The 122,961-nt window shown below is 31.9% G+C and overlaps 13 protein-coding genes across 20 annotated transcripts; 8 read left to right on the top strand and 5 right to left on the bottom strand.

Annotated features, from left to right (window-relative positions):
- Positions 1-10,144: 10,144 nt before the first annotated feature.
- Positions 10,145-20,385, bottom strand: LOC125838197 (serine/threonine-protein kinase ZRK4-like). The gene is made up of 2 exons (XM_049517275.1): positions 19,338-20,385; positions 10,145-10,182 (listed from the first exon to the last, which is right to left on the bottom strand). Exons 1-2 carry the CDS (start codon positions 20,236-20,238, stop codon positions 10,145-10,147), a joined length of 939 nt encoding a protein of 312 aa, XP_049373232.1. The 5' UTR covers positions 20,239-20,385.
- A 14,015-nt stretch (positions 20,386-34,400) lies between these two features.
- LOC125838189 (putative glucuronosyltransferase PGSIP8) lies at positions 34,401-39,323 on the top strand. Its single transcript, XM_049517263.1, has 5 exons — positions 34,401-34,910; positions 37,391-37,643; positions 37,780-37,981; positions 38,071-38,218; positions 38,605-39,323. Exons 1-5 carry the CDS (start codon positions 34,660-34,662, stop codon positions 39,146-39,148), a joined length of 1,398 nt encoding a protein of 465 aa, XP_049373220.1. The 5' UTR covers positions 34,401-34,659; the 3' UTR covers positions 39,149-39,323.
- Positions 39,324-39,625: 302 nt separating this feature from the next.
- On the bottom strand, positions 39,626-43,550 carry LOC125838195 (peroxisome biogenesis protein 19-2-like). Its single transcript, XM_049517271.1, has 5 exons — positions 43,404-43,550; positions 43,133-43,181; positions 42,738-43,029; positions 41,153-41,469; positions 39,626-39,826 (listed from the first exon to the last, which is right to left on the bottom strand). The coding sequence occupies exons 1-5, from the start codon at positions 43,444-43,446 to the stop codon at positions 39,781-39,783; spliced, it is 747 nt and encodes a 248-aa protein (XP_049373228.1). The 5' UTR covers positions 43,447-43,550; the 3' UTR covers positions 39,626-39,780.
- A 1,571-nt stretch (positions 43,551-45,121) lies between these two features.
- Positions 45,122-50,082, bottom strand: LOC125838174 (uncharacterized). 8 transcript variants are annotated; one of them, XM_049517241.1, is made up of 3 exons: positions 49,239-49,904; positions 45,826-47,101; positions 45,122-45,743 (listed from the first exon to the last, which is right to left on the bottom strand). In XM_049517241.1, exons 1-3 carry the CDS (start codon positions 49,887-49,889, stop codon positions 45,727-45,729), a joined length of 1,944 nt encoding a protein of 647 aa, XP_049373198.1. In that variant the 5' UTR covers positions 49,890-49,904; the 3' UTR covers positions 45,122-45,726. The 8 variants fall into 8 exon arrangements, with proteins under 8 accessions (XP_049373198.1, XP_049373199.1, XP_049373200.1 ...); XM_049517242.1 differs by having other exon boundaries at positions 45,535-45,740; XM_049517243.1 differs by lacking the exon at positions 45,122-45,743 and having other exon boundaries at positions 45,754-46,893; positions 46,930-47,101; positions 49,239-50,037.
- Positions 50,083-58,482: 8,400 nt separating this feature from the next.
- Positions 58,483-60,900, top strand: LOC125837953 (uncharacterized). Its single transcript, XM_049517026.1, has 2 exons — positions 58,483-59,901; positions 59,989-60,900. Exons 1-2 carry the CDS (start codon positions 58,483-58,485, stop codon positions 60,898-60,900), a joined length of 2,331 nt encoding a protein of 776 aa, XP_049372983.1.
- Positions 60,901-68,852: 7,952 nt separating this feature from the next.
- Positions 68,853-70,181, top strand: LOC125838034 (zinc finger protein ZAT1-like). The gene has a single exon (XM_049517085.1). The coding sequence runs from the start codon at positions 69,016-69,018 to the stop codon at positions 69,931-69,933; it is 918 nt and encodes a 305-aa protein (XP_049373042.1). The 5' UTR covers positions 68,853-69,015; the 3' UTR covers positions 69,934-70,181.
- A 5,269-nt stretch (positions 70,182-75,450) lies between these two features.
- LOC125838182 (O-fucosyltransferase 29-like) lies at positions 75,451-85,348 on the top strand. The gene is made up of 9 exons (XM_049517255.1): positions 75,451-76,047; positions 77,675-77,759; positions 80,163-80,239; positions 80,371-80,459; positions 80,592-80,781; positions 81,728-81,909; positions 82,941-83,043; positions 83,693-84,021; positions 84,564-85,348. The coding sequence occupies exons 1-9, from the start codon at positions 75,820-75,822 to the stop codon at positions 84,901-84,903; spliced, it is 1,623 nt and encodes a 540-aa protein (XP_049373212.1). The 5' UTR covers positions 75,451-75,819; the 3' UTR covers positions 84,904-85,348.
- Positions 85,349-88,701: 3,353 nt separating this feature from the next.
- On the top strand, positions 88,702-90,027 carry LOC125838185 (probable aquaporin TIP-type RB7-5A). The gene is made up of 3 exons (XM_049517259.1): positions 88,702-88,912; positions 89,085-89,335; positions 89,507-90,027. Exons 1-3 carry the CDS (start codon positions 88,786-88,788, stop codon positions 89,879-89,881), a joined length of 753 nt encoding a protein of 250 aa, XP_049373216.1. The 5' UTR covers positions 88,702-88,785; the 3' UTR covers positions 89,882-90,027.
- A 144-nt stretch (positions 90,028-90,171) lies between these two features.
- LOC125838033 (formyltetrahydrofolate deformylase 1, mitochondrial-like) lies at positions 90,172-94,111 on the bottom strand. The gene is made up of 8 exons (XM_049517084.1): positions 93,912-94,111; positions 93,714-93,826; positions 92,364-92,514; positions 92,187-92,260; positions 91,940-92,099; positions 91,592-91,690; positions 91,398-91,484; positions 90,172-90,580 (listed from the first exon to the last, which is right to left on the bottom strand). The coding sequence occupies exons 1-8, from the start codon at positions 94,050-94,052 to the stop codon at positions 90,434-90,436; spliced, it is 972 nt and encodes a 323-aa protein (XP_049373041.1). The 5' UTR covers positions 94,053-94,111; the 3' UTR covers positions 90,172-90,433.
- Positions 94,112-95,824: 1,713 nt separating this feature from the next.
- Positions 95,825-103,669, bottom strand: LOC125838188 (phosphatidylserine decarboxylase proenzyme 1, mitochondrial). The gene is made up of 12 exons (XM_049517262.1): positions 103,408-103,669; positions 101,140-101,228; positions 100,933-100,983; positions 100,759-100,824; positions 100,621-100,681; positions 100,357-100,466; positions 99,998-100,251; positions 99,325-99,431; positions 98,589-98,656; positions 98,310-98,387; positions 97,388-97,510; positions 95,825-96,172 (listed from the first exon to the last, which is right to left on the bottom strand). The coding sequence occupies exons 1-12, from the start codon at positions 103,574-103,576 to the stop codon at positions 96,011-96,013; spliced, it is 1,338 nt and encodes a 445-aa protein (XP_049373219.1). The 5' UTR covers positions 103,577-103,669; the 3' UTR covers positions 95,825-96,010.
- Positions 103,670-110,644: 6,975 nt separating this feature from the next.
- Positions 110,645-111,361, top strand: LOC125837952 (serine/threonine-protein kinase ZRK1-like). Its single transcript, XM_049517025.1, has one exon. The coding sequence runs from the start codon at positions 110,645-110,647 to the stop codon at positions 111,359-111,361; it is 717 nt and encodes a 238-aa protein (XP_049372982.1).
- A 3,455-nt stretch (positions 111,362-114,816) lies between these two features.
- On the top strand, positions 114,817-115,902 carry LOC125838171 (serine/threonine-protein kinase ZRK3-like). Its single transcript, XM_049517237.1, has one exon. It carries the CDS (start codon positions 114,817-114,819, stop codon positions 115,900-115,902), a length of 1,086 nt encoding a protein of 361 aa, XP_049373194.1.
- A 3,179-nt stretch (positions 115,903-119,081) lies between these two features.
- Positions 119,082-119,913, top strand: LOC125837951 (non-functional pseudokinase ZED1-like). Its single transcript, XM_049517024.1, has 2 exons — positions 119,082-119,481; positions 119,540-119,913. The coding sequence occupies exons 1-2, from the start codon at positions 119,082-119,084 to the stop codon at positions 119,911-119,913; spliced, it is 774 nt and encodes a 257-aa protein (XP_049372981.1).
- The last annotated feature ends 3,048 nt before the right edge of the window (positions 119,914-122,961 follow it).

The raw sequence follows: 122,961 nt of genomic DNA, 5'->3' as shown, positions 1-122,961 counted from the left end.
TATTTTTCATCAATATAGCAATATATTTTTTTCAAAAACAGAAAATAATATTAATTAATTTTAAAAAAGGGAATATAGAGACCTGAGTAGCCACGATTTCTCCCATTAAAAACAGAAAATTGTTATAAAATGATATATTGTGGATGTCCACTACACCAAGAAGTTACTACATTACTTCCCTCCATTATGAAAATAATCCACTACACCAAGAAGTTACTACATTACTTTCCTCCATTATGAAGATAACCTCCACCTTTATGATAATTATTCTTGTAACCTTTCACCTCCATAACCTCCTTCATTATATTCATGTTTAATGTCATGTTTATGACTAACATTTTGTATGCCTCTATGTTACACTATAAATAGAGGCATAAGGGTTCATATTGTATACACTTGAAGATTTGGTGAACAATTGAATAAGAAAAGCTCTCATCTCTTGTCTCCCTATTTCTATAGCTATCATCTTTTATATTTCTTGTATTGTTTTACTTTAGTTTTATAACACGTTATCAGCACAATTGTTCTACTATTGAAGCAAAGTAAATATAAAGAAGGTAAAATTATTTGTGTTTATTTTTCTCTCGAAAACAAGGTAAATTACTATATAATCTATTTTATATTTTACTTTTGATTATGCATCATTAGTTTTCTTACCATCTCAAAATCCAATGAGTCTAGCAAGTTGCTTTTACTTTGAGCAAACTTTTAATTTGATCACTTATATATTTAAAAAGTAAAATTAATTTTGTAAGTTAATAATTTGTAAAGAAATTGTTCTTTATGATCTTGTTTTATTAAAAGATAAGTTATTGAGTTATGTGGCATATACATATTGATTGGATTATCATTATTGGTTATTTTTGTACTAATTTATTTTTCTTTATCTAAACATTTACTTGTTGAGTTATTGATATATTATTTGTACTAACAAAGTTTGTTTTGTTGTTATTTTAAAATGGTTAGTAAATTATGTTAAATCTTCTTAACAATATTGAGAAGGAATGTTAAAAAGGTTTTAATTTATTTTAACTTGGGAATTTTACATGATTCCAACATGTTGTTCTAATTAATTGATTTTGTTCATTTTCTTATGTTTTAAGTTAAATTCAAATTATATTTATGGTATTCAATATTTATTTTTTGGTAATGCATTTGGTTTATTAAGACATTGGTTGAGGGTAAGACGGTGAATTCAGGTTTCAGCGCACCAAGTGGGTAAGACATCGAGTTAAAGTCTCGGTGCACCATGAAAATAAGAAGTTGTGTTCAAGTCCCGTTGATTTATGACCAAAGGCGTCTTTATATGGGTAAGACATTTGATTTAAGTCCTAATGGACTATAGTGATGATATGATGATGACTAACATAAAGTTATATACTTTTGACTGAAAGTCATGAAATCCGCCTAATTGATTTGCTCCATTCTCTTATGTGAATGTGGTAGCACCGCATAATATGTCTGAAAAATGACAAGTGGTTGAATGTATGAATATGAGTGTAATAAAATGTTAATGTCATCATTGTGGTAATTAAAAGGAAGAACATTATGGGTTCTTAAGATGTTCCTTCAAATGTGAAGGTAATTTTGTCCATTAAAGTGGTATAAAAGGTTATTGGACACATTGTTTCTTAAAATAGTCCTTCAAATGTGAAGGTAATTGTTAAAGGTATTTTTTTTCCATCAAAGTGATATGAGAAGTTATTGGGCACATTGTTGTTGGTGCAACCCAATTTGAAAAGTTTTGTAAATCTTCCATCAAAATAAAGGAATACAAAGTGGTAGTACATTTGACCTCTTAAAGTGATGTTGAGGTGAGTCATATAATGCCAAAGCATGACAATGAGTTTCTGATAAAAACTTATGGAGCATGTACAAATGGTTATGGTCCATTTCTTGAAGAAAATGTGACTTGTGTTCGTATGGATAAGAACATGTTCATGTATTGTTGGATGAATGTCACATCTCACCTCTACGAGAGGTTTGAGAGATTGTAAGGAAATATTTTGATATAAATGATCATTTTGGTCATATACTTTGAGTACTACACAAATATTGTGGTATGTTTTATTATGAACTATTGGAGGACAAAAGAAAGAAATAAACCTTTTATATAAAGGTTGCGGCCATGACCAAAATAAATGTTGTTGTGTGGCAACACAAATTTGTCATTGGTTGTCAAGAAATAAGTCTTGCATGTCATAATTTTAACCATGACAATAATAATAATTTTCTCCTTGAAGGAGATGGTCGCCATAAGAATGGCGTTGTGAAATGTGTGGTAGTACACAAAATTAATTGAGAGTTCCGAAAGGGCTAATTTGTTACTATCCGGAGGAATGAAATTGTTCATAATATTGGGGTTGTAGTAAGTCTCAAAAGAATTTTTTTAAGTTTCGGAAGAACTGGAAAAAAAATATTATATTGAGACTAAAAATAATGGGAAGATTTAATATCTTCAAATTACTACAACCAAAGTGGGTTATAAATATTTACGTATAAGATTACCCATTTTTTCCCCGTTGTTTGTTGTATACAAATATGGGCATGATGATGAAATCACATGCAAAAGTAAACTAGAAGTTTACTAAAGTAAATATCAGTTGGCATAATCGGTTGGCCATTCCGATTCAAATGTGATGCAAAAGAAGTTGAGAATTCACGTGGCTATGTTTGAAGAAATAAAAGATTCTTCAAAAATTCTCTTGTGATGTTTGTTCTCATGATAAAATGATCATTGTATCAACTAAGGTTGGGATTGAATCCCTGAAATTATTTGGAACATATAAGGTGAATATGGGCCCATTCACCTGCCATGTGGACCACTTACTATTATGATTTAATAGATGCATCTATGGTATGGTCACATATGCATTTGTATCAACTTACAAATTGGTTTTTGTAAGGTTGTTTGCCCAAATTGTTAAATTAAGAGCACAGTTCCAAACTATAAAATTATGTTGATAATACTGGTTGGTTTAGCAGAAATTGTTTGCCTCCAATTATAGTTAGACCATTGATTATGAGAACAAATCTCTCAAATAAATTTTGGTATGATATGTGTTTATTTAACGTGTATGCATCAAGCCAACAAGGTTCTCCCATCACAATTGGTTCAGGATCAGGAACCAAATAATTTCCATCTAAAAATTTGATGCGTGCACATATGATTTTATTGATCCACCACGCACAAAGATGGATCCCCAAATGAGGTTGGGGGTAAATGTTAGATTTCCTAACATTAGGGGGAAATATGTTTAGCAGCTGAAAATTATGTGTGGGGTGAATTATATAGGTCCTCGTTAAAAAAAAAGTGAACTTGAAGTTCAAGAGATAATTCATTTGCAAACTGTTGCAAATAATTTGGCAGATGTATTTTCTGACCCAATATTTTAATTAAGCTGCAAATGCTCCAATAAATAGTCCTTAAAGGACAGAGTCTATGGTACGCCAGAAGCATGATAGACCAATCGATTCCAAACGTAAAATTCCTTGAGGAAGGAAAGGAGCAAATTATCAAAATGGTCATGACAATGAGGTAAGTGCTTTGAAAGATCACCATGACATAACATTTCATAAAACCATGGCAAAGATTCAGGTACCTGAAAATGATGAAAAATGAAGAGATCTCGATAAGTTATGTCATATTGAAATTGATATCAAAATGACTATCGACGGTATCTTTGATATGAAGTAACACTCAATGCTATAAATGATTACGAGGATCTTAAATTCAAATATGTCATATAGTGTAGACAGATAAATGATTGGCCAATAAAATGTATTATTCAAGTATATTTTGTTTCACTTAGAAAATGATATTTTTGAACTTATAGTTCGTAGATCAAAATATATGTCAGTGGGGTACAAATGAATCATTGTGCGAAAGTATAACTGTAAGATATAAAGTGCAATTTGTGCCTCGAGGCATAAAGGTTTTTCGCAAAAATCTAGACATTATTAAATGGAGATATATTATTCAGTGGTGGATGCAATAAGACTTGTTTCAGTCTGGCAATAGATGAAATACTTGAATATGCATAATGAATGATTATTATGTCTAACTTGACGATGAATGTTATATGAAAATCCTTGAAGGATTTAAACGGTCTTAAGCAATTTCATCAAGTACCCAATGATTTTGAGACTGCTTAACATAGAGAAAGAATCCTTTTTATCTCATGAAAATAATTTAAAATGTCATGTATTAGTGCAATTAGTGCACTTACAAATTGCTGGTTATGCAAATGCTAGAAGATTATTTGATATACATAACGAAAGTTATGTGAAAGGATTGTCATAATATCATTCAAGTTATGACAAGAAACTAACAAAGCAAGTGCCTTAACACATAGAAGATGTGTGATTTTCTTTCAGAAGAAAAGACGAGCTTCAATAAAATTGAAATGATCAATCCCCGAGTCAGAAATAATTTGATTATGTAGATGCACAATATTTATTTGATCTGCATAAAGCTCGATCGCAAATGGATTATTTATTTACATATGGAGACACACAATATATTGGCATTCAAAGAATCAAATATTAGTTACCACTTCTTCAAATCATGCAGAAATACTATGAAATAAGTCAGGAGTGTGTTTGGTTGGAATCATGATCTATCATATTCAGAAAATATGTGTTTTTCTTTTGAAAAGGATATTCCAGCCACCATATACGAAAATAATATATAGCTCAATTGAAGGGAGGATACAATCAAAGGAGATCGGACAAAGCATATTTCACCAAAAGTCTTTTTCACACATGATCTTCAACAAAATGGTGAGACAGACGTTCAAAGACTCATTCAAGTGATAATCGTGTAAACTTATTCACTAAGGATTGCCAACATCAATATTTGAAAAGTTCTGATATAAGATTGGAATGCATCGTCTCCAAGATAAAGTAATTTTTTTATCGGGGAAGGGGGGAATACGCATTGTACTCTTTTCCTTAATCATGTTTTATCCCAATTGGATTTTCCTGGTAAGGTTTTTAACGAGGCAACATTCAAAGCGTATTACAAGATATGTGTACTATTTTTCCTTCACTAGGATCTTTTTTCCTAGTAAGGTTTTAACGAGGCATATTATCTATGGACATCCAAGGGGGAGTGTTATAAAATGATATATTGTGGATGTCCACTATACCAAGAAGTTACTACATTACTTCCCTCCATTATGAAGATAATCCACTACACCAAGAAGTTACTACGTACATTACTTCCCTCCATTATGAAGATAACCTCCACCTTTATGATAATTATTTTTGTAACCTTTCACCTCCATAACCTCCTTCATTATATTCATGTTTAATGTCATGTTTATGACTAACATTTTGTATGCCTCTATGTTACACTATAAATAGATGCATAAGGGTTCATATTGTATACAGTTGAAGATTTGGTGAACAATTGAATAAGAAAAGCTCTCATCTCGTCTCCCTATTTCTATTGCTATCATCTTTTATATTTCTTGTCTTGTTTTACTTTAGTTTTACAACAAAAATAATATTACCAAATAATAATAATAATAGAGGCATGATAAGGCACGGTTTTCTCCCATTCCTTAAATTTCTCACATTTTTATATTTACCTTCCACATTTAACGGCAGATGTTACATATTCTCCCCCATCATCAAACTACGTATTTTACCAAAAAAACAAAAAAACACTCTACTTCTATTCTTAAAGTTTTTTCAATTATGGATATAAACATGGTTTCAATTCTAATTCAACACAATGGACAATGGGATGCAATAAGTATGTGTGAAAAGAGCATGGCATAATTGGTGATTGATGTTCGGGGGTCAATTTAATTAATTAAAATAAATTAATTTATGTTCATTTATTGAAAACTTGACTTCAAGAGAACACTAAATAAAGGTACAATGATAAAATTACCTAATTTTTTTAAGGGACCTGAAATCTAAAATAATGACATATAAATAAGAAGGAGAGTATGTCTTATTAAAATATTTCACATTGAAACACTATCTTTTTGTATTTCTAGCGTATACTATTTTCTAATTCTATTTAAAAAATCACAACTCGATGAAAGGATTAAAAAGTAAAAAAGATATTGAACTACCCCTTCCATTTTTGTCACCATTTTAGGTTTCACGTCTTTAAGAAATTAAGTAAATTTATTTGTATTGAATGTTTTCTTGAAATTAAATTTTCAATAAATGATAATATATTTGTTTGAAGTCTAAGTGAAATAAAAAAACATTTTTTTCATATTCTCTTATACTCCGGGAAGACTTAATTAGTTAATTACAAATGAAGGATAGTATAATCAAAATGCATTGGACGACTATTTCAATTTTTTTGAGTTTGAAATTGGAGCTAAAATTTCAATTTGAATTGATCCAAAAATTTTAGTTTGTTCGTTGAGATTCCTTTTTGAAGATCAAATTTTATAAAATACAATGGTGGAAGCAATTAATTGATATGAAGTAATTATAATGAACATGAATTAGTTACTTAGTTTTATTATGTTGGTCAAATACATACATTTAAGGTTAGTACCCTTCTGTTAGTTGATCATCTTAATTAATTTTTTTTATATTACCGTTGCAATTAATTCATTTTGAAAGTGTTCATATTTGTTTGTAAAATTTCCAAAAAGTTTTTAAGTGGTAGTAAATTAGTAAAATTATCTTCTTATTTATGATTTCTTAATATGCGTGTAAAAAAAAGTGATTAACTAATATGAGACGGAGAGAGTAGTTTTCAAAGTTAAAAATGGTTTACTCAAAGGTTGAAGAGACAGATTGTGGGTCAGATCAATCCATTCCGTTCTTCAGGGAAGATCTATGGAATAGGAAAGCCACAACGGATCTATCAGAACATATCTATTCTAAGTAAATACTTGATCGATACGAGACTATTTCTTAGTTCAGTGGGGTTTGAAAGCAATCTACAACGAATCAATAGGAAGAATTATGTCATTTATGCATTGCTTTTGTACATAACAAGTACTCCCTCCGTCTCATTTTATGTGAGTTAGTTTGACTCGGCACATAATTTAAGAAAGAAAAGAAGACTTTTAAAACTTGTGGCCTAAAATGAATGATAGAAATTTGTGTGGCTATAAATCATTTCATTAAGGCTAAATAGACATTTTAAAGTTAAATTGTTACTTAATACAGAAATGTGTCATTTTTTTTAGACTGTCTAAAAAAAAAGTAATTCATGATATAAACTGGGACAAAATAAGTATTAGGAAACATCTATTTTTGTTAATTACGATATGTGAATAGGAGCATGGGGAGGGAGTAATATTTAAGGGTTGAAAACTAAAGACACGTAGTTAAATAACCTAAAATGATACAATCCCATGTTGGTTAGAATGGAAAATGGTTAAGGAGAAGGATAAATTACAAGCAGTCGCATTGTCTGAATTTAATTTCTTAAATTAATTGAATGACAAATACAAAACTAACATGGTCCCATTTCTTTCTGTAAACCGAAAAACTTAAAGGAGAAAATAATCCAAATAGAGCAAAAACGAAGATCACATTAGCAATATCATTGTCTGCAGATATCATTTTTGTTTACATAAATATGAGAGGGTACAAACGAACTGAATACCTCTAAACATTTAATTTTGACGACTAGGGCACGGAACCACCGATTGAACGAATTGGTGATTGGTGCCGTTGGCAAAAGACACAGATTCCCGCACCCGCAATGTGGGTTCGATTTTCACTCTCAATATTATATTTTGGATTCTTGTATGAACTGAAGACTTTCTAAGCTATTTTCTTTTCTTCTTTTTTTTCCTGTTTTTTCTTGTCTTTTTTTTCGATTGGTTCTTATTTATTTGCTACTATTCTTTATTACGTAATTCAAATTGACTCCTTTTTTTTGTGATTAGTTCTTAATTTTTTTTATTTTCTCTGTCACTAATTATTGATCTCTTGATATGAATATTATGTGTTTATTCTTTATTAATTAATGAGTATTGTATTATGAAAGTCACATAAATATTACTACGAATATATTTAAATTGTTTTTTTGAAAAAAAAACATAAGTTTTACAAAAAATATTATTATGTTAGAGTTCTTTTAATTTTAAGGTTGTTCCGATCTTCACATTCTTGATAAGTAAGATGGTTGGGTTGAAACCAATTTTAATTTTTTCTCTACTATATATATGCAACAACACATACCGACAATGAAATATGAATATATTAAGTTAACACTATTAGATAGTTTATACAAATTCGAATTTTTAATGTGGAAAATCTTTTTTTCCTCAAAGTTTTAGAGAATGCCTCTAAATCCAACAAAAAAAGTTGAATTGTTTAGTTATCTCTAATCTCAGAATAACTAAAAGAAAATATTACTAACATGCACGTTAAATCAATTTGTTTTATAAAAATCGAAAAAGATAAATAATCCGAATTGTAACCCAAAATTAAAGGAACTGACCCGTTTATCTTACTTGGGCAATGTGGCACCCACGACCTCTAAATCCAAGATCCGCCTCTGGTTTGCCTAGTGTAATTTTACTTTCATATGTGATATAAAGGCTATTGCACAAAAATAAAGTTTACTTAACTCTCTCCTTTTCTTGAGATATTAAAAGAACAAAAAAAATCTACATCTTACAAACTCTAACCTTCAATATAATGAAAGGGATAATATTGCCCCTTTTTTTTAGCTCTACACCTGTTCTTCCAAAGATTCCAACAAATACAAATAGGCATAGTATGAAGGATAAGCTTATGGACATCATTAGAATGTGTTTATTAGCCACCATTTCATAATTAGCATTCTAAGATAAAGGTATGGCATGGAACCTGAAAAGAAGTTCCATATATACCTTCTTGGCTAGTTGACTGTGCTAAAAATGTGGTCAATTGTTTCCTCTTCAGCGTTTATGCATCAGGAATGTGTTGCTTCAAACGACAAACACAAAACTAAGGAGAAATCAAACCAAATAGAGAAAAGTAAAGACCAAATTGGCAATCTCATTGCTCTTTTTTGTTTAACATAAATATGAGGCTACAAACAAATTGAATTTCCTTGAAATTGGAACCTAATACGAAAACCTCTAAACATTTAATTTTGACCATGAGCGAGGGTCAGGGAACGGTAACACCATTCATAATTCCCTTGCGACATGAATCATCTCCCTTCAAAGCTGTACATTTCTTAACAAGATCCAAGTAGTCTTCCAATTGTTGTTGAATCTCAATTATTCCATGTTCTTCTAATATAGTAGGATCTGCAATATCCATTAATTACTCTCTTTAATATAACGATCCACAAAGTTGGTTGGAATATACCACAAATACAATAAATGAACAAAAATGTATAAACAAATTTTTAGGCTGAGGCACGGATATCTCGCTCTCTTTAAGGAGATTCAAGCCTACTGCAACATAATCTACACCGATCCAGCAGTATCATTCTTGACTTGTCCCCTCCAGGATACAACAACCCAACAACATCGTACAACTCAAATAACTCCGAATTAGTTGAAGAGTCCAAAGCTCCACAAAAAGAACATCTTCTTCAACATATAATTACTCTCTTTTATATATAGTGAATATAGTTAAGACTTCGAATATTTTTCTTTGTCTCAACTCTCTCTTTCACTACTACACTCCTCTAACTACACACTACAATATTTTTCCACATTTCTCTTCTTTTTGGCCTTCCATCATACAGAAAGACACATCACTATTTATAGGTGATAAATTCTTCCTAATGTTGAATAGGAATAATGCGGATAACAAGTAGGTAAATGAATAGAGGAATTATGCCTTGGAGGTTACATGAGTTACAAGGCATTATGGGTGAAATAATGTGTAAGATGTTACAATGATTTTGAGAGGAATAATGACCATTTCATGCTACAAAGAAGCGTTTGGTAATGGAGCACCAAAAGTCACTCCATTATGCAGCACTTCACCATTTCAACATTAAACATTTTAATATTAAAATGCTTAATTCACCAACACTGGCAAGATTCTGTTAACAATAAAGACAGTTGCAACATAAAGATCAAATTAGCAATTTCATTTTCTGCAGATCTCATTTTTGTTCAACATAAATATGACAATTTAAACAAACTGAATTTCCTTTAAATTGGAACCTAGTATGAATACTTTAAAGAATTAAAATAAACATTTAATTTTGACCGAGAGCGAGGGCACGAAACATTTTTTGTGGAAAATAGTGACAGTTGTATTAAATTGTTTATTAGATTAGCTTAAATACTAATTAGTTACAGAGTCTGTTAGATTAAACTGATAGTCAGCTAGTTAGCTTTGTAAATAAAGTAGTCGGTTAGTGACATGTATAAATAGACACACTTGTATCAATGAAAGGCAATGCAGTTCTACAAAATTTCTCCAGTCACTTTCTTCCTTCTCTTCTAATGTCAATGTAACAGTGCCCATTGTAGCTAGGTTAATACTTTCAACATGGTATCAGAGCAAGGTTTCATTGAAACCTAGCACACCTTGTTGCATAGATGTTTACGTGAGAAGAGATCTGGAGAAGACAACTGCATATACTCGAGAAAGGGAATTTGGGGATTTCATCACCAATTGAAGAATTACGGAATTACGGAATTACGGAATTACGGACATTTTCATTTGTACGAAGTCAAATCCAGTTTGAATCCAAAGAAGGAGCTCCAAAATGGTAGATGCAGCAGATTTGTCAACTCAATCGCCATCTCCATCAAGTTCCACACAGGTTCAGACGTTTACCGATATTCACCCCAGAAATCCCTTGTATCTTCATCCTTCATATACACTAGGTAGCATTCTGATTTCGCAAAAATTAACTGGTATAGAGAATTACACAAGTTGGAGTAATTCGATGAGAGTAGCATTGTTAGCTAAGAATAAAATTGCATTTGTAGATGGATCCTGTAGAAAAGAACAATATATAGGAGATTTAGAACATGAATGGGAAAGATGCAACGCCTTCGTTCTGTCATGGATTACTAACTCTGTTTCGAAGGAATTGGCTAATGGCGTCATGTTTTCGTCTAATGCTTGCACTATATGGAGAGATTTAAAGGAGCGTTTTGATAAAAGAAATCTAACTAGGATCTATCAATTGCATCGTGAAATATGTACCATGAGTCAGGGCACTCTTACTGTTTCAGAATACTACTCTAGACTTAGAAATCTATGGGATGAACATGTTTCTTTAGTACCATTGCCTGCTTGTGAATGTGACAAATATAGGGAGTATGCTGATCATATGGAGAAACAAAAGCTTATACAATTTTTAATGGGACTAAACGAAACATTTGCTCAATCTCGAAGTCATATTCTGATGATTGTTCCTAGCCCTAACTTGAACCAAGCCTACAGCATGATAATGCAAGATGAGAGTCAGAGAGTCCAGTCAAACATGATTTCTGCTTCAGTGATACTATTGCAACAATTAGATATTAATGAGCCTACTGCACTAGCATCTGTCCAGCACAACAAATTTAAGAAGGCTAATAATCTATACTGTGAGCATTGTCATATGAGAAATCATAACACCAAGTATTGCTATAAGTTGGTAGGATATCCGGTTGATCACAAGTATGGTAAAAGGAATCCTGAGGATAGAAATGTTGATAGGAATGACAGGAAACCTCAGTTTGGGGATGAAAGACAAAGATTTCAAGGTGATAGGTGTTATGCCGAAATTTTCCTAACTTCAGAAAAATCACTCTTTTGAAATGTTCTAAGTATAAAACAATTCGAGAAAAATACTTAGAAAAGAGTCGCCACTTAATTTTTTAAAGAAATTAAGAAAACTTATAATTTTCAAAGACTTAAACAGAAAAAATCATTTGAAAATGCCAAAGAGGGTTCGGGGTTCAATTTACACTTCGAGAAGGGGTTAAGCATTCGAAGTGCCCGCTAACATGCGATTGACCTGCGACTTGACTAAAATATATTTGACTATTTTTAGGAAAATAACAATTTAATATAAAAAATAATAACTTACAATATTTGATTAATTTTGAGAAAATGATTAAATAAATGACGCATTTTATATTTTTTTTTTTTTTTTTTTTTTTTTTAGAAAAAGGGATCCAAAATGGAACATTTGACTCGAAAATCAAGTGATTAGAAAATTAATAGAATTAGAATAATTAGAAATTATTTAATTCATTTTGAAATAACAATTTAAACCAATTTAATGCATGAAAATCATTTTTTAATTAATTGACCAACCTTTTTGAGAAAAGACTAAGTAAGTGTGTGTGTGTATATATATATATATATATATATATATATATATATTCAATTAATTGAAAAGGTTTTGATTAACATTTTTAAAAGTTTATTTGAGAAAGATACTTTAACTTACAACAATTTTAAAATGAATAAAAATGTGATTAAATGAAAAGCATTAAAGAACATCTCTTTTTAAGAACCAAGGTTTTAACTTGATTGAAAATATAAAATTTTGACCAATATATTTGATTAATAAAATAAATGAACACAAAACCGTGAAATGTATTTAGAATTAAACTGACACAAAGAAAGTAACTCATCGTTTGGGGAATCTAATTAAGCTAATTAACAATTCTAAAGTTAGAGTTAATGATAAGAAAACAAACAATAAATAAATAAATAAAAAATTAAATAATTTAAAGGACAAAGGGGAAATGAATTTGGGCCGCTTTTTTTGGGCCAATTTCGCTGAAATTTTAGCCTTTAAACCAATCCCGTTTTTGTATATACTGACTGTATATCAGTGTATATGAGCGCATATATCAGCTCTTTTCATGTATCTCCTGCTTCCGAACACCTGTATCTTGCCTCAGACCTACATTTTCACACTTTTCGACCTGTATACGAGTGTATACCGATGTATATCAATGTATACAAGTTGTATCTCAGCCTGTTTTCAGCTTTTTGAGACTTGTTTTCAATTTCCAGCCCTTGTATTTACCACCTTCCACCTGTTCGTCAACTTCTCTATTCCCAGGGGGGCTGACTCGGAGAACAAATGGATTTGGGCCTTTGTGGCTCATTTCGAAATGCAAGGAGGAGAAGAATCCATCATGGACTCAAAGCATATTCATATGCAACAGAAAGAAAGGCACAAAAGTAAGGATCATAAGAATTCGATCGAAAAATACAAGGAGAGTGGCAACAGACCACTGTTGACATCAACTTCATTACCACATAACTCAATTATTTCAAACAATATCGAGTGAAGTATCTCAATCTTAACATAATAAATAAACTTGAAGCTAGACCAATGCAATCACTCTAACAAAATGTAAATTCGTATCAATGAACCAATATTGTTACAATGCATTGGAGAAAAATCACAAACTAGGCCAAAGAAATAAAATAAACAATCCTCCTAGACATGGTAACCAACGACATTAGGTGACCAGTGTGTTTTCTACAATGAAATAAAGGATGAGGGTCCATTCTTTCCTAATAACTAAAGAAACATAAGCAGCCCCCACTTGGCAGAAGAAACAAGCATATATTAATTGATTATTTGAACAATAACAAATACACTAGAGAGAATTACATTTAAGCTTATCACCAGGGGAGCTTTTTCTAAGGATAAAGGCAGAGTACAACACGTCAAACTAATTTAAGGATACATGTATACCCAAGGAACTTGGAAAGAAACTTCAAAGAAATAAAATCTGGCCACATGAACCCACTAAATGATGCTACTGATTTTAAATATTAAGACTCACCACGGCCAACCTTCAATCTAACCGAGAACTAAACAAGCTATCTTTTGACCAAAACTAAACATTTAAAACTTGAAAACTCAAAGGATCAGATCGCAATCAGAAACAATAAACATAAATACATAATGACTAAGTTAGGAGATGCAACTACCAATAGATGAGTCACAACACTTAGTTTGCAAGTAACAAGGGTAAAAACAATCTATTTATCAGATTATGGAAATCAAAATCATCTATAGAAGATGATTTTGAATTTCACGATTGAACCGCAACACTCACAGTTTACCAGACGAGATCAACAATGAAACGAAAAGAAAATAAGAAGAAACCGACTCAACACCAAACAAAATCATTACGATTTTGAGCAAAAACGGAACCACACAACAACATGAATAGCGAACAAATTGACCCACCGATTATTATATCATTCTTACATCAGTCTAGCAACAAGATCAAACCATAAAACTAAACGACTATTATCTCACAATAAAGAAACCAAATCATAAAAGAAGTGCTACCTTTTCGGGGGCAGCGAACTAGGACGACGAGAAGAGCGATTCCACCACTCTCTTTGGATACTAAAGGCGAGCTAAGAAAATCCGAGCGACAATCTTCTCGGAACTTGGAATCAAAAGACTAGATATATAAATTTTAAGTGTAGAAGTGACTATTGCTTCAAAATCAACCTCAAAACCGTCTATGGTCCCCCTCCTCAAGAGTGAACATGGGTATTTATAGGCGGAATTTGGGATTGAAAAAAGGGGGGAAACGGGTTGAAAAGATGGGATGATTTCCAAATTCGAAATTCAAAAATCTCTTCCAAGAGATAAGGTTGCCAAATTTCCACGATTTGGTGGGATTTTCGCGTGAAGAAGACGATATAGGGGTCGTAGGGTATGGCTGCTGTCCGCGATTTTTGGGTTTGCAGCGTCTTGAATCTTGGTTCTCGCGTTGAGGAAGAAGGAGAAAAGGGTCGGGTCAGATGTGGTATTGCTGTATGTATGTTTGGATCGCTGGTTGTATTGTTGAAATGGGTTTCTTTTGAATTGGTTGTATTGAGGAATTGTTGCTGAAATGGGCTGGGTCATTGGTGGAAAAGAAAATGGGCCAAAAATAGGGAGTGTTGGGCCGGCTGATGCTGGAAAAAAGGCCCAAAGTTGGCCTGAAATAATTAAAGTAAATGGTAAGGAAATTAATAAAAAGGCCAAAGGATTGCAAACTTAGCCTACTTAAATTAAGAGTTAGTCAAATCGAATTTAATTAGCAAATTCGACATAAAACTTAAATAAGATGAATTAATTAATTAATTAACGAGCTTCTTAATCTTAACAAAATAAAATAATCAACTTAATTAAAAAAATTAATTATTTCATATATATATATATATATAAAACAATATGAACTATTATATAACTAAATAATTAACCAAATATTTAAAATATAAAATCTTTTTGAGACGATTTTCAAATATTCATAAAATATACTAATTATATACATAATTATGTGAAAGATATATATTATCTAAAATTATAAAAAGCGACAAGACTATTTAAAATAACTTGCAAACTTTATTATTATTATTATCATTATTATTTATTTATTTATTTTTAAATTTTTTTTATAAGATTGACAAAACTTACATACAAATAACTCGAAAAAATATTTCGGATTTCATAAAAGATAATTAATTCGAAATTATAGCCATCAATATAAAATCTTTTGAGATGATTTCAAATATTTATAGGATATACTTATTTCATACATAATTATATAAAACATATATATTATTAAAAAAATACAAAAAGTGATAGACTATTTAAAAACTTGCAAAATAATAATAATAATAATAATAATAATATTTTTATTTTATTTTTTTGAAAATTTATGAAACTAATTATTTTAACTTGTTTGAAATTGAAGAAGCTCGATAATTAATCTATAATCTGGAGGTCCAAAATTGGGTGTCAACAATAGGCAACAAAGGTTTGGTGGAAATAGAAGGCAGCAGGCACACAATGCACAATGTGCTGATAATTCTGAGTATGGAAACAGACAACGGCAGAATCAAAACACAGGACAGCTAGCTGGATTGGAGCATGGCAATGATTCATCATCATCTATGTTAGTGACATCATTTACTCATGATCAGTATAATCATCTCATGAGGATGCTGGAAAATTACTCTTCACCACAAGGAAGTATAGCTAATATGGCAGGTATATCCCAGAACACTACTTCATGTTTTACATCAAGGTGTTTTTCTGCAGGTTTAGACACAGCTCCTTGGGTGGTTGATACTGGTGCTACCAATCACATGGTCTATAATATAAAATCCTTGCTAAATTCTTCATCTGCACCACCTTCTAACAACCAAGTACACCTTCTAAATGGCCAAACAACATATGTTAAACACATTGGAACAATAACACTTTTTGATAATTGTGTATTGAACAATATGTTACATGTCCTTAAGTTTGAATATAACCTCTTGTCCATCTCCAAGCTTACCAAGGAACTTCATTGTTGTGTTTCTTTTTATCCCTCTTTTTGTACCTTTCAGGACCTGTCAACTGGCAAGGTGATGGGGATTGGTAGGGAAAAAGAGGGCTTATACCTGCTTCCCTCTGCTCAACAACATCCACCTGCTAGTGCTCTAGTTGAACACCACTCTTGTTCATAATCTATTCATGTTGATACATCCATCTGTCATCTCAAATTCGGGCATGCACCAATAGCTGTTCTTCAGAAGATTCCCCTACTCAACTCCATCAATTTGCCTGCAACATCTATTTTTTGTCCTATTTATCCTCTTTCTAGACAAACTAGATTTCCATTTCCCACTAGTACTAAGAAGTCTGTTCATCTTTTTTATCTCATTCACATGGATGTTTAGGGTCCCTATAAACAATGTACTTACAATGGTTACAAATATTTCCTTACTATTGTAGATGATCATTCCAGAATGACTTGGATTTACTTGTTAAGATTGAAAAGTGATGTAATAATACACATTACTTCATTTCTTAATCTCATTAAGAATTAGTTTTCAGCATCTGTTAAAATTGTCATGACTGATAATGGGTTGGAATTCTTTAATTCTCAATGTCATACTCTTTTTACTTCCCTTGGTATTATACATCAAAGTACTTGTGTGCATACACCTCAGCAAAATGGCATTGTTGAGAGAAAACACAGGCACCTTCTTGAAATGGCAAGAGCCCTTAGATTTCAGGCTCATGTACCCCTCAAATTTTGGGGAGAATGTGTCACTGCTGCAGCTTTTCTCATAAACAGACTGCCCTCCACAGTTCTATCTAACAAATCACCTTTTGAGGTGTTTCATGGACACCCTCCTAAGCTGGACCATATCAAAGTGTTTGGATGTTTATGTTATGCAACTAAACCTATGTTCACAGATAAGCTGTCTTCCAAAGTCATACCCTCTGTGTTCATGGGCTATTCACCCACCCAGAAAGGGTACAAACTTTACAATATCTTTTCAGACACCTTCTTCACCAGCAAAGATGTTTCCTTCAGAGAACATTTTTTCCCTTTTCAGCATCCCAAGTCCACTTTTTTGGCTCCAGACTCCATGTGCACCTCACATACTTTTCCTCCTACCTCAGCATTCCCCCATCCTATGGATGTGCCCTTGTCATCCCCCTGATCACACCTTGAACATACCTTCTTTTTCTTCACTTACATCTGTTCCTTCAGTGTCATCTTCTCCTATCACTACTACTGATCATGTCCTTGTTTCATCACCACATCCTGCCGGGAAATCCACCAGAGTTACTAAGCCTCCCATTTGGCAAACTGATTACATTACCAAATCATCTACCTCTCATCCAATTACCAACTATCTTTCTTATTTTGTAGTTTCACCATCCTACAAAGCCTACCTCATGCCTTTTCTGCTTCTATTACTGAGCCATCTTCTTATAATCAAGCTGCTCAAGATAAGCATTGGGTTTATGCTATGGACCAAGAGATTGTTGCACTCACTGATAATCACACTTGGGTAGTTGTAGACCTACCTGCAGGTAAAACTCTTATTGGATGTAAATGGGTGTACAAGATAAAATACAAGGCTGATGGATCTATAGAGAGGTATAAAGCTAGATTGGTTAACAAGGGATTTACTCAGCAAGAAGGGATTGATTACCATGACACATTTTCTCCAGTGGTTAAAATGGCCACTGTAAGGACTGTTGTTTCTATTGCTGCTCAGTCCAACTGGCCTTTATTCCAGATGGATGTTTATAATGCTTTCTTACAGGGTGATCTTATAGAGGAGGTTTATATGACTTTGCCACCAGGTTTTGGCAGCCAGGAGGAGCACAGGGTATGTAGGCTACTCAAATCCCTGTATGGCTTAAAACAAGCCAGCAGACAGTGGAATTTGAAGCTTACAACAGCTCTGGTTCAGTCTGGTTTTACACAAAGCATGTTGGATTATTCTTTGTTTACAAAAGAGAATGAATGAGGAATTGTTATCATACTTGTTTATGTTGAAGACCTGTTAATTACTGGTAGTGACAAGAAGTTAATTCAGGATGCAAAACAAATTCTGAACCACAATTTCAAAATGAAAGACCTGGGGGAGTTAAGGTACTTCCTTGGTATAGAATTTGCCAGATCAAATAGAGGGATCTTGATGAATCAAAGAAGATATGCACTGGAGCTAATCTCAGAATGTGGTTTAGGGGGAGGAAAGCCTAATGCAACACCACTAGAACATAATTAAAAGTTGACAAGCTTGGAGTATGATAAAGTTTTTGAGTCTACAGATGATGATGTAGAATTGGAGGACATAAGAGTATATCAAAGACTCATAGAAAGGTTATTGTATTTGGCAATGACAAGGTCAGATATTTCCTATGCAGTACAACATCTGAGCCAGTTCATGCATGCACCTAAGAAATCACACTATGAAGCAGCCCTACATGTGGTGAGATATGTAAAGCAACAACCTGCATTGGGACTACTTATGAGTAGTAAGAAATCAGGAAAGGTGAAGGCCTATTGTGATGCAGATTGGGCATCATGTTTGATATAAAGAAAATCTGTGACAGGTTTTGGAATTAAGTATGGAGACTCACTGATTTCATGGAAATCCAAGAAACAAAGCACAGTGTCAAGAAGCTCAGCGAAAGCTGAGTATAGAAGTATGGCAACAACAGTAGCAGAGTTAGTGTGGTTGTAGAGTTTGCTGAAGGAACTAGGTGCTCAACTGATTACAACTTCCTACATTGCTAGCAAAGAGCAATTGGCAGACATATTCACAAAAGCTTTGGGAAAACAACTGCACACTGAGATGTTATTCAAGTTAGGATTGCTCAACATTTTTCACCATCCAACTTGAGGGGGAATGTGGAAAATAGTGACAGTTGTATTAAGTTGTTTATTAGATTAGCTTAAATACTAATTAGTTGCAGAGTCTGTTAGATTAAACTAATAGTCAGTTAGTTAGCTTCGTAAATAAAGTAGTCGGTTAGTGACATGTATAAATAGACACACTTGTATCAATGAAAGGCAATGCAGTTCTACAAAATTTCTCCAGTCACTTTCTTCCTTCTCTTCTAATGTCAATGTAACAGTGCCCATTGTAGCTAGGTTAATACTTTAAACATTTTTCAATTCGACATAATTCCCTTGCGACATGAATCATGTATGGTCTATCATCTCCGTTGCCAGCTGTGCATTTTTTAGCAAGATCGGAGAAGTCTTTCAATTGTTGTTGAATCTCAATTCCATGCTCTTCTAAAATGATAGGATCCGCTAAATCCATTATATTTATACCCTCTTTAATATAACCATCGATAAATTTAAAATTTACTATCGCGTTAGAATCCACTCTATACAAAGTATTTCCCTCTTCAGTAATGTCTTCTTCAAAATCCATTGTGTCTTCTGAAGTTGTAGAATCCACTCTATCCATATAAATATCTGGCACTCTCTTTCCGGTTAACAGCTGAAAGAGAAGAACCCGAAAGCTGTAGACATCAACTTTTTGAGTAATAATACCCATTATGACATGTTCTGGAGCCATAGACCCATGTGTTCCATAAATCTTATCCTCTTGTACCTCCAATTCTCCCGGAGGCAGTGATATGGACAACGAGAAGTCTACTATTTTGGCAACACCACTCTTCTGATCTATTATCACATTCTGAGCCTTCAAATCTCTGTGGATAATGGGTGTAGTAAATTCGGTATGCAGAAAAACGATTGCAGAAGCAACCTCATTGGCAATCCATAAACGATTTCCCCAAGATAATAACGATTTTCTAATAAGATTATCCTTTCTGAAAAGTAGATCGCTAAGAGATATACCTTCAACATATTGATACACCATAACTGGTTGTTCAAATTCTAGACAGCAACCAACAAGTCTCAACACATTCTTCAGATGACTCATTTGAGCAGTAATCGCTATATCTCGGTGCATATTTTTGACTTTCCATGTATTGAATCTAACTAAAACAGGGCGGTTGTCCAGCGAGCCCATAACCATATCCATTTCGTCAAGCTCCATTATTGTGGTTTTAGAGTGTTTTATTGCATTGTTGATCTCTATGGCAGAGAAGTAACGGATGGGAATTCTGCAATTTCCGTCGCATAAAGCAAGAAGCTCCTCAAGCACGCATCTTCCATTCTGTAAATAACAATCATTCTCTTTCTTCCGCCTTTCAGAATCGGCAGAGGAAAAACGTTTTTTCATTGAGAATAGTCCCCTGAAGAAAGGCATGCTCTAATTTTGAAGTGATGAATGGTCTCCATGAATTAGGATTAAATACAGTAAATCATTCATCAATAATGATTAAGGAAGTAACTGTGAGGTTCCTTCCTCCTGCTGCTCTTTCTTACTTTGAGGCGTGCATTAGATTCCATACAAAATGGAGTTTCCAAGCACTTTCATTTCATTTTATATTAAGAGTAATATTTTCAACATATTAGAAAATTTGGCATCGTCACATGTCTCAAGAAGCTCTAATAAATAATTGCACAAGTTGATCAATTTAATTTTCTACCCTATATCTTCTGATTGTAACATTTGTTCCTTATAATTGGCCTTTCAAGATTGAATGATCTGTAGTGAAATAATCATGCACCACTTTCTCTATTTTGTGATACACAAAAAGTATTGAATATTTAATTTCATCGTACACTGTATTCAAAGACAAATGTTACAGATTTGTGTAGATCAAAGATTTTTCGAACCACCCATCAGAGTGAGTACTCGGATGGTTTGGTTTGACAATTCTATAATGGAGGTCTCAAGTTCGAAATATTTTGCCTGTGACAATGTACACAGATAAAATTGTAATGTATCTAATAAAGGTGAAGTGATGTATTCGAATATTAAGAGAGAGAAAGGAAAAAATAGATTTTTATAATTAATTCAAATGGTAAAAGTTTTTAAAAATTATGTTATCTTAAAAATCATGTAATTACATAATTTTCCCGAAATAGTTCGTAGAAACCACATATTTATTGGATCAATGTATCTGACCCATAGGAAACAACTCGAGCAGCCCAATGTAGTGGCGGAGGAATTAAAGATGGAGAATCCAACCCAACGAGGAAATAAGCGCCCCGTAGTTATTTATTTATTTATTATTTATTTTATTTTTTTAAAACGGTTTTAAAGTTTTACTCCTATTTCTCATTTAATAAAAATATTATTATCCAAAATACTTTAATTTATGACTTAATTTCTCTAGGCAACTTTTTTAGAAAACGGTTGACCTAAGACATAACTTCAGTGCTATATCTAAGGTACAAGTTCATACTACTAAACTTAAGCTCCAAAGCACAAGTTATGCCTACAACATAAGTTTAATGTATGAAATTCTTAAGGCATATTGTTCTAAAATTGAATTTATATCTCAAGATAAAAGTTATGTCTTACAAGGCATAAGTGTTGTTTTAGAACTTTATACATTAAGAAGTTCATACTACTAAATTTATGCATCAAGGCACAAGTTATGCCTAAAACAAAAAAAAAATATGCAAAGCATAAATTATGCCCTATATGACATAAGTTTAACATATGAACTTTTTATGTTATAATATTTTACCACTGAACTTATATCTATATATATAGAGGATAAATAACATGTACCTAGCAAAAAAAAAATTGTCTTGCGCATTTTGTTTTCCTTAGATTTTTTTTTAAATAATAGGGTTATTTTTGTCTTATTACTGAAGTGTAGAAGAATAATATTAAAAATCACAAATTTAAATGGCAAAAATTAAAGATCACTCCAAGATAGGAGCATTCAGTGAATGACCCCTAGTCAATTGCTTCACCCCTCTGCTATTTATTTTTTGCTCCTCATATTTTAGGTGATTAATTTTTACTTGTTATTCATTTAAGAAAATAATTGTGGATTAAAGTATCTCTATCTATTCACATATAATTCATTCGACATTGTAACTTTAGAATTTTTATCTTTTTGAAATTATGTTTTTATCTCGTTCAACATAAGTTTTATAGCAATTAAGTTATGCAGCATAAATTGCATAGTATTTTTAAAATTTTGATTTAGTTTTCAGAAATTAGAATTGTGCTTTTTTTGCACATATGTTCTCTATCTGTTTTAGATAGAAAAAATCAATATATATATATATATATATAAAGGAGAAACATAGAGAAGATGATGTGGCACCTCTCTATAATCTCCATTCCCATTTTTCTTTTTTCTCTTTTTTTTGGCCCTTTTTCATATTTAAAATATTTAATTTATTGTGAAAGTATTATTTAATTTATTATAAATAAATATTATATTAATGAAGAAACATTTATCTATATCAAAGACTCTTCACATGCCAAATATATATATATATATATATATATTATATTATATACAAAAGAAAAATGAAAATTACTACTCCTCCATTTATTTTATTCTTTAATGTACAAAATTGAATGTCTAAAAATTTACTACTCCACTCAATTCTCATAATTTGAAAAACTAAAAGTATCATCAGTTTTTTTTTTCCCTTTTGGGTATTTTCTTATTATATAAAAAATAAAATGACAATTATTATTACTATCTATAGCCTTCATTCCTATTTATCTTTTTTTTTTTGGCATTTGTTAGCTTTTTCTCCTCATTTTTAATGTAGTTAATATTAATATAATTGTTGAATAATTAATCTTTTATTGTAAATATGTTATATTAATGCTGATATCCATAATTTCAAGATGTAATTCCATCATTATGTGTAATAAACTCACACCTCCACCACCTCCTCTTTTATCTTCCACGCCCCTTAATCTTCCCCACATTCTCAAGAATCAATGCCATGTTTATTGTTATCTCTTTATATGTCTTTATGTAACAATATAAATAGAGGTCTTCAGGATTATATTTTGCACTTGAAGATTTGAGAAACACTTGAATATACTTGGAAGAATAGCAAAACTCTTCTATCTTATCTCTCTACATTTTTTGTCTACTTTCTTACTTATATTATTACTTCTTTAGCTTAATTTGAAATATGTTTTGATTCTTGGATAGTCACATCTAATTGCATTTACCTTCTAGACTAGAAAAGATGTATTAATACCTTGTAATTGTTCAATGTAATTATATACGATGAAAATTCATTGTCTCCCAATAAGTATGAGATTTGTTACAAACAAATTCAAAGAGACAAAAATCTACGTGAAGACTTCTACTATTAAATATTATTTTGGTTATGAAGCTGCATTTTCAAGGTAATAATTTGCCCACTTCTTTCTTTTTTGGTTGTTTTTGAAGTAGTATAAATATGCAATAGTGTGAAAAATGTTTCGGAGTTTTAAAAATATAATACTTTCAAGTACTTTATTTTTATTTTCTTTTCAGTTTGTCTTTGATTCAATTAGTTGAAGAAAAAAATGACAATGGTTTAAATTATCTTTATGTCCAACGCGATGGACAGAAAAAGTAAACCTACACTAAGGTATTAAAAACATTTTATTCTTTGCCTTTTTTTCCTTCTTTTATTCAATATAAATGCATAATTATTTTATACCTTTCTTTTTATTTATATGTAGTTTGTTGATGATTTTTAAGAATTTTTTTTTCTTTTGTTAATCTCATTAGAACCTTTGTTATATATGTTGTATGTTGTTTAATTTATTGATGGACTTTTAGGATTTTTTTATTTTTCCTTTTGTTAATCTTATTTTAACTTTTGTTGTAGATGATGATGAAGGCATCACAGTAGTATATTCAGAGAATATTTTATCATGATCTATAATTATTTTCCATCAATTCTTTTTACTTTATAAATTTTCATCAAATGATATGAGTGATATAAATTTATATTATATTAATCTCATAACATCTTTTTCTAAAAAAAATTGATTTCTTTCCATGTGTTCATTCATAATACTTAAAAACATTTTTTTTTCAATAGAAAACTTAATTTTTTTCATTTGATTTTCAAAAAAAGGAAAAAACCTAACAATACAAAAAAGATAAAAAAAAAAAAAAACGAATGATTTCAAGAAGAAAAAATAATTGTCAAGACAAAAATAATGACAACTCTACCACCATCCACACCATCATCGTCTTAAAGCTTGACTTGTATTAGAAAGGTTATGCCAACACATTCCTAATTAATTAATAAGGCCAATTATGTGCATTGACAATTTTTAGATATTTTTAAGTTACACATAAATAGATAAGATGACATGATATCGCTTTATGGAATAAAATATTATTTACACCCTTCTTTCATTTAACACTTTAATTGTGAAATAAATTAGACACGTAATAAAAAAATTGAAGATTGAAAACATGATTTAGTATTCATTCAAAAATATTGGTACTTAATATTTATAATAGAATGTTCAATGTAAATTTACGAGGAATACGAGAAAATGGGTGAGATGAAAATATTGTAACTCATATGAACTTGTAATGTTAATTGAAATTCAATAAATATGTTAACATAAATTTATGTTTAAGAAAGTATAATAAATGGTCTTATGAAGTGGCTTTTGAATTTTTATAGCATCTCTTTTTTTCATGTTTGTTTTGACTTTTTTCAATATGATAATTCGTATTTATTAATACGCCATACAATTCTTCTACTGATTTGGATTAATAGCCTATATACCAAGTTAATGAAGCATGTATATTTTTTTGGTTGTCTTTTCTAAAAATTCTCAAATAGATTGAACATATTATTTCCGTTATAGTATTACTTTGTGTATTATGACTTTTGAAAATTAAAAAAACTTCATAACTTAATTAAGGAATTTGAACATCGCTATATGTACACCTACACTCAAAATGAAATGCAACATTTCAAGAAACATCTTCAATTCATGAATCCAAAATATTAGAGTGGTGAGTATGAGTAGAAAACTGATGAAAGTTTGTTTAGTTTATATTCATTTTTGAGTGATATAATAAAGTGTGTTTTTTGAGAAATTTTTGATATCATGTTTTCATTTAATTATTTCTTGAGTAGCAAAGACTAAATATATAAATAACCTGGGTGCACAAATATATAGTGAAAGGTCTGTCAAAAAGCTATTTTTATACATAATTTTTTTATATATTTGCTTTAAAACAAAATATAAATAAAGTTCAATTCGAATTTTCATGGTCAAATTGATATTCAATAAAGTAAAAAATTTCAGAAAGAAGTTTAATTTATAATTTCTTATGACCAAACTGTCGGTGTAATTTTTTTTATTTCGCGCGAAGCGCGGATAAGTTCCCTAGTTAATAACTAATATGGGATGATAGAATGAGTGTGTGGGTTCATTATTATTATATTTTGAGAAATATATTACAATTTACACCCTCCCCACATATGACATAATTTTATATGTTTCATAACATAACTTGTAGATATTACGATGCAAACATATAAATTAATATCGAAAAATAATACTTTGTTATTTTGATGTCAGAAATATAACGACTTACGATATAACCATATAATTAGGTATACGAGACTTTTTTTTTTGAATAAGTCAACCAGTTACAACGGTGGATAGGAAATAGAGATATATTTACAAGTTGTGAAGAAAATGGATTTATTTGGATTTGGTCATCTCAAATTTAAACGCGGTGTGTAGATTAATGAATAAGTACCCTTGACTTGAAATGTTCCTTTTTTGGTTGAAACTTGAAAGAGTCTATTTTAAAATTATTAATTAATTAGTGAAACCGTGTGTGTTTCTAATTAATTACGATCAAAGCAACAATTAATTAATCATTTACACTAGTTTTTATTGCAGATAATGATGGTTATGCAGTGCATATATGTTGTCACACTTCAACTTTATCAATTATTTTAGAGTTTTTGGCCAAAATCATCCTTCAACTATACCCCAAACTTAAACTACATCCTTAAAGTATCATTCTTAACATAAAACATCATTCAAGTATTTAAAAGTGAACAATTTTCATCCTTCTACTTGAATTTATCAGAAAACTAACAGATCCCACAAAAATCAAGTCATCCCTTCGTAATTATTATTCTTAGATACGCCAAAAATACTATCGTGAACTTGGTAATTGAGTTTAGCATTATGCAAAATCTTTTAATTTGACAGTTTTGTTTTCATTTATTTTTCATGTAATTTGATATTAAAAATATTATTAGTTGAAATATGTTTCTTCTTAATTGAATATGCTAGAAGCGGCGTTTGTTGGAGACTTCTTCTTCTAATAATGTAGAATGAAACTCAAATGCAAGACATATTCAATTTTTTGATCACTTCTATATCAAATTGGCCGAAAAATTTATTGATCAAATACGTTTGGCTATGAAAAAGGTAAAGATAGTTAAGCTCTAGCTTTGTTTTGTTACTAAATAAGAAAAAGAGAAGATCGTGTATCCTCACACCTTTCAAACATTTTTTGTTTCAGTAAGCAATAGTGTCTAAGATTTTTAGTAAGCAATAGTGTCTAAGATTTTTAATATTTTTTCAGGAACTTCTTATAGCAGGTAATGAAATTATGCAAGAAAACTTTTGTTGATAGTCACGTGAACTGCTCATGTTTTTGTAAGATCCCTTAGTTTTTTGACGATATCTAACAGAAGGATGAAAATTGTTCACTTTTAAATACTTAAACGATGTTTTCTGCTAAGAATGATACTTTAAGGATGTAACTTAAGTTTGAGGTATAGCTTAAGGATGTTTTTGGTCAAAAACTCATTGTTTTATTTAGGATAATAATAAGGGAGAGTTTGATTATAGCAAGATTTTAATCTATATATATATATATATATATAAAGTTAGATGACAAAAATCTGATGCGGCATCCTTCTTTGGGCAGGATTGTCATTTATCCTTTTTGTCAATTTTTTGCCTTTTTTTCTTAATAAATTCTGTAAAAAAAAAACACACTTAAATATTTTCTCTTTCCTCATTATTATTACACAATTTATATCTTCCTAAAATACCTCTTTTGCCTTTCTATTTTCCGTTTTTATTTTCAAAATAAATTGTGGTTTTACAAATTTCAGAAAAAGGCCCAAGTGAGTGTGTATTTTCTTTTTTCCTGAGTTATCAAATAAAAGGATCCCAAATTTAATTTTTTTTAAAAAAAGAAAAAAGAAAAAGGCACACTTACATTTTCTCTTCCCTCATTAATTCTATATAGTACTACATTTATATCTTTCTAAGATTTCTTATTTTTCTTTTTTATTTAATTTAAAATTTAAAATCTATAACTTATAAAGTTGAATATAAAAGAGGTGTTGTGATGCGGCATACCTCTTTGGTGAACAATCATATTTATATTTTTTTCTTTTTTTTATTTCATCTTTCTCAATTATTATTATTATTAAATATTAAATTATTTTAAAAAGTTATCTCCATAACTCACATCTCCATAAATTGTGTTACAAAACTAGTTTTTATTTTTAAAAAAAAAAAAAACTCAAAAGTCCCTCATTTAATTAATTTTTTCTTACATTATCATCATCCATCCCATTCAAGCTATTTGTTCCTTTTAATTAGCCCATAAATGGGTAATTTAAGTTTCAGTTTTTTTAATTTTGATTGGCTGTATTATCATTACCTATTAAAGACCTTTATTATTCATTAATTTAATAATTATATGCTTGTAGTAAAAAAAAATATAAATAGCATTAAAATGTACTCTTCAACTATTTTCCATCTTTCAGGTAATAAGTAACAGATTTTTTGTTACTTTCTCTATCAATCATTTATCATTTCTTTTGATGTCATGTGATTTGTTCTTTTGAATACTTTTTTTTGTTTTTAATTATGAAATTATATTATTATTTTTGGTATATGATTGTGATATTTTGTAAATTATAAATAGGTGAAATAATGAAGTTACATGTGGATGTAATTTTACATATTTGGTAAGTTGATATCTTCTTTATTTTTTCATCTTCAATATATATGAATAGGTGAAATAATAAAGTTATATGTGGATGTAATTTTACATATTTGGTAAGTTGATATCTTCTTCCTTTTTTCATCTTCAATATGTATGAATTTTTATAAATCAAAATCATGTTTTCTTTACCCAGTTATTAGTGTTTTTGATGTCATTTATTTTCTCTCTTTTAAAAATAATTTATCTTTGTTACATTATCTTGTATTTTTAAAGAGACATGATGCTTTTGATCTTTTGAATACTTTTTTTGTTATTATTATGAAATTATATTATTACTTTTGATATATGATTGTGATATTTTGCAAATTATAAATAGGTGAAATAATGAATTTATATATGGACGTAACTTTACATATTTGGTAAGTTGATATCTTCTTCCTTTTTTCATCTTCAATATGTATAAATTTCCGTAAATCAAAATCATGTTTACTTTCCTAGTTATTAGTGTTTTTGTGTCATTTATTTTCTCTCTTTTAAAAATAATTTATTTTCTTATTTTATCTTGTATTTTTTTAGAGGTAGTATGAGCATATTTTTATTGCTTAGTGTTAGCTTCAAATTTGAGCAATATGTCAATAATAATAAAAGAAGATGTTATTTTAAAATAAATTTTATCGAATAATTAATGATAAATTAGTAGATGATGAATTTCTCAATTGTCCTAGGAAGTATTCTCAACCAAATTGTTAGCTTCAAATTTACAAGTTATTAGTGCTATTGTGTCATTTATTTTCTCTCTTTAAAAATAATTTATCTTCTTACTTTATCGTGAATTTTTTTTACAGATAGTATTTTGTTGCTTAGTGTTAGCTTCAATTTGAACAATATGTCAATAATAATAAAAGAAGATGTTATTTTAAAATAAATTTTATGAAATAATTTACATATTTATTAATGATAAATTTCTTAAGAAGGATTCTCAATTAAATTGTCAGCTTCAAATTTAAATGTTATTAGTGTTTTTGGTATCATTTATTTTCTCCTTTTTAAAAATAATTTATCTTCTTAAGTTATCTTGTATTTTTTAAGAGATAGTATTTTTATTGCTTAGTGTTAGCTTCAAATTTGAATAATATGTCAATAATAATAATAAAATAAGATGTTATTTTAAAATAAATTTTATCAAATAATTTACATATTATTAGTGATAAATTAATAGATGATAAATTTCTCAATTATCCAAAGAAGGATTCTCAATTAAATTGTTAGCTTCAAATTTACATCCTATTAGTGTTTTTGTGTCATTCATTTTCTCTCTTTAAAATTAATTTATCTTCATACTTTATGTAGTATTTTTCTTAGAGATAATATGAACATGTTTTTGTTGCTAAGTGTTAGCTTCAAATTTGAACAATATGTCAATAATAATAAAAGAAGACATTATTTTAAAATAAATTTTATCAAATAATTTATATATTATTGATGATAAATTTCTCAATTGTCCAAAGAAGGATTCTCAATTAAATTGAAGCTTGAAACTAATTTTGTAGCATTTTGAATCTCTCATGTAAAAATTTTTTAAAAAAATTCTCTCATGTCAAGTTTGTATTCCTAATTTCATTTTATGAAATGAACAATTCCTTTTAGATTTTATGAATTTGTAACATAACATTAATGATTCTCGGACCGCGAAAATAATTATTCAGAGAATGGCATTTTCCTTCCTCATAATTAAATCCTATTTAATTACTTTAATTTTTCAATATACAATTAAACTTCCTTAAACTTATACTCCTATATAAATTTTAAGGGTCATAGATGAAATATTCTCTTTTTGATAATTAATACAAATTCCGTAATCAAATTTGTAGTAACATGTAAAATACACACTAACAAGAATATATAGTATTACAAGAAAAACAAAAAGGGTAATTAAAAAAGAAGAAGAGAGACACAATTTATTTTTACTTATTATTCTTTACTCCTTCTTCAATTTTGGAGAGGCTAAAATAAATAGAATGTTGTACAATTTTTTTTTTCCATCAATAGTATTAGAATTTAGCCCAAAATGTTTAGACCTTTTATTGAGATTTTTGGCAACCATTTCAGTTGCTATAAAGGATAAAGGGGAGCATGAGTAAAACATTTATTAGATTTTTTTAGAAGTAAAAGCTTTATTTGATTATTTTTTTCTTGACTATTCTTAAGCTACTTACTTAACTAGGTAAAAACTTATCATTACTACATCTATAAGTTGTTGGTATGAATATCCAAATACACTTTTACAAATTAAAGTATAAAACAATTTCATATTAACTGAAACTTTTAAGACCTATTGTTATTTCAATTATTTGTAAGTAGTTCATTATTCAAGTTTATCACAAATTTTACATAATTTTTTTTCTTTTCAAATTGCTCATTTTTCTTCTACTAAACTATATATATATATATAAAAATCTCAACTACAAATGAGTTATTCAGAACTTTTGTTTTCAACTTTCTTCTTATTGTGTTGTTGTAATTATTTTCTTTTAAAATGTAATTGTAGGTTGGATTTAATTTTCAAATTAAGTTTGCAATAACATATGAGTTGAGATTATAAACTTATACTTGAATAATCTTTTGGAACAAGAAAAGTAATCAAAACTATAATTTTAGATTGTTTATAATATTATAAACTATTAGATAAATATTAAATATATGTTTATAGACATTTTTTACCGCGCGAAGCATGGATAAGTTCGCTAGTTTAACTATATTTGACAATCTGACTTTTACGTCTTGTGAAATGCCTTAAAAAATTTATATGTATCATTTTAAATGTTAACATAATCAAATTGGAATAAAATATTCTGGAATATTGTCTCTTTTTTCGTTATTCACTTTGTAATTTAATTATCTTTTTTGTTGTTGGTATTTCTTACGTTTACTACGTACTATGTTCACATGCTATTTCCAAAAATCAGAACTCAATCAAGGAAATGAAAAATAATTTTTTTTGCCAAGTAGTAATATTTAAAGGTTGAAAACTAATGGTGCAGCCGCATATAATTAATATATAACATGTTCAACCAACTACTAATTATTTAAACAAACCATTAGGTCGTAACTGATCATCAATTATATATATTTTTATATGATATTTTTTTGCCAAAGCTAAATTATATATATTCCAGTAATGAAATCGGTAGATCCAAAAATTAATATTGAACCCAAACAAAAGTACAAAATACTATACTTAATTTTTTCCGTTCATATATACACATGAAAAGTCAAATATGTATGATACGTTGATGCCCTATAATTAAACGAATATCCTGCCTATCATCACGCTAGGAATAATCGAATATCCTCATTAAACCATGATATATATATATACCTATAAACCTTAAATTTTTCAAAAATAATTATTAAGCATAATTTATCTTGTAACGTGAGGGTGCTTACCATAGAGCAACTCCTTCTTATAAATAGTATATTCGTGTGAGACAACTTTTAAACTCAAAAACAACTTGATTTTATACGGAAATTTGTTAATGAATCACTAAACTACCAACGTCTTTGTACTTTGCTGTTTGGCAAACCTCATCAATATTTTATTGAGGGAAGAATGCTTTTCAAACTAGTTGAGTAACATTCGAAAGGTACCGTTTGATGTAAAATATTGAAAATTACGGAAACTTTCGTAGCTTGCAATATGTCAAGACACTATCCTTAAAAATTTCACTGATATAAATATATTTCCATGATTCAGCAAGTCCCTCTAATATAAAATTAGGTGCATATAATTAAGGAATATTCATTTTCATAGAAAATCCAGTAGAAAATAGACAATTCTGTCTCTTCTTTCAACTCATACACACACAAACAAAAAAAGGACGTACGAATATGTATAGCATAAGTTTTGACTTAATTATCCTCCATATTGAAGTGAAAAGAACTTGAGAATTTATAGTCTAAGACATAACTAAATTCGAATATGAACGTCCACTGAAAAAATATCTTCACATTAATCATCATATATATCCATTAAAACTAAATGTAATCATGACAATAAAGAGCAGGGCGGACCCATGTTATTGCAAGCGGGTTCTACTTCGTTTCGAAATTAACTGTATTTGTAAGGAAAATTACTGTGAAATTCGATATAACTAATAACTTGAATCCACATATTACAAAGTTGTGTTGTGAAGGGATGGTTCAGGGGTTCGAAATCCACCTTGAAGCATTTTACGTTCCTTTTTTGTGAAAATGAATTAGCAGCGAGGCACTTTTTTTTTTCTTTTTAAAGCAGCGAGGTATCAATATTTATACTTAGTAGTTACTATATTTAAAAATTTATATTAGGAGCTAGCTCATAAATTACTATATTTATATTATTATTTTTTAATATATTTCACCTTGTATATTTGTTGTTTTTAATTACCCAAATTCAATAAATTTATATAATCTTGTTACTTTAACAAACATTTACTTTTTTGTTAATTGAATTTTGATAATCTTTTTCCTGGATTTTTGCTAAAACATGCCACTATTTTCGTTGAAATTATATATAGTTTCTTTGTTTACTTTGATTTAGTTAAAATAAACGTAAATAATTTTTTTGTAAATTTTCAAAAAAATTTATCTACTTCATTAAATAAAAAAAGTGTTGAGTTGTAAAAAAAGTTTTATTATTAACAAAAAATGAACAAATAAAAAATAACAAGCAAATCATTTGTTGGGCTCGACATTGTACACTATTGATTATCATTATCGATTGCTATTAACTAATTGATCCCACTTATACAAAATGCTAGATACACCATTAATAAAGAGGATATAAAAAAATTAAAAATTTCCCAACATTAAAATGCAATAAAATAACCATTAAACAATATTTATAGATTATTATTATTATTATTATGAAATTTAATATATAGTTAAATTTTAAAAGTAAAATAATGATGTAATTACCAAAAATGTCAAACAAGTAGTTTGGCAGGACGCACACAAATCACAGTTACTGCGGTGCTTCCTACTCCACTTGCGTCTTCCCAATTTTGTCTTTTTTCACAAATATTCAAAACTCCACCATCTCAATTCGTAATGATCCACTTGCATTACTCTCTCAATTTATTCTATCATTATTTTTAGCATAATTTTTCATATTTATAATATTGAAAATTTAAAAATATAATTAATTACTCTTTTAATTGTAACATCAATAACTATCATTCTTAAAGATTATAAATATTTCAATTATGAAGAAATTAAATTAATAGAATAAATTTCAACTAAGAAAGATTAAATTCTAAAAACATAAATAAAGATATATAACTAAAAATTTCTCCTAATTAATGAAGTATTTTTTAAAAGATGTGTAAAAATAATAATTGATAATTTGAAATGGATGGGTTAGGGTATTCCAATTCAAGATTATAACGATCCTTATTAATTTATAAATTGTGTGTCAAAAAATTGCCACTTGGCCATGAAGGTGGCGGATTCCAGTTTAGAGCAAATATAACTTTTTTGAAAAGAAAAATAAATAAATCTATTCATTATTAGTACTATTAAATGCCCATAGCAGGACTGAATCAAAGTATTCAACACAAAATCATAAACAGTTAATGGAATGGTTCAAAAATCAAATGAGTACTACTTCCTCCGTTCATTTTTATTTATCCAATTAAATAAATTTTTAAGGACAATAAACAAAATGACAATTATATTATATTATTATTTTATATGATAAATTTAATATTTTAAAAAATATATTAAAAATAATTATGATTAATAATATATTACTTTTTATAAACCTATCCAAATAGACTCTTATTTCAAAACGTTTATCTCTTTTATATAGAAGTAGCTGGTCTATTCCCATTGTAGAATGGGGAAAAAAAGTAAAAAATGATTAGTTATTTCTCTATATTATTGATATTATAATTCTTCAATTATTGTCTAGTTTAACTTGATATAAATTTTAAGAAGATAAAAAATTATTTAACTCTTATAATCTTAAATTAAAAATACATAGACTAGATTAAAATAATAAATTACTTAATTTTATGATCTTAAACCTGTCACATAAAAAAAAATAAGAGATATTTTTTTTTACAAAAATAGTTTAGAAAAACAGAAATTTAATAAGGACTTACATATTTAAGACAAAAATATCTTTGCCACGTAATAAGAAATTAACCATTACATTGATGCCATCTAGGTCAACTTTGAGTAACGAGCACAACTTTCAACATGCAGATATGAGTCCCACATGTATCTCAAAAACAAAAGGATTGAAAATTACCAATTCTATAAAAAGCCTGTTTATTTCCATAAACTCCTTCAACTTTATTCCATACTCTTCTATGTATCAGCTCCTAGATCTTCTTTTTTGTTGTTGATATTCTTTTAAAAATTGTTCAGTTGATCAAAGATAAGACACAGGGGCTGCGGCCATTTTTTCACCGGAATCTTCTTTTTTTCCCGGTGAAAGTTTGAACGCACAGCGTTATTTCTAGCTAGAAGTACTAGATAATGTCATGTGAAAAACATCACAAGTTTTTGAAGATTTGTAATTAATTAGTTGAGATTTTTACAGAGATTTTTAATTTGGAGGAAAGAGAAAAACAGAGAAGATGATAGGGCGGGTGGGCTTGTTGTTGGTATTGTTGATAGCAACGACGGCGACTATTGGGGCTGAAACGACGACGTTAAAAGGGGTAAACAGAAACGCGTATGCGACTATGATGTATATGGGAACTCCGAGGGACTACGAGTTCTACGTGGCGACTCGAGTAATGCTCCGATCACTTACCCGGCTAGGAGTTGAAGCCGATCTCGTCGTTATTGCTTCACTTGATGTTCCTCTTCGCTGGGTTCAAACTCTGTAAGTTTTCATTTTTTCCCCTTTTCTCCATTTATTGTCTTTTGGTGTTTTCTGCTAAAATGCGCTGTCCCCTTGGGCGTGTTTTAGTGGCTGTCAGGTATGTAGATACGATACATAACATTATTGCCCGAAAAATATACTTCCCCAGTCATTTTTAGTTCTACCGTTGCAAATGAATCTGGTTATTTTATATTACATTTATTGAAACTCTCATATAGATTCGTACTTTATAAAAATACTTTTGTTTTTGTTTACAATTATGACTTTGCTTGGTATGAACTTTGGCCATATTGGAGCTGGTCTAAAACGCTCATCAATAAATACGATTTTATACGGAATTTAAATTTGAGATTTCTAATTAAAGATAAATGTATCACTTTATTACTTTATCACAACCTTGTTAAGTCAAATAAACTATAATTTTGTTACCTTGATATTTTTTTCAATACTTCTTTCCGTTATTGAATTTTGAATAAATTTGGTAGCACTCTCATCTACTTTTGGGGTTTTGAGCTTGTGCTTGTTGGGCCCACGCCAAGCTGATAAAAAGCCAAAGACTAGATAAGGATTATAATTGGGACGTGGAAGCCATCTTATTTGTAATTTCCTAATTAAATAAGTAAGAAATTTGCATAATGGCTTCGGTACACGTGAAAGGGAGGGGCAAATTAGGAAACTACTTGGTTAATTTTATTTTTGCCAGCTTAAACATAAGCTGGCACGGCAAAGATATTTTATGTGTTCCATGCTATGTGACGATAATCAAAGACGGACATGATATAATTAGGATATTTGTTTTAGCTTTTTTAGGAATACATAATTGACGTGAAGTGATAACACTACCAAAATATTATTTCTCATTTGGTATTTCGTATTTATTTTAGGATCTGATTAATCTAAATTCATACTAGGAGATATATAGTAGGAGATTAAGTGCTTCTTACAAAGGCGACTTTATATTATTGAGGGCTCGAGCTTGAATCCTTCAATTAAAAATGAAGGACTTACCATTGTAAAAAACTTCGATTAATTGGTGAAAATGTGGATAGTAATTATATTAAATTGTTGCAGCATCATTCTTTTTTTATGATTTAAGAATAGCAAATATATGAGTAATAGTGCACCAACCCTTTGGTCTAGTCACCAAAAATAATATCTCTTGGATAAACATATTACCATTGAGTTGAAAATCGTGCATATCTCTTGGCTGTAAAAGAAAAATAGTGACAACTTTGTAGTAAAAAAGTGGTTTATTTCAAAATTATTATAGTGCTATCTGACATATAATAAGTAGAATAAAGAAAAGTTTTTCTGACACAGAGCCAAATTTTGGTTGGATGGGTTGCTTCTAGGTAGTGCACCTTGCCCTTTAATTTGTTCTTTCCACAACTAATATAATATATGCCCACTTCTTCAATGCTTTTGGGAAGTCACTCAAGGCACTGCTGGACCATGTGACTTTGGTTACTGAACTTGGGAACCGAGAATGATACTCTTAGCCTGTTTAATTTATTTTTGTAGTTTTGATTTAACACAGAATTTAATAAAATAAATAGAATTTTTTAAACTTATGGCCTTAATATGGCAGGTGAAAAATTGGTCTTAAAGAGTTCCAAAAAAAAAACAACATTATTGATACTCGAGATAAATTTTATTTCTTGTCACATGATAAGATTTGCCCGAGTATGAACTAATCTACAAGTTCTAATGGTCCATATGTCATGTGTTTATTCTATCTAGTGTATATTAACCCATATTAGTTTATTTGTCTGATACGGATAAGACTACGTACACACCAATCTTGTCAAGCCTCACTTGTGGGACTACCCATAACACATGCATTTGTTATTGTTGTTGTGTACGGATGAAGTTACTAGTTTATTCTTCTTCTTCTTCTTTTTGGTACATTATTAGAAAGCAGAGTAGGCAGATTGTGTTACTTAACAGTAATCAAAAGTGTTTACTTCATTAGAATATTTGTTTGCACTTTGTGTTTTATACAATGTTGCCTTTCGGTAATATTTTAAGTAAGCTTATTTCAGGTTCCCTATCATAGTGGGGACCTAAAGTGGATTCTCATGTTATGTTTAAAAATCTGGCAATTGAATTGTAACTTTATCGTGATTCATGAATATTATATTGTGAAAGGGATTAGCATAAACCAATGGACAATTTTATCTGATAAGTGATCGCTTATTTGATGCCTTTGTAAGGCCTAGCAGTCATTTTACATTGCAACTTGGATAAATTCATTTGTTATGTTTCATTTTTAGCTACGATAGTTTACCAAAGTTATTATTGGACTGAGCCGGATTTTAAATGTTGCGATAAGGACAATTAGGATTCATATAACGACCTCAAACTTAGATGATGTACGTAGTCACTTGTGGGGGAAATGTGTAACAAAGATATCCATGTCATGTAAAAACTATATGAACCTTGAAAATGAAGTAGTAATCCTTTATGTTCTTGGTATGCAGAGAACAGGAAGATGGTGCTAAGGTTGTGAGAGTTAAAAATCTGAACAATCCGTATTGTATCAACCCTAATTGGAGATTCAAGCTCACACTGAACAAACTTTATGCGTGGAGCCTCGTAAATTATGACAGGGTTGTCATGCTTGATGCTGACAACCTTTTCCTCCAGAAAACTGATGAACTGTTCCAATGTGGCCAGTTTTGTGCTGTCTTCATTAATCCCTGCATCTTCCACACTGGTCTCTTTGTATTGCAGGTAACAGAATTCGATTTTCAATAGTATTCTTTTCCTGACAGATTAATTTGCTTATGTTAGCTACTCCTCTTGTCTAACTAGAGATATGGGCTTAGAATTTGAAATCTACATTTTACTTACAAAAGCTAAATTGCAGCCATCAAAAAAGGTGTTCAATGACATGATCCATGAGATAGAGATTGGGAGGGAAAATCAAGACGGTGCAGACCAAGGTTTTATTGGAGGCCACTTCCCAGATTTGCTTGATCGGCCAATGTTCCACCCTCCTCTTAATGGTACCCAGCTCCAGGGAAGTTACAGGCTTCCTCTAGGATACCAAATGGACGCCTCTTATTATTGTAAGTTTGAGGCTCTGAGCATGTTAACTGAACAAAGTTCATCATATTTCACAACAAGTTATAATGATTGTCTACTTTTAATTCTTTAGATCTCAAACTCCATTGGTCGGTACCTTGTGGACCTAATAGTGTCATTACATTTCCTGGTGCTCCATGGTTAAAACCATGGTATTGGTGGTCATGGCCTGTCTTACCCTTGGGCATCCAGTGGCATGAACAGCGACGTCTAACTGTTGGGTAAGATTAGAACCTTTTTTTGCTTTGTGTAATGTTTAGAACCCCTTTTGCTTTGTGTGACATATACCTGAAAGGTTTCTTTGATTGATCATCTTACTCCTCTGGAGATTGTTGTTGCCAATCAGTTAACAAAATGAACTGAAAGAGAACTCCTGTTTCTTCTTTTCGCTGAACATTTCTGTCTTCTATCTAACTGCAGTATTTTATGCAACCCCAACGTTTTTAGAAAATACCATGATATTGATTACTTCTTTCATTCCTGTTACTGAACACGTTAATTTCTTCCTGAAGTGCACTCAGAAACTGCAGGTTTTTTTGTACTTTTTAGTTATAACCTGAGACTTCTTATGCTGACAATAGCAATTTACCTGTTTGGTATTTGGCAGGTATGGTGCTGAGATGATAGCAGTGTTGATCCAATCTATATTTTACCTAGGAATAATTGCAGTGACACGCCTAGCACGCCCAAATTTATCAAAGTTGTGCTATCGCCATGATGATAGCAAGAGTGCCTTCTTACTACGAACTGGCCTTAAATTTATTGCTATATGGTCCATTCTTGCTGCCTACACAGTTCCTTATTTCGTGATTCCTTGTACAGTTCATCCACTAGTTGGCTGGAGTCTCTACTTACTCGGCTCTTTTTCACTATCCTGTATAACAGTGAATGCATTTCTTTTGCCGATGCTACCTGTTTTAGTCCCATGGATTGGGATCCTTGGGGCCCTTTTGGTGATGGCTTACCCTTGGTACAACGACGGTGTTGTAAGAGCAATGGCTGTATTTACATACGCCTTCTGTGCTTCTCCAGCATTATGGATGGCATTGGTTAAAATCAAGTGTTCTCTTCATGTTTCACTTGAGAGGGAAGGATTCTTGCCCAAGATAAGTGAATCTACAGCACCTGCTGGTTCTAACAAACTGTATTGAAAGTCGAAAAGTTAAAGGAATCAACAGGAGAACTAATGCTTCAGAAACATCTCCAAACGTTTTGCTTAGGAGACTTGGAGTCTGCTTGTGCTATCCTAGCTAGTTGCTTCAGTCTGTGCTCTTAATTAGAATGGAATTCTGTGAGTGGGTTTAGAATTGGGAGGATGTTTTGTGTTGTACATGGACTATCTCTGGTCTCTTGAATGTTTCTCCACGAAAAAGATTGTTTCTCACTTGATTTTTTCTGTTACTAAAATGTATGTGGAATAGGTTCTTTAATATTTATTCATGGATTTACGTTATGTATGCTAACAGTGTAAATATTAAGTCCTGGTGAAATAAGTAAAGAACAAAGTATGAGATTATTTATTTTCCTTATTCATACACATAAAGAATTGTCAATGCTTTGTCCAACATCTCGAGAATTTTGAAGCATTTTATGTATGGAAAGGTATGCAATATATGAACACCAAAAAGAAAGAAAAGAATGCACGTCAATGCTTATTAGAAAGATGAGAACCACAATCAAATTCCATACAAAAAATAACCTGTGTTCTATGTATATTGTTTACAATGGTAAAAGAACCAACTTAAGGAGCAAGGTGGACATCAGGATAGTCCCCAGTGTATCTTCACATAATACAGCAGTTCTGTTGGGACTCAAGCATCTCCGGTGATCTGTAAACCATAAGAAGAAAAACTGTTCATTCACAATTAAAGATACTGCTAAACATCAAAACAGTTAAGAGGGGTTGCATTTTCATGCAGATGCAGTGATAAGACATGAAAACAAAAACGTCTTCAAATGAAGAAGAGGGCTCATTTCCAAGAAACATGTGTGTGTTTGCACCAAAGATTCAGAAATCATCAGAACAATGGTGGACAGACTGAGGAATTCTCCCAATCTTCTAACATATGCCATCAATTTTGTTCTTCCTTTACAATGTAGCACAAGGTTCTTTAGGCAGCTGTTTTCGCTTTTGAAGCTGGGAGAGTTGTCACATGGGATACAGTCCAAAGAAAATTTTGAACATTATAACGTAGCTCTCTATAGGAGAGGGAAGAGAAAGGGTGGCTGAGAAGTGTACATGCTTGCTGTTAAGGTTAAAGCAAATGAGCAAAAGAAACCTTATAAAATCTGCACGATTTCATATTTCACATGAACTTTTTACTGTTGAAGCTGAAGGTATTAACAAGTACGTCCATTAACATCCTAGCTGTAAATTGCAACCGTTGTCCAACCACCAAAATACAGTTTTCCTCATCTGTATTGTTTCATTAACTTGCCTCAATAGGTTTTCCCTGTAAATAGTACTCCTTCTGTCGTAATTTACGTGGCACCCTTTGACTTAAGCACAAAGTTCAAGAAAAAAAGACTTCCGAAATTTGTGGTATAAAACAAACCTTAGACATTTGTGTGGCCAACACTTATTTTATTAAGGGTAATTGCGGAATATTAAAGTTGAGTTGTTTCTCATTATAAAAAGGTGACGTTCTTTTTGGGACAGACTAAAAAAAAAGTGTGCCACATAAATTGAGACAAAGGGACTAAGACTTAATATCTCCACCCTTCAGCATCAAGATTAACAGAAATCTTATGGTGGTTTAATCTAAGAGTTAGCTCACATAAAGCGGTATTAACAGTATCACAAGAAAAAAGGATATCTTGATCAGACTGCATTTGAGTTTTGTAGGAGTGGTTCGTTTAGTCAAAAAGTTTGAGCCAAGAGGTGGAACTTTCAGGCTTTGATAGGATCTTATCTTAAGGTAATACAGTTAACACACATGATCTACGCTTAGATCTAAATATAGATTACAAAAGATACTTGCATGCTTTGAGTCCATCATCTTTAGGCAAATATGTATAGGCCAAAAGCTTAAATGCCTACAATCTCCAGGTAAAACAAGGAAAAAGGGCATGATTCCAGCATTTAACTACCACCAATAAATCAACACCCAGACAACTTAATTTGAATGAAATTCTGAAGATGCTGGAGCACTTACAGTTGTCCAAGAGTTGATATATCAAAGTCCGGAGCAAGCTCCTGCACTATATCGTTTGGTGGTTGGCCACATTCTTGCATTTTCTGCATAAGCTCAACAATTTTGTTAAAGTTGCTTGGCTCAGTTTCATAGACTTCGTTTAGATCTCTGATATGTTCATACTGGTGCCCGTAACGTTCATATTCTTCACTGCTTAACATGGCTTTATTGTCTTCCAACCATTTTGGATATCTTTCTCCAATTTCTCTCATAGGTTCATGAAGAATTTCCTTTGAAAGAAGCTGCTGCATCATGGTCTCTACAATAGACTCCATGTCCTAGTAATTAGTCAATCAAAATAGTTACAAATCCATTCCAAACAAGTGAGAAGAAGCAACATATAAGAATAATATATGCACTAGAGTGTATGCTTAGTCCCTACATGGATATTCTGGATGATTGCAGAAAATGAACAGAAAACAAAGGAATTGAAAATTTTAGGAGCTATTCACTACTACATTTCTCATTCAACGCATTCAAATGTTTCATCATGTTCAATATTGTTCACCTCTATTTTTAAGGACTAATGTAATTAACATTCCAATATTGTTCCCCACTCCAGCCAATGACAAAGCTATCTCAGCACTTTGCTCTTAACGGTCCAACATTGTTCTTATCTGACCCATAACTGTACTTCTTTCGCATTATTAAATAGAAAGAATCAAGAAGATGAAACAGAGCATCTACTCAAAACTGAATGTTAATAATCACAACATATTCCTTATCAGGAAAAAAATAATGAAGTCAAAACAGCTAGAGATTGAAAGTAAAGTAGCATATAGATCAATGGTGAAATGAGAAATTCCAAAGTAGAGGGAATAGGACCTAAGAATGTAACAGGCTTTAAAAGGGGCAACTTCTGGCTAGATTCCTCCAATGGGTCTTTAGAAGGGTGGCAGTTCTCTACTTTGGAGGATTTGGTCAAGACCAAACAGTTTGATGAAATTCAGTCTTTGGAACAAGAAGTTTCATTCAGCTTCCTTAGTCCACTGGTCTACATATGCAAATTTATTTATTTTTTTGATAAGGACGGATCAACATATGCGAGTCACACTGATTTATACAATTTATATGTCGGTCCAAGCATACTAAACAGGCCAACTGAACACAAGACTACAACAACTTCCACAATCTGCAGAATGTTTAAAATCATGGAAAGCCTTGAGATCTTATATCAATTCATTACCAAAAGTTTCCCATGCATAGAAGCAATCATTTAGTCAGCTGAAAATACTAATTATGTTTATAATTAAGCAAAAAAATTTCTATTAACTATATCAATATATTAACATCCTCTTTTCTCATCACCCCCTTCCCTTTCCCAAACATCCAGTATGTAGGAGAACCAAATGTCTCATCATTACGTAAATTTTCTGAAAGGGACTTCACACACAACTATGAAGCTTCATAAGAGATGTATATTTTGCAGTTTCAATATTCACTGTTCTATACAACAGCATACCCAGTATAATCCCACAAAGTGGGGCAGTGTTCATTAGAGAAAAAAGCAACAACCGTAAACATTCAAAGAGCTTAAGAAATATACCTGAGAACCAGCCAGCTCCTCAAACTGTTTGACCCAATCCTCCATCATTGGATCACTTCCAAAGTTCTCCACACCGGGTCTCGGCCCTGCCACTGATTCCAATCCTTTAACAGCTTCTCTAGTCTGCTCTCTAAGCTTATCAAGAGCTTCCGAGACATGCGAGTCCTTTGTCTCCTTGGCAGCCTTTTGCTTCCCCTTCTTCTTAGCTTTCAAATCAGGCAACGACATCCCAAGCCCTTGAACCTCACTAGGCATACAAGAACTCTCTTTCTTTCCCTCTCCATCCCCATTTCTACAATCAAAATCAACCCTTTTCAATCACAGCTCAAAATTCAAACCCCATTAGCTAAAACATAAGTAAAGATTTACATGCCATAAGAGAAAGCAGAAAAAACCTTTGAGAAGCAGAAGTGAGATTGAGGCTCTGAAAATCATCCAAAGCACCTAAAAATAATGAATTTCCAATCAAAATTCAATCCAAATTGACCTACATCTTCTCCTCAAATTCAAACACTTATCCTATAACTGCTGCTTTCGGTGTTTTATTTTTTGAAAAAACATTAATATCAAACACTGTGTTCACTCCAAAGCAACTGACTCTATATGCAAGAAACAGGTTAATAGAAAGAAATTGGTCGAAAAGGGTAAAAGGGTGTGGCTACTTACTGTCAAGAAGTTGGTCTAAATCATCAGAGTGGTCCGTAGCCATGGATTCCTCTACGCTCTGTGTCTCCTCTATTGCCAAAATCTAATCTTTTTTAATCAAAGATTATGAAAAAAAATTGAGATTTAATTTATATAGAGTGTGTGCGTGAGGTATAATGACGTATTTCTTTGGTGGAAAACCCAACAAAAGGGGAATAGGGTTTTGCTCAGAAAAAATGAGATGATCATATTTACAAAATAAAATAATACTACCATTAAAGTTAACGAATGTGAATGTTATATATTGGTCTCGAGTTCGAGAAGTTTTATGGTGGAGTGATGAGTATTTTTTTCATTTTTAATTAAAGATTTTAAGTTCGAGAAAAGTGTGGAGTCGCTTTTGTTAGAATGTGGTTTACCTTCTAATGTAGAATTTCATCGAATCTAATCAGACATTTGAACACCAAGTGAAAAATCAATATATTGCATAAAATAATAAGAATTAGAATTAACAAATGTGGTTTGGAGAGAGGAAGAAAATACTCTAATAAGGATTTCAAATTCGGTAAATTAGTAAGATAAGTGATATCGATAGTTTTTAAATGTTGATGGATAAATCATATTTAAGAAAGGAAGTTCAAATTCTAAATAATCTTTGTAAAAAGTAATAATTAAACATAACTTCAATATTAAAATTTTTAATAAAATGAATAATATTTGATTTTCTAAACGCCTACTTCTCATTTTAAAAATTCAAGACAAAATTACTTTATAAAAAATATTTTATTCTTAGTAATTGTTCTTGAAGACTACAAACACCTTTATCATAACATATAAATAGAGTAAATCTTCAATAAAGAGAAATTATATTTTTCGACATAAATAAATCAAACACTCCTCCACATGTAAAAATTAAAAACACGAAAAGTATTCTGAGACATGGAGAGTAACATAATTCGATCAATTTGTACCTAATAAAGTATTAGTATATATATAATCATGATGTTCGAATCAGCTTACGTACACCTTAACTAGTTTTACCAAATACCAACACATAATATATTGAATAATTGTGTCTACGAGAACTTAAACATATAGAAAAAAAAAGCAATTTGTGTTTTTTCTCCTATTTTCATTATCTAAAGTGATAATTACTGCTTATCTGAACAAATGATACTGAAAATATTTTTTAGAACTTGATTGTGCTTGAACTGAGAATTAAATGACTTACATAAACTTCTTTCTTGATATTTCCCTTACGCTTTTTAAAATTGCCTGTATGTTCGAAATCAAACATATATTTTCAAGAAAAGAACATTTTATTTTATTTCTTTACTTAAGATGCCATATCTTAGGGAAAATCAATAGCTTAAAGTGAAATATTACCTTATCATCAAAATTATCAGTTCTCTTATTTTTCTCAGTAGTATATTTATCAAAACAAGAAATACTAATGAGAAGCCTTGTATAGTCAAATCTTGTTACAACTTGTAATAGCATTTCACTATAATGACTTAATCTTTCCAAAAACAAATTCTTATGTTTTATTTTACTTTCTCTATAATAACATTCTACCTTTGCTCTATAATAATAATAACATTCTACCTGTAATAAAGTAATTGCATTCCAATTTCCATATGGTGGTACACTCTTTGTCAAATTACCTTTACATATCAGTCATACTAAAAAAATTGTGTAATAATTATCATTAATGACATGTAAATTTCAAGTCTGAATATCTAAAAGAAAAAACTATATTTAAATGGCATATGTCAATTACAGTCATAACTTCACAAGAAAAACTACCGGTGTTTGCCTTTTTATTTTGTTTTGGTTAAATTGGTTAACAAATACATTCCTTCTTCTTGGTAGATAAAAATATTAAACTATTTTTTTTTTGTTTATAACAGCTAAATGAAATCTAAACATCAAACTACACCTTAATTCTTCTCTAAGCATTTTCACTACCAAGGAGGCAGACAATAACAGTAACAGTAACTACTACGTTCTCAGACTTGAGTAAAATTACTTCTGAACTTGTTTGAGTAAAATTACCAGCTGGCTTAACAATTGTAACTTTCTGAACTATCCCCGTGTGTGAAAGGGGGAGAAGAAAACAAGCCAAAGCTCGCGCCTAACAGTGAGTCATATATGTAATTTTCACCATCTGATCAGAGGTGGATTTTTTAAAGTAGGAAGCCAACAACATCAACTGCAAATGGACCGTCGTCACCTGCTGCTAACCTGCAATTACATGATCAGATGTAGTAGTCACCCAGATTATTCACAGATTGGGCGTCATTTCTCTGCGCATTGCAGGTATAGTTGTTACCTTTCTTCCATATCAATTCAAACTGACTCCTGCAATGCATTCTAGTGGTCAATATTCAGGAAATTTCTTACTTGAGGGTTGGAATTTTTTGCTAAGAATCAGAAACCACACCTGTCGCAGAAGGCACAGCATTTTCATTTTGAGGAAGAAGAGAAGCACCAGCAATGGGATCTGAAGCTTGAGCACCATTCAAAACTTGTTGAGCACCCTGTGAATGGTGTAGGGAATTTGTGATGGGATTAGGCGGATAAATTGCTTGAAGTCCTGCTTGTCCATATATAGGGTGGTGACCTTCAACACACTTGAGCGCTGACTTGTGCTGTCTACCCAAAAGATGTTGTCTCAGAATCTCCCGTGTATCACATTGCACATTACACAGGTCACACATCAAAGGAATTGCAACATTAGAATTGGAAGGTTCAATCGCCAGCCTCCTTGCTTTAGAAGCTTTATTTTTCTTCCTTCCACCAACTAATGTCTTACGTTTCACACTGGACCTCTGATTTCCAGATTGATTCATCATAGGTTTCTTTTCCGGTGAATCTCGATTTGCATCTTTAGGTGGATCAGCTTGTTGTGCATTATTGATTTTCTGTTCAGTTACTAATTTATTTTCAGAAGATGAAGTATCTAAAGGAATATTTTGTCGTGGATTCTGCTGAGTCTCTTCTTCCACAAGCAAGTTATCAGGCTTCATGTCTGTTAAAGGAATATTTTGTGGTGGATTCTGCTTTGTCTCTTCTTCAGCAAGCAAGTCATCAGGCTTCATGGCTGTTAAAGGAATATTTTGTGGTGGATTCTGCTGAGTCTCTTCTTCCACAAGCAAGTTATCAGGCTTCATGTCTGTTAAAGGAATATGTTGTGGTGGATTCTGCTTTGTCTCTTCTTCAGCAAGCAAGTCATCAGGCTTCATGGCTGTTAAAGGAATATTTTGTGGTACATTCTGCTTAGTCTCTTCTTCCACAAGCAAGTTATCAGGCTTCGTGGCTGTTCCTGGTTCTAAATCACCAGAAGGTTTCTGCACATTCTCGACATCACTAACAGTTCTGTTTTCATTTGCTTCCAATTTTTCCAAGTTCCTTTTGTGCCGCTTTCCATTCAAGTGCATCTTAAGGATGCCCAAACAACCGCAATCAACATTGCACAGGTCACACCTACCAACTCCAGCAGAATTGCTAACTTTATCCCCCCTCCTATCACCACCTTTACTCTGACCATCACCCCTCCTTCTATCACCACCTTTGCTCTGACCATCACCCCTCCTTCTATCACCACCTTTGCTCTGACCATCACCCCTCCTTCTATCACCACCTTTGCTCTGACCACCACCCCTCCTTCTATCACCACCCATCCTTCTACCACCACCCTTATCTAATGATTGACCAACCTGCAGAAGTAGCCTCATGTGAACATTCAAGACTTCAACAGCCAGTTCCAACAAAATGGATTATTAAAAGTGGTGGAGGAAATGGGAATGTAGCTAGATCTGCAAAAAAATCTAATGGCCGTGTGATTATATATCATATCACACAAACCAGAAAACTTTACAGCCTCACCCCTGGCCTTGTCTACATTGCTAAATAGTTACTCCATCATTGCACATTTAATCAAAAATTTGACACGATAAGACAAAATTAATTGTTAGCACTATGGTCATGATAAGAAGAATAAAGCAGACTCAAAATGAAAAAAAGATTGACCATTTGGTAGAATAGGTAGCAACTCAATGTATATGCCTATATGGATGGGTTCTGGTAAATGGAAAACATTTATCTCATAATATTAAGTTTTAGCAGAACAGTATGATGGCAATAAGTAGGATTTAAATGTGTATCACGTGGATCTATTTCATTTCTGTCTGAGCTAAGCCTGCCAAACATTTTTTTACTTCCATGAAGAAACTCTCTCCACATTCTTGGCCCTTCTTTTCCTGCTCAAGGTTGAATCTGAACTAACCTTTAACCGTTCCAAGCAACAGCAAGAATAGGCTACTCGAATAACAACTACCAGTTTTTATCTTCTTCTACCTCACCGACACTTAAATTTCACCATTTTGACTGGCATAATAATCTCAAAACAGCTGAATTTAGAGCATTGTTCACTAAGTGTATTTTCAAAGTATAAAGTTTCCACGGCACTTTCACCTCCACAAGCACAGCCAACCATTATAGAAGATGTTGAGACATTGTCACATCTCAACAAATGATTAGGTGTTGCCACATCTATATAAATAGGGAATGTTTTTTCCGTTCTCAGACTCATGAATCACATGATATTCTATCACGAACCAAGACGACGCCCAATCTTGTCGAAGGAAGAAAATCCAATAACACAACCAATAGCATTGCAAATGCAGTAAGTACAAGGGCGGATGACTGGTCTACTTGAAACTTTAGTAAAACAGATTTTAGGTTAAGCTAATCTCTAAAAGCACATGGGCATGGTCTACAAGTAGCTTCTTCTATCATAATCCCCTCTAATGAATTCTTTTAGCACCCTATTCTTTTCAACAACTAGAGCTCGACCTGAAGTAATATAATTGCCGACTAATAGAATACTTCACATGACTTTTGAGTAAAAAGGTCACAAGTTCATGATTGCAGACATACCAACAGTTGTGTTAGAAAATTCAATACATCAGAAAGCCAAAACAACCCACATGATTACTCCAACAGCTATAGGCATGCTCATCAACACTTGACAGATAGACTCCTACCTAGGAAGATGGTCTGGTACATTTTCTTACTCCTTCCCCCCTAACTCCATCTCTCATGGTGTCCAACACTCGTCATGCTTTCTAGGCCATTGTCCTCAATCTATTAGTAATCGAAGATAACTACTTACAGAAGTCCAAAATTTCAGTTGCTCGGTCATACAAAGGCACTTAAGAAAGATTCGATAAGAACTTCAACAATGCAAAAAGGAACGACAATTTCTCTGTAATTCATGCAGGAAAAGAACTTGTGAATAATTCAAGCACGCATTCTGCAAATTCCTCTACACATGGTGGATAATAAGTTCTGTAAAACCTGAAAACCACTCTAAAATCAAGATACAATCGTCATGAAGTAAGAGAAATGAAATTCACATATAAGTCACTGCTGTCAAAGGCTCTCTTGAGGTGCGCTTAATCCAAAAACTAGGTGAAAAATAGGTTTTGTGCTTCACCTCGTCTAAGCTGTGCTTTACTGCAGGCACTAAGGCACACACCTCATTGTTCACGAGCTCTGCCTAGAAGACAGAGCCACCAAATAAAATCATTTCACCTAATTGTAACTTTTTCTATTTGGTTTTCTACATAACTGTGGTTTGGGCTTACAGTTATTTTTCTTGAACTACCTATATTCTTGCGCTTTTATTCACTAAAGTCATTCTTTATAATTGCATTTTCACATAAAGCCTTTAGCTTTGCGGCTTTGATAACACTGATATAAGTTATAACATAGTTCAGAAAAAGGAGAAAAAAAAACAGATTGCTCAAAACACGAAGACGAAATACTTATTACTTGACAGAGACGACTTACATGAGAATGCAATCCAGATGGCCCCGCCCCATTTCCAGGAAATGCACCAGATCCCAGACCCGGACCCGAATAGGCACCCGGTCCTCCAATCACGGGTCCGAACCCTTGAGCCTGGGGGTACCAACTCTGGCCGTGCAATCCACCCGTGGCAGTCAGCCTTGCCGCTGCACCCACGGAACCAGCTAACTGGTTCAACTGTGCCAACGCTGCCACAGGATTCATCCCTAGCCCAATCCCGTCTGTCCTTTGGGGCAAGTGATAACCATTCTGCTGATTCGGTAACTGAAAGTGCGGTTGCCCATGTGATGCCGAAAAGGGTTGAATTGAAACCCCTGGCGGATGAATTGGGGGTTCTTGATGATTCCATTGTTGATGGGCTTGTGGGTGTTGTGGTGGATATGAATTTGAATAATTGGGAGGGTAATACGATGAATATTGTTGTTGGGGTTGTTGATGATGATGTTGCGGCTGCTGCTGCTGTTGTTGATGATGATATATCTGCGGCTGTTGTTGTTGATGTGGGTCTTGATAATTGGAGTAATATGATTGACGATCATAGGCTTGAAAACGAGATGGGTTGTAGGATTGTTGTTGGGATGCAGGATAAGAAGGATATTGGTTTTGCTGAGATGAAGAAGAAGAAGAATCCATGGAGCTTTAGGGTTTATTTGCTTGCAGCTGTTACGATTTTTATCTATCAACCAAGAAAGACAGAGAAAATGATTTCTAAATCTGAATTCAAATTCCGGAATACTAAATTATCAAGAAAACAAACGGGCCACTATAAAATCATAGAGAGAGAAAAGCCTAAAATCGTCCCTCAAGTTTACGCTCTCAAGCAAAGTCGTCCCTATTCTTATCATATGAAGCACAAGCAGTCCTTTTATATTCATATAATTCGTATACACATGGCAAATTGTGTGAAATACATATGTTCTATATGTCAAATCGCGTGAGATTTACTACATAGAACATGTATATTTACTTGTTCAATTTTATGATAGTTGAAGTGTAAATTATAGATGTAGGTTCCTTAGCAATATTTGTAGCCAATCGTGTTTAGGAGATTGCTTATGAATGTAGGTACCTTACTATTTTTTGCATACTTAAAGGGCCGTTTGTGCTTCATATGATTTAAAATTTCGACATGGACTTTGATTTAGAGCCCAAACATAAAGGGACATTTTTGAGTTTTTTTTCTCAATCTAAGACATGTCTTCTCTTTAACTTCACCAACCAAGGAGGAAAACATAAAAATTCAGGTATATATATATATATATATTTATGAAGCTTCTCTAATTTATTTATTTTTAAGACGTGATAGTTTAAGACTTCCTAAACTCTATATCGTTCATTCAGTGCATACCTAAATTTATTTCTATCCTAATTATTAATCTTTAAATTTGGCATTTTGATAGCTTTCCCCTTTAAATGATGACATAACAAAGAGGATATGGTGTGTGATGGTGTGAGGTTCGATAGAAAATTGACAAATTAATTGTCAAATCAAATATTTTTCTAACAGTTAATTCATAATTGTCATATAGATATTTAATGATTTATTTTTTTAAGTATATTTCTTTTTTACTTCTTCTTAATTAGAGAAGGATCCACGTAAAGAATGAAGAAACTGCATGTGCATTCGTTAATTTTGAAAAAAATCGATATAAATATGTGTATATATCTTGACAATCTTGTGATTGTCAAGACTCAAGATAGTTGGTACAATCTCTTAGTTTCAATATAATTCGGATTATCACTCTTTGGAACTCTTGTGATTTATTGGTCACCATTTACACCCCTTAGGTCCAGGACCTTCTAGCCCTCCACCATGCCAAGTTGCCAACACTCTGAATTGTCGCCTCAAGTATTGATCAATTTATATATTAAATTAGAAAAAGGTTAGAGAGAGGCGAGCAAGATTGAAAGAGGCGACATAGATATAATTGTATTAAATATATATATGATCTATAATTATATCGCGAATACAATTGATTTGTATCATTGAATATAATTGTATAAAATATTATTGTATTCGTTGATATAAATTATGTGTATAAATGAATTTGCTTAACAAATACAATTTCTATCAACAAATACAAGTTGTATCAACGAGTACTATTGTACTAATGAATATAATTGTATTAGGTTAAGTGTATGAACGAATATAGTTTGTATTAACGAATATAATTGGATCAATATTGTATATCGTAACAAATTGTTTTTATATTCATTTGTTGTCTTGTGTATTTGTATTTATGTCTTGCGGTGTGTGTTTGTATGCATATTTGTCGCCTTAAGTGTTTGTATTTATATTTGAATATATGTTACCATTTGTGTCTTGAAAAAATTACCATTTATATTTATACTAGATAATGGATCCCGTGTCAGCACGGGCCCAATATATGTTACATTTTTTGTCCAACAATAGTTATTTAATATACTAAAAACAGTTGTTCATTAATATTTGTCCAATTTAGAAAATCAAGAGATAATTTATTTTTTTATGTCTATTTTACCTTTATTATTAAATATTATCTAGCATCTAACACATTTCTCAAAGTATTAAATTTAATAAAGTGAAAGGATAATATAGTAATATTACCCTTATTTATTATTGTTTCTTAAGGAGTGTGTCAAGTCAATAGTGGACAACTATTGTTAGACAGAGGGAGTATTTATTTTGTCTCAATTTATGTGATATAAATAAAATTTTGAAAGTCAATTAATTTTTTTTATGATTTGTAAATTTTTTAAGTTATTAATTATTATAATTTATAGCACTTTGATATAATTTTTAGATAATATATGTTACTCCTTCTATTCCAATTTATATGGCATCGATAGAATTTCGAGAGTTGCCAAATTTTGATATCTTTTATATATTTTTAATAGATAATTATTATGATTTATAATACTTTTAAGTTATTTTTAAATAAGATATGTTATTCCATCTATTTCAATTTTGTGACACGGATAGAAATTTTCATTTAATCAAATTGCACAATAATAGTAATCCAAGTGACATACAAGCCGGGCTCACAGGTTTAATTGATATAGTAATAATTAAGTTAACACTAACATTAAAAGCAAAGAAGGGGTTGTGTCTTATTCAAAGAGCTACATGTGTCTCACAAAAGGATGAATTGACAAAAGTAATCCCAGATTGAATATTAATTCCAAACAATAGACATGTTGACGGAGAGGCGGTAGCTTATTCTCCTTAGTGCCCATTAGCACGGACTCAATATCTGTTATTTTTTTTTTTGTTCTCATTTTATGTAATATAGATAAAATTTAGAGAGTTAATTAAATTTTAATATAATTTTTAAATATTTTAAGTTGTTAATTATTGTGATTTATAGTTTTTACGTAATTTTTAAATAATATATGTTACTTACCTTGTCCCAATATATGTATCACAAATAGAATTTCAAGAGTCATTATGTTGTTAATAATTGAGATTTGAGATTTACAATACTTTTTATGTAGTTTCTAAATTAAATAATACATGTTACTTCTTTTGTCCCATTTTATGTGACACAAATAGATTAATTTTATGAATCAATCAATTTTTTTTATAAGCAATCAATTTTTTATATGTTTTTTAAAAAATATTTTTAAGTTGTCAATTATCATGATTTATAGTATTTTTTGCGTATTTTTTAAATATATAAAAGAATTAAAAAATAAGACAAACAAATTACAATAGAGATTTTTTTTTGCAAATATATATGCAAGTGTGGAACCACACAGGTGAACCAGACATGTTGACCTTCACCTGTGTGGTTATCCACACTTATATATAAGTAGTAGATATATGACTGAAATATATAATTTGTATTTTGAATCATAGACAAGGATTTGTATCATTGAAATATCGCATTAGTATTTGTATTACTGAAAAGAACTTGATAATTGACAATTACTATTTGTATTTATATCATTGCACATAGGGGTGTTCATGGTTCGATTTGGATCGGTTATTGATTAAAATCAAAATCAAATCAATTTAATCGGTTTTTAAATTTTTAAAACCAAACTAAATCAAATAAAAAAAGTAACCGTTGGTTTGGTTCAAATTTTTTGTTTTTTCGAATTGAAAGTAATAAATTAAATTTGTTGAGAGCATACTCATCTTGATAGACACAAACACCTAATACATGAATAATTCTACATATACGTTATTATGGATTCAATTAAGCAATACTAGAGTTATTATTACACAAATAAAGTGATTCGATTAAGAGAAAGTGTGACAATCTAATGTGACGTAGGGTAAGTAAAGATTAAAGTAATAGATTTTGATGGACTTGGTCTTAGGGTTTTAATAGTTAGGCTAAAATTTAAGTGTTGGGCTTGAGAAAATGATAAAGGGGTAAACTACATACATCCCACTACTTTACATCCCAGTTACTAGGAATCCCATTAGTTTTCAATATTACTTCCTATACCACTTTTTATTCCTAAGATACATGGGTAATAATCCTTAAGATACATGACTCTATTAAAATTTAAAGGAGGGATACATGTTTTAAAAGAGAGGATACACGTTCCTTAATTAATTTGAATTAATCGTGGGAGATAATCCCTTAAATGAAGGAGTAAGTTATGGGAGATATAACAACCATAACGTAATTCATGACTCCATTTCATCATCAACGATTTATATATCAAATTATTTTCTGAACCTCTTCATCTTCTTCGTCAAATTAAGATTCTTTTCAACCTTTAATTTTTTGAATTTTCTTTGATTATGGCGAATATCACAATATTGTTGAGGCATTCCGGTTCATAGGTATCTGAAATTGAATATGAAAATTATAGAATTGATGGAATACTTTTGAGAGATAATGCAAACTACAACAATCTAGTGGATGGTATTTCAGCATAATTAGGAATCGATTGTACTCGAAAAAGAATGGAGATCAGATACACGATGGAAGATAATCTAACTCCAATGGAAATCCGAAATGAGATGGGCATGAGATTTTTTATGGAACTGTAAAGACGTCAAACAAATTGCGGGGTGTATCCATTGTGCATAACAACAAAAGATCACAATTTTGGATGTGGCATTAATGGTGAAATTGTGTTTGAGCCAGATACATCAATTGTTCAAGTTGGAGGTGACGACATGAATGTATCTGCCGTAGTTCTTCCAGAGAATCGTAGTGTAGATGCATAATGTATTTTGGATATAAATTCGGATCATGTTATTGGTGACTGTAGTCACAAATTTGTTCAAGTCAAGCAGTTGTATAAGGACTAGAAGACTATTGTGGTTGTTATGCAAAAATATGCCATAGACAATCGATTCCAATACAAGGTTGCAAGATCCGACAAAAAGAGGTTAGTCATGTTTGTTGTTTTAGTGGTTGTACCGTTACTGTGTATCTGGTATTATGTGTAGAGTCATAATTTATATTGTGTATCTCGGACAAATAATTTATACCACATTATTTAAAGTAACAATCTAATGTTTAAAAGTAATGAAGTTTAAATCATATGGATCTTATTATGCGTGTATCTAATATAATAATGTTGAGCAGATATATGAAAATAAATTTGCCATAATTTTATAGTGTATCTCGAACAACTAAACGACCTGAAAATAATGTAGTACATATACATGAGAAAAATGTCTACAGATTTTATATTGTGTATCTCGTAAAAATATTAATGTATCTCGAATTTGGGTAGCATATATGATTAGTTGGGCATGTATCCTTTTTTGTTGTGAGTAGCATTATAATGAATTCAAAAAAATGTTAAGTTTCATTAGTTTGTATCTTATATGTTTAATAATGTATCTGGTAGCCTCAACTATTGTAAATGAGTGCCTTTGTATGCAATTATTTTTTGAGATGTATGTCTGAGGAGTGCCAATGGGTATTCAAAGCATCATATTTGAATAAGACAACTATTTTTTGAGTAAGGTGTTTCAATAACGATCATACATGCCCGTTAAAGGATAAAGCGATGTCACTGCGTCAAGCAACAGTTGGTTTAATAGCTGGAATGAGATACAAACTTTTTTTGTGATAGGGGAAGGAAACGTTTAATGAAGAAGAAGAATGGGTAATGGTGGGATACGTGAGGTATCTGTTTTGGGATTGGGGAGGGAAACGACTGAAAAGAATAAAGAGAAATTAATTTGAATTGTTAGTGTCCTACTAATTGAGGAAATGTAATTTTAAGATAATTATACATTATCATATTTAAAGGGATTGTGTATCTGATTTTTTTTTTTAAATATGGTATATTTTTAAAAAGTGGTATTCCATGTAATATTTTTAAAGTAGAAATAAAATATGCATATGTGGTAGTTAAGTATGTCTAGATAGGTAGTTTTTCCTTGATAAAGTTAAGACTTAAGTTAATTAAAATTTAACAAAATATTTATATTTTATTTATGAATAATATATAAATAATTATAAAATTTATATATATAATTTGCCGGTTCGGTTTGGTTGCGGTTTTCTTTTAGTAAACCAAAACCAAACCAAACAGTATCAATTTTTTAAAATTTAAAACTAAACCTAACCAAACTACACCAAAAATCGATTTGGTTCGGATTGCGGTTCAAATTGATTTTTTAATCATAACCATGAACAACCATAATTGTCGATTATTTGTATTTATATAAACAAATACATATGTGACTTTATTATATTTTATCAACTACATAGAAAGAGAAAGAGAAAGAGAGAGGAGAGGCAAGCGAGAAAAGTTAGAGAGAGATGCGAGGGGGTTGGGAAGAGAGGAGAGAGAAATTTGTTATTATCCTAACTATAGCTATATATGAGTTATAACACCAAATTTGGTGTGTGTGTATGAGAGAGGAGAGAGAAATTTATTATTATCTTAACTATAGCTATATATGAGTTATAACACCAAATTTGGTGTGTGTGTGAGAGAGATATATGGTCGTTTGGTGTGAAGGATAACACCAAATAGTCCTGAGATTAAATTATAGCGTCACTTAATTTGTTGTTTGGTTGGCAAGTCCGGGAGAATTTATCTTGAGATTAATAATTAGTATCGGGATAAGTTATTCCTCCCCTTTGGTGGTAAAGTAATCTCGGAATAACTTATCCCAGAATAAAATAGGTAAATGAAAAACGTATCACTTTAAACCATTTTTATACATTACTTTTCATGAAGGTCATTTTTATAAATAAATAACTTGTTCTTAAAATTTATGTAATGCGTATTATTTTGAATACAACAAATCAAACACTCAATAAAAAAGAGTCCTGCACCAAAACGGAACATTTTGAACCCTAAACACCAAAAGGGACCCTCTCTAAAAACACAAACCAAAATGGATAGTTCCCCATTTATGGGCAAACTACAACTACCATCTTTTAATGTCGTAGTCCTTGTTGACTTCAAATTCATCCAAACTAATATTACACAAACCTTAAAGATTGTTCACTCATTTGTGGGCGAACTACAATTCTTTTTAATAACTCCTCACCTGAATATATATCTCTTTCTCAATACATAAATATATATATATATATATATACATCATTTTTTTAATAAGCGTATATTTACTCTAAATTAAAAATTTAATAGATATATTTACCCTTACAAAATTAGCTAGTGAATGAGTCTAGTTTAGGTTCCAACGCATCGTATAATTGTCAAACTAGCAGCCATTCTTCGGAGTCGTTGGAAAATGAATGCAAGGATTAAAAGGTGATGCTTATTCGTGAAAGGAGTTTTCGTTGGTGACCAACAAAAGCACTTTGAATACTTGTGGGAATTCAAGGGCGGAGTGTGTTCATCTGAAATTTTTTAATAAAAAATTATGTACATTAATTTTACTTTTTATGGATATATTTTATCTAAACACAAGTCTAGATGTTGACTTATGATATAAAAATTCAAAATTCATCTGAGATTTCAAGCTTTAATCTCAAACACTATATTTTTATTTTTCGAATCTTTAATAAAAATCTTAGATCCATCCGTCAATATATTGTTCTAAAATTAATTCATCCACTTATAACTCAACCCAACTTTTTAATTAAGGGAGAAAATATAACGTCCATCGTGCCGCACTTGTTGATAGTGAATAGTGATTCTACTAGTCTAACCATTAATTAAGATTAAGTGTTTGTCATAATCGATGTTGTTTAATTTAATGAACTTGCTAATTGAACTAACTCTTTTATACTTGGTCAACCACTGTGTTTCACAATTCAAAAAGCAAGGTGTGCCATAAATTTTGAGAACTTGTAAGTTGGTTTGACATAAAGTCTTTTGTGACCCCAATGTTTTGTTTCATCAATTTTCATATTCTTTCAGTCTTTGACGGCGCAACAACAATCACACCATGTTTTTTTTATTAAAAAAAAATTGTTTTTAATTTTCTATTTTTTATATATATATATATATAAAATTTAAAATTCTAAATTACGTAAATGAGAATTTATGGATTTGAGACATAGCGAGTAGTCGGATCTTAGCAAGTCAAATGAAATGGACATATGCGTAGCTGGCTTTGGCATGCGACGTGATATCATCGAGAAAATGATCAAAATGGTCCTTGATGTATAATGGTTGTTTTATGTTGACCCTTAATATATTTCACATGATCTATATGGTCCTTGATGTATTATAAAAGATGATCAATTTGATCCTTTGACCTAAAACTAACAGATACATCAAAAAACTCATGTTAACTTTAACATCGGGTCCCACTTCAAAATAAACCGCGAAAACTTTCTCATCTCCTCATAAGCCATAGCGCCAAAGGTGCCCTAATTTTCTCCATCTTCATCTCTTTGAAGTTTCACTATAGAATTCTATATGCAGTAAAAATACTTACATTCTTCTTTATTACCAAGAATGTTCATCAAAAGAAATGGTGACAAAGAATCAACTCTATATTATGGTAAGATTTTTGTTTTTAGATTTTATGTTTTGCGTGTATTTTACTACTCTGCTTGTTGTTTCTCTTATGACTTCTTATGTCTCTGTCTAGGTAAAAGTATTGTCTTTTGTTAGTTTTGAGTTTTTCAACAAATGCATAAAGTTTTAGATAAGGGTCTCAGAACCTAAGCCTTTAATCTCGTAAAAAATATTCACTAGTGGTCCCAAAAATATTATATGTAGGTGGTCCTCATAATTTTTTTTTACAGATCCGGTGTTCGAGGCTGGATTTTTTAGTATTAAAATTAATCATATGGGACTAATGAAGCATCAACCAAGGAAAATTTATGTTGGAGGAATGGTGGACTATTTTGATTATGTTGAAGCAAAAAACCTTAATTTAGCAGATTTGAAGCAGATGGCTGTTATGTGCGGCTATATGAATGACTCGGAAATATTTTGGCATAAATTTGGAAAGTTCGGTGATAGGTGGAGATTAGTGTCTACTGAAGTAGAAGCTCTCTCAATTAAAAATTTTATCCCGAATGATAGAGTAGTTGAGTTGTATTTTGAACATTTGGACTCCTACATTGAAGTAGATTCAGGTGAGATTCTAGGCCACACAAATTGTACATTAAATCAAGAGCATATAGAATGTGGTGACACATACAATTCTGATGAGTTTGAAGATTCAGAAAATGAATTATCCGGTGACGATGTCATCCTTGAAAGACATGGACAAAAAAAGCAAAGCTTTGAGGATGGAAGGAAACTTATTAATGACGAAGTTCTGAGGAAATTGTCTAATGAAGATGGAGATTCAGATTGTGTGGACTCTGAAGATCAGAAGAGTTTGAATGGTGATTCTGATAATGAGTGCTTTCATTTTCCAAAGCATAACCCAAAAACTGAAGCAAAACATCCTATATTAGCATTAGAATATACATTTGGAAGCAGGGAGGAGTTCAAAAATGCGGTATCAATTCATGAGGTAAAAGCTGGGAAGAGTATTAGGTGGATAAAAAATGATGGAAAAAGAGCAAAAGCGAAGTGTAGAAATTCAGATTGTAAATGGGTAATTATGGCATCGGTAATGCATCGAGACAAGGCATTTCAGATTAAAACTTATGATTCCAAGCATACCTGCAAACGTTGGAACCATCGTAACAAGACAATAACCTCTTCTTTCATTGCAAGAATGTATCTTGATGCTATCAGTCAAAACAGAGAGTGGAAGTTGTCTGACTTTAGAGACACGGTCAGTGTGGGACTTAAAGCTCATGTTACTTTAGCTCAAGCTAGAAAGGCTAAAAAGAAGGCACTTGCATTAATTGATGGAGATGTGAAAGAACAATTTTCCATCCTTTGGGACTACTGCCTTGAAATTGGAAGGTCAAATCCTGGAACTTCAATGTATATGAAGCTAACTCAAAACGAAATGCCGAACAAACCATATAGATTTCAAAGAATCTATGTTTGTTTTGTTGCTTGTAAGGAGGGGTTTAAGGCTGGATGTAGAAAAATATTGGGTGTGGATGGGTGTTGGTTGAAGGGTCAAATGTATGGATATCAGTTGTTGACAGCAGTTGGCTTGGATGCCAATAATAATATTTTTCCAGTGGCCTATGCAGTTGTAGAAAAGGAAACTAGGGAGACATGGTCATGGTTTTTGACCTACTTAATTGATGATTTGGAGATTAATGATCAAGTTGATTGGACCTTTATGTCGGACAAACAAAAAGGTCTCATTGAAGCGTTTAATGAAGTTTTGCCATCCGTGAGTCATAGATTTTGCGTGAGACATCTTCATAATAATTTTAAGAGGGCTGGTTTTAGTGGTTCCTCGCTAAAATGTGCGCTTTAGGCTGCTGCAAGTGCTACAACTGTGGAATTTTTTAATGCTCGCATCAATGACATTGTTAAATTGGATGCCGAATCTGCTATATGGTTGAAAGAAAAGGAACCTATTGAATGGTCTAAATCACATTTTTCTCCCATTGCTAAGTGTGATATTTTGTTGAATAATATGTGTGAATCGTTTAATAGTATGATACTTGATGCTCGAGATAAGCCAATCATCACTTTGTTGGAAAAATTAAGATATCTTCTTATGGCTAGATTACAAGCTAATAGGGATAAAGCTGATAAATGGAATTCTGATGATATTTGCCCTCGGATTAAGAGTATTCTGCACAAAAATGAAAAAGATGCTGCTGGTTTTATTCCTAAAAAGTCGAATGAATGGAACTTTGAAATTCTTGGCGGAAGTGTGAGCGACATTTGGGCTGTGGACCTTGCTGGCAGAAAATGTAGCTGTAGAAAATGGACCATTACAGGAATCCCTTGCAAGCATGCTATTTCGGCAATTTGGCATAAAAATGACGAGGTTATTAATTATGTGGATGACTGCTATAATGTGGAAATGTATAAGCGAATCTATGAACCAGCTATTCTTCCAATAAATGGTTCACAGTTGTGGCCTAAATCAGGCAAGATCCCTCCTTTGCCTCCAATCTTTTCAAGACAAAATAAGTCTGGGAGAAAGCAAAAGTTGAGAAGGAAAGAACAAGATGAAGTAGGATCAAGTAGAACTAAGATGAAGAAGAAGCAAACATCAGTTAACTGTAGTCGATGTCACAAGTCTGGCCATAATACGAGAACTTGCAAGTTTAACTATGTACAGCCAGAAGGAGGAGTTTTTGAGTCAGCTTGTAGGATGCCTTCTACTTCATTTGTACCTGAAAAGTTGCCGGTAAATATTTTTATACCTAAGTAAGTTAGCTTGAAATCTTAAAAGAATCTGATTTTTTTCCTTCTACAGGTTAGAAGAACAAATTTTATCCATGATGATAATGTTGCGTCGTCCGACATGAATATTTAATCTGGTATCTTTTTTATTTGGCCACACCTACTCTTTTTTTTGGGTTTATATATTAGTTAATGGTGATTTTATATGTTTCAGAAGGATAGCTATTTTGAAGTGGCCATATTTTTGTTGATTATTTGATAGCTGATTGAAGTGGAGAATTTTTTGAGTTTTTGCGGCTAACTGGTTGAAGTGAAGATATTTTGTTGGTTTCATGCTAGTAGCTGGTTGATGTGAAGATATTACAAATTAACTTTAGTATTTCTTTTGTTGCTTTTGTTCATATTTTTGAATTAACTCATGTAATGTGATTTTGATAAGTTGCGACGTTGAATCTAAAGGATCTATGCTCTTACTTCTTGTCCCCTTATTTCAAACCCAAAAAAAGCCTTGATCGATATGAGAAAGATGTGATCGTATAAAAATTGAAATAAGAATCTTGGAGTTGGACAAATGGTCCCAACCCTTGATAAGCACCAGAGCTACGTAAACTGTTTTGCAAGCAAATAGATCTTCAAAAATTGCATCACTTCCCTGTTAGTTATCATTGTTTGCTGCCCTTACAACAACATCAAGTATCATAGATATTTCACCTTGGATGTATCTACTTTGAAGTAACTTTTTTAAAGCTTAGAATCTATCAGAAACTATCTCTCTATCTTCACAAGGTAAGGATAAGATCTACGTACATCATATCCATTCCGAACTTCACTAGACATGAGTGTGCTCATTAAAAGTGCACCAGATGTGCCAATACTTCACTAGACATGAGTGTGCTCATTAAAAGTGCACCAGATGTGCTAATAAAATGTTTCAATGCACCAAATTTTTCCATTGATTATAAGCACATATGCTCAATTTACATTAAAATTCTCAATATTGATGCACCAGGTATTCTCAATAAATGCACCAGATATGTTCAATTTGCACCAGATTCTACAATGACAAGGGACCAAATTTTTAATGTAAAATCTGCACTTCAATTATAAAAGCTAAAGCACCATATTTTTGAGAAAAGAAGTTGTCTATACAATTACATACACTAAAGATTACAGATCAACCTATGGAAACTGACTTGCACGATGATTCAAAAGATCAAATCGCAATTAGATATCAAATCTAGAGTAGAGTCATACAAGATAATATACCAACACACATTCTCTCTACTTTTGGCATTAACCAATTTGCTCTTCATTTTTTTTCACCTTTTCGTTCTCTTTTTCAAGCTCATTTCTAATCTAGAGTTATCGACTCCGTCTCAATCTTCCTTTTCAACTAATGTTATCGCATGATGCTACTGTCCATTTTCAAATACTTTCAGCTTCACTCCGTTTCTTTACTAATTTCGAAATCAAAAACATTGATCGTGAATCAATTTCATCCCTTTCTAACAGGGCTTTGATTAGATCTTCTGTATGTATCTTAAAAAACAATCAATTTTTTACACAACAACAATGAAAGACTTCCAGAATTTCTTTCTATTAAAATCACTTAGCATCTTTGAATTGGAGTAGCAATTGGGGATTCAGAGATGAACTAAAATGAGAAAAACTTCATCTTTCTTGACATTTTGCAGTGAAATTTGTGCTAAATGAGAAGAGAGAAGTTTGCTTTAATGGTTGAGGAGCAAAAAAATAATATCCACAAGCTCTTCTAAAACAGATCCGAAAATGGAGAATGAAGGGGAAAGAGAAAACTTTTGAGCGTTTTAAATTTTGCATGTGGGACCCGACGTTAAAGTTAACCTGATTTTTTTGATGTATCTGTTAGTTTTAGGTCAAAGGATCAAATTGATCCTCTTTTATAATACATTAAGGACCATATAAGTCATGTGGAATATATTAAGGATCAACATAAAACAACCCTTATACATTAAGGACCATTTTGATCATTTTCTCTGATATCATCAAAGTTGCTTCTTACGGTCGGCGCGGCTAAATGTAAGGAAATATTAATTTGTTTTTAAAAAAGATGAAAAATGGGGTGGGGGAAATTGAAAAAAGATTATAAAGGTGGAGAATCGAATTTTATCGAACAAATTAAAGGTTTAAGTAGCCACTAGATGAGATTTCCTATGGCGGTTTATGTTTAATAATCATTTTTAAGATGCACGTAAATAAATTACAAAGATATTTTTCAAGAAAATCATACTCCCTCTCTGTTCCTAATTACTTGTCCATTTTTCCTTTTTTATTTGTCCCTAATTACTTGTTCATTTTGACAAATCAAAAAATGATTTTTTTTACCTATTATACACTCAATTAATTACTTTGAAAAAAACAGAATTTCTTGAAAATCTTAAGTTTTTAATTCATCCACTTCATAATTAATAGGGGTAAAATTGTAAACTCACTATGTCAATCTATATATATATATATATATATATATATATATATATAATAGGAGAGGTGATAGCGCTTATGTGTCAACGCCACAATTAATCTCTAATTTTCAACTTTTAAATTATCAATTAATAAATAACTAATTTGTTTTTTAATAAAGAAAAGAAGTTACTTTTTTAGAAGATAAGTTAGAGTTTTTTTCATTTAATAAAAATTATTTGTTTTTTTCTTTAAAAAACGTTTAAAAAAATTAGATACATTATTGAATTTTGATTTATTTTTTAAAAATAATTAAACATTGATTGACAAAAAGTATCTACTATATAATAATAATAATAATAATCATATTTCCACAACCTCCTTATTTATAGCAAAAGAAATAATAATAATAATAATAATAATAATAATAATAATAATATTAATATTAATAATAATAATAATAATAATAACCTCCTTATTTATAGCAAAACAAATATATAATAATAATAATAATAATAAAAAACTTAATTATTAAATTAATAAAATTATTTTTGAAAATCACGTAAACATAAAAATAAACAATCCTTGTAATACTATTTATTTTTTTTAAATGACAGAATAGATATTTTTAAATAATGAATCACTATTTTATTTTTAAAAAAGATTTAAAAGCAGTTTTTACAATTAAAAATTAATTTAATTTTCGAATTGGAAAATATAAAAAAATCTGAATAATTACAAACAGAAAGCCAAAAACTGAAATATAAGAACACAAATTAATTTTAAAATGAAAAAAATCAAACAATTAAAAAGACGTTTAGGACTCTTTTTTTTTTATTTTATAAATAACAAGACGTTTAGGACTCTAAAAAATTGATTACATATAATGGTATTAAATAATAAATAACTATTTTTTAAATGAGTTTAAAACCAAACAGTTCTAAAAAATAGGATTTTTGTTTTGGTGCATTTGTAAAAAATTGACTTTATCTTAAACAATTGAGGTTTTTTAATTCAAAATTGATTATAACTTCTATTTACAGTTTTAGAGTTTTAACATTTTTAATAGTGTATTTTAAACATATATATTTGCCTACGTGGACATAAAAAATAATGCAAAATTATAAATAGTAATGTGTCCACGTGGACACATATATACCTTTAAAATACACTATTAAATAGTTAGAGGGTAAAAATACGGTATTAAATAGTCTAGGGAGGTAATAGGTCCTCATGAAAGTTTAGTATTGCAACAGCAAATCCGACCAAAGTTAAGGTATTTTTCAGACCCTTATCCCTAACTTATAAGTGTTGGTCGAGTTGATAAATCTAAGCGTGTGGGTGCTAGAAGTCCCATAACAACATTGGATGGTGCAATTGATTTTTTATTTTATTTTTTGTGTTTTGGGCTATTATCACTTTATGAACTAATTTTTGTAATTGAGTTGAAATTTTTATATTACATTATTTACGTTTCAGTTGGCAAATTTAAACGTATAGTAGAGCGTTAGAATCCTCACATCAGTGTAGGATAATGCACTTGGATTATTTTCACATCATAAACTAGTTTTGGATAGATTTGATATTAATTTCTTTATCACAACTAATATCATAAATGTTTGTGGTTGTACACAAATAAATAATGTCTTCGTTCGTTCATTATTTTTATTTGTTTATTTTAAACTTGTATATCCTTTAAGAAATAATAATTGATATGAACATTTAACCATTGTATCATTTCGTATTAGATCTTGAAAAATAAATAATTAATGATGCTAATTATAAGAATAAACATGTAAAAAAATAATTATTTTTTCTTGATATGTTACTCAATCTTTTCTTTTCTTTACTAGTAAGTCCTAAATTTGCATCTCCTCCTTCCTCCCCCACTCCCAACCCAAAAAAGGGACATAAATTATGTTAAAAGAAAATTCTTGAAGGATGGGAGCATCAATTGGCTTTTACTTTCATTTTCTTTTATATTAAGTATGTTTACTCCTATATAATCTATAGAAAACAGAAAAGTAATTATATATACCAATAAAATAAATAAAGTTGACCAAGAAAATAAAAACAAATTTAAAGAAGTTGACCAGCTTCAACGAAGCTTTATCAATTACCGCTGGCTTTATAACAAATCAACTACTCCCAACAATTTATTGACTAGTTATCTTTAATCTAATCTTTATACAAAGCCAGCCACATGTTTCTTTATAGTCAAATAAATTTAAGTACTATAAATTATTTATAGGATAATTAACTCATCAACTTAAAGTTTAAATGAAAGTACCATTTCAATTTTTCTATATATATATTCAAAATTTTACTAAATATATAGTATAATATTTAGCTCGAAACTTAATCAATTGGTTTGGTTACAAGTCACCTCTTTGAGTCGAGAGTTCAAGTTAATTAGTGGCCTAAAGTCCAAAAATAAATTGGAGGGCTTAAATTTTAAATTATTTTTTATTTTTTATTTTTGAGATGCAAAGTTATTATTTTCTTTTTATTGAAAAAACTTTATTTTTCATATATATATATATATCATTTTTTTTAAAATTTTGTGATCTTAAACATGTCAGGTGGAACCGTGAAAGTTAAATTTAAAAATTGACTGAAAGAGAAGAAACATTCTTTAATGTTTCGAAACAAACTAAAAAAATACAAATAAAATGAAAGACACAATACAATTTATTTATTTTTTGTTAGAAAGGGCTTATAATAGTTCTACTACTACTAAAAAATGGGTCCTTCAAATTTGAAGGCCTAAGACGGAGGCCATTTTTAAAGGCATTGAACCGCTCCTGCATTTAATGATTTGCGACCAAACTTCGTTATATAGTTATTTGTTGTAATAACACTTAAGTACTATAATGATTTGATTTTTTATTAAATCGATGTTTAATGTATGTTTTACTTCTATATAATATCATTCAATCAATGAAAATCATTATAGCGGTGAACTCCCATAATATTTTGTAAGAAAATATTATGTATGAAAATAAAATAGTAAAAGTGCTTCAATTTACCGACGACCGGCCATCGAATTAAGTGTAGTACATAGTATAAACAGAAGAAAAAAACAATAAAAAGTAATTTTAAATAAACTTTAGCATGTACCATCAAACTTCGTTATAACAACTATTTGTTGTGATAATATTAATTTAAGTACTATAATAATTTGATTTTCTCTTAAACAGGTTGTAATGACATTACTTCTCTACAATAGCAGAGACATTATATTTATTATAATGATACACTCTTTGTGATATCTTGTAAAAAATATATTATGTATAAAAATGAAATAAAATAACAAATAATTTATGAAAAACGTTAATTATGCATATTGTAAATTTCAAATACAAATATCTAAAAGAAATATATATACATTTAATGATGCCGATTAGTTATAACATCACAAGAATATGTTATTTGTGTTTATTTTTCTTTCATTTTCATACTCTTTCTGACTTTTTAATTAAATTGATTGACAAATACGTCCATTCGTTTTGATATACAAAATTATTAAACTATTTTTTTACACGATTTTAATTATAACATCTGAATAAGATCTAATACATTGAATGGTATCTTCTCAATGCAACAATCATAAATTTTTCAGACTAAAATTATCACTTTAACGGAGTTAGATGTCACATATTCCCTATAAAAAGTTAAGGCAAGAGTTGCATGTTCACTTGCTCCTTCTTTCCACTCACGATCACGAGTAGTTAAATTTTATTTAATCTACATTTTTGTCAGCTCCATTAAAAATTAAATCACAACTTTTACCAAAATAAATTTAATGAAAATTTTAAAAATTCTAGGCTCATAAAAGAGTTCAAATGTTATTCACGCAATGTAATAATTTCAGATTATTTAAAATTTTAAAATATTTATATTATATTATATTGTATTATATTATATTCCAGTAGTTGTTTACCTTAAGTTTCGGTACATTTTTTTTAACAGTTTGATATTATTTGATAAATTATAATATGTAATTCACCATCTTTGAACCAGTTCCAACATATTATAGATTTTATCTTTTTTGAGTTACCATCACATATAGAGTAAGCCTTTATTTGCAATCATGTTTTAAGTAACGTAATTTAATTATATTTTAAGCAACTTGATTCTGTAAACAATTTTAGCACTAATACTAGTGGATTAAAAAATAATACTTCATCCTACTAGATTTATGTGTTTTTTTTATATAATTAAAAGACAATTTAATTAATTTTTAATGCTAAATTAAAGTAGATCAATTTAATATTTTAAAATTATACAAAAAATACTATAGATTGTAATTTTCTCATAACAACAAAATGAAAAAGTAACAACAACAAGATACTCTAAATAATCTTACAAAGTGGGATCTTCAGAGGATAGAGTGTATGCAGACCTTAATTCTACCTCAAAGATAAAGAGGCTGATTTTGATAGACCTTCAGCTCAAGAAAAAAAAAATTCAAAAGTAGTTCAGAAAAAGAAGTAATAGGAGTAAAAGAAATAACATATAGTAACATGAATGATATAATAGTCGAAGTACAAGACAACAAATAATAATAGAAATCGAAAGACCAAAATCTATAGGAGCAATACCATAATAAATCAACACAATGCTACTTACTAACCTTGTATTATAAGTCATGTCTTCTGCAACTTCCTATCTAAGACCATGTCCTCAGTAAATTGGATATGTATCATGTCATGTCTAATCACTTTTCCGTAATACTTCTCCGGTTTGCGTCTACCTCTCCTAAAGTCATTCATAGTCATTCACTCACACCTCCACACTAGGGCATCCAGACATCTCTTCTCACGTGCTTGAACCATCTCCATCTTACTTCTACCATTTTGTCCTCTATCGAAGTCACTCCCACCTTGTTTGGGATATCCTCATTTCCAATTTTATCTTTTCTAGAATGTCCACACATCCATCACAACATTCTCAATTCTGCAACTCTCAACCTCTGAATGTGACACTTCTTAATCGACCAACTCTCTGACTCGTACATTTTAAAATGTTAGTTAGAGTTCACATATTCTAAATTTCGAAAAACAAAAAAATGTGCCGGATGAAGTATATAAAATTTTGGAGATAAAACATGAGATTATTTCACTACACATTGGTTATACCTATAAATTAGTTCCAGAATACATTTTGTACTAATGACTCCCAAACTAAATTTAGAATATCCCATTTTCAAACTAAATAATCCCATTATTATAGTTTAGTGTGATATTCAAAATTAAATTTAGTCAACTGATCCAAGTGAAATATCCAAAATTAAAATTTGAAATTAAATTTTAGTGTACATTTTATTGATTGGTCAAGTAAAAAGTGATTGTAGTAATAAATTACTATTGAAAAAAGCAAATCACATCCAACTATTTATGGGTGATGGAAGAATGCTTGTTACCTACTTCTCCTCTTTAAAGCCTTTTATAAGTTCCCACTCCCACTCTACTTCCTCAACTCTCTCTTCCCCATTCAACCCAAGATAGAGAGAGAGAGAGAGAGAGAGCAACTTAGAGAGAGAAAGCATCAGGTAATAGCTATACATACACATCTACATGTATCTATCTATCTATGTTGTTATGAGCACTTTAAGCTTTTGTTGTATATAGACAGAGTGGGTACCAACTACTGAAAGCTTAATTAATCTGTGATCGATCTGTTTTGGTTTGTTGAACAATCAATGAGTATGGAGAAGCATAAATGTAAGCTCTGTTCAAGGAAATTCACAAGTGGTAAAGCTATGGGTGGTCACATGAGGTCCCATTTGAGGACTCTCCCACTTCCACCAAAAACTCCGCCGCAGAAGCATGATTCCGGTGGAGGCGGAGGCCGTAGCGAGTCAACTCTGTCGCTCTATTCGTTGAAAGAAGAAGAAGGGGAGGAAATCGGGGAAGAGAAACATTTGGGTTATGGGTTAAGAGAGAATCCGAAGAAGAGTTCAAGGATTGTAGATCCTGAGTTTATGGATGCTGGGTCAGTTGTACATGACAGGGATCAAAGTGAAACGGAGTCAACAAAGAAGCCGACTCGGAGGAGATCTAAGAGAACTCGAAGAATGTTTGTATCAGATGAAGCTGCTGTTGATGATCATCCAGAGGTGAAAAAAGAGAAATCAGCTGAATTTGAACCTGTAAGTTCGTTTTCCGATACTTCCCCTGAAGAAGACATTGCTGTTTGTCTAATGATGCTTTCTAAAGATGTCTGGAGAAATTCGAAATTTAGGGATCAAAATTCTAAAGAGAAGTACCAATGTGAGATTTGTAACAAAGTGTTGAAATCATCTCAAGCTTTAGGAAGTCACAAAACGATCCACAAGAAGAACAATTCTGAAGAACAGAACAAGGGTAAGTCGAGGGAATTGAGATTGAAGAATGTTGATGAGAAATTGCATGAATGCCCATTTTGTGGAAAAATATTTGGGTCAGGACAAGCACTTGGTGGACACAAAAGATCACATATATTGAGTTCATCAATCACTGCTTCTTCTTCATCAAAAGTTGGTGATAGCTTAATGGATTCAAGTTCTGCTAAATTCCCATATGGGTCTATAGATCTTAACATGCCTGCTCCAATGGAAGATGGAGATTTTAGCCATTAGAAAAGCAGAGCCCTTGTAGAAGATTATGGGAGGTCAAAGTTGTCACTCTCATTTTCTTTTCTTATTTGTTTTTACTTTCCATTAGTATTAACTTTGTTCAAATGGGTTCTGCTTGTTATAGAAAAAAAATTGATTTTTGATCCATTTTTAGCTCCTCTATTTTAGCGTTAGTTGTAAGTCACATTGCTTTGAAACCTTCGCAAGCAATCTGAAATCAGTTGTAGAAACAAACTACTGACAGAGATTGGCCTTGGGGCCCTAGCCTCTGTCTGTGCTGGCCGCTGGGGCTTAGGACGGTTGGGTGGGTGGGCAGGGGCGGAGCTAGTTAGATAAGGCGAGGGGTTCATGCAAACCCCATCAAAATCATCTTTTATATATATACAGTACAAATTCTGACTCCGCTATAAGGAGGTGGGGGATCCAACTATTGTAGGGGTAGCATAAAGTGATTGAAATTTTGGTTTGCCTTTAATTTGATTCCGACTTACATAAAAATGAGTCATGTTGTAATGTGGTGTTGCGATTAGTTTGCGCGTAATTCAACTTATTTCACCAAATAATTGGCATGAATTCTATGTTTTAATCATCTTCTTTTAGGAATGTAGAAATACTCATTTGAATATGTTGTATGGTCATATGAGTGTTGCTTGTGAATTGTGATAAAGAAAACAGTTTGGTCTGTGAAAATACAGCAAATATACTTATGGTACTTTTGGTGTTAACAGCTGGGCCTTGTGCTCTTTGAGCTTCTTCTATTTTTTGCTTCTTTTAATAGTGTATTTTTTTTAATTATATATATTGTGTAATTGGCTTTTTCCTCTCTCATGATTGCCTTTATGGTTTAGTTAGTAATAGTAGTTCTTCTCCATATGTGACTACTAGAAACTACATCTAACTGACCACATTGCTTTTCTGTTTCTCACTACTGTTTACTTTTTGTTTCAACATGTTTTTTCCATTCTGTCATAATTGTAGCATCAATTGGTTCAAAAGCCTAAAGACAGTACATATATGGTATAAAAAAATAATTATATTATCAGTATTGTTTAGCTATTACTACTATAACACATTGTTAGAAAGATACAATACTGATATTGATACTTAACAGAAACAAAATAATATTTTTTTTAAAATCATAAATTATTATGTGTCATGACAAGTCACTGTCTGGAATGGATAGAAATGTGAAATTGTTATGGTTGATCGCTCCCTAAAGTTATATGATCACTTTGAAATATGTGCACTCGTGATTAAAAGAATGGAGTGTCCAAAAAAAGAAAAGGGCAAGAATATAGATTAGAAATGGCTTTAACATTAATTATATTGATTAACTTTTAATTCGGAGTAACGGACTTTGACTGATTTTTAATTAGGAAAAATGAATTTGGACATTAATCTGGTATACATGTATTTAGACATATTTCGAATAAACACAAAATATCAAAAATACTTTTTACAAGTCCGGAGGTAAATTAGGCCTCACGTGTATCTCCATGTAGGTGAGAAATCGATCCATTTTGCCACGTAAGCTCATTTCTGATGTGCGCTGGATCATTATCTTTTTCTAGTTAATTAAAATAATACTTATTGAACTCTTAAATTTATTAGTATTGGGGATGAAGAGTGTTACATGTATATTCAAATCATATATATGTATATTATAATATTTTAGATCGTTATAATAATTTATAATCTTTAAATTTTGATATTTCTTTGAATATTATTTATATGCTTTATGTTCATAGTTTAAAAATATTTTACACTTTTAATGAATTCTAACTAAATTATTATAGAGAATGATAGATGATTACCATATCAAAAATTTATTTGTAAACATATGAAAAACTCAAAAAATAATAATTTAAAAAAAAAACAAAATAAAGAGCAAAGCTAGTGGTAATGGCATGCAATTGTTAAGGTAGTTGTCCGTCACATTTTAGTTATTAAAAATTACAATTCATAAATGATGAATTGAATGGCTGACTTTTCTCTGATTTCCGTGATTAGCTTCTCTTTATATATCTTCATGTGTTATGCAGTAATCTTATAAAAAATATATTATAAGTTTGTAACTTTTTTTTATCAATATAGTTAAAAATATGCATTTAGAAACATTGATCAAAATTTATATTGTTTAATTTTTAAAAAAAATTATAAAAATTATTTTGAAACGAAGAAAATACTATTCAGTCAGAAAAGGATTTTAAGTTTCTATTGCTGTAATTCCTTTCTTTAATTGCATTTGCATGTGGTTGCTTGTTTAATGTACTAGTACTGTATCTCCTTTAATTAGGTCCCAAAGATTCTTTATTAGAAATTTGAAACCCCTAAACCCCACAATAAAAAAGAAGATTTCTTTTATACAACTAAAGATTAAACAGTGTTGTTTAAGTAATGTGAGGTCAAAATCTCATGTTTACCTTTTTCTGTTACACAAACTTTGTTCTAAAGCAAAGCCTCCAAATCAATCTCATGGAAAATTTTAGAAGTAAAGCATAAATAGTGTGATTTTTCACCTCATCGTCCCACTTAGATGTTATTTTGGAGATATTTTTACCATGCACGAAACTTATGTGGGTAGGGAGGCTACTACTTATGAAAATGATTTTAGAAAATTATAATTTTATTAAAAGATTAGATCCTTGTGAATTTAGTAGAAAAGTTTTGATTTTTTTTTAGAGAAAGACGCCAAATTCTGATGAATTTATTAATAAAGTCTTTGAAATTTTTCTATCTTCTAAAGAATTCTAGTGAAAACTTATTATCTTGTTAGTATGAAGGATTTGCAGAAATATTTATCTGCATACTAGCTCCTAGGAAACTAGTACATAAAGGAGGACATTCATTTATCACTAATTAAGTGAATTTATTCAAGTTTTGAATAATATTAAAAGAATTCTTTGACAAATCTCTCTTTTCTTTCTTATCTAGCATTTTCTTAACGAACTTGAGTGTAGTAAGGTTGATTTGATAGAGCAAGAGATGTGAGCGTATTGCGTAAGATTGTAGCCCTTGGTTAGAGTATTGATTTCGATTTTTGAGTATAAAAAAAATCACGTAGGAAGTATTTTTCTTTAAATGTGTCTCACGATTAAATATCTAAAAGTGTTAGATTCTGTTTCCTCTTATTTTTTTATCCTCTCCTTCAAATACATTTGAATATGTCATACATATTCAAAAGGTAAAATTGATTAATTATTGAAAGATTCAAAAGTCGAATCCGAATCTAAAAAAATTGAACTAGACCATCTTCAACCATCAGATTCAAAGAAATAGAATCTCATATTCTTTTATTTCTTTAACTTCTCTTTCATATTCTATTTTTTTTCATTCTATTTTTTTCTATTCCTTTCAATATGCCTTTCTAGAACAATGTGTTGCTATTAGTCTGTTTAATACATTATATAAATCACCCTCGCTTGACATGTTCAACAAAATTGTATACAAAAATTATTTTCTATCTTTTTAATAATTTATATGATTGAAATTCTTGACCTCAAATTAATCTTGTTCTTCCCACATCTAACAAAATAAAAATACAATTATTAGACTTAAAATCTTTGGCTGTAAACGTGTTGACTCTTAATTAGCTCAACTAAATATATATAGTTCCTAAAGTTTGGTTAAAATTGATTTTTGGTCCAAAATTATCATTTACTTGTTGGTATCTGAGTGGTCCTCAAATCAACAGCTTTCAAAATATTCCATCTCGTGCAAGAATCATATGATGAAGCTGTGAGGGTAAATGTGGAAATAAATAACACAATAAGGAGAACAAGGAAAAGTCAAAATAGCTAACAAATTGTTGACCAAAAAAATTGAGTAGTAGAAGATTGGAGGGAGGGAAGAAGTAAAACATCATTTTAATTCTACCCAAACACTCAATATTCTAAATTAGTTAGTGCAAGTCCGTCTAACGGTAGTTGTCCAACAATACTTATCCAATTTAGAAAATTAAGAGATAATTTATCTTTTGTGTATATTTTACCTTTATTATTAAATATTATTTATCATCTAACATATTTCTCACAACATTAAATTTAATAAAGTCAAAGGATAAAATTGTAATATTACCCCTATTATTTATTATTTCTTAAGGATGTATCAAGTCAATAGTTGACAACTATTATTGGACAGAGGGAGTATATTATTATTACAAGACTTGATTAATTTCTTAGGGTGTTCGTATTCGTTAAAGAAATTTTTTGTCTTTGTCTAGTGAAGAGGTCTTTGTCTTTATACGTTTGTTTGAAAATAAAACGAGAAAATCAAGTAAAAATTCTATCTTTTTTCCAACTTGTTTGTAGGTGTATTTATTGCAAAAAAGTAAAATAACAACAATAACATACTAGTAGAATCTCACAAATGAAATTATCAGAGAATACTGAATAAAGTGCACACATACATTATCACAATCTCGTAAAGGTAGATAGACTGTTTTTAATAAAATTCTTAGTTAACGTTCTATCTTTCACACAAAAGTCTCTCTGTCTTCATTCCAATCACCGTAGTTCGATCGATCAACTATGCCATCCAATCTAACCATCACTCATAGGGGTCGTTTGGTTTGAAAATGAGTTATGATGGGATAAGTTATGTTGGGATAAGTTATGTTGGGATTAATTATGATGGGATAAGTTGTGTTGGGATTATTTTTTATTGAGTGTTTGGTTTGTTGTATTTAAAATAATAAATTTTAAGAACAATTTATTTGTTTACAAAAATGCCCTTCATTAATGTAAAAAGTGATATAACAAAAGGGTTGAAAGAGACATTTTTGTCATTTACCTATTTTATTCCGGGATAAGTTAACTCGGGATTACTATACCACCCAAGGAGAGGGATAACTTATCCCGGTACTAATTATTAATCCCGGGAGAAGTTTTCCCGAACTTGCCAACCAAACAACAAAATAAGCGGTACTATAATTTAATCCCGGGACTATTTGGTATTATCCCTCACGCCAAACGAGCCCATAAAGTCCTTTCCCTTCTAGTATAGTAGCCTTCATCGTTATTGAAACATAGGTCCTTGACAGATGGGAACGAAAAGAGAAAGAAGAAGATAGAAAGGTACAGTCCCAATTGGTATCGTCTATGGATTTTCTTTTGTGTAGCAATTTTAGAAATAAAGAAGAGGAAAATAGTGATGAAAAATAAAACGTAACAACTAACAAGAGAGATATTATAAAGCCTAAAAGACAATATGAACAACAACAAAATAGTGCAGCAGCTGAAACCTAGTAAACATATGATAATAATAGATATCGTAAAGTAAAACTACAAGAATAACACCAATACAACAACAAACACTTCACTATCTACTAAACTTATATCTTCATACACGACTTCCACACTCTACCATCTAAGATTATATCAGGAAAAAATAAAATTAAATCTTTGCAAAAACTCAAATCTCTAGTTTTTCATTTAATATAATGATTTTGAAGCATTTTCATTAATCATAAAACTACAGTCATAATGTTTTTATTTTTTTAAGACATCAGAGAAAAAGCTATCACACTCATGACTCCAAATTTGAGAACACTCCACAGTCTGCTAGATTTGTGAAACCCGCTCCTCTGCTTCTGCTGGAAAATTATTCAACATTCAACAGACGTAAAGAATTGATTTTGAGTTTTTTTTTTATTGATCAGTCTACCCGGATTTGAACTGGGCAAAAAAGGATTTGCAGAAGGAGTGAATTCAATCGTTTTTAATGGCTCTTGGACGGCCAACACCATTTATATAGACAGCAGAGTGGTGGGGACAGCTTCTTTTTGTATGTGATACTGATTAATTGTCCATTCCCTGTAGTGGGTTGATGTTAGTATGGTAATATGAGAGCAAAAGGGTATCAGAAAATCAAAATTAAGTAGCTGTAGATATGGGTGTGGCGAAAGTGTGGAGGTATAGTTGTGGGGTATTGGCTAATACCCAGAAGCAGCATTTCTTCTTTAGCTGTTGGTTATGGAGGCGACCGATCTCATGTACCAAAGTTTGTGGGTTCATGCTGTTTGCCTTAGGTTTGATTTCCCTCTTCACCGGTTATGTTGCATCCAATCTTGAATTGTACTCTCAGAGACTCGCCAAAGGTGCTTGGTTTTACAAACAGGTAATTAGAACTCTTGGCATAAACAGAATGGCTGATTTGACCTTGTTCTGACTATGTTTTCGACAAAGTTCGATTTTTTGGTAATGAAGAAAAGTTACTGCTGCTGTGTTGCCATTCTCTTCATGTTTGTGAGAGGGTATTCTTAGGGGAAACAGAGAGTAAGTACAATGTACTCCTTAGTCCTTACATCCTGGAATGGATTGGTAGGTAGCACAGAGTGTTAATTTGACTTACATATTATATTAGTAATAGTGGAAAAATATTAAATTTGAAAGTTTAGTTTGATAGAGGAAACATTACATGGCTTTTGAATAGATTAATGGATTTTAATTCTTGAAGGTTGTGTAGAAATGGGATAGTGTCAAACATGTTGGGACATTCCCAAAAGGAAAAAAAATAAGTACATAAATTGGGATGGAGTAATATTCGCGGAGCTGGCAGGGTCGCACCCAAAGCTCTTGACTTGAACTTACGCATTGAATGTTAAGCAGTATTAAAATACACCAACATGTATAAATCTATAACAAGTTCTCACATTATCTTGTTTAAAAGTAGTTCTTACTGTCACAAAGTAGTAGTTTAAGTAGATGCATTGCTTCTCTACTCTCATTGGATTAAAATTATGCATTGGCATGTTATGGTGGCTCTATTGTCTCCTTTGAGTATAGCCATGTGTGCTGAAGTTTTCATAGATATATTTGTCGGATTTTTGCTACTATAAAGTTTAGTATCTAGTATCTATTTTATCAATTCAATAGCAAGTTTTTTGGTGTAGACATCTTTTTTTTTTGAATAAGGTAACAATTGCATTAACAGTAAAACTTAGCATCCAAAAGGTGCTATGTTGAAACCTTTACAAACTGTGTTGAACCTCCAGAGCCATTATGTAGAAGACTTCTATTATGTAGCCTCAGGTTCTTTATGCCTAGACCACCCCGATCTTACTTAGAGTCAGAACATTCCTTCGTACAAGATTAATGCTTCAATTCTCCTTGTTATCTTGCTAAAGGAAATTTCTCCTCAATCTGTCAATCCTTTTTTCTACCCCCAGGTAATGGGAAGACGGACATCATATAAGTAGGAAGGCACCTTATGCAAAGTTAATAAGAGTTAGTCTACCACCTAAGGATAGGTACTGAGTTTTCCACCTTGACAATTTTTATCATACCTCTCTATAACCTCATTCCAGATTTCTTTTCATTTGTTCTTGGCACCAAAGGCATCTCCAAGTATTTTGTAGAAAGAACTCCCCCATTTTTATTTTTCTTGAGTGCCAAATTTGATGTTTAAGAATTTCAAAAAAAGAGTGAATTGTATGTAAACTCTGTTGAACAGTTTAAATTCACTTTCAACTCGCTTTTTGCTTTTTGGAATGGTTAGAATTCCAAGAGAGAATTCAGAATCCCATGTTATAAATTTTCTGGTGAGTAATGGAATGCTTTTTTTCTGTCGGATGACTCAGTAATGAATGAGTTTTAACGGTTCCTTGCAATCTGACCGAAGTTTGTAGGAAAAACTAAAGTTTCTGGCTCCAACAGTAGCGGCTATGAAGTTGAAATATTAGTTTTTGCTTTGCCTATCCAGGTATTTTGAAGCATCACGTGTTCTGTTACTTGATATATTTTAGGATGGGGACGCACCAATTGATATTTGGAAGTCAAGGTATTCAACTTCTTACTATGGATGCAGTGAGAGAGGCCCTCGCTTTGCTTGTACGTATAACATAAATGCTTTTGCGTGGTTTCTTTCAGATATTTACTGTCCTAACCGTTTATGATGTTGTCACTCATATCATGTATTGTGTTTAGGCAATGCTATTTTGTTTTTTCATAATCTGAAAGTTAGGGCTTAGAGTTTTCGATTTCGATGCTTTGGACATCTTAAAGGGGTTATGTAAATTGGTTATTTACATCTTACATTATGATCTTAACGATTATGTAATCATATGATCTACTGACATGTAGATAAAAAGTAGAGTATGTCTGATTGAAGAATTGAGTGAGAAGAGGTCAGGGAGAAAATTGGTTTCTCCATGCCAGAAGAATATACCCTTTGTTTCTTATTATTTTGATAAAAGCCTTTGTTTCATATTATTTGGCATGGGAAGGACGAGAGTGAGCCTGCCAGCATCCAACTTCTCAGGATAACATTTTCACTTTTGTTTCCCACACTTTTTTATTCCCTAAAGGAAGTAGTCCTTTTTCGTCTTTGACCATGACTCCCCTACCTTTCCCTTCAACTGCCTGGCTAAAGCATAAAGAAAAGTCCTGTTTCTTAAGTTGGTGAATTTGAACTCAAGGTTGTGTCTAATATTGCTATTGAAGTGTAGATATGGAAGCCTGGTTAAGTTGGTGATCAAGATGTCTAAACAAACCCCGTCATGCCCCAATCTGGAATCTAGAACAAGAGATGGAGGGAGGGAGGAGGGGGGTTCGTTAGTAGTTTGCTGCTCTTACTGGGTCTAGAACAAAACCTGCGTGTAACGTTAACTGGGAGAATGCCACACCTGACACTGAGAAAGCAGGTAAAAATTGTCAACAAATGATAAATTTCTATTAAAATATGTTGCATGTATGTAGCTAATTTATGAATAAAAGTATCCTTATTCAAGGACGCACACATATGTAGCAGTTAATCAATTACAGTTGGTCTGAACTCAGCAGTCTCTAAATGACTGCATTCATAGATTCATATAAACCGAATTACTGGACTGCTGCATTTTCCTCAAACTGTGTGTGCCGCAGAATTAGTATAACTTGAAACTGCGTATTTGACTTTGTGTCCATGTTCCACTAACAACTCAAACAAATGGTTTTTCATGGGGCTGCAACTATTCATACTTTGGTCTTTTCTTGTGCCTGTTCCATTGGCTAATCATTGCATCTTACACCACATATGGATTTCATATATTACTTGGATGAGCCGATGACATTTATAAACCAAGCTAAACTTATTACCTCCAACGGCTAATTTCTTGCAAGCCATATGATACACAAAATGGTATTCCAAAGTCCAGCCTTGTGATCATTAAGTTGTAAGGGTCATAAGTGACAAGTCATCAAGCAGTTTCTTGATTACCAAAATGTTATGCTTGTTCTAGCAAGAGACAACAACATCAACTTCTCTGCCTCTATCCCAAACTAGTTGAGGCCGTCTGTATGAATTGTCTACATTGCTCCGCTCCATTTGGGCGCGTATTCCGCTACTCAATAATTTGTCTTTTATGACAAGTCAAACATTCTCTTAAACTAGGGATCCCTAAATTGCACGACTATATGTACATATCGTACAATCTCTAACCATGCTTAAAATATTATAGTCATACACAGGACCTGATGCAAGTGTGCCATTAACAACTATCTATATCTCCAGCTAGTTTGTTTCTTTTTTTTCTTGTACGTATACTTTGCTTTTGTTGTGATCCGTCTTCGTTAAGTCCACAAGAATTCCGCGGAAATTGTAGGTCAATTTAGATAACTTATTTCTATATAATTTTAGGTCTACCACATTCCCTTTAACATCTTCAATAATCATTGTGTTGCACGGACAGCAGTGCGTTTGTATGTGTACATTGGACATAACTACACTATCTTAAGCGAGTTTCTCTCATTTTCTTTCTCTATATATGCTACTTGCACCTGTAGTCTGATTTGATCCTTTGTAATCTTGATTTATTTCTCTTTCCAACAAGAAGGCGAAAAGAAGGTAAATGAAAAGGAGATTTGCTGCATTGCCTGTTCTAATGTGTTTTGTCTAATTTATAATCTTAGTCTTATCTCATGTCCCATCGGTTTGTTAAAGTAGAGAGTAGCCTTATTGTCACATGTCATCCTCATAGATATGTAGAAGTGAATAAAATATTGTTAAGGTCTGCCATTGCATTGGATTATACTGTATTGCCTTGTTTGATATGTGATACAAATAGGAGTTAAAACATAGTTTTTCAAAAATTTGATGTGCACTTGCAATTGGTCATTGTGATAATTGCCAAAAGGCTTTCTCCTGCCTATTTAGCTTTGAACTTCACTTTTATTCTTCTGTATCTCATAATTCTGGTAGACTTCAAATTTTACTGAGAATACCTTGGTCTGTAACTTTTCTCAAATGAAATGTAGCTGCTGTGAATGTGCGATCTTCAAATGGATATCTACTTATTGCAACTAGCGGAGGACTCAACCAACAAAGGACTGGAGTAAGTATGCTGTTCTTGACTTGATATCATCCATCAACTGATCTTTTGTATCTCTCAAACAGTTTATGTTTGCTCATTTAATATCTGTATCATAATAGTCTAACATTTGGAGTCTATCTTGTGCTTACCAGATAACTGATGCTGTAGTTGTAGCGCGGATTCTTAATGCCACTTTAGTCGTACCTGAGTTGGATCATCATTCATTTTGGAAGGATGACAGGTTGGTGGGCATTTTGTACTTATTTTGAGGAGCCTGTCTGTTGCATAAGTTTATAGTGGATCGTAATAACAGAAGCAAGTTTGACTCTATCTCTCTCTTTCTCTTTCACTGAGATATCCTGTTATCCTGCAGTGATTTTTTCGACATCTTTGATGTTAAATGGTTCATCTCTTACCTTGCGAAGGATGTCACTGTTGTTAAAAGAGTTCCAGAGAAGGTCATGAGGTTAATGGGAAAACCTCCATATACCATGCGCGTTCCTAGAAAATCAGAACCTGAATATTACGTGGACCAAGTATTGCCAGTACTCTTAAAGAGACGTGTAAGTAAAAGAAAAGCAGAACAGTTGAATCTGTTTTTTTAATCATATTTGCAATCATTTACACACCTATACTAGCTGGTTTTCTATCTCAAACCTCATATTTTCCAGAAAACTATAAGTGAACTTGAAGGGAATGTGATCACTCTTCTGGATCTCTTATTCAATTAGCTGTTTAGGCAGTCAAGTCGCCGAAACCTAAGTTATGTTTTGTTTCAGGATTCTCACTTCTTTACTTTCCTAGAAATTAACTTGAGCACATGTTTGGTGTATCTATTCTCAATCTCAGAGATGTAATATCAAATATGGCACATATAAATCTGTTTGGAAATCATTGTTCTGGCGAGTAAGTCATTTCTATGTTTTCTCTGGGAATAGCTATATCATGGTACAGTTGGAGCATTTATCTCTTGTTCTAAAAGCTATATCAGATGGCTTGTGTTGAGGTCATAAATTTACATGATCATGACATTTTGTGATGTTTATATAGGTCTGTATGGATAATGGTATTCTGGAATGGACGATAATTTGTTTCCTTGGTAATTGAGGGAGTGAAAGAGGCAAAAACTGGGTGGAAAATTTATCAGGAACATTGAAATGCATGTAATATATGTTTTACCAAACTTAGAAAGCACGTTTAGCAATCAACCAAATTTCCTCAATTATAGTCTCAAATCCATTTTTATAAATGTGTATCATACTTGTCACCAACTATGAATTTTACGGATTGACACAATCTTGTAAATGTTATTTAAATTTTACTGGAGCTTTCCTTGTTTTAGATGTCCTTCAGTATATATTAACGACTTCAAGAAGTGAAATGGTACGGTTCATGGTACACACAATTTAACATTTTATTATCATAGAGTATACAAGTCAAAACTTGATAGTAAAAAGTAGATGTTTATGCTCAGGTTTTATTGATGTTTGACCTCCAAATTGTGTGCAGGTTCTTCAGTTGACAAAATTTGATTTTCGGCTTGCTAATGACCTTGACGAGGAGCTACAAAAATTGCGTTGCCGTGTGAATTATCATGCTTTAAGATTTACTAAGCCCATAAGGAATTTTGGTCAGAAACTTGTAGTGCGTATGCGAAAAATGGCAAGACGTTTCGTTGCAGTTCATTTGAGGTTTGTTTGACTTGCAGTGTTGCGAAATTAAAATTTGGTTTCTTTAACTCTGCTTAGCAATTTTTCAAAGCAAAGCCAGAATTTTGGAACTGAAAATTAGTGCTGCAACTTTTAGGATTTTGTTCTTGATATGATGTCAGAACAGGAGATACTTTCTTTTCCCTCAAATCCGCCTTTTTTTGTGGTTAAAGTTCCAATTCTGCTTTATGATGGCAGTAGCAACCAAAAAATGATTACAGGAACAAGGGGCTGTATTGGCTAAATTTCCTTGTACCTAACCGAAAGAATGGACAATCCCATTTGTTTACATTTGAAGCTTAGAAGAAAAGAAACTGATGATTTTCCTATGTTGGTCGGCTTAATATTCTGAATAATCTTATTCATAAAAAGAATCTCAAAATGCTGTACAGTTTCCTGTCAGTGATCCTTCAGGCTCTATTCATAATTTTAAGAAGTGCATATCAGCATGAGGTCAAGTTTGTGTGTTCTGGGGATAATATAACACAATCTATGGGGATAATAGAACACATTCCTGGTAATGAGAACTTGGACAGATGTAGAGTGAGCAGCAAAATCCATGTTTTCTTTTGTTGAAAGGAAAAAAGCTATATTTTGACCTTCATACTTTTTTTTTTGAAACTGATAAGCTTAACCTTCATACTTCATAACTATTTTGACCTTCATACTTCATAAATCATAGCTATGTTGCTCAAACTCTTCAAAAATGTCGACGGGTGACTGTCGGATCCTCCAAAAGTAGTGCATTTTAGAAGGATTTGACATGGGTGCGGCAATATTTTTGGAGAGTCTGAGCAACATAGCTTCATAATACTCAAATATCTGTGCTAGCTAAGTAAGCATTAGATGTGTGTTTAAATTACAATTTGTACCTTTTTTCCTTCGGTAACATAGAATTTCAAATCTTTCTGATGTTATTCCTTATACATGTCCATTACCCAGGATAACTCCTTTTACATTTATGCTTTCCATTGGCACTTTCTATTTGTTGCTCTGATGTATTTATATTTCAGGTTTGAACCTGATATGCTAGCATTTTCTGGGTGCTACTACGGCGGGGGTGACAAGGAAAGAAATGAACTGGCTGAGATAAGAAAAAGATGGGCTACTTTACCTGTAGGATTTCTTTCCTTAAAGAATTATGACTTTGTACTTACTATTCAGCAATTTAATCGACTTTTCCTTTATCATATTAGAGCTTGTAAGTGTTAAATATAATAAGAAGTGGGACTTCTGAAGAAATAGTTTTCCCAGAAATGCGAAGGCCAGAGCTTAATCTTCCCCCTAGGGTGGGGAAGGGTGGCCTACTCATTTTGTGTACTATGGTGTCAATCTGGGATTCTAGAATTGTCAGTTTATTGCCATACCAGTGAACTTTGTTAATCTGTCTTGCTGAGCAACTGTTTGCGGCACATTGTTCTTCGTTATTCTATGTGAGTATTACACAGTTAGAGGGTACTGGGTTTTATAATGCCTTATTTTGTTAAGAGTAACTTGGACAGATGTTGTGTGGTATTTACAGGATTAATGAATGATTGTTTTACACCTATATCTTTGTTGTTCCGTTTGTAAAAGAAATATCCACTCAATTAAAGTTGTATGAATAGCCAATACCACTAAATGTGGGTCTTATTATTATATGCTTAATATAAGTAATCATATTACTTCAAAAACAAGAGTGGAGTGCAGACTGGTAGCGCCCCTCCCCCTCAGAAAACCTCTCCATACTTTTTGATAACAGATGTTCTATCACTTGTGGCTTCAGGAGCTGATCCCTGATGAAGAGCGAACACGAGGAAGATGCCCCTTAACACCCCATGAAGTTGGACTTATGCTGCGGGCGCTTGGATTCAAAAATGACACATATCTTTATGTTGCATCCGGTGAAGTATATGGTGGAGAAAAAACTCTGCAGCCACTAAAGGAGCTGTTCCCAAACTTCTATACCAAAGAGATAGTTGCTGGTGATGAGCTGAAACCTTTTCTTCCCTACTCTTCTCGTCTTGCAGCAATCGACTATGTTGTGTGTGATGAAAGTGATGTCTTTGTAACCAACAATAATGGGAACATGGCTAAGATCCTTGCTGGTAGTAGGTGAGGATTTTCACTTGTTTTTCTTTTTAGCACTTTCACATATCTGATCTAATATTTGTTCATTGGGGACATGTTTTTCATGCTTAATGGTGCATGTGTCTAATTTATTGAACTACTACATTAAGCAAAAAGGAGAAACAAATTAAGATCCTAAAGCGCATTGTACTGAAGGTCCACCACCCCTGCCACAACATACCAAGTGTGATGCCACAAGTAAGGTCTGGAGAGGGTAAAAAGGTTGTTTAAACTTAGCAACCAATATGGAGATCAAGTTTGCTGATTCTTAGTACTTTCAGATTAGATGTGATTTAAACTCCGGCCTATTTCTTTGGAAATAGGTTAATACTGGAACTGTAAGTGTTCAATTTCAACGTCTGTTAGTATGCAAATGGACTACGAGTTAAGAGCTGGTCTTTTCACAATGATATATAGTGGCAACTCAGAAATTTGTAAATTGTAACTTCATTACAAATAGTTTCGATTCCTGTTCCTATCTTCTTTTTTTCACAATTAAGCTAATTGTTTTCTTGGTCATACCATAGGAGGTACATGGGGCACAAGAGGACCATCAGACCAAATGCCAAAAGACTCAGTGCTTTGTTCCAGGCTCGAAATAAGATGGACTGGGACACATTCTCTAGAAAGGTGAAATCATGCCAAAGCGGATTCATGGGTGAACCTGAGGAAGTGAGACTGGGCCGTGGAGAGTTTCATGAATATCCATCCTCGTGTATCTGTAAGACACCATTCAATCATTCAAATTTCATAGAAAAATACAACAATCATACTCCCAGTGCAAATCCAAGTCTTCTGGATTCAAGATATAGGTACATACGCAATAGCAGCGACCTTGATGATAAGATCTTGCAGAAACTGTATTAGTGGAGGAAATTTGACAGGACAGATAAAGATATTATTATAAGAGACCCCTAGGACCTGGAGAATTAGTTCAATTGTAAAGACGCAACACGTCATGGACTTGAACCATGTCAAGCAAAAGGCATATTATTTATATTTGGAGGAGGGTAGGGGGGCAGGGAATATACTCCCTGAAGTTTCAGACCTGTGCGCGAAGTGCACTCAAGCCACAAGCCTACAGAATGAGTGAATCGTTGATCTGACTATGTAAGTTACTTGGGTAAGTGTTGTACCATTGTCATTTTGACACTGTATTTAAGTGCCTTCTTTTGGCAGAACTTGAGGGACTGAATCCCTGCACTTGACACTGTCATTGTCCAGATTTCGTGTTTTTGGTTCACCGCTGTTTCTCTAGAAAGCGATTTTTGATGTGCTGCAATTGTTAATATACTTTTCTGTAAGATATGTATACAGCAAAAAAGAGAGAAAAAAGAGAAGAAACGCAGTTACTACTGTTTTTACCTTTGTATTCGGGTTGTTTTTAACTTCTCAATACACCATCCAATGTTCCAACACCCCAGGAAAAGTAAATTATGAAAACTTCCATTCCCAATTTTCATTTCATCTCTATAATAAATGTAGACTAGAAATATCAAACACTAGACATGATAGCTTTGTAGATATGTATGTGGGTTGAGCAGAATCATTTGAAAGCTATTGCCCTCCTTGGTTACTTGCAGAAAAAAAATTGCTAATGTATACCTTCTTTGTACAGTCAGACATCTCGATAATGACAATATTTTTCAGGTTATATGTTTTCTACAATAACATTACAGTCAGACATTTCGATAACGACAATATTTTTCAGGCTATGTTATATGTTTTCTATAATAACATTTCAATATAGTAACAAAAAATTGTAGGGACAAACAATATTGCTATAGGATGGGTTTGACTTGCACTTTCTAAATAAAATCGTTTACCTTTTCATTTAAAAAATGTTTATGAAAAAGATCTTTCATCTTGTTTGAAAAACCAGATAAAATACGAGCTTTGGAAAAACATTTTAACTTCTTGAAGAGCTAAAAATTATATTTTTTTGATTAAAAAAAATAAAATGGTACTGCACTAATCCAATACCTGCCACACAAACTTGTAACCAAAAAAACAAAAAAGATGTACGCAATACATATATCAAGTCTTACCTTATGAGTAAATTTTTTAAAAAAAGTATTTATCTTGAATTATTATTTTCTATGCCATGCAACTTATAATATTAGCGGACGGTGGGGGTTGAGGTACCACTGTACCAGGGTGATATTTTGGTAATAATTTATAGTAAAAGTTGAAAGTAATTTTTACTTTTTCATGTTTTTTTATGACGAGAGAATCGACACATTAGGCCTCATGTAATAAGCTCGATTAGAAGGTTAATCCCTATTTTTGCAGATAAGGAATTTTGAATTTGAGATCTCCCTTATGAAAGTTTGAAGTCAAACCATCTGAGCCACCCAGAGGGTTCAACTTTTCCATGTTTGGTAGTCAAAATGTTTTGGAAAATATTTTTTTAGGGAAACAAGTTTCAATAAAATAAGAAAAATGACTTTCCTAATGAAGGTAAAGGAAATAAGTTTCATAAATGAAATTCTAAATTAATTATCTCCTCCGACTCATCCAACCCATGAACCCTCGAACCCTCTTTCTCACCCATCCCCATAATTTTTCTAGATTACATATAAGTATTTTTGAAATAATATTTTTTTTATTTACCAAATATTTAATAAATTAGTAAAAACAATTTATTTTTCGAAAAAAAAATTCCTCGATACCAAACCCACCCTAGGTATCATTTTCAAAAGTTTAAGATAATCAAACAGTAGACAATAATTTATTAAAGAGAATAATAATTGGTTAAGAATTGGGAACTATTCCAAGCACATCCATCATTATACTTAAATTAAATTATCATTATCATAATCATCAACATAAATATTATCATGATTCTCTTGCACCTTGGCACGTCATTTTAGTTATTCTAAAGAGGAAATCGTTTTTTTTTTTCCGCTCATGACAACATCTAGTACTTGTACTATTCTGGAGTTTACCTTTTCTTCTCCTCTTATTTTTTTCCTCTAAAAAAATGGGAGGATCACTTTTTAAATTTTGTACTCCATTAATTAAGCTTATCTAAATAGTATTTTAAAAATTCATTTCTTAAATACCAATACAATGTAATGTAATTTAAAGTTAGAGGGGTAAAAGTTTCACATTGGTTGAGGAATAAACTGACGGTCTGCTTATATGGACTTGAAATTTTTTTCCTCGTGAGCTAGCTTTTGTGATTAAGTTAAACCTAGATACCATATTTTTACATGACGTTAAAATCAGATCCATCCCGAGCTTATGAAACACCATTGAGAGTCCAATTTGCAAGAACTTCTCACACAAAATGTAACCTTTTTTTCTTTTCGTTTTTTAAACACTCGTGAGTAGTTGATGTGATATAAAATATTTTTTTAAAAATAAAATATTATCTTATACGCATTAATATTTTTCTATATCATTTTTTAATATATGGTCGGCTATTACAATAGTGACTTATACTATTTGTGGTGCGTAAAAATGAACAATTTTTAGTAAATATTTTACAACCATACCAAACACAACCTCATTATACATAAAACTTCATTATAATTATCATGATCATGATTAACACTAATGTAATGATTTTTATGTGCTGGAACGTCATTTTAGTTTTTCTAAATATGAAAATAAAATTGTTCTTGACATCAGACATCTAGTTTTATACGTTAGTGGAGCTTACCTTTTCTTCTCTTTTTTTTTTCCTTCTTAATTAAAAAAAATTATCACTTTTTAAATGTTGTATTGGTTGAGCTTATCTAAACATAGTTTTTTAAATTCATTTCTTGAATGTTCATTACAATGAAATATAACTTAGGGTGTGTTTGGTAAGAAAAATATTTTTCAAATTTCTTTTTATGTTTAATCAGTCAAAAATTTATATAACATTTTTCTCTTAAAACAAATTTCTTTAAAATGAGAAAACTGACTTCGAGTATGAAAAAAAAGTTTCCTAATTGACATTCCACTCCTCTCCATCCCACACCCAACTCTATAGCCCCCAACTCCACACCCTCACCCCCAACCCTCATAATGTTTGCCTACGGTGACGGATCTATCACTAATTGTGTAGTTTCTTGAGAAGTAATAACTTTTGTACAAACCCATTATTTAAAAATAAATTAAATATTTATAAAAATTTCATTGTAAACAACTATTATCGTATATTAACTTGCGATTATTATAGAAATTCATAATTTTTTTTTTCTTATGACAAGGGAAACCCACAGCCGCTACCCTTTGGGTGCGCACAGGGTAAAACTTCGCTCCTATGCAATAACTCGCAAACCACACAGGAGAGAAATTCATAAATTTTAAATTCCAAATCTACCTAAATTTAACCAGATTATATAAAGATAATGTCTTCTGTATTTATTTATCAAACACCAAAAAATTCAATAAATATTTTCATTAGTACCAAACACCAAAAAATTCAATAAATATTTTCATTCAGTCAAACACACCCTTAGACGTTTCAATGAAACCATTAATATGTACTATAATGTAATGAATATAAATCAAAAAAAGCGTATGGGCGGTTGGACGGCGCCAATCATTTGCCGGAGTCTACTAAAAATAGGGCCCCATGGTCGGCAAAACCTAACACATTACTACTATTTTTTTTCCAAGTCTACTATGGATATATAAAGAGAGTTTATGTGAAACTATGAGAACCATCAAGTTTTAAGCAAAAGCCAATTTGCAAGTGACTTAAAATTGAACTTTCTTTAATTTAGCTACATTCTTTAGTGAGAGCCAAAAAAAATGGTGAAGATTGCCTTTGGTAGCATTGGTGACTCTTTAAGTGTTGGATCATTGAAGGCCTACTTAGCTGAGTTTATTGCCACTCTACTCTTTGTATTTGCTGGTGTTGGATCTGCTATAGCTTATAGTACGTCACATTTTCTCAACGTTATACACATATTATATATAAATTATATATTTGTGCATTTCTATAAAATGTTATTTTCACGACTTGAACGTGTGACAAATTTGATCACATGGAGACAATCTTTGTCAGAATATATAGTACTAATGCAATTTTTTCTTTTTTCTTTTTGCAGATAAGTTGACTTCAGATGCAGCACTTGACCCAGCTGGTCTAGTAGCAATAGCTGTGGCTCATGCATTTGCATTGTTTGTTGGGGTTTCCATGGCAGCCAATATCTCAGGTGGACATTTAAATCCAGCTGTCACTTTGGGATTGGCTGTTGGTGGAAACATCACCATCTTGACTGGCTTATTCTACTGGGTTGCCCAATTACTTGGCTCCACAGTTGCTTGCCTCCTCCTTAAATATGTCACTAATGGTTTGGTATGTTGTTTCACTATTAACATACTATTAAGTTAATTAAATCCTATTATTAGTCTAATTAGAGGTTGGGCGACCGTGTTGTACTAAGCTTACAAGCTGATCAAATCAGGATCAATTTTTCAGCTACTTTTAATTGGCTAACCAAACGGGTTCGTTATTGGATTTTTGCAGGCTGTTCCAACTCATGGAGTTGCTGCTGGGATGAGTGGAGCTGAGGGAGTAGTTATGGAAATAGTCATTACCTTTGCACTTGTCTACACTGTTTATGCCACAGCAGCAGATCCCAAAAAGGGCTCACTTGGAACCATTGCACCCATTGCAATTGGGTTCATTGTTGGTGCCAACATTTTGGCAGCTGGCCCATTCAGTGGTGGGTCAATGAACCCAGCACGATCATTTGGGCCAGCTGTCGTTGCTGGAGACTTTTCTCAGAACTGGATTTACTGGGTCGGACCACTCATTGGTGGAGGATTGGCTGGGTTTATTTATGGAGATGTTTTCATTGGATCCCACACCCCACTTCCAACCTCAGAAGACTATGCTTAGAACAAAGAAGAAAGAAGAAGTCTTCAACAATGTTTTCTTTTGTGTGTTATCAAAAATGCAATGTTGATTTTAATTTAAGCTTTGTATATTCAGTTATGCAAGAAGTTTGTTTCCAATGAAATATCCTGTTTGGTTCATTTTGACAACGGCTGGTTTTGAACTTTTGACCTTGCTTGTCTTGTGAGTGAAACTTACCATAGTTTGAAAAATTGAAGTGTTAAACTAAATAGTCATTCACCCAACAACTTAAACTGAAAATAGTCAGAAATGATATAATATATGTATAACTCATGTACAATATGTGTATAATCTATGTATACCATCTAGGAAAAGTAAACAATGAGTCTGACCAACTATTTGTGTAAAGGTCTAAAAAGTTTGATGAATTGGTACAAACCAGTCAATTCTTCAGTTATGTTTAATAATGTGTTGTACATATTAGTTGTATACTCGTATACTAGATTCACAAGACGAATATACAAACTTTCCTGTATGACGGACTAAATGTAGAGAGAATTATGTCGAATACCCTCATTCCCTCTTCAGTTATACTTAAAATACAACAGTCTTGTCTTTCTCATATGGTAAGACGCGTAGTTCACAATATGATTTAATTGCTTTTACTAGACACTGTTTCTCAAGATCCTCAGACTTCTGAATAAAGCTTTGCAAATTATCTCTGTGGGTAACTCTTTCAACCTGAAAGAAGATAGGTTTACTTTGTGAAAGTCTGATGTTGAAATTCTAAAATGATGGTAAACATAAATCAGATGATACATGGATCTCTTAGGGGGTGATACACTAAGATGATGTTAGCTTTAATCAACAGAAACAGCTACGGTGTTATGTTACCATCAGAACATAGGTAGGGTAATATAAAGTAGCATCCGAGCATCGAAGCATTCAAGTTATTAACAAGATCCAAACTTAAGGCATTAAGGGATCTACAGCTATGATTGATTGCTATGAAGATGGAGATCTTGGAGGAGGTCCTCATGGGAATCCTACGAAACTCTACAACTTATTCCAGACCATGAAAGAACAAGCTGGAGCATGACACAATACAAAATGATCTCCACGATTGTGGACAATGTATCAGAGGCCAGCATGGAAGAAGCGACTGGAGTGGGACACAACTCAAAATGTCTTCATGATTGTGGACACATTTCAAAATGTCTCTGGAGTTGTGGAGACAATTCAGAGGTTAACATGGAAGAAGAGGCTGGTGTGGGACACGTTCCCAAGGTGTTTTAAGCCATTCAATTTATAGGGGATTGTTGAGAATTTGTCTAAAGGAGTTGCATATCAAACAAGCATACTCTTGATAACGTCACGAAGTAATGATGCATAAATCATGATTGTTTGCATATCTTTAGCTTTATGAAGCAGCACAGAATCAAAAGAAAGAGAAAAGCTAGTTAGGACTACCATCATAGAATGATAAGCTGTCAAAGACTGAAAATGCAGGTCGAATCCTAAAACTAATTTGGAGTTCTAATTCACATAAGAAAATTACCATTTGCTCGATGATTGGACCTGCATCGAGCACTTCACTAACAAAGTGACTTGTTGCACCGATCAACTTAACACCAGCCTCAAAAGCCTATCAAAAGTTAAAGAAATAAATGCTTTAACTTTGTAAATTATCAACATAAAATTCCAGAGACGAGTAGAAAATGACATCTAAAGGAAGGGGTCTGGAAATTGAACCTGCTTAGAAGGACTCCCACCTTTGAATGATGGCAAAAGGCCATGATGAATATTAATGATATCTTTCCCATAACTTTTTAAGAACTCAGCAGAGAATACCTGCAGAAATAAGTGCAACTTTAAATTACTCAAGCAACTTAAATAGTGAAGTGTAAGATTTATTAGTAGTTTATAATGCTGAAGATCATATTTCATGTAAGCTGTAAACAACCAGTTTAAATCATTTAATTTGAACCATCTTATATGAACAAGACAAAACAAGTTACGTGACGGACAACTGCTATTACGACCAGAAGAATAGTTGTCACAATCAAGAGAAAACACAAGAATTCAATGTCCATTGATTACCTGCATGTATCTTGCAAGTACCAAAAAATCAGTGTCATGAACTAATTCCAAGATCTCTACTTCTCTTTTCTTCCCCATAGTTGTTGGCAAATAATAGTATGGAATTCCATGCCTTTCAAGTAACCGAATCACATGAGCGTCTGGACCTCGATCATGGTTGCTGTTAAACAAAGAAATCATTTCACATGATAACTAATTCTTTTAATAGAAAATACATAGTATAGTGAAGAAATTGCTTATGCTTAACCTTATTACAGAGGTTATGTCAACAGGAAGCCTACCATTCTGCCACCTGTGCAATAAATCTACAAGACAGTGGTCCTGCACCAAGTTGATGATATTTTTAAAATTACACTTCAAAAAAGGTTTATATATTTCACCACAGTTTACATTATCAGCTGTTGACCAGTGTTGGAATCAGAACCTGCTTCGAAACAAGAACTGCAATCTTATATTTGGGATCTATTTCAGGAACACGGATGACAGACTTCATTGCATTGAACATCTTTGATAGCTTAAAGAAGTCCTCATCCATTTCTCCACGGGGCCATATAGCTGGGTCAAACGTAAACTCACTGAGATTGAAGCAAGAATTAGTTTGGAATTTTGGATTCTTCTTATGACTTACCGGGAGAAGGAAACAGTAAAAATAAAAGAGCCTCGAGTATAGATGACTAATCACAGAATAAAGGTATTTGGCAAAGTGTTGCTGCTAATTCTGAATCATATACCACATAGCACACCTTACAGAGGCACATAAGCACCATTGGTTCATTACATCTTGCAAAATGAACATTTGGCCTGTTTAACCACAATAGGAAATGAAGAAAAATACAGCTCATTTCAATATGCTTCATAAGATTTTAAATGACACATATTTAGCAAGATATTAGGTTCTTCCTAAATAAACAGATCAAATTCAAAAGATAACTGTTCAATCTTCACTATCGAGTGTCTTCCATGCTAATATAATGCAAGATGCAAATTACCTAGCATAAGGATAAGATACGACAAAGCCAATTTTTTTTGTAAACTAATGTGTATAGTCTCTAGATATGCAGGAATATAAAGCAGTGACATGCTTAAACATTCCACTTTTAGCGAGATTGCTTGACAATCATTGATGTATATTTTGGGTTAAGGTGAAGTACCCCTGCTTCTACATGATTTATATATATATATATATCGCTAGGATGGCAATCCTAGAAATTTTTCTGGTACTCAAAAGTAAAGACCTAATGTAACACAGAATGGATTGCTCAAAATTAGTACTCATTTGATTACATAGATAAATATAAATCTTTTTATGATTTGCTACTCTCCAAGCACACGAAGTTAATCGACTATCAAATCACACTCTACCGATGGAAGCTTGTAGCTGCAAGATAATATAATCCATCATCAGAATGGTCCTCTTAACATCCTTATCTGCTACAGGTACCTCTGTTACTACTTATGCTACTACGTACAAACCAAAAATTGATTCATCAACACTACTGTATTACTACTATAAAAAGTTCCTCTTGTTGATACAACAATCACAAGAAGAAACTGTAGAATATTCAATATCTTCTTCTCGTTGTTTTTGACGATTGAACATACTTAATATAACTCATCTTGATGAACCATAATTGCAAAATTAAACATGCCCAAGCATGACACTATGCAACTGACATAATTTTACTACTTCAGAATAAATTCTTCAATTAAGCAAAATTGTAGCTTGGCCACGAAATGAGAGAATATTACAACTCAAGAAAGTAAGAGAAAATACCTTCTTGAGTAAAAGACATTGTTGTCTTGTGGAACAAAAACATCAGCAGTGAGAATATTTCCGCCCCTTGATGCTATGCATTCAGATAATTTTGCAACAATTCCTACTTCATCCTATTAACAAAAACCAATTCAATTCTCGTCTCAGTCGCCCATCCGAAAGATCATTACTGGTAGTGCTGTGCATAAGAAGACTTACTGGACAACGAAAGACGTGAATGCCATGTACCAGGGAATTTGAGGACCCAAATGGGAATTTTACAGATTTCAGTGACCTTTTTGAATATTTACAAACTTGTGGACCAAAATTTGGGGATACCAATCTACACAGGAGGTTCATGTCCTTCCCTTACACTTTCCAAAATCTGTTGCTATGTATCAGTCAATTTATAGTCTTATCTGTTTCAGACATTTGCCCAACTTACAACTTCCAACCGTAGCCACAATCTCAGAATTAAGACCTTTGGACAATACTTGGTTGGTAAGTTGTCGAACGACGAGAATATTTCATGGGTTGGGACATCCCATCAATTATATTAAAATGATCGTTAAGTGAAATATATGAAATTTTCTGTCTGGAATTTAAATTTGAAATTTCATAACTTTTAACTTACTCATAATGGACCACTTTATTATATATATCATGTCATATCCAATTAAATAATAGCACGTATATAATGAAGGGTTTCCGAAAATCTAGTAACTTTTTGTGGAAATATTGTATTTGTACTTAAAAAAAAAACCATTAAAGAAATATAAAAGTACAACTTGAATATCATACATGATATACTAAGCTCATTTGAACATGGCTACATATACAGTCGAAGTTGAAGTGTTTGTCATTATATTATGGTGAACGGAAAAAAGGCCAATCCATCATGGGAAATTTTCAGTGATTTTGTCTTTAGATTTTCATATGTAGTTCCATGATGGGGATATTATTTCTTTGTTTAAGTAAAATTGATGTTGCCAAGATTCCTTTGAATGATTCTCGATTGCTTCGTTTGTGCACAATACTAATGTCTTGAGAAAATCCAGTGATTGTTTGCTGTGATTTATTCTTGGTTATGTTATTTGGGGTGTATCAAACCAACAACTACATGCCCGTAGATTCACTACAAGTTGAATCTGAGAAGAGTGGGATGTACGCAAACCTTACACCCCTTTTCTGTAAAAGAGTTCTCATCCTCCCTTTTCTGTACTTCTCTTTTCAGCTTCAATGCTTTTGGAGTTTCAGAGTTGAACCTAATGGACACAAGTGTTAAGGACAAGAAAGTTGAAAGTTAAATAAGGAAGATACCTCTTTCCAGCTCCTGTATGACACACTCTAGGGGGGAGAAATGGCTGCCTGCAAATTTTGGATGATTATATGCATGATCATGCCAGTTATAGTTAGGGGTAGCAAATGGACAGATTGAACTGAATCTAGACCGGTCAAATATGGATGAATAATCAAATGGGTCATCACCAAATCCAATCCAAACCAACCCATCATCAAAATCCGTCTTGCCCGAACTCATTAAAACTTGGACGGCTTATCTGAGTTTGGCTAGTTTTGTCATCCCTAGTTTTAGTACAGACAATTAAGTTATAACATATCTCGATGATGTTAAGTTAGAGTTGTCGATATCCTTGGCTAGAAATATTACAAAATGAAGCAGCTCGATCTAGGAAAAAAAGTTTTCATAATTTCTACTAGTAACAAGGTTAGCAACTATCATAAAACCTGAATACAAAGAACCCCATAAAGCAATTGAAATTTGAAATATACAACGAAGGATAGATCTAAACAAACAAAAAAATGCCTTCAAACAAAGGGTGATTTTCTATTACTGTTATGAGGTGTGACCAATCTTCCCTCTAACTCGGTGTAAAAAGATACTCGATACTGGTAATCCTTTGAAGATTTTCAAGCATTTTGTAAGTAACTTTATTTGGAAAAGAACCCTCAAAACTGCTTCAGGAAACAGCTCTTAAATGAAACTCTTTTCAAACACTTCCGTAAAAATCGTTAACCTTACTCCCCGAGGCCACGAGGGGGAGGGGGCAGTGTTTCCACAGGCATATGTCTGTGTCATCATATCCCAAAGTTATCAAATTGACTAGATATAGTTTCTGAGCAAAAGAGAACCTGAGTTCCCATTCATATCACCCTTAAAATGGAGTTACCTCATACTATTGTAACAGAATGAAGACCTTTTCAGACTAAGTAATCTACCTAATTGTAAAGCGTTTCTCTAGAAGGCTTTTCTATAATACAAACTTACCACCCTTAATTCTGTAATTGAAATATTGTAACTAGGGATCATGCCACCTGCCCAGGGCCTCTCCCATGTGGACGCGGTCTCCCTTTTTAATACAAAAACTGAATTCCGCTGATGTGCTTTTATCTGCAGAAGGTTGTAAGATCGGAGCTTGGAAGACTAGAACCACTGTTGAACCCATATTGAAAGCTGCTAGCTGCAGAGTTAGAAGGTCAAACTTCAGTATTTATTGAATAGAGAATTACTTGATTGAAAAAGCTAAGGAAAAAGGGGCTATCACGGCTCGCTGAGCATTAGAGCTGAAAATTAATTATCTATCCCTAATTAATCACCACATTGGTCAATTGCTTGTCAATTCTCACCGGATCAACAAACGAGAGAACCTAATTGTAAGATATATATTTTTTTTAACTTGGTAACTTTGTATTATATCACAAAAGTACATGGGTTGTACTCAAACCTCATATACAAATTCACTCCAGACTCCATTACTCTATTTCTATAATGAATCTAAATCATCAACTATAGAGGCAGTGTCTTTGAGTAAAATTGATTACACCAAAAACATAACAACAAAATGCAATTTAGTTTAACTTCCTGCACACTATTTTTTATGCCTTCAAAACATCTGGAATTTCTCTTTCCAGATTGCTCACCATATTGAAGCAGGGATAATTCTCCATCTAATTTTGTCTTTTGCAAGGACACTTGCTTCCTCCCAGCTATATAAGGCCTCTCAGTAAGATATTTTGGCATACTATTATTTTGACAATAAGGTATTAACATATAATTATACACAAAATACCCAAATATTCTCATATCCTCAATATCCATGTACAAAATAGCAAACTTATGAATGAGCACTTCAAAATCAATTTCTTGGCTAGTACCACAATGGTACTAGTTAGCAAGACCCTATAAGTCCCCCAGAGAAGTTCAATTCTCCTCATTTTCTAGTCAGTCAATTGTTCCTGTTTATATCACTTTCTGAAATTAACTACACATACACATGATATCTCAACCAAGAAAATGTTCGAAGAAGAAGAAATCGCAGTCAACTAGTTGTACGTTATATATATAAATTACAAAATCTTATTAAAAAGGAGGAAATAAAAGAAGAGGAGATCATTAATCTAGTTTGGTACTATCTGCATTACAAGCCTAATAGTCAAACGACAAATCCTTGCAACACCAGGTTTGTTCACGAGCAGTACAAACCATATGATATAAAAAGAAAGAACAGTTTTTTGCTGTTCATTGCAAAAAAAGGATTTATTTCTCATGCAAACATCATCAACTTGCCATTAATTTGATTTTATCATGATATTTTGCATACTCAAAAAATGCCACAAAATTGAAATGTAGCATGCATTTTTCTGTTCATAAACAACGTCAGACTTAAGGATCATACCTCATCTCCTTTCTTCAGCAAAACACCAGTGCTTCTAGGTTCGTATACCTGTTCTTCAGGAGGTTCTGGATGTAGCAGCTTCTTCCATGGTCTATTTGCTCGCAGAGTTGGTTCAATGAAAAGCTGAAACATCAGAAAACAGTACTGAGTCAACTAGAACCAAATGAAGGCAGAAGGCCATCGTGGGATCTGCAATGGGTATCTATCATGTTCTTCATCCATACTATTGGTGGATCCGTCTTCAATGAGATAATTGTGATTTCCTATGAGTTTTCCACACTCATTATTATCTCTTGGTTGATTAATTACATGTAACATGAGTCAGTTGTGCTTAGCTAGCCTGGTTACTACCGGGGTTTCTAATGGCAAGCTTGGTGACACTGCATGACCAAACAAAAGCTGATCCCTATCCTGTTGTTTTGGTCTTCCAAATCCATTTTTCATCTTTCTATTTCTGCATTACAATTAGCTCAGGAAATTTTGTCCCTGCTATTTTACATTTTAAATTTCATAGTCATGGTGATTGGTGCCTACAAAAAAGTCATAGCCATGACAATGCACTCAAATGTCACAACTTGCTTAGACAATTATTTAGGTCATTACTAACCCAGAGGGAATATTTTTTTTGTGAAACTACAAGGTAACCATAACATGTTCACTTAGGCACCTATCCAATTGTACATACAGTGCAAAAGCCTAGAGGACTGGTGACAAATTTTGTGCAACTAATAAACGAATAACCCCCCTTCTGAGTTTATCTTTACCCAAATTAAGTAGCTTGATAATGAAAAAGCTCCAGTGGTCAGTCTTCCTAAGAATATAGTCTAGAGAGAAAAAATGGATACTTGTATCCAAACAGATAGCTGGCACACTTCGTTATACAAAATTAGTGTATCACCACGGCACAAGTATTGTAACTAACCTCAATGGAACCAATATTTGTTGCACCTACAGCTGCCATTGCCATAAAACCTTCTTGCCATTTACCTTCAAGCACAACCTGATAAATGGTTAAAACAAACATTCCATGAGATGATACATTTATGCATTTGCTTCTGTTGCAAACATTAACAACAACAATAAGAACAACAACTACTACTACCATTACTTTATAACCTCTTATAGAGAAGCCACCATCTCAAAAAGATCAGGACAATCAGGGAATAGAACGCAATTTTAGCATAAGGTAACCAGAATTTACCCTTTCATTCTCCACATATAAATTTCTTATTGTCCTCGTAGCTCGTTCATTCATGGGAAAGAGACGACCTATCAAACAAATGAATCGAATAAATTAACTGCAGGTAGGAAATTGAATAGGAAGACTTTACATGCATCAAATTTTCTTTTTCAATGGGAGGAGATGGTGACTTTGGAAGTGGACTAGTGCTTTGATACCAAGTGAAAATGATCCCAAAGAAGTGTCTTGAAAGATCTAAAAAATTATATGCCAATCAGACATTCAGAATAACAAGTCACAAAATTCTGTAACAGGCAACTCAGTCGCACGAGTGACCTTAAGTATTGCAAATTGATAATATTTGATACATTTTCCAGTAGGGTAAAGTACCTGACTGTATACAACCACAAAGGTTATTATGGTAAAGTCCTCTATACTAGTTTTCAGACACATCATATCTTTTCATTATCATATCAAACACTGTTAGCAGATGCATGAAAACAGAGAGAATACTTGTTACGGACCCCTCATTTGTTGAAGCAGCAAATATTGATGTATCAACAAATTATACTCCCCAAAAGAGCCTTTCTGAGTGTATCCTTAGCATATCATTGTAATGTGACGTTTTGGACAGGGTGGGTAGAGGGGGCTAGGTGAAGTGATCAGGGATAGGTAAACAGAAAACAGCACAGACAATGAAATCCTACTATGATGGATGAACTCCTCTTAACCTATGGATGCAAATGCGAAGACTTACCAGAGAAATGTCGACGGCCAAGAACATTCCAATCAGCTGGTGAGTGTATGCGATGATAATCTCCAGGACTCAAGTAAATCACACAGTAAAAGAGACCTTTCATTGGGCTGCAATAAGTTAATTTTCAGTTTTAAAATTTAATTAGCACTCTCTCGTTTATCATCAAGCAATTACAATCCAACACGAACAAAAAGTAGAAAATCTAAAAGGAGAAAAGAATAAAGGTTCAGCTGATGACTAACTACTACATGTTATTAGGCACCTGCTAACTAGACATACTGGTTATAATTTGTCCAGTAGTATAGATGCACTTTTTTTTTTGTTGGATAAGTTTAGTACTATAGCTGCTCATTTCCATTACAAGATTATTACGATATTTGGATAAGTACGTTATCCAAGAACGGTTTAAGAATATAAATATACAGTTCTTAAAAAGTACTAGACAGAGTTAAGCTTTTGGTAGAAAATTAATATGGAAGAAGCATCCTAGAGCAGATCAACAAGTACCATGGCAGTTAAAGGTACTAAATAGCCTATTCTATCAACAAGTGGTATGCATCAAGAGATGATTAGTTACAGGAAACAGACATTTTGATAATACATTTGAAGCGTTTACATGTTATAGTACAATGTAGATATCAGCATATTACACGGTTAACATTCCTGTGGTTACCGTGCTGGTGCAGGATCTCGGACTTTAGGAGAAGCCAATGAAACTCTCCACCAGGACTTCTGATTCGTATCATCCATAGAACCTTCTTGCCCACCATCTTGATTTGTGTTGTCATCAACCACATTCATGGGAAGGAGGGAGCTGGCACCAAGAAGCGAAGAAACAGAATAAGAAAATCCTTTGACTTGCTCAATCATAGCCCCAACTTCCTTCAACTCTCCAAATTGTAGAACAGTTCCATCAACTGGACTAATCTACAACCACATACCAACTCAGAAAGATCAGCAAATTTGATGATCTGCAATATTTTGAAACATCAAGAGAATCAACAGATAACTAGGAAGCTGGTTACCAGTTACCAGACAACAGGGATCTGGATCAATAGGTCTGGTACCCTCTTTCAATCTTCTGACAAAGAACTCTCGTAAAGATGCATACTCTTCCAAAGGCAGTGCTACTTCTTCCAAGTCTGGATTCAAAAATCGAGTTCTATAAATATTGCCATCGCCAAAAGCTTAGTTTTATTTGCACTGTGTCATAGAAGAACTATAAATATCTAAAGCATCACTATGTAAGAAGAATGCTCAAAGCATTACGAAGTAGAAACTAGAAAGACTGTTTACTTGAATGAAATGCTCTAGCCCATCCTTTATACACAGATGGACGCAGCCACATCGGAAGTTCCTGGACGAACATAGCATGGAGTCAAGTTGATGAAGGACTTTGCCGAATCTTCTGTTATTTAAAATTGATAGACTTACCACACTGGTCAAGGTACCCCAGAATCTAGAGATGGAGCGTAGTGGAAGTAATCTCATGAAAGTAGCCTACAATTGAGAAGGCAAATTATTTCCAGTATGTTCAACATGGAAAACTACATAGAATAATGTGGTAAGCTAAAAGATCAATAGCATAGGAAAGAAGTGAATTCTTACCTTTACATCAGGCTGGAATTCTAAAATTCCTTTCTCTCTTGCGTCTTCAATCTGCGACTCAAAGAGAGTTAGGACGCTCCATGAGAGAGAACATATCTTAATTTGATGTCATTTTTTTTCATGTCATCTGATTTCACACAAACCGAAAGAGAGCCCCAATAGGCAATAGTTCACTTATTTCACTAGCTTTATGAGTTAGAAAAATACCTTCTGATCATCATAGAGACGTCGAGCATGGAGAAGACCAAGCATAACTATAGTTGCGACTGTTGCACCAGGCAACAAAAGAGTGTTACCTGCATAAACCAGAAGCCTCAAATTTCAGCTGCTGTGCCAAATGATAATATTGTGGCAGGTGAATAAGTAACACGATTAAGCATTATCAAGTAATATGGAGTATTATACATAGTTTTAAAAATGCAAGGAACCAAGAACCAAACTGAATTTTCAGCAGTTCACAATAGCTGTTTTGGGCATGTAAAAGATTATCATGAAAATCACCATCAGACACAAACCTTATATATAATGCCATTACTAAACAAAAAACTATAAAGAAGAAAGGAAAAGCACAGAAGGTGCAGCTCACTCCAGCTATCAGCTCCACTTTCACTAGAGTTAGTTTGGAATTTGCCACATCAGTCATTGTGCTCTATTTTGTTTATGTGCTAATTCATATACCAATATGGATAAGCCACAAGACAATATTTTATATCAATTTCACTCCAATCCACTGAGTTTATTTAACACAACACTTCACATTGGTAAAAGTTCTCCTGAATCCAAATAGAATAGTCACTCGACTGTTTTAGGAGTTTTGACCTTCCATCAGAATCTAGTTTCCAACCTTTGAATGTTAACTCTAACCAAGAAGTGTACTCAAATGATAAACATAATTCTACTAGTTGACACAACAATTTGAAACAAACCCGATTTCCAATAGAAATACTTATATATATTGTATCGCTAAATACAAGTTACAACGTATAATACATACAAGAAAGTAATAACACACTAATTACGGATAGATCAACATAGAAGAAGGTAACTAGAAGGGGATGGGATACTAGAACAGAGAAAGGGGATGAGAGACAACTGAAAGCCAAAGCTTCGATATAATTTGCATAACCGTTCTTTCTAATCCCTAGACCTTTTTAACAATAGCTAATTGGGCCTGGATCCCATATAAAACTCTCCAGCATATTACTCGGCCCAATAATTCCATATAAATCAGTCTCATTCAAAATTCCTAACACATAGGCCCGTACAAAGTCGACTTGATTCACAACACAATTCTTAGTAGTATAAGTTTAAAATGAAGTGCACAAGTATGGAACGGTAAGATATCTTCGATTAATCTATCACACTTGTTGCTCTTTTTTTTATGACCGTGTTGTCGGGCCAGCTTTCGCACACCTCGACTAATTCCATGTGATACCTGGCACCTCTCACCAGCAATGGGTACCGGGTAACTCTATCCACCAAGGTAGGACAAATGGGAAGACTCACCTAGTGTTTTTTGTCTCCGTTGAGTTTTGAACCTAAGACCTTAGGGTTATCAACCACTACATTGGCCACTAGGCCACACCCTTGGGTGTCCTGTTGTTCATTCTTAAACAACCACTTATTGTCCAAGCCATCTTTTCTTCATATAAGTAGAAGTTCTAATATAAACAAATAATGTGTATCCTCTATAACATTGTTGATCTTACAACTATTCTCTAAATTTTGCTTTTCACTTTGGTAGACACCTTGGTATAACATAGAATCTCATAGTACTCCTCCATCTCAACCATCGTATCTTAATTTTTTGTCTTACCGATTTATCTATCTTGCCATCCTCATGAACAGTAAGCCTTGAGGTTTGGCGAAAAACTTGGAGTCAAAAGGTTTCAAGTAGAGCAGGACCAAAAACTCAATACTTGTAGTGTAAGGTAATATGGAGATTGACGAGGTGTCACACATCATATTGGGGTGAGGTAGATTAAATAGAGGCTCGCATCTGGTGTTTGGTGTGACAAGAATGTACTACCTACACTTAAAGGTAAGTTCTATAGGGTAGTGGTTTGACCAACTATGTCACACATCTTATAGGGGCATCTGCACATCTCTTCTCCAGATGTTCAAACCATCTATTTAATCGGAAACAACCTCAGTATTGTTTGCGTACACTCTACCCTCCTCATATCCCACCTATGACATCACACTTGATTGTTGGTGTTGGTGGTATCTAAGCAAGCTTGGACACACCTTCACTATTCCACCAGATACAACTTAACTTTCAGAGATAAATCAGACAGAAATTTATCTATAGAATTATAACTTAGATATTCCGAATGAGAAGTATTATTAATTGTAACATAACAACTTGCACTACGTTCTCACCGTATCAAAATAATTCTGAACTAAAATGCAACTCAAACTGAAGTTCCATATACAATTTCTTTCAAGCAGAGAAGTAAAAAAACAGAGTTGTACCCTGAGAGCTGCTGTTACTACTACTTCCGCCACGATTAAGCGAAGCTCGAGCTTCAGTGGCTTGTACCTTACGAAGAAAGGTAGTGAATTGGAAACGCTGCGCATGTGGATGACTGAAGCGTCCATTGTAAGTGAAGCAAGGAATTCTCTGAGAAGCCCTAAATTTCATCTTCTTCTTTGTCAGTGTTTAAATCTCTAAATTTTGCACACTGAGTTTTGATTTGGTCACAAGAATTACAATTTATTAGGGCTGTTTTTGGCTGAAGGAATAGAAATTCACTGAGTTTGTCTATTTTTGACTGCTCTATAGGGTAAAAAAAACAATCTCGATAATCGATTTTTGGTTTCTTTCGTATTATCTTTTTTTTTTCTCAACTACTTGTCCACTTTTTCTTGTCCCTAATTACCTGTCCATTTTGACAAATCAAGAAAGGACAAATTCTTTTTACCTATTATACCCTCAATTAAATAATTAATTATTTTTAAAAATGTAGAACTTTTCATCTACTTCATAATTAATAGGGATAAAATGGTAAACTCACTATATCATTAATTATTTTCTTAATAGGTGTGTCAATTCAAAAGTGGACAAGTAATTAGAGACAGAGGGAGTATGTATTAGTCTGTAGAAGGAATTCAAATGATTGTCTAAAATAAAGTGATTTTTGTTACTCTCTTCGTTCTTTTTTAGTTGTCATGTATACTAAAGGTATATGTAGTTGTCAATTTAAACAATTTGAACTAATTATCTTTTTCCAACTTTGCCTTTAATATTAATTATCTAGAACATATATATCCATAAAGATTAAAGAATTAATAAGAAATATTTCGTCAAACAACACTTCTTATTAATTTTTTCTTAAGGGTTGTGTGATTGTGTCAAACCTTATCATAATAATTAAAAAGGGACGGAGGGAATATCATTTATTTTATGAACATTATATATAAAAAAGTATTTTCTTAGGTTAAATTGAAAACTGAATTGTAAGAATCAAAATTGATAATAAATATCTTATCAATTGATTATCAATCTAGTATATTCACAAACCAAAAATCAAACTAATAATACATAACTCTAAACTTGACGTAAATTATTAGTTTCATGTCTAAACTATTTATAGTGTTAAAAACACTTTTATTACTTGACTAACTAGACTTAAATACATTCATTTCTGCAACTTGAGTGAAATACACCCCTAAATCCCCGTCAAGTTTAGAGGTGTTTTCAACACTTCTCTCATCTCTTTTTATTAGGAGTCTCATGCTCTTACAAAGTTTGAAAGCATTTGTTATGTCAAGGATATATTTAAGTTTAATTAGTCAAGTAAAAAGTACTCCCTCTATCCATTTTTATTTATCAAATTTTGACTTTTTACTTATCATTTTTTGACAAATCAAGAAAAATAATATTTTTTACCTATTATAATAGCCTCAATTTATTTAGAGGGTTAATGTATTTGAAAAAGGTAAACTTCTTAAATGAAAAAATTATAAATGATAAACTTATTGTATCAGCTATTAAATGAACAAGTAAGTAAAGATAGAGGGAGTATCTTTATCAAGAACACAATTAATAATTTATATCAAATTTAAATGTATACTTATTCTAAGAAAGAATGGTGGGTCTTTAATTGCTTTGGAAAGGTAAAAAAAATGTCTTACACCACACATTAGTAAAAAAATTCAATGAAACACCTTTTGGTGTGGAATTCAATGCAGGCGCCAAAGTAGGAAGGAACGGCAGGAACCTCACAACTTCCTTATTCATTCATTCATTCCTGTTGGATTTTAAAAGTGTGAATACGAAAGTTTTAAAGGTGTGAATAAGAAATGAAGGGTTGTGACTCTCCTAAAGAGTTGTGACTATGTCGAAGGGTTGTGAACTTTATGAAAGGTTGTGTTCTTTCTAAAGGATTGTGACTGTTTGAAAGGTTATGCATTTTCCAAAGTGTTGTGACATTTCTGAAAGGTTGTCTTCTTTCCAAAGGATTGTGACCTTTACCCTTTGTTGGCTATAAATAGAGAGGTTTTCTCTCATTTTTCTGTATTGAATTCTTCCCTTCTTTTGCATACATTTCTTACAAAACAAAATCAATCGATTGTGTCTGTGTATGTGATTCGTTGTTGTCATTTTGAGTTCGTTGAAATTATCGAAGTTTGAGGTACAGCTACTTCTTTAATGGTTAATCCGTTTTATCTTGGGAGGAATTAATCTGCAACCTCGGGTACTTGAGGGGATTAAATTTCTTAAGGACACACAGTGGGTTCTGTGGACTCGGATAGTTCTTTGTGTTTTTCTTTTCATCTTTTATTATTTCTGGTTTGCTAATCTGAATATAGGAGATAACAAGCTTAAGAAATTTATTGATGGTATTTTCTGTGGTAAAGAAATTACTTCTATTTTCTGTGTTCTTTTTATTGGGGAAAGAACAAGATGAAAAAGAGAATTATTTTATCATATGATAAAAGAGATTTGGGATGAATTAGTACTACTTTAGTATATTCGAGTATATTTTTTGTAGTAAGTCCTTAGATGGGAAAAATTATTATTATTTTCTGCCCAAGTGCATTCAAGCATTGCACCCCTTCAGTTTTCTTTTCAATGAGAAAAGTTATTTTGTGCATAAAGGTTAAGGTGTGCACTTTAATTATTTTTCCTATATTCTTGGTTTTATATAACTATAAGAAAAAGTAAATAAACAGATGTTGTCTCCTAACAATATTTGAACATGAGTTTAGTTTCTCGTTAAAAACTGGAATATGATAGAAACTGAAAAAGAAGGAAAAAATTAGCAAAAAAAGTGGCTTGCATGGAATCATTGCTGACAAATAGAATGTGATTCAATGGGGGTAATAATCAGGTTTTATCTTTATTTCCCTTGATTATTATTTTTTTCTATCCTTTATAAGTTATGAGATTTATTTCATAAATGTTAGGATAGATGATCATTATGTGATGATCTCAGAATATATCTTTAGTAATATTAATATGTATTCTGTTTAGAGGAGAAAAAAAAAGAAAAACTTTTGTAGTTTTCTACTTCATGTGAAATTTGATTGTGTTTGACTTTTGGAAACTAAAATCTTCTAGATTTTTTTTTAGTCCTTTGATTTGAAGAACATAAGAACTTCACGAACAAATCAGATTGTACATTGGTTTGAAGAATATAGAAAATTCACCAATTTGTTAAATACTCTGTTTGAATGAATATTCTGACTTGAAGAGTACAAAATCTTCGTTAGGAAATTAAGGCTAAATGATTTGAAAAAGATAAAATCTTCATCGTTAGCTAGAAACATTGTTGTATTTGAGGTTTTTGATTGAAAATCAATTGGATAAAAAGATTGTCATGATTAGAAGTGGTAGATATGGAGAATATGAATCTTCTTTTGCAGAAATATATTTGGAAAATGGAATCATCCATCAAATTACTGCACATTCTCACCTCAATCTAATGAAATTGTTGACAGGAAAAAACCGAACTTTGAAGGAAATGTTGAATGTCCTATTTATAAGTTCAGGTTTACCACAAAATTTGTGGGGGGTGCTATCATTATAGCAAAAGAGAACAACAAAAAAAATAAATTGTCTGTTCAGAAAGAAAGAAACAAAAAGTTTTGTTTGTTGGTAAAGGGAGTTACAAATAATAAAAAAAAAACTTGTGTTTGTTAAGAAAGGGAGCAACAGAAAGTTGTGTTTGTTCAGTCTTTGTTGTATCCTGATAGAGAATTGTTTGTCGTCCCTTAAAGTTTATACAAGCAATAACTCTGGAAAGATAGTGATCAAACAATTTCCAATATAGTCTATTTCATATGAGAAATGGAAATGAGGGAACTATTCCCAAACGGGTCAAAATAGGGCCTAAGACTTTGGATTGTATGTTAATTGGATATGCTACAAATAGTAAAGCATGTCGATTTATGGTTCATAAGTCTGAATTGTCGGATAGTCAAGTGAAGGGTCTAAACGACCTTGGAAAGAACCAAAGGAGAATATACTTAATAAAGAGATTCGGAGGCGTAGTAAATGTCAATGGACAAATTACTTCCTACGAGTTTGATTTTGTAACATTTCTTCTTGAAAATGAGTCTCATATATTCTAAAAGTTATATCCTTTGTGGACTCATTCTCTTTGAGAAAAAGGTTATCAATAGTAAGATAGATTCAATTTTGAGCAACCATACTTGAGAGTTGATTGATCTTCCTCGAGGAAAAAACTTTTGGATTCAAAGTGGATCTACAAAAGGAAAAGAAAGTTGATGAAACTATTGACAAATACAAAGACAGACTTGTTGTCATAGGCTTTAGACAATAAGAAAGCCTTGTTTGACAGATAATAGCACTAACTAGGATTACATCAATTCAGATGTTAATTGCGCTAGTTGCGAAATATGGCCTTCAAATTCGTCAAAATGGATGTGAAAACATTTTTATTTTAGATGAAAAATTGGAGGAAGAAATTTACATAGAACAACCCAAGGGCTTTGTGGTTCTGGTAAAGAAAAGAAAGTCTGTAAACTTGTTAAGTCACTCTGTGGACTAAAAATAAGCGCCCAAATAATGACATGCGAAGTTTGACCAAACTATGTTGGCAAATGAATTTAAGATTAATGAATGTGATAAATGTTTTTACATTAAAGACACTCCAAATTACAAGGTTATTATTTGGTTTTATGTTGATGACATTGTGATCGTCAAAAGAGATATTTCTAACATAAATGCTACTAAGCATATGCTAGAAAGTAACTTCGATATGAAAGACATTGAAGTTACTGGTGTGATTGAAAATGTACTTGAGAAGTTCAAGCATTTGGATTTCAATATTGTCAAGACTCCAATAAATGTGAGATTTGTACTTCAAAAGAATGAAGGCAAAAGTGACTCACAATTGGATTGTGCTAGAGTATTGAGAAGTATGATATATATCATGAAGTGTACGCGATCAGATATAGCATATGCTATTAATAAACTAAGTCGGTTCATGAGTAATCTCAATCAAACTCATTGGATGATAATGAAAAGAGTTTTGGAGTATTTAAAACATACTTAAAAAACTATTGTTTTGCATTATAGCTAATATTCAACAGTATTGAAAGAATATAGTGATGCAAATTGAATCACTAGGTCAAATGAAGTAAAATCCACGAGTGTATATGTATTTACTATTGGTGGAGGAGCAGTCTCTTGGAAATCTTCCAAACAGAGATATATCGCTCGCTCTACTATGAAATCTGAGTTTATCACTCTAGATAAGGCCGGTAAAGAAGTTTAATGACTCCAAAATTTCTTGAAAGATTTTTGGCCCAAACCTTTTAGCTCCAGTATGCATACACAGTGAGAGTTAATTTGCAATAGGTAGGGCATGGAGCATGATGTATAACGGAAAGTCTCGTCATATATGACATAGACATAATATCGTTAGAGAACTACTCTCTAGTGGAATTATCATAATTGACTATGTAAAGTCAAAGGATAATGTGTCGGATCCACTTATAAAAGGCCTAACTAGCTAGAGAGGGAGTTGATAGATTATCAAAGGGAAAGGGACTATGGCCGAGAACAAGTCATTGTGGCGGTAACTCTACCTAGAAGACTGGAGATCCCAAGATCTAGGTTTAAGGAGATCAAACAAAGTCATTGATGACGGTTTAACATTGTCAAAATATTTTTTATGGTCCATTCTCATGATAAGACAATGTTCAGTAACAAGGATAAAGATATTAGGACTTTTTAATGATTTATAAGTTTGATACAGGGTATATCAAATGGTGTATTTACGGGATAACACATTTAGAAATCACCTATGTAAGTGTGAAGTGTAAGCCACTTCAAGGAGAATTCGGTAAGGCCAGTTCTCTACGTACATATAAATCGAGACGTGTTCATGGCTGAAACGAACAAAACAATGAGAACCAAAAACAATTCAAGGGTTGATTGTATGACTTATGTTGTCTAGGTATACACCAAAGCTCGACGGTTCAAAGATATCAAATCTACCGATTGACCGAGTATAACCGATATATGTTCACTACGGAAAGTTCAAAGGGAAACCCACTTATCCAGAGGCAATCAATCCTTAATTACGAATCACACAGTTTTTCATGCATATGTTTTAACAATAGTCATTCCCTATTCATGTGGGGGATTGTTGGGTTTTAAAGGTGTGAATAGGAAGGTTTTAAAGGTGTGAATAGGAAATGAAGGGTTGTGACTCTCCTGAAGAGTTGTGACTATGCCGAAGGGTTGTGAACTTTATGAAAGGTTGTGTCCTTTCTAAAGGACTGTGACCGTTTGAAAGGTTATGCCTTTTCCAAAGTGTTGTGACCTTTTTGAAAGGTTGTCTTTTTTTTGAAAGGTTGTCTTCTTTCCAAAGGATTGTAACCTTTACCCTTTGTTGACTATAAATAGAGAGATTTTCTCTCATTTTTCTGTATTGAATTCTTCCCTTCTTTTGCATACATTTCTTACAAAACAAAATTGATCGATCGATCGTGTCTGTGTGTGTGATCCGTTGCTGTCATTTTGAATTTGTTGAAATTATCAAAGTTTGAGGTACCCCTACTTCTTTAATGGTTAATCCGTTTTATCTTGGGAGAAATTAATCTGCAACATCGGGTACTTGAGGGGATTAAATTTCTTAAGGACACACAGTGGGTTCTGTGGACTCGGATAGTTTTTTGTGTTTTTTTTTTCATCTTTTATTATTTCTGATTTGCTAATCTGAATACAGGAGATTACAATTCCCACTAGTGATTCCATATTGGATCTAATCCAACTAGTGGACACCAGAGATATCAAGTGTTAACTTCAAAATTAGCACAAGCTATTGGGTAGAAAAAAATGCAGTTCTTCAGTGGACTCACAATTAGGAAGAAACAATCATCATCCGCAGCCTCTGCAGAAAGGCGGAAGAAAGAACGGAATTATTATTTACAGAACGGAATTGCAGTGCTAGAGGAGTTCCTTGCTTTATGCGACGGAAATTGCAGAATTCCTATCCGGTACTTCACTGCCACTGAGATCGAGAATGCAATTAAGCTCTCTGAAAACAAAATGGAATAGTACTCTGCAGTGGGTATAGTTACGGGCTCCTTGGACAACCGCCTTGTTTTAGTTAGGTTCAATAGATCATGTCAACTGAATATCTACCGAGATATAGCAATTACTGCTCAGATGAGTCATCTCAAGAATGTGTTGAGACTTGTAGGTTGTTGTCTAGAATTTGAAGAACCAGTTATGGTGTATGAATATGTTGAGTCTATAACTCTCAGTGATCTACTTTACAAAAAGGGTGATCATAAGACTAGAGAATCATTATCTTGGGGAAAGAGATTACGAATTGCCAATGAGGTCGCCTCAGCAATCGTTTTTCTCCATACAGGATTTACTACGCCCATCATCCACAGAGATATAAAGCCTCACAAAGTGATAATAGATCAGAACAGCGGTGTTGCCAAAATAGTGGACTTCTCACTGTCCATATCATTACCTCCAGGGGAATTGGAGGTACAAGATGGTATACTGTGCGGAACATTTTGGTATTTAGATCCAGAATGTGCCTCCCTGGGTATTGTTACTCAAAAAACTGATGTCTATAGCTTTGGGGTTCTTCTCTTACAGCTATTAACTGGAAATAAATCTCTTGATAGTATGCAATCCAATATTGAAGAGGGTAATGCTATGGATAGAGTGAATTCTACAATTTTTAAAGATCCAAATCTACCAACCATGGTTGAGCTTTACATTAAAGAGAGAGATGTAATAGATATAGCAGATCCTACCTTATTGGAACGGCACGGTGTTGAGATTCGACAACAATTGGAAGACTACTTGGATCTTGTTAAGAGATGCATATCATCAAAGGGTGAAGATAGACCATACATGATTCATGTTGCAAGGGAATTACACCGAATTGAGAACTGCTTTCGTGCCCTCACTATTGGTCAAATTTAAATGTTTGTTTTAATACATGAGGTATCTGTACCGTAATATTTATGTTGAACAACAAATGATCTGCAGACAATTAGTTTTTAGTGCCTGGAAAAAGTTTCTATTTGGATTGCATCTAACCATGTTAGTTATGCATTTGACATCTAATAACTTTTATTAGTTTCAAGAATATGCAACTGCTTATAATTAATTACCTTTTCCCTTGTTAACCAAACATTGGATTGTAACAGAGAAATTCTGTAATTTTAACATATTGATAGGTCTTGTATAGTAAAACTGGAGAATTTATCATGAGCTAGGCCAGGTTCACATAGTTTTTTGTTTTTGCTAAGATGCTCACGTAGTTATAGTTGTGAGTTTGCAATTACTACTCAGAAGCCACAACTCTAATCCCAGCGTTTATGCAGCTACAATATAGATGGTGATTACTACTGGGAAGGCACATAATCAAATACTTCCCCTGTCCCAATTTATGTGACTTATTTTATTTTTTAGTATGTCCCAAAAAAAATGACACATTTCTATATTAAGTAATAATTTAACTATAAAATATCTATTTTACCCTTAATGAAATGATTTACAGCCACACAAATTTTTATCATTCATTTTGAACCACAAGTTTTAAAAGTCTTCCTTTCTTTCTTAAACTCCGTACCGAGTCAAACTACGTCACATAAAATGGGACGGAGGAAGTAGCATCTTTTAGGCATCACAAAATTTAACAGAAAAGCAGTGTGAATTTCTCTTGATTCCTAGGAGAAACTACTTTGTTATCACAAGCATACAATCTCAAGTTAGTTCATAGCAACAACGATTGTCGATTCACCATAGTAACCCATCATCAGCTGGAAAAGCAGAAGTACTTTTTATAAGAAGATGGGGAAAAAATGGAATTCAAGTTAACGTAAAAGACTACGTCAAGGGTAATATATGGGCACATTATATAGCACAATCTCTAGCATCTATACAAACTACAAAGCACCCTTGACACCAAGAGAAGTACATCTTTTAAGTTAAAACTCATAAAGAGAATGATAATCTTGGGAAAAAATTAATTAGTACTTACATCTTTTGGTTTTAAAAAATCCATTCATTTAAGTTAAAACTAGTTGCAAGTCAAACAGACCTACCTAACTACACTTAACTGAGTCAACTCTTTGACATAAATCTGGAAGACCCTTGTATTTGACTGTGTTCGTAAGTTGGACCCGTATACTTATGACTTTACCAAATGGACTCTTAGACCATCTCCAACCCAACACCAAATCCTAAATTTGATGTTTTGAGCTCCAATCCACACCAATTTTTACACCAAATTTGATGTGTGAATAGTGTTACACCAAATTTATTCATCACACCAATTCACTTTTTGAATATTTAAATATTATTTCATTATACAAACTTTTAATTAAACATTATATAAATTGTATGTTTTAATTAAATCTCTTGTATATTTAATTATTTTTTATGTAATATTTTTATAATATTAATTTTAGATATAAAATTTAGCTATTTTATAAATTAATTTTTCTATATATGACTTTTTTAAAAATTAAATTTATGTTAATTCTACTATAAATTATAATTGGATATAACTACAATTAACCTTCACAAAAATTTAAAATGCAAACATATAAATTTTTAAACAAATAATACAATGTACTTTAAAATAACCAAAAATAATAAACATTCAACGAAGTAGTAATTGACATTCACCGTGAATTATATATGGTGAATGTTTTAGAAAGAATTTGTTTTATGAAATAAGAAATAATAATATAATAATGAAGAGAAAGCAAAATATTCCTTTTTAGTGTAAAATTTGGTGCAGTGAGTTAGAGTTGATTACACCAAAAATAGTGCTGACACCAAATTTGGTGCAGTAAAATTTGGTGTTTGGGTTGGAGATGCCCTTATATTCATTCAAACACAATATTTTAAACTCATTTCTCATATGATATATGTACGTGTGATACACTCATTTTACAAATGAAATACCACGTCATTTTTTAATGACACATCATTATTATTATTATTTTTTCAATGACACATCAAAGATTAAATTTTAAAAATAAATAATATTAAAAAATAAAAACTGCAATTTTATCTCTCTTTCCCCCTTTCTACTTTATCTTCTTAATTGCCACCGACCCCTACGCCTCACCCCAAAAATTAAAAAATCATCATTTTCATCTTTCTTCACAGTTCATACTCAAAAGTTTTCTCAATCATAAAATATGATAGATTGTAATTAGCTCTTGCACATGCTTTAGGTTCTATTTATTTTGATTTGATAAAAGAAATCAAGAAAACTTTAAGTTGGGAAAAATATATTTATGAGTAAATTCAAGCAATAGATCTTAAAATTATGAAAATGGTGAATGATATGTTTTCTTGCAAAAGCTATTTTTAGTTTTATATTTGATGATTATGGTGATGGTGTACGTCAAATAATAAGAAGAATAGAAAAGGGGTAGGGGCGGGGGTGGGGGGCCTGGGGCGGAAGAAGAAGAGAATTGGGGTGGGGATGCAGAAGAAGAGAAGGGGTGAGGGTGGGTTGAAGAGAAAGGTTTTGAGATTTCTTTTTTATTTTTTTTTAAAAAATTATTATTATTATTTTGATAATTTTTAAATAAATATCATTCACTTGCTTTAAAACGCGTGTGGTCACACATTTGTCCAATTCAATTATTTTAATGTCACATAAGTTCGATCAATGATTCGAGGGGTTTAAAAAATAAAATTTCATCGAGTTTAAGGGTTTATTTGGCAAAATAATAAGTAGAAGGGTTTAACTGACAAACAAAGCTAAGTACAGAGACTTCTCATGTCATTCCGCTTTTAAAAAATAATTAAAATAAGTCAATTCAATGAATAGTGAAAAGATGAGGTAGAGTTTTGGCACAGAAAGAATGGTAAGTCTTAATTGGAAAGTGGCCTACGTCATTCCATTTGTCAATCAAAGAAATGTCTTACACCACATATATATTTTCTTCTTTTATTTTTACTTTTTACTTATTTTTGAAATAAATTTTTGTTTTTATTTATCACTTTTGGCATATCAAGAAAAGATAATTATAATTTTTCATATTTTATCCTCAACATTAAATACTCTTTCTCTAAATCATTTTGTCAAACTTAATACTCTACATTATTTAATATGATAGTTATATAAATAATTAGTTTTAAATTAATATGTCAAGTCAAACTGCACAAATAAAAGTGAACAAAGAAATAGTAAAAGAATTCAATGAAACACCAGTTGCTTGTTAAGTATTTTTTTTGTGGAATTCAATGCACGCGCCTAAAGTACGAATGAGCAGAAGGAGCCAGGAACCTCACAACTTCCTACCTCTTCATTCCCACTAGTGGACACAGTGGACATTACTAGAGATATCAAGTGTGTTACAGAGAATAGAAACTTCAAAATTAGCGCAAGCTATTGGGTAGAAAAAAAAATGCAGTTCTTCAGGAGACTCACAATTAGGAAGAAACAATCCTCATCCGAAGAATGGCGGAAGAAGGAGCATGATTATTATTTACAGAATGGAAGTGCAGTGCTAGAGGAGCTTCTTGCTTTATGCAACGGAAATTGCCGAATTCCCATCCGTTACTTCACTGCCACTGAGATCCACAATGCAATTAGGCACTCTAAAAACAAATTGGAGATTTTCGATGGACGTATGGTTGCAGGATCGATGGACAAGCGCCTCGTTTTCGTTAGGTTTTTCCCTCATTATTTTAGGAATTTCTTCAATATTTTTCGAGATATAGCAATTACTGCTCAAATGAGCCATCTCAAGAATGTGCTGAGACTTGTCGGTTGCTCTGTCGAATTGGAAAAACCAGTTATGGTATATGAATATGTTGAGGCTATAAGTCTTCACACTTTACTTTTCGAAAAGGGCAATCATGATGATCAAACCAGAAAATCATTATTTTCTTGGGGAAATAGATTACGAATTGCCAATCAGGTCGCTTCTGCAATCGTCTTTCTCCATACAGAATTTACAACGCCTATCATCTACAAAGATCTGAAGCCATCGAATGTGATTATAGATCAGAATAGTGGTGTTGCCAAACTACTAAACTTCTCATTATCCGTATCATTGCCTCCAGGAGAATTGCAAGTTGTAAAAGATGTTACTTGCGGAACATATGGATATTTAGCTCCAGAATATGCGGTCTCAGGTATTGTTACTCAAAATACAGACGTCTATAGCTTCGGAGTTGTTCTACTTCAGCTATTAACTGGGAAGAATATGGGCACTCTAAATATAAAGGATCGCAACTATATAATGTATGATGTAGATTCAGATCTTGAGACGATAGAAATTGAAAAGATATATGTAATGGACATAGCAGATCCAGCCATTTTGGAAGAGCATGGGATTGAAATTCAACAACAATTGGAAGATTGCTGGGATCTTGTTAAGAAATGCACAGAGTCAAAAGGAGAAGAGAGACCATACATGATTGAAGTTGCAAAGGAATTACGCCGAATTCACAACTGTTTTCGTGCCTTCACTCTTGGCCAGAATTAGCTTTACATAAGATGGCAAGTGATCTAGAAATAATACCGATTGTATGTGCACTCTAAAGTTAAAGTGTTTTTTTTTTTTAAATAATGAAATTGTCAATTTTGCATTTTTACTTCATGCGGTCTATTTTTAACAGGCTCTTGTATTAAAAAGCTAAAATTCCTTTTTATACGTTCAAGTGAGATTAATTATTTTTGTCTGATATTATTCTATCATTAAGTAACCATTCATAGTAATGATAGTCAAATTTATATTTTCAAATCATAATTAATGAGAATAATTTAATAAAACAAATCCCTTATAAGTGCCAAATCAATAATACTTTATCATATATTCATTGAGAGATAGTCTTGGCAAGAGCAAAATGCATCATTTGATGAGGAGACTAGCTACTCACCAGAAAAAAACGTGTTTCCTCTGCTTCTGAAGAAATGCGGGCAAAGAGGAGGATTATTATTTTTTTAGAAAAATAGAAGTAAAATTCGGGGTGAATTATTAGTTTCATCTTTGAACTATTGACAGTCTTAAAAATACTATTTTAATTGATTAACTGAACTTATATGAACCATGGTCTTGCAACATAAGTGAAATACACTCCCTAAATTCTCTCTAAGTTTAGAGGTGTTTTCGATATTTTTCTTGGCCTTTTATTATGAGTTTCATGTTTCTACAAGACCACTTGTTATGTCATGTGGTAGATCAGGGGTGTCAATGTTGTATCTAAATTTAGTTAGTCAAATAGAGGGATGTTTTTAAGACTATCAATGATTCGGAAACAAAACTAATAATTTGTGTCAAGTTCAAGTGTTTTTTCAATACTTCTCTTTTAAAAACGAAAAAGGAAAAAAAAATTCTTCAACCCAATTTTTAGGCTCAATTATACCCCCTAAAACTAATGCACTAAAACTTTTTTGTGCGCAACTAAAACTAATATACCAACCATGGATAAGTTTGGGTCTTTATAGCTTTTATCCAAGCTTTTCACGTGTATTCCTCACAAACAAGATTATTCTAAAATCTAAAGCAGTCGTTCATCTCTTTTGGACTATTTTTTTTAGTTCAAATTTTCACTTTTTATTGATATAAATGAAAACTTGAACAAAAAAAAAAATAGTCCGAAAAAAGATGAACGACCTTTTTCGGACTAGAGTTAAGCGTGATGTGCAAAATAACTAACCTTTTAAACTTATATTCATTTCAAATTAAAATAAATGAATTTTTAACATCTGACACACTTTAAAAAAAAAAGTGAGTTAATAATATTAATTAAAATATAATTTATCAATATTCTGCTTTTTTCCAAATCCTTCTTAAAGCTAGAGATGGTTGAAAAAACTCATAAAGAGAATGGTAATCTTGGAAAAAAAATAAGTAGTACATCTTTTTGCATTAAAAAATCCATTAATTTAGGACTATAGAAAAAGTATAGAAATTCATTTGTTTAAAAAAAAATCATTTAGGACTGTCAGAAATCCATTTATTTTGAACCGGAGGGAGTAGTACACAGGTTTAACCACCCGAAGTTACGTTAGGGCATCTCCAACCTTGTTTACTATTTTACTCTTTAAATATAAATTTTTCTATTTTTTTAGATAATCAACTTCAACCCAATTCTCTATTTTACTTTTTAAAAAATAATCGTCTTCTCTCTTCTCTATATTATATTATTATTTTTATTTCATTCTTATTTTCTTATTTCATAATATAAATCCCTTCTTCTTTTTTTCAAATAATCACTTTATATAATTTTCATGTGATATAAAATTTTATTTTTTCAAATTTTATTTTTAATATAAAATTATATTTTATTCTAAATTTTTAAATAACATAAATTGGAAGCAAATATTATATAATAAACAAATTAATGGACAATTCAAATAAATGTGAAATCATTAATGAAATATAACTACATAAACATTACATAAATACTCAACTTTGAAGATTATTACGTTGCTCCCATAAATGCTCTATTAACACATTACAGAGTTAAAAATGAGCATTTTTGTCTTTTTATGTCTAGCTAAAAATTGTTCAAATCGAAGATTTTCATCTACCACCATTGTTGTTGTTGCAGTTGGAGCCTCTACGACACCTTGAATTGGTGCATTAAGATCATGTTCATCCTCGATTATCATATTGTGCAATATAATACATGTAGTCATTATATCATGTAGCACTTCCTTTCTCCAAAAACATGACCGTCCTACAATAATTGCAAAATGTGATTGCAAAACTCCGAATGTATGTTCAACATCTTTTCAACACGGTTCTTGTTTCATCGTGAAATATTTCTTCTTTTGAGAATATTTTATGACCGCGTGTTGCGTGATTGAGTTACCTAGTTAATAATAAAATCAGATTATATTAAAATGACAATTTTTTTTTGAAAAATTGAAATATTATTAATTCGGAATGAAAGTATTATATATATTAAATAATATATATATTTTAAAATATTATATTACATTTAAAAAGAATTAAGAGTATTAGAGATTTAATTCATGACCTTATATAAAAAATAATATGTTGATTACAAAACAATAAAAATAATAATAAAATAATGAAAAAGTGAAATAAAGAGTGTGAAATGAAGGGTTTACTCTCCAAGTAATAGAGAATGGAGAGTAAAATAGAGTAGGGTTGGAGATGTTCTTAAAACTAGTTGCAACAAATAGACGTACCTAACAGTCAACTCTTTGACATAACGAAAATATTTTCAAAAGGATAATGCTAAATGGCTAGAAAATTTGGCCAGAATTCGTTTAGAAACTTAAAAAGTGTATGATATTTTTTTAATTTTAAAATAAACTAATTTTTTTTTATTTTTTAATTAAAATGTATTAAAGTTAAAAAGATAAAAATGTTCAAAAATATAAAATAACATAAGTAAAATATCATTCTGAGCAAAAAGATTTTTCCTTTCCAAAATATTTAATCTAGAACAGAGTAATTAATTGATAGGACGACGACAGGTAGAGCTTTGATAAACCATGACAATGAAAGTGCATGGAGAGTACAATCAATAGTCATCATTTTGTGTGGAATTGAATGCACAAATAAAGACCAGCAGGAAGCTTCTTCCAACTTGTTCATAGATTACACTACTAGTGATGGATGCCTTTTTGGATTTAATCCCAATTCATCCAGACTAATCATCACTTCATAATTAGAACAAGGAAAAAATGTCCGTCTTCAGTGGACTCACACGGAAAACACTTTTTTCCTCTGTCTCTGCAGAAAGGCGGAAGAAAGAGCATGATTGTTATTTAAAGAATGGAAGTGCGGTACTTGAGGAGCTTCTTGCTTTATGCGACGGAAATTGCAGAATTCCCATCCGTTACTTCTCTGCAATAGAGATCCACAATGCAATAAAATACTCTAAATGCAGAATAAACCTTTCCGATGTGTATATTACTGGCTCGCTGGACAACCATCTCGTTTTAGTTAGGTTCAATAGATGTCGATTAAACAATATCCACCGAGATATAGCAGTTACTGCTCAGATGAGTCATCTCAAGAATGTGCTGAGACTTGTCGGTTGCTGTCTAGAATTTGAACAACTGGTGTACGAATATGTCGAAGGTATTTCTGTTAGTTATCTACTTTTCAGAAAAGGTAATCATGATGATGATCAAACTAGAAAATTGTTATTATCTTGAGGATGGAAATAGATTACGAATTGCCAATGAGGTCGCTTCTGCAATCGTCTTTCTCCATACCGAATTTACAACGCCCATCATCTTCAAAGATCTGAACCCATCTAATGTGATAATAGATCAGAATAGCGGTGTTGGCAAAATATTGGACTTCTCATTATCCATATCTTTGCCTCCAGGAAAATTGGAAGTAGTAAAAGATATTACCTCCAGAAATGGATGTTTAGCTCCAGAATATGCGATCTCGGGTATTGTTACTCAAAAAGCAGATGTCTATAGCTTCGGAGTTGTTCTACTTCAGCTACTTACTGGAGAGAAAATGAGTACTCTAAATATAGAGGATCCTGAGTATATATAATGTATCATGCAGATTCAGATTTTAAGATGGTAGGCATCGAAGAGATCCATGTAATGGACATAGCAGATTCAGCCACTTTAGAAGAGCATAGAATTGAGATTCGACAACAATTGTTGGGTTCTTGTTAAGAAATGCACAAAGTCAAAGAGAGAAGAGAGACATTACATGATTGAAATTACAAAGGAATTACGCCGAATTCACAACTGCTTCTGTGCCCTCACTCTTGGCTAGAATTAGTTACATAAGAAATAATTAAGCTCGGCTTTACTTTTTTTTTATGCATTCTGTGTTTGGGATATTTGAATTCACACAAAGTTAAAATCAATTTATTTTTTAATGGGTCTTCTAATTGGGTTTGGGTCATGTGCACTAGAATAGGTGGGTAGGAGAAAAATAAAGTATAACTTACATAAATCCCATAGTGTAAAGAGTAAATTACATCTTATCCCTACTTTTTTTCTAATTACAGTAATCCCTTAAAATTTGTACCTTCCGGATACATAAGTCACCATCCAGATACACTAATTCACCATCCGGATACATTAATTCTAATACAAGAAAAATCTTTCTGTTGCACTAAAAAGGGAATAAAATCTGAAAATTAATTAAATCCCATAAATTACGCTTATGTTTCTTCTTACTCTCAATCATACAGAGGCAAATCCTAATAGAACGAAGAAATTCAAAATTTCAAATTGCTCCCCCCGTTCAACGAAGAAACCTTTCAGATTTGATTCAAAAACTTTTGTCGAAATTTTGGGTAAGCGAGGTGAGTTATGAAGGATACAAAAGTGATGAAATTGTTGTTGGACAAACAATATCCTTTTGAATCTTCAAGTAAATCGAAGATCCTTTCAATTGTGATTCAAGATTATCAAAAAATTTGAGATTCAAGATTCTTTCTTCTCCAAGTTCAGCGAAGATCCTTTCTATTTTGATTCAAATTTATTGAAAATTTTGAGATTCAAAATTTTTCTCTTAGTTTATTGAAGATCCTTTCAATTTTGAATCAAAATTGTCGAAAAAATTGAGAAGATACATCATGAATATCTTTGCTACTTAGATTTTACTATTTATGTATCTTGTTTAAATTGATAATTATTGTATTTATATTAGATACATTAAATAAATAATTATTGTCCATAAGATGTTAGATTTGAGATCGATACATTTCTGTGTGGTAGTTGCTATGTAATTGATACATTTAGTATAAATTCGAATTTACGTATCATATCTAAAAAATTAGTGCATGATACATTACTATTTATGTATATCGTTTAAATTGATAAGTATTGTGTTTATACTAGATACATTAAATAAGTAATTGTTGTCCATAAGATGTTAGATTTGAGATCGATACATTACCGTGTGGCAGTTGCTATGTAATTGATACAGTTAGTATAAATTCGAATTTATGTATCATAGCTAAAAAATTAGTGCATGACACATTACTATTTATGTATCTCATTTAAATTGACAAGTATTTTATTGTTTGCCTGGAAAAATATTTATAACTTATATAATGTATCATTTTATAGTTGATATAATGTATCTGATACAATAAGGTTTTGAAAGAAGGATATGTGTACGCTGAAATAAAGTGTATCTATAAATGTATCACAATAAATAAGAATTAAGTCATCAATTAGATACATGAACAAACACAATCCATTAAAGAAATTTGATTATTGAAAACACCAGAAAAAAGAGGAAAATATTAGATTGTATGAAATTTTGGTGAAATTGAAACTAATATTATTATGAGAAAATTAAAAGATTAAATAATAATACAAGAATCCTAATTAGTTTCAATGAATGATTAGTTGTTAGAGTCCATAACCAATTCAAATTATGAAAAATTTACAAATATTATATTCTCTTTTTTAATCAAACACCCGAGGTGAGTTTTATTAACCAAAAATAAAGAAATCAAATACAAATACCAAACCCAACAGTGATTTGGAAACAATAGAAAAACAAAACAACTACTAAACCAAAAAAAGAAAAAGAAGGAAAAAGACAAAATAAAAGAAAAGATGACAAAAAAGGCAAAAACTTGTACAAATATTATATTAATTATTAACAAATAATAACAACTACTACTACTTTTTTTTTCCCTAATTTACGTAGGTGTAAAAAAATTGAAGTTCACATAGTTTATTTTATTATAAATTTGGAGTATTTTAAAAAATAGGTAAAAGACTCATAAATATTTTTTAAAATTTTTTTTGTCTAAAAATATCCTTAACCTACGGAAAAGAGACTGATTTTGAATTTCAAACGTGAATGAGAAAATAACTACCAAGATTCTGTGACTAAAAATAAGGAGAGATTTGTGAAGTGAAATAATGAAGGGATAAATGTTGGTTTTGGGAGTTAGAATTTATGTATCCAACTTTTGGGGGTTTGGAAGTAAAATAAGAGATTCTGGAAAATTTTAGAACTGGTAGGGAATAATGGAAATTATGAAAAAAAAAGATGTGTATATAGGTAATTTATCCAAAAATAAATGGGTTAATATTTAATTTATCCAATAAAAAAATGACATGTAATAATAATAATTTTTTAAAAAGTGGCTGTTAGTTTTAAGGGTAGAAATGAACTAAAAAAGGTGGATTGAGGGATATTTTTAGTCCAATAGATGAATGAAGGGTATTTTTAGACCTTTTCAAATAGTCCAAGGGTATTTTTAGCCCTTTTCCGTTTATTTTTTCATTGAATTAAAGTTTGATCAATAATATTGTTTTTTTAAGAATATCTTTGTGATAGTATATTATGTGATTTTATAAATTTGTGCTTATTTGGTAAGATTCTATATAGAATTGGGACAATTTTAATATTTTTACAGCTTATGAAATTTTTATATTTATGAGAAAACATACCATATAAGAAGTTCAAATTATGTTGAAACAAAATTTCAACCTCATCTTATGATTTCATATAATAATTTCATATCACCAAACATGCCTTTAGAACCACAGAAACTCTTTAACATAAACCAAAATATTTAATCTAGAACAGAGTAATTTATTGATCGGACAGCGACAT

Source organism: Solanum verrucosum, unplaced genomic scaffold (genome assembly GCF_900185275.1).
Source record: "Solanum verrucosum unplaced genomic scaffold, falcon-dt-bn FXZP01000079.1, whole genome shotgun sequence".
Taxonomy (NCBI): Eukaryota; Viridiplantae; Streptophyta; class Magnoliopsida; order Solanales; family Solanaceae; genus Solanum; species Solanum verrucosum.
The sequence above is the reverse complement of the archived record's forward strand: the minus strand, read 5'-3'. Positions and strand labels throughout refer to the sequence as shown.

What these genes read in the sequence shown, in the direction of transcription:
- LOC125838171 (XM_049517237.1), top strand. Translation starts at nt 114,817, where the DNA reads ATGCAGTTCTTCAGGAGACTCACAATTAGGAAGAAACAATCCTCATCC.
- LOC125838185 (XM_049517259.1), top strand. Translation starts at nt 88,786, where the DNA reads ATGGTGAAGATTGCCTTTGGTAGCATTGGTGACTCTTTAAGTGTTGGA. An exon ending in TGGATCTGCTATAGCTTATA is followed by an intron (nt 88,913 to 89,084) that starts GTACGTCACATT and finishes TTCTTTTTGCAG; the next exon opens with ATAAGTTGACTTCAGATGCA. An exon ending in AATATGTCACTAATGGTTTG is followed by an intron (nt 89,336 to 89,506) that starts GTATGTTGTTTC and finishes GGATTTTTGCAG; the next exon opens with GCTGTTCCAACTCATGGAGT.
- LOC125837952 (XM_049517025.1), top strand. Translation starts at nt 110,645, where the DNA reads ATGGTGTATGAATATGTTGAGTCTATAACTCTCAGTGATCTACTTTAC.
- LOC125838195 (XM_049517271.1), bottom strand. Translation starts at nt 43,446, where the DNA reads ATGGCTACGGACCACTCTGATGATTTAGACCAACTTCTTGACA. An exon ending in TTTAGACCAACTTCTTGACA is followed by an intron (nt 43,182 to 43,403) that starts GTAAGTAGCCAC and finishes CATTATTTTTAG; the next exon opens with GTGCTTTGGATGATTTTCAG. An exon ending in ATATCAACTCTTGGACAACT is followed by an intron (nt 39,827 to 41,152) that starts GTAAGTGCTCCA and finishes TATGGTTTACAG; the next exon opens with ATCACCGGAGATGCTTGAGT.
- LOC125837953 (XM_049517026.1), top strand. Translation starts at nt 58,483, where the DNA reads ATGGTGGACTATTTTGATTATGTTGAAGCAAAAAACCTTAATTTAGCA. An exon ending in TTAATGAAGTTTTGCCATCC is followed by an intron (nt 59,902 to 59,988) that starts GTGAGTCATAGA and finishes TGTGCGCTTTAG; the next exon opens with GCTGCTGCAAGTGCTACAAC.
- LOC125838182 (XM_049517255.1), top strand. Translation starts at nt 75,820, where the DNA reads ATGGGTGTGGCGAAAGTGTGGAGGTATAGTTGTGGGGTATTGGCTAAT. An exon ending in TTCGTTGCAGTTCATTTGAG is followed by an intron (nt 81,910 to 82,940) that starts GTTTGTTTGACT and finishes TTTATATTTCAG; the next exon opens with GTTTGAACCTGATATGCTAG. An exon ending in AAGATCCTTGCTGGTAGTAG is followed by an intron (nt 84,022 to 84,563) that starts GTGAGGATTTTC and finishes GTCATACCATAG; the next exon opens with GAGGTACATGGGGCACAAGA.
- LOC125838034 (XM_049517085.1), top strand. Translation starts at nt 69,016, where the DNA reads ATGAGTATGGAGAAGCATAAATGTAAGCTCTGTTCAAGGAAATTCACA.
- LOC125837951 (XM_049517024.1), top strand. Translation starts at nt 119,082, where the DNA reads ATGTCCGTCTTCAGTGGACTCACACGGAAAACACTTTTTTCCTCTGTC. An exon ending in GGTGTACGAATATGTCGAAG is followed by an intron (nt 119,482 to 119,539) that starts GTATTTCTGTTA and finishes TGATCAAACTAG; the next exon opens with AAAATTGTTATTATCTTGAG.
- LOC125838188 (XM_049517262.1), bottom strand. Translation starts at nt 103,576, where the DNA reads ATGAAATTTAGGGCTTCTCAGAGAATTCCTTGCTTCACTTACAATGGA. An exon ending in TGGCCGTCGACATTTCTCTG is followed by an intron (nt 98,657 to 99,324) that starts GTAAGTCTTCGC and finishes TTTGTTTGATAG; the next exon opens with GTCGTCTCTTTCCCATGAAT. An exon ending in TGCTGAAGAAAGGAGATGAG is followed by an intron (nt 96,173 to 97,387) that starts GTATGATCCTTA and finishes CTAACTCTGCAG; the next exon opens with CTAGCAGCTTTCAATATGGG.
- LOC125838033 (XM_049517084.1), bottom strand. Translation starts at nt 94,052, where the DNA reads ATGAACCTCCTGTGTAGATTGGTATCCCCAAATTTTGGTCCACAAGTT. An exon ending in GACATAACCTCTGTAATAAG is followed by an intron (nt 92,100 to 92,186) that starts GTTAAGCATAAG and finishes TTTGTTTAACAG; the next exon opens with CAACCATGATCGAGGTCCAG. An exon ending in GTCCAATCATCGAGCAAATG is followed by an intron (nt 90,581 to 91,397) that starts GTAATTTTCTTA and finishes ATCTTCTTTCAG; the next exon opens with GTTGAAAGAGTTACCCACAG.
- LOC125838189 (XM_049517263.1), top strand. Translation starts at nt 34,660, where the DNA reads ATGATAGGGCGGGTGGGCTTGTTGTTGGTATTGTTGATAGCAACGACG. An exon ending in CTGGTCTCTTTGTATTGCAG is followed by an intron (nt 37,644 to 37,779) that starts GTAACAGAATTC and finishes GCTAAATTGCAG; the next exon opens with CCATCAAAAAAGGTGTTCAA. An exon ending in CAGCGACGTCTAACTGTTGG is followed by an intron (nt 38,219 to 38,604) that starts GTAAGATTAGAA and finishes GGTATTTGGCAG; the next exon opens with GTATGGTGCTGAGATGATAG.
- LOC125838174 (XM_049517240.1), bottom strand. Translation starts at nt 49,889, where the DNA reads ATGGATTCTTCTTCTTCTTCATCTCAGCAAAACCAATATCCTTCTTAT. An exon ending in CATCTGGATTGCATTCTCAT is followed by an intron (nt 47,102 to 49,238) that starts GTAAGTCGTCTC and finishes CTACTTCTGCAG; the next exon opens with GTTGGTCAATCATTAGATAA.
- LOC125838197 (XM_049517275.1), bottom strand. Translation starts at nt 20,238, where the DNA reads ATGGAGCTTGACGAAATGGATATGGTTATGGGCTCGCTGGACAACCGC. An exon ending in AAGGGAATTATGTCGAATTG is followed by an intron (nt 10,183 to 19,337) that starts AAAAATGTTTAA and finishes ACTATTTTCCAC; the next exon opens with AAAAAATGTTTCGTGCCCTC.